We start from the raw sequence: 144,179 nt of genomic DNA on the forward strand, positions 1-144,179 counted from the left end.
ATACAGTATATATACTATTATTATTCTTTTTTTGTTGTTATTGTAGCTATTATTGTTGTTGCTGTGCATCTCTCTGTCTCCTTCTCTCTCTCAACCCTGGCAGATGCCACCTCGAGGCAGGTTCTGTTTGAGGTTCCTGTCTGTTAAAAGGACATTTTTTTTCCTCGCCACCAAGTGCTTGTTAATGGGGGAATGTGCAAATTAAAGAGAATGGTCTAGACCTGGTCTATATGAAATATGTCAGGAGATAACATTTGTTGTGATTTGGCATTGTATAAATAAAACTGAATAGTATTGAATTCCGTCTGTGAGGGGCAGACCCGCTTTGACCATACACTGGACTGTATTATACTATCTATGTATCTATGGTGGTGGAAAGTGAGCTCTAGAGGGACAGGTAGATGGATTTTTTTAACTTTGGACACAGCCAAACCAGCTGTTTCCTCTGCTTGTAGTCCTAACAGACAAGCATGGGAGCAGTATCGAGTTTCTCATCAAACCCTTAACAAGCATTATCTATCTATCTATCTATCTATCTATCTATCTATCTATCTATCTATCCCATGTCCACTGAATGTGCTGTACATTGTTATGTTCACATTATATAATATAAAAATGTTCACAGCAGAGCACTTGGCTGACAGCACCTTACCAACTTATGTTAATGAGCATTTCCCATGTTGAATAGTGGCCAGCAGCCTGGCAGTGCGAGGGCGTGAGAATCTGTGCTGTCAATTATCCAATGTGAAAGTAGCCTGGTAGGGACAGCTTGTAGCCTCGCCGCTCATCGACCAAATATAGTCACCCTAATGCATGCTGCCTTTCCATCAGCCACTTTAAAGAGCTTGTTTGATGCACATCAAATCCTTTAAAGATGTCTGAGCTGAGAATTATGAGAAACAGTTGGTTCAAAGCAAATTCCTGTTTGATTTAAGCAGGCAATGAGCAAGGGTTTCCTGCTAACTCAAAAATGGTCGTAATGTGTCCTCGAGAGGCTTTTGATCAATACAAAATGACACGGTAATTGTTTCGCCTGGAGCTGAGGATTCTTGCTTCCATCCTAACCCAAACCCCCCACTGCTGACACACACACACACACACACACCTCACCCCCCACCTACTGGCATTTTCAACCACTCTGCAATGCAGGACAGCGCTAAAAGCAACCAAACAGCATCACAAAACATTCCAGCTCCGAAGGTTAAAAAGTGAAGCTGACGCACTGACAGACCGCATTGTTATTCCAGCATTTATCATGGCAACTTGTTTCCTCCTCAGCAGACGTTTCTGTTGGAGCCCTGCTCTAATTAACCAGCATGCTGCTCTACATTGTGAAAATGGGACTTGTAAAGGGGTGGGGAGGTCTGTGCCAAACACCTGGTGATGTTGTAAGAATTCATCCTGCTGACATTTCTCAAAATAGATGACTTAATGTCCATTTAATTTGTGCTTTTAAACATTTGCTAACCTTTTGACTCATCATCTGGGTTTGACAGAGGGGGGAATTAAATGTGAACTGCTCTAAAGCCTTTCTTTCATACATGTGCATGTGAGGAAGACAAAGCTTTCATTAAGGATTGAGAGTATGGTCATGGTCGCCCTATCAAATTCCACCAGACCAGCTGAAGCTATTCAGCCTGGATGCAAACCTCTGTGGAGGGGCTCTCGGAGGGTTCAGGCATTGCCAATCATTCCGGCGCTTTGTTCATTTGCAATTTTGCTCTTTTTGTCATATTAAATTACATTTGAGAGAAGTCAATTGTTTCTCGGACATTAAAATAATTACATTTCTAGAAAATCCAAGTTGTGTGTTTGGGGCATGTCACAAGACACGTTAGATCTTCCTCAGCTGAGCAAAACATGAGAGAAAGATGAGAGAGCCTCGTGCTAACACGGGATGTCTGATTCTGGTGGTGAAGGTCGTGTTTTCACACTTTCTCACAGAATTAAGATCGAGAAAACAGCTTTTCCGTTTAATACACACCAAATGTCCTTGAAGGGCAGCTACCTACTACTAGCCCCTGTTTCACATCACTGCATGGCTTTCATCAAACAGGCGAGATATTTTATTAATTTTAGGTTTCTATATTTAAAAAAAAAAAAAAAATTGGGAATGAATATTGTCTTGATTTTACGCATTTTATTGATGACAAAATGAATGACTGAATTTGTCCTGTTGAAAAAAACACCCCTCATGAGGAAAAGCAGCAGAGACCCTGCTTCCATCCCTCATCCCTCAACAAATAATTATCTGTGATTTTTCAAACATATTTTGTGGTTGAAGGCTTAATTAAAAACCAATGTGAGCACGAGGGACACTTGTGGGGAATACAATTATCCACCCTCTCTGTGAGGGTTTGATGGGGCCGACACCTCTCTCAATACCTAAATACACTCAATATGAAGCTGCAGCCAGGAGACGGTTAGTGAAGTTACTGCGCCTGACCGAGACATAGTCAGGTACACAACCTTTGTCAAATTGTTGTTTTTAAACTACAAACACGATATTACATAATAATTAAAGAGCTTTAGAGGTGCAGGTAGATGAACTTTGTTCCCTTTGAAAGCAGCCAGGCTAGCTGTGTCCCCCTGTTTCCTGTCTTCATGCTACACTAACCTTCTCCTGGCTGCAGCTTCATATTAAACACAGATATGAGAGTGGTATTGATCTCCTCATCTGACTTTAGTTCAAAAACAAATAAGGGGATGGGACCTGTAGTTTACAGATTAGCCAGCGACCATGAACGCAACCTCCCTGAGGGACCTTTGTTGCACCTCATATCCCCTCATCTCCCCGTTATCTGTACTAAGGTCATAAAAATGTGCCAAAATACAAAATAAGTGGATAAGACGAAATGTGGAGGGAGCGCTGGTATTATGATCATTTAGCGATTTCTTTTACCTTTGTCTGCCACACACCACAAGGGGAGCAACTTACTTTTACAGACTCATCTGACATGAGAAGAATCTCAACTTGTGTGGACTCATTCCGTGTTTGATGTTTGTTGTCTTTTCTGTGTGCATACTCAGCGGCATTGAAGATGTTTCGTAGGGGTGGCAGGGCTTTTATTGCACTGCTCTGAAGAAGGTGAGACTGACAGCATTCAGCTCTGACCTGTTACAGAGGAGTCAGAGGTGTATAAATGGCCCAGGGTTTATTCAGACAAGAGGCCAACATGTAAATGTAGGTAACAAGGTGCATGTCTGGAAGGGGCTCTTTGTCTGTTGAAATGACTGGATGATTATTGACAGCAGGGGGGTACTAAAATAACCAGAGAAGACTAGGCATTGCATGAAAGGGTTATTTTGGAAAGCCACAAAAAAAAAAAGAAATAAAAAAACAAGAAATGAGAGAAGCAGGAAGGAACAGTAAGATGATCCCCTCCATCTCATATCCTGTGGTGTTCTTGAATCACAACATGAGCTTGTTTGAAAGTGTGAAATTGTAGAACCTCCTACTCCTGTTGTGATGCCAGTTTCCAAAATGTGCCTGTTGTTCCTCTCTTTCGCAGTGATGGATCACCTGTCCTTATTGCATTTGAAGACTCCAACGATTTTGTATACTGAACTGAACGGGAGTGACTAAGCCTAAGAAATGTTGAGAAGTTAAAGCTGTCTTTATTCTAAGAACATCTAAATGCTGTGGCGGTGTCCAACAAATGGGGGGGGCAACAAAAACTGAATTTAGGATAGAGCTGTCCCTTAATGAAGGCAGTAAAAGCACAACCTACCCTTGAGTATCGTTAGGGGAAGCCATTCGAAGAAGCCCAGTTTTGCTCCCTGTAAAGGATTGCTTGGATAAAGACAAAAAAATGCTAATTTCACCAGCTCTTGTACGAATGTGACCCTGCTGGAACTCCAGGGGAGGATTTCTAGTCTAAAGGTACCCCAGAGATGTGATATTTTTCCCCAAGTGATTTATTAAATGGGGCTGGCTGTAGAACGGTGGAGCGCTGTGATTGGGGGGGAGGCCTGCTATCATTTTCCCCTGGGATGTGTGTGCAGAAAGCGATGTGACAAATTAACATCAAAAAGTGCCTCTTGTTTCTGGAAGCGAGGAGGGAAACTTCCTTATAGCTGATTTATGTCATCTCACCACTCCCACAGACGGCAGCCACCCTGACCATTTAGACAGCTCTCATATTAAATGGAGCCATTTCATTAAATGTAAAACCAAATTACCTCATTGTATTTGCCCTAAATATGACCCGCCATAACATGCACTGATCTCTCCGGATGGGCAGGTGTAAGATTTCTCCGTCTGCAGGGATTTTACGACTGGATAGGTAAAGGAAATGTAAAGCAGTGGTAGTGTGGCGATTTTAAATCCACACACTCTTTTCTTCTAAGTTTACAGACAATAAAGACTTCGGTTTGGAAGGTTTGTATTTAATTAACACATGAGCTAAATACACATGCTCCACAAAATGCTTCCCGCATGAGAGAAAGCATCTGAATATGTTTGTCTCATAAATGTGCTATGAACATTTCCACAGGATATGTGTATATTTCAGCTCCTGTGCAGACATCTGCAAGACCTATTTTCACTGCTAAAAGCCCCATAAGGAAGGGAAACATTTCTGTCAGGTGCAACTGAGATAATCTTCGCAAATTCAAGGGTGGCACGGCAGCCAAGCACTCACTGACCAGCACACAAACCCCGGTTCCTGTTGTGTACTCCAAAAAGCGGGTGATCCACAATCAACACTGCCTGAATTCAGCCAATGCAGACACTGAAACTGCTGCTGCTGCTCTGCTAACATGCTGCTTTTACTATTTCTCTAAAAAAAAAAGTGGCTGTGTACATGGGTGGGAAGCCAGTGGGGGATCACTGAATTATATATTATTGGAGGTATTTTCCTTGATGCTTTGCTGCAGTGGTTCAAATCAGGGCTTCACATATAAATCTTAAGTGGTTGCGAGATGAGTAACAGTGTCATGACTACAGCTGCGTCCCACTTTTTTTTCCCTTGTGTTTCCTTATTTTCCCCCCTTCCCTGTGTCTCCTGGGCTCCTGTCTGTCTCTCTGTGTCTGGGGTGTGTTTGTGGCAATCCCTCTTTCACTCTCCCAACTCCTGGATCCCTGCTGATGAGGCACACCTGCTGAACCCGCCCACCTGCTGTCCATCAGCTCATCAGCCTGGCAGTAATTCAACCGCATCTCTGTTCCCACTCATTGCCACATCATTGTTTCAACCACTGCGGTAACCATGCTTCCAGGTCATCCTAGCCTACATTCCAGTGAATTAATCTCTAGTGCTTTTGCATACTAACCTGCATTTCTCTGCGTCTCGGGATCACCACCGATCTGCCAGCTTTCCTGCCCGTCGGACTGCAGCCTCTACGCCGCCCTTGCTAGCCACGCCTTCCCCTCAGTCTCTCTGCCCATGCCAGTTCCACGCCTCCCCACCTCCATTCCTGTTTTCTTTAATAAATCTTCCTTAACTTATCTCATACCTGTGTCTGTGTGCTGCACTTGTGTCCACCTTTCAATACAACAAACAACTGCCTTTTGCAAAAGAATGTGTATTTGAAGAAGAACTTTCATATGTAACTGAAACCTGTAGAAATGCACTGAGAGTGTACATGCTGTCAGGTTGTGAGACGTTCAAAGCCCTGGAGATTATATTTCCACTGCCATAAGACTAATCAACAGACCTGAAGTGGCAAAGACAGAGAAAAATAATGGGGATGGGAGAAAGTTTGAAGAGGCCAGTCTGAAACAGGGGATGAAAGTGCATGAACATCCACTGCACTGTGAGAAAAAAGGCCCACAGACGGACAGTCCAAGAGGTCAGGAGGTCCATCTCTGTACCTTTATTCTGAGGGCAAAGGAGCGCTGACAGTTTCATCACCTCATCCAACACTGATGTAACACCAAAGCTGAGTCGTGTTCACCTGACTGCTGGGGGGATTGCCCCAAAGCCTGAGATAAAACCAAACAATCAGAAATGACTGGCCACAGACACGCTAAAACCACGTCTCGAGTTCTGCTCGTACCACTTTCTCATAGGACAGCCTTTATAATGAGTTTGTAAGTTGTAACTAATGGTTTTAATAATAGGTAATAAAAATTTACTGAGGCTATATATTTATTTATAAGCCACTAATAAGAACTTTTAATTAAGTCACTAATGAAGTTAGGTTATTAACAAAATCTTTTAAGTCTGCATTTGCAAATGTTACCAAGCTGGTAATATTTCATTCTACAAGTGCCAAAAGGATGAGGCCGGGGCTGGTGGAGGCAGATTATCTGTCCTATTTAGGACATCTAGCTAATACCGTACAGGATCATACAGTTTAGTTTTTCCTGCTGCACACTGGATGTGCCACATAATATACAATGTGAATCAGTGGTCATTTGGCTACCATCCCATGAAGCCCGCCAACCTCTTCTTCTCTTCTGCAATCCTGCCGTCCATCTCTTTACACTGCTCGATATATTTTACATATTCCCTCAGCGGTATATACACTCTCTTGCAACACACTGATAGTAGAAACAGATAGTATTGCCACTCAACCGTGCTGACAATTTGTCCCATTGACCACTGGCAGTACTGCAATGAGAAATACCCTCAGCAGCCCAAAAAGCATTTTCCCCATAGACCACCACTATAAAACAGACGGTATCTGATTACGGGATACCTCCAACAGCTGGCAGGGTTGGTTATTACTCTTTGTATGATCAATTTTTGATCCATAAATGTTCCATCCGCTCACCCAGATCTTCATCTTCCCAATATCCATGGTATTACAGAAATGGTAGCAGCAAGCTCATTTCTATGAGAAGTGGTGCATCCCTTGTGAGGTGCACAATGGGATAGCTGGTGGCAAGAGATGGACAGGGAGTAAAGAGTGCAAGTTCAAATGAATGAACGTTAACCCAGAAGGGGTCAGAAATTATGGCACAGTTTCATGATGATGCCCCCTAGTTGTGCACCACTGATTGTGAGTGATAGTTTTTTTTATCCAGAAGATAAGCTGTCAAGGGTCTTCTGATGTATAACAGCCTGGCAACCTGGACGCATTCTTGAAATGGGTTATAACTGATATATAAAGTGTTAGTAAATTACTTATTATCCATTAATAATGCCATTATTTATGTTTTCTAAAGCTTTCATTAAGGATGATAAAAAAAAAGACAGAGGTACTAGTAAATTATGTTACATTCCATGCAAGATGCTGGCCTCACCATCAGGAGCAATGGGGTTCAGTATCTGTGCACTGTGTACATAAGTGGAATTAGACTTTTCCTCTAAAATAACGGGGCAGCGACATTCTAAATGCCAAACACGCTCAACTTAACAGGAGGCAAATGTCACTTAGAAGGTCAGTGTTCCATGAGTGGACATAGGTGTCAAGGTAAACACTACAGGTGATGGGCTTTTAACTCCGCTCATGATGTCTTTGCAATATCCTCTTACCCTTTGAGTCTATCCATATTGAGCTCGCAGTGTGATAGCATCATTTCTGTTATTTCATTGAGAGAACTCTGCCTGCTTATATTGCTTATATCTCCCCATATGCACTTGAAGCGTAAACAGTTGTTTTAATCTCCCGGCTCTGCTAGCGTGTTTGATTTACAGAGAATATTTACACTGAGGGCTCTCCCTCGCTGCCAGTGCTGCTGCTGCTGCTGCAGCTGGAATGAGAAGCGAACAATACAGTAGAGGAGGGACTGGATATCATCAGAATGCATCAGTTTATTAACCGGGCTGACCAGCGGAAAAGCCAACAAAGCTGCAGCAGCCTCGGCCTCACACTGGGTTTATTGGGGAAATATAGCATGGTGCTGTTCTGACCTGAGGAAAAATAAAAAAAAAAAAAAAAGGAAGGAAATTTGTTTGCAGTGCACACATACACACACACACACAGACAAGCCCAGACACATCTTTATGGGCCTGGAGGACTGCACAGTCCCTTAAAAGATTCTGGTCTCAACAGCCCTTTTTTTCTGCACTGATGAATAACTAAGAATTAGATAAGAAATTCATTGTCTGCATTGGCCTGTGTCAGGTGTAATTGATCCAGTGAGGCTGAAAGAGCTCGCTCAGCCGGCCCGTTACCGTTCCTGGCTCAATCATATTAAGGCTGCCTTTGACCCATTGAAAACAACCACTTTTCGTCTGGTTTTGTTCTTGTTTATATCTGTGTACGTATTGATGGGGGAGGGGTCCATGAACAGATGGACTTTAATCTCAAATTTCACACAGCTGAGAAACAACTTCAAAGTGGAACGGCCTGAAGGATGGAAGTAGGGGGAAAAAAAGCTGAAAGAATAAAGAACAGCAGCATTTACATGAGGAGAGAGATGTATCCAAGGCGGCAGCTGAGGGGAACATACAATATTTAAAAGGTGGGAGACTGAGACAGCCTTTGCAACACAAACTTATTTGATCTGCAACTATTATTTCAAGGGCGTATCAAGGTAAATAATATCCCTGCAGTGGCAGGGTTTGAAGTTATGAAAACATGCCAACTGCCAAAACTCATCATGAGCCTCCCTGTTGGAATTAAGAAACCAGATTTAGTTCCGACTTTAAGGAGTGTCAAGCCTCAACAGTTGGGACAGTGCAGCTGCCTTTACGATTTGTTTCCCAACATGACACACTGCACTGAACATGCACTGACTTTGAAGTGCTGTATCAAAGGGACAAGAGCTTCACATTGTAGTCAGCACCGAATAATCACAAAGCATTTGGAAAAAGAAGATTTACCATGCTTTCTTATCAACAAGAGGCAAACTTTATTACCAGTGAGGGCATCTACAGCCTCGACATGTATTTACTTATTGACGCAATGAGTTTAACACCATATGAAAATCATACAGAAACATGATGCACATTATATATAGCATATGGCTGACAAGTACAAATACTGACTTTGCTTACACACATATTAATACTTTTGTTTTTCAGTCTTGATATCTGCTTCTACCTACAGAGCGTTTGTACGGCTAAAGAAAGATTTCCTGTCATTGTTAATGTTAGATTGTTAGTATTCATGTGCACCTGCTTTCACCTTGTGTTCCCCTTTTGTTTTTTTCTTTTTTTCCCTCAGTCTTTTGTCTTGACTAATTATTTTTCCATTATTAGTTTACTCTATTTTTCTTGTTTTCAAAGCCGCTCTGATGTGTTTTTCATATGTGCTCTTTTGCCCTATAAGTGCCGAGTATGCTAATCACAAAAATAAGAGAAGAACGGTAATTTGAATTCCCAGATAAAGGAAGTCTGATGGAGCCACTGTTGTTGAAAAGAGTTGCAGTGGTCAGCATAATGGTGGTACATTCTCTGAATTATTGCTATTGTTCAGCCCTATTCACTCAAAGCCCTAAAATGATCGATCAGTCTCAATCTGAGTTTCCACTTAGCAGGCGACACACACTGACCCGTGGTCACATTAGCGCTCACTTCTAAAGGAGACAGAGGGACACTTCAAAATTGATCAGGGCGTTTTAATCTCAGTAAGATTAAGAGCCCTCCAGTTAATTATAGAACAAGAGGCAGGAGGCGGCCGCGTTAGATCCAGAACATGATTAAGAGGAGTACAAGTGGGCAAGCACATTTTAAATATATCTATCTCTCTCTTTCTCTCTATCTATCTACAAATATATATATATAGATAGCTAGAGAGAGAGAGAGATAGATAAATATATAGAGATATAGACATAGATATAGATATATATCAATATAGATATAATGTTGGCGCCCACAATTGGCAGTTAAAAAAGACACGCTGGCAGACAGTTATGCACACCACTGCTAACCCATATGCCCAGGGACACTGAGGAAAAATGGGCTGAAAGCAATACACACTGCACCAGTTTTCACTGTCTGATTTTCCAGTACATTAAATTTAAGCTATTAAATATTTTGAATGGTACTATAATCACATATTATTACAAAGTTATGCACATAGTGGTGTTTAAGTTCCTGAAAAGTTGATTTCAAATCTTAATTATTTCTATTATGTTCATGACCAAATAAGATTTAAAAAGTAAAACTAAATCAAAGTTAAGGTTCAGAATAAAATCCCTTGCTATTTTGGGAAATACACTTCTTGGCTTTATTGCCAAAAATTACATGGAAATATTGATGCCATTCTAATGGTAAATATGGAGCTGGACAGCGGCTGGTAAGTTTAGCTTTGCAGAACAGTGGGAAAACAGTTATTTCCCCTTGTTTCCAGTCTTTATGCTAAGCTAAACAAACTAGCTGCTGGCTCCAGGTACATATTTGCTGTACAAACATAAGAGTATTACTAGTCTTCCCATTGAACTCTCAAGATGGTACAAGTAAGTACATTTCTAAAAATGTCCGTTCAGAGTTTCTGCCTTCTCCACGAGTCTGCTTCACCCTGTGTGGGCGTGGTCTGATCACATTTGATTGACAGTGTTGGAGACATGGGTAAACTGTCATCACATTTACATTCAAATGTTGCTGACTGATCCACAAAAACACATGACAACATGGTTTTTCCAACTGACCTCTTCCCTCTTAAAATCAGCGAGAAGGGACAAACAGACGAATACAGAAATCTCTCATTTGAAAGAACCAATACGGTTCAAGCGTTGGTGAAACATAGTGTGTTCATGTAGGGCCTCATCATTCATCGTGAGAAGCTGATTGAGAAAATTGGTTTTCATGGCCTTTAAGCTACTTCTAATTTTGCTCTCTGAAGCCTTTTTCACCTCCAGTGCTCCCCGTACCCACCGATCTGTATTCTACTGTTGAAATGGACTTGTCTCCCAGTGACAGATCACTACATCCTCCTTTGTATGCATTCTTAATCAAATAAGCTGCTCTTACTTTATTAACTTGGACAAGCTTACTTCAGATAAGCCTGTCGTTTTAAGCCACCTCAGAGGGGGAATCAGCCCCCCGAGGTGATGAGAGTTGACTCCGGGAGCTCGAGATGCAAGCTTTAGGTCGCTGTGTTATTGTGTGAGGCTTGGCCCGCGGCTCCAGAGAGAATCACTTCCTCTAATGGAAAACTATTGTCTGCCACTGAGGACATACAACTGTGTGGAATACGGAACAGCCTATCTGGACTTATGCACAAGACAGAATGAAGCTCTCTATCCGATAGAAAGCTATTTTGGAATTGTAATATCCACTCAAGTCGATTCTGATTAAGCAATACATCTGGAATAGACTGTACTCTTGTGTGTGGCTGGGTGGCGTTTCCCAGCATGCATGGTAATGCATACAGAAAACCAAAAAAAGAAGAGAAAAGAGGAAAAAATAGCTACCTTTTCTAGTGTACTGCCTCATATTTAAACTCTGGCAATGGGACTAAACATCAAAAGCTGTCATAACAATGCAACAGTAAGGCACTTAGTGAATTATTTATTCATCGGAGTGGATTGGATATAGGTTAATGAGCACAACATTATGAGATTAGAAGTGTCTTTGTTTGAATGTGATGTCATCCCTTAGCATACTGCATTATTTATTTGCTCATCCTCTCTGGTAGGCGACAGTTAATGCCTTATATAAGGGGCAGACAACAGCCTGAATGAAGAAAGACACAGGGCAGGTTCACAGTCAGTTCAGAGCACTCCTGTGTGTATGTAAAACGTATACAGAGCCAATGAAGCTCTGAGGGATATATATTCCGACAGATCATCCCAGAGGATGAGGAACTCATGCCTCATGGATTTCCTCTCTCCCTCCCTTTCGATGACGATGTGTGATACATGTATTATCTTTCTTCCCCCTTTTGTTTCTGCATCTCAACCGGTCACTCCATGTCCGCCGCAGGACACCCCTCAGTCCACGCTGCGAAAATGTGAAAGTCCACCGTTTGGCCAAGGGCAGACTCTTTGTGAAGTTGGACGGCCTTTTCCGGAATTGGTTTGACATTGTGTCAGCTTCAGTGTTTGGAGGGAAGCTCGTTTGTGGTTTGTCAAGTCTATTAGGAGAGGAAAGAAGAGAGAGAAACAATGAGCTTCAAAAAAAGAAGAAAAAAAGAAAAAAGAAAAGCAAGGAAGGACATTTTTAGGATGTCCTTTTATCACAAACTGCTATCTGCACTTCAAAGCTTTTTTTTTTTGGCATTCAAGCATTACTTTTCTCTGCTTAATACAAGCACAGGGCGACATTCTCAAACTGCAGCGACAGGGACGTCGTGGTCGTTCAGATGACACAGAGTGTTCTTATACGTTAATTGTGTAGGTACAAAGTGAGGTGGAGAGTCCGGCAGGACAGGAATCCCCTTGAGGGGATTGTGTAAGGGTATAACAGGAGAGCTGAGGGTCGAGCCTTCAAACTAGAGGCAATTCTCAAGGATTTCACCTGCTCCAGAAAAATATTTTCAACATTAAGCATCCATCAAGAGAACATCAAGTTGCCTCAAAGTCACATTAATATTTGATACGTCATGATAAGGCTGTGTCCTCTGCAGAATATTTCATTTTGTACTTCCTAACGGTTTTCAAATTGACACCGAAACAGGTCAGACTCCAGATTTTCTCTGAGGGTCAACCCTTCATCTGGGAGGATTTCTGTCATTGGACTGTCCCTAACCCTAACCCCAACCCCTTTTTCAAAAATCCAGAGGGGTAGCCCGATTCAGCCCTCAGCTCAGATATATTTGAAACCATGATTTTAGGACATTATCACGTTTACATAGAAAGCAGAGACATTGAATGCATCTTTTAGTACTACAAGACTTCTTGGAAGCCTCTGAAGAATCCCCAAAGTTCACCAGGTCCAACCTCGAAGCATTGTTCACCCTCATTTGGTCCCAAACATTAAACATATTTTAAAGTGTTAACATGCAAAACCTCATCATAAACATCTGACACATACGGCAGAAAACAACATACCTTTAGCACCAGTGAAACAGTTAGATGGATGGGCTGGTATAACCGGGACGTCGACCTAGAAAGGAATAAAAAACAACACTATGACCATGCAGGTTCATAACAAACATATTCTACTACTAATACTGTGACAACAAATACCAAGACACATAATATTTTATGGTTCAATTATTGTAACAGAGGATATCTTTTATCAAAGTCTTAGGATAAAGTTATTTCACTACACAGTTCGTTGAAAGATTACTGCTATTTATCATACTTTTTTACAGTGTTTTTGTTACAGATATCTAATTATTCCCAGCTTTGTGGCTAGATTACGCACTTAACAGAGACATGAAAACATATTACATTTAAGTTTAGAGAGGTTTTATGTTCAACTACGTTAGGGGAGATGTTAAACTGGGTCAGGTTGTTTACCTTGTGGGACGGAGGTCTTTTTAAACAGCTACTGCCGTCCTCTCTCTGCGGAGGTCAGCTGGGGGTCATTTAGAGTCTCTTTAATGGACGGGGCAAAGGCAGGCTCTTTAAACGACTGGGAGAGGGTCACATGACCGGAGGAGAACAGAAAGAGCAAAACAAGAAGAGAGAGCAATCCCCCACCCACCCCCCGTACTGAACCGAACATGGTCTAGAGGTCAAGGCGGCTTTGATGCAGCGCTACGAGCCGTTTCTGTCAGGGCAAACACTCAGAGTTAATGTGTGTTTACTGATGATGCTTGACGTGATCAGTGTTCGCTTCACATCGAATTATATGAACAAACAGAAGAGAGAGAGTTTCAAGAGCGGCGATGCCGTTATCGCTAAATCCTTCAAATCTCAGTCGGAGAGATTTCCTCCAAAATGCATCACATGGCATTCAAATACAAATAAGAAACCATTCTCATCAGATTACTGAGGTCATTTACAAGGTCACAAACAGCCGTTTGCTGCTCGCACTGTTTCTAAGTATTTTTGGTAACGTCATTGTTACCACTTTGGATTTTATGCTTGAACATGTGCTGTTTTATTTTGTTAGTCACTTGGTTACGGCGACATACATTGTGTTTTTAATTTATTACAGGCTTCCACCTCGTGGATTGTCCAGACTTCTCTCGCTTTTTCATATTGGTTTGTTAGTTTAAATTATAAGGCTTTTTTAAGACTCCATAATTATTCTCTCCAACACAAGTGTTTTCTTTCAAAATGTTTATTCAGCATCAACAAAGAATAAAATATTAAAGGGCTTACATAAGCTCAAAATCAATATAGTTGAACAAATCTCTAGATGGAAATGATTACCCATTCACCAGCATGTGGTTTAGTATCTTAAAATGGATTATTATGCCTACAAAGTCAGAAAAGTATCTCGTATTAAATCAAAGAATGACATCAAAATTACTTATTTAGAGCATCTAAAAAAAAAAAGAAAAAATAAAATCACAAAAATTAAAAAGCTCCTGGACTGTTTTGCAGCTCGGTTTGGTCGTTGTACAGAAAGTATGCGCGTCTATTTATAGAAGTGGATGTTTTGGGGCGAGAATTATGATCACAACTACTTAGGCTTTTTCAGAATAAAACAGCTGACAATATCCACAGTTGCACACCATGCTTTTATAAGCCCTTTAACACTAAAGAACTATTATTTTACAAAAAGGAGGAAACAGCAAAACAATGTGTATACAGTATGACTTTTCTTTTACTCTTTTTCAGTTTGTAAATGTTTCATTTACAAGAGACACAATTTCACCAATTACCCCTCGGAAAAAATATCTACAGTACTGCACTTTCCTAGAACTAAGCTACTACATTTTAAAGTGATCAACCACGCAGTTCAAGGTTTGAAGAATAGAGGGTGATAAATTAAGTTGCACTTGCAGCTGTGTAGAAACATTGTATCGACAGCTTATAGTGAGTCACTAATCATTACCAAGTAAAATAGCTAGATAGATACAATGTCATTCTTCACGATCACATAGCTGAGAGAGAAACTTAATGTACTATGGAGTCTTTCTTAATCTCAACGTCCAGTCGATTTCTCCATGAGGAAAGGATAAATTGCCTCAATTGCTTTACACATTTTACCCAGTGGGAGTATGTTTTTATAGTTAGGGGGATGCCACTTTTGAAAACCAGCTCTTACTCATTCAGTGTCTCACTATCACTGTTTCATTCGTATTATTTTGCGGTTTAGTTTTCAATTCTAAAAAGGTGGGAGCGTCCATAAAAAATCCATTACTTGGGTTGAAACAGCCGTGAGGATTCAGGTGTGGGTTGTATAAACAGTTCAATATCTGGAGTATGGCTGATCTCTGTACACTCCCTTGGTTGTTCGTGCTGACGGTGCCTTGCCGCGATTGTTTGCCCACTCTTCCAGACCTGAAGAAGAAAAAGAGAAGAAACAGATGGGGAGTGATTACAGAGGCGTGATACTACTCATTCATCCACACCAACCTGCGGAAGTCTTTCAGGCTCTGTGCAAATATTGTAAATATGTTCCCAATGAAAATAACACAGCGCTCTGAACGAATGCTGTTCATCTCATAACAACAGCACTGTCTCAAGCCGTGCATACAAACAGCGACTCACACCAAGAAGCTTGACTTTCACCTGGAAGGATGCATCTCAGATAATTGAATGAGAGGATCAAATAGCTACTTGAAAAGGACCCGTTTAGTGGCTCCCAGCAAAAGGTCACAATTACCATTAGCCCAAATCAGCCCCTGTTCACCCCCTGGTACTGTCAATGTGAAAGTGCCAGTATCGATGGCACCCTTTGTCTGATCTTCAGCCAGTGCTGAGACTTCCCTAGAGCTGAGGCTCACAAAGGGTTGTTCTTTTCTGTGTACAGGCTCTCTGTTGGCAGCACATAGCCAATACCCCTTAATTAAACCTGTCACCCTTTCACTGACACTCACTTTGAAGAAATAGACCAAGGTAACCTTGTGTTTCGAGACTAAGGATGCACATCAGTGCTGTTTATCTGTTATCCTTTGAACTGTCGCCCTTTTTCTGTGTGACCCACGCAGCAGCGCTCTTTATTTCATGTGGAGGCACGCAGCACACTAATGAGTTGAAGGTGCTCAGCTCCTCCACTTGTGTGGTCAGAAAAGTTGGGAAAGTTCTTATTCGCTTTGACTCCCAAAAAACATGTTCAGTGTCTACATCATGAAATGAACGCAGGCACGACGGGCCTTCAATATGTTATATGCTCCAGACGCACAGGAAATAACATATAACATAGAATTTTCCGCTCTGTGTTGCCAAATGAGCGCTTGTACTTAAAGCCAAATAATTCCACAGCAAAATCAGTCACTCTCATTGTATTTTTAGACATGAAAAAAAAAAAAAAAAAAGCAACAAATCTCTCTAACACATATTATGCATTGCCGCATTTAAAAAGTAACTAATTATGTTACCCGCTTGCAGTCAGTCACAAACTAAAAATGTTAAAAAAAAACATTTCCATATAATACATAATAAATTGAAGTACTGCTGGATTCTATTTGGAGCTTGTAGCTGAGCTCAGCAGACACAAATGCACAAACTAATCCATCACAATGCAAATCAACACTGTGTGTCTGTCTGTCAGAACAGATTCTGTTTTAAGTGATTAAACTGTAAATAACTGCTCAGACTTTATCTCGTATTATTTTACAGTTCACACACATACATGGTGAGATGGATCCACCCTCTGCTGTACGGCAGCATGGTCTACTGCACTGTTCTGTACATTTACTCTATTATCATTCATCCACTCTGCAGCGAATGCGTATGACCTTTGCCCCGTTTTTACTGTACCTTGTGAAAAGTCAGGGCCACAGTACTGTTGAACAGTACCTCAGTGATGTTAACTTTGTCTGAATTTAGTGGCAGCTGGATTTACTCACAGCTCTTTGCAGACACAACAAACAACCTGCGAACCACAGACCAGTCATTGAAAGTGGCCTTGTACATAAAGCTGATTGCAGAAGCACACAAACACACTCACAAACACTTATTTCATCTATTTCACATTCTATTTGTTATGTCGTGAATTCTTCATGTTCAGAGACCATTCTTTTGAAACCTTGTTGTGAAATAAGGTTCACTCATCCACTCAGTTAGGCTCCTGCGGTCGTGTAGATTCATAGTCTGTATAAAACATGGGCATGGTCTTTGTGACATCAACTGTAGGTTTCTGAAGTGACAGTGGCTCCGGCCGTCACCATCTTGGTAGTGCCGGACTCCACCTAACTCCCAGCTGACCCGAAAATGGACAAAGAGGTGGAGTGTGGGTGGAGCTGAGGCAGGCCTAATGAAGGCTAGTTGCTGAAACCTAGCAGCTAGCTGTCAAGCAGTCGTGGCCATAATATTGCATAACTTTAAGCCTTAATATAATTCAGCTGTTGGGCATTTTAATACGGGGGTCTGTGGGACTGACTTGCTATTGGAGCCAGCTGCTGTTTTTACCACTTTGGCATTGGCTAATTCTAATTCTAACCCTTGCTGCTTGGCTAGCTTTAGGAACCAAAACTACTTGGCTAAGTTTAGGAAAGATCATGATGAATCAAATAAATACGTTACTGACACACACGTTTTGTCATTGTGTCCAGTGACATGCAGGGCTGATCTCTGATCTGTGAATGAACTTTTGCCATAGGTAATATATGAGTACCTCCGTCACTAACTAGCTTCTTAGTGTGCTGTGTTCTTTTTCATGTGCTGTTTCAACAGTTTTAGTGGACTAAATGAAAAGCAAAGTAGATCTTAAAGTGATTCTGCAGCTCCAGCTTGTTAAAGCCTGCCTGTTTTTGACGCTTTCTTTCCTCCTCTGAACTACGAGAATCTGTCAGTGCTTGAGAGCAGCACTTATGATTTACAGTCAATAACTAAACTCAAAAATCACTGAAGTCAAGGTCTCTGTTAGTAATGCTTTCTTTTTTTACATAAAACATTGAAATATCATTGAAAAATTTGTTTTGGTGTGTAAACCATACAATACTTTATATAATAACATTTTTTAAGGTTATTTCCTGCAGTTTTGTGGACACTATAACTCAAAAAAAGACAGCTTGTTTGTTAATTGTTCTCGGCTCTTGGTGGCATTGTCCTCTCCCACTGAGCGAAATGAACTGAAGGAGTAAAAGCTCTGAATCGTGAATAAATCACTTTAAACATGTTTGTTATAAATGTGCCCAAGACATCACACAATTACCCAGATGCTATGGCAACTGAGATGAAGCCAGCAGCGCAGAGTCAGGAAAAAGAAATTGATATTCTGACAACTGACACAAGATATGTTGGAGGAAGAGCGGTCGGCAACTCACCATACGAATCATACGATTCCCCACTGTGTCCGTATTCATAGTAGTCATCTGAGCTGTAAGCAGACAGAGCAGTGAGATGAATATCAGAATGCATAAATAAATATGACATTTCTGAAAATGAAGTTGCCGTTATCAGCAAATAAATGGACTTATTTTCAGTATTATTGTAGAACATGCAATTACATCTGATTTATGCAGTGGCAATAAAGAGAAACACAATGGACGTTTTCTTTCTTTTTTTTTTTTTTCCCCAGGTATACTCTGCAGAACATTAATGTAAAAAACAGACAAGAGGAGCTTTTAATTGCTCAGAAGTTCGACCACATTTCTGGTTCTGCGAGGGGATTTCCTCTGTCTTATTTCACAAAGTTCCAGTTCCATACGACTGCATATGGAGATCTATGAGAGGTGGCAACTGTAATGAAAAATAAAAAGATGGGGAGGCGAGTTGCATAGCGGCTCATTTCTTGCTTATTTCTTTCTTTCTTTATTTGCAGTCACCGGTGAGATGCTGACAGAACAATCCTGCGTCAGTATCTTTCAGTAACAGCGCTATCATTCAAGAGAGGCAATTCATCATAAGGCTGCCACTGAGCCGACACCAGCCATCACAGCTGGGTCCTCTCCGCCTGCCTGTCAGTCAGTCTGTCAGTGACAGCGGCACCTCTCTGCTCTCCGGATTAGAGAGCTGAAGGCACCATCCAAAACCCCAACACACCACATCAACGCCGCCTGACTGCTGAGGGCAAAGAGGTGACAGTAATGACACACCACAGTGGTAGTAACGAAGTACATTTTACTCCAGTTACTGCAACGGAGTAGCTTTTTGCGGTGTGATCTGAAAAAGCCAAACTGAGGTCTGAGAGGTTGACACACCTTTATCAGATTACACCACAGTTTGCAGCACTCCAAGATATCATGTTTCTACACATTCTTTCTGCTGGTAAGTCTGCTCTTCACTGAGCAGTACCTACTCCGTAAAGTTCTGAATAATAGTCACATTATTTTTTGTTAATTTTGCTCTTTGTATATTCCAATTCATTCACTACTTGTTAGCATAGTTGCTGTCCAGTCACAAAAACCTCATTTCTCATATCTCTTGCGTGTAGAGGTAAGATTTGGTTTTATTTCCCCAGTTTTTGAAGGGACCATGACATTGCTTCCATTTTTCCAATTTCCTGTTATTTTATTTCTACCAACCATATTCTGCACAGACCTGTCCCTAGTCTGCCTCTGAATTGCTCTGACCTTGACATGTTTTCTAACCATAACCATCTAATCAACTGTCTAACCCTAACCGAGCAACGCACAGTAGCCAGTCAGAGGGACTTTCAAACAGAAACGGTGTTCCTGCACAACATAAATGGTCTTTTTCCTCATTAGAAAACCAGTGAAAACCAGTGTTCTGTGGATTATCCAGAGAAATGCAGACATAATGGCTTGCACCCAACTTTGCTTTCAGGATTTTAAAAACTTACTTGTTCTATGCTGTGATCACCACAAACAAAATTGTACTCACCTCTGTTTTAGTGACAGAAATCTTAAAAACAAAAAACATCAAAACCTGGGCAGCACGACTTGCATTGCTGAATACTTGTAAAGGAAAGTTTAAAAAAAAAAAAAAAAAAAAATGCTGTCATGTATTTTGAGTGAATTGATCTGTATTTTGGCAGCCACCCCAAAACTGATAACACTCCTCAACAGCTGGAACATGACGCTGATTGGCTGTTATATTGTTTTCTGCAACAATTTCTTGGTATAGTTGAACAAGACCAATTGAGGACGGTGGGAGGATTCATTTTAAGAGCACTATGGCGGCTCAATGAGACATGAGACAGCTCCCTACAGAGGCTTGTGCCTTAAGTCAGGCTTAGCATAAATTTTACACACTTCATAATTCAACTACAAACAATGCCAAGCCAGCAGAAGCAAACAAGGCTTTCCCCCTGCACTAATGTAGTCTCCTTCCAAGAAGCAAGGCCAGCTGCTGCTGCTGAGCATGAGGTTTCCAGTCAGCCCTCGCGGCAAAGGTGCCACCATGCATCTGCCACAGATGTCAAGTCACTGCAATATCCTTGACACCACTCATTGGCCGACAGAGCTGAGGGGGGGGAGGAGGGGGAGACAGAGAGACACATAACAACTGAGTGCATGTTTTGGCTCGTCATGCTGTGTACCCTGAGACAAGACCTGACAGGATACTAAATAATTAGATTTCATCATTATGCTAAAATGCAGGGTGTATTCCAGAGAGGTCGCCTTCAAAATAAACATCGATTTTTATGAATGCCACAAAATCAATTTGCCACAATTCACAGGTGCTTGCAGACATATGGGGAAGTATGTGACATGTTGGTAATCTTGGGCTTTCCTGTGCAGCTCTGTCATATTCAGCAATAAAAAACATCACACAAACCAGGATGTTGTGCAGCAGTGTTAACACTTGCTTACATGCTGTAGGCTGTCAGCATTTTCCCCTTTATATATTCTCACCGTGTTTATCTCACAAAAAAACGTAAAAAAATAAGTTGTTTTTTTCCACTTAACTCTTGATGTTTCTCTGTTGCTAAAGGCAGAGAGGACCAGTAACAGTAGTCTGCTGTGCAGAAAGCTTCTCTTTGCACAAAGGAGAAGAAAGCAACAAAAGCTGTTAGGCGCCTCTAATTTCTGAGGTGACATTTTATCAATATTGCAACACAACTTCTCTCCGTAGTTACTTTCTCTTCTCAATTACAGAGACCAGTAGGTATTGAGATGCATCCTGAAGGTCAAAGATTCCGGTAAAATTCTGCTTTGTGTCGTCAAAAGTTCCACAGCATCTGCTGCCCGACACTGATCATCAATCAGCACTCTGTAATGTATATCTGCAATTGAAGCATTCTAACTGAAAATGACCTTTGTTATAATGCTATGCAGCACAGATTTTTAGTGGAAAGTACAATACTAATGCACTTAACACAGGTCCAATATATGTCATTACGATTTAACCCATGTTGCTACAAGTCATCCTGTAACAAACTAGTTAGATAACAAATATGGTAACATAAAGTGACCAATTTAGCTGAATTTAGCAAAATGTTAGCATTAAACATAAAATGAATTTAATATTTGTTTTAATTCATAATCACTCAGCTAAAAATTTAAATAAATAAATAAAACCTTTGGGAAACATTAACCAAGGACCTCCCCACTGCCTCATGCTTTCTACATTCATCATCATTGATCCCAGATCACAGCTCCGCCTTGTCAGAAGTGCACAGCTGGCAGCTTGAACGCAAGCATAAGATGAGGTGCCTGGGGTGGTTAGATCTCACTTGAGATATTGCCCTGTCATAGGTGTGAAAGCGCTTTGACTTTCTAAATAGGTCAGTTTTTGATTTGACATTCATTAGCAGAAGGTGTCCGCTGGTTTGTGTCTCCCCAAACTTCACTGACCAAGAAAAAAACCCCTCCACATCTGTCTAAAGCACAGAGGCAAACACAAAACCTATTTCATAAGTGTATCTCTTTCATCAGGCATCTGATTCCAGGCCTACTTTTCCACAGGTAAAGACCCTGCCTCTCTAGAGCATCTGTCATCTCTGTAAATGCTTCGTCTTAAGCACTGATGTTGCTGTTCCTGGGCACCCCGAAACAGATGGTGGTGTTAAATCTGAATGATGTAGTACACGTCCCTGGTGGACTTTGTTTTCTTCCATCGCCATTACTCTTCCAGTCCTCTGTGATAAATTTGAAGAAGTCTAGTAGGACATTATGAGGGGCTGCAGAGGTAATACAGTGCCAGTCCGACGTGGAGAGAGGTTGCTTTTCTTCTGTGGCCCATTTCTTGCATATTCCACACTTGAAACTAATCATGACTGTGAATCCTCAAAATCCTTCCTTGATGTTTCTTGCGTAAAAATGTTTTTCATTCATTTTTGCCATTTCTGACGAAAATGCCCCACATGAATTCTGATTACAGTGGCTCAATGGTGATTTTCACAGTGAACAATAGAATGAAAATGGCTGAAAAAAAGCAGCACTACTTTCTTTTACCATTTAGTATGAAATGAAGCTCACATAATTTCAAACGGAAACCCTCCTTGTGGATACACTGGTGATTGCTCAGTGTGGTGGCTGATTGCAAAGCTATCTCCAATGCTGACCCCCTGCTGAAGAGCCACAAAGAAGGACGAAATGGCCTACGGCAAAGATTTGACTTTACAAATGAGTCTTCTTTCAGGTTTTGAACAGACCATTTATGTTACTTTCCTACTTTTCCTACCTTTTTTTTAGAAAGTACATGAAATCCTCCTTCAGGGAAAATACAGCCTCTTCAAGTCAAGTCAGTCTACAATACTCTTTAAAACCCATCATTTGGAAGCATGTTTGACTTGTTACGTAGTGAATCTCTGAAAGACTTTGTCTTGCTGAAGGGACATTACAATATGCGTCTTTTTGTCTCGAGGCAGAGAAAGCAGTGTAAATCCAGCCCTTCTTCCCCTCAGATGGTTTAATTCTCGACACAGCAGCTGTCATTCATCTTGACAAGCCGTCTACCTTGAAAACAGGATCTAGGTACCCAGCATCTGAGAATCACTGGAGGCATTTCAGAAGCAGACAGCTAACACAGCCAATCTGTACTAAGATTCAAAAAAACACAATACTTACATTCCCATTGTACTAAATGGGTGTTGTCTGCCTTAGGGCCCTGACAGAACAAGCAGACCTCAAAGAAGCAGCACTGACAAAGGAAGGCTGATCAGATGCATTGAATCACCCGCACAACACAAGACCGACTACTGCCATGCACACATGTTTTGTGCTTGCCTGAAACGACAGTACAAGACATTACTCTGTATCTGTAATCTAAAAAATTAATGCCAACAGTTCCAGACACAAGCTGGGAATTCATGACCCTTGAAAACAACTGCTCTGGCTACCATTTTTGACCATGCTGATGGCATAAATATAAGGATGACAATGCCAGCCTGTTTGTCAGTCCACCTCTTTAGTCCAGACTGAAATATCTCAACAAGTAATAGATGCATTGCCAGGAAATTTGGTACAGGCATTTATGGTTTTCTGAGGCTGAATCCTACTGACTATTAATATTATACCTGCTTAACATCAGCATTGTGAGCATGTTAGCAATGCTGACACTGGCATTTAGCTGAAAGCTAGCTGTGCCTCATAGAGCTGTGAACATGGTTGTGGACTCTTAGTCTTGTTAAAATAATATACGGTTATTTCAATGCAAGTAGTACATCCAGTACAGCTATAGTCCCCTTGATGACCACAATACAGCTCACCATTTGCAACACCACATAGATATGAAACAGCATGGTTAGATCATAAACTTCCTGTTCCTATGTCCGCATTTACAGCCCCATACTTTGCTGGGGGATCCAATGACTTATTTCTATGACCACCATATTTTACAGCAATAAGCCGGACACTGGTATCATTTTTGTGGCATTGCTTAATGTTACAAGACTAAACAGGCTTCTACAAGCATACTTGTTTATTGTAGTTTGGCATCAACTAGTGTTAGTCACCTTAAATCCTCCCCACGTGTTGTACATTGAGTGTTCTTGTGTGAATGTGCATGCAGAAAGATTCAACATCGACAAAACTGTCAAAGAAGTTGCCATGGTTTGATATCTTTGTGTTCAGTGTTTGATACAGAGGTACCATCCCACTGAAATATTTATACATCAACCGCTGCAGATGTGTATATTATGGTCTGTTTGTAGAATTTGGTACTGTGCAAATGACTAACTGGCCCCGAAGTGGTTCATTGAACGTTTAGACTGGATGATTGGTGTGTGCTGGTTTTAGTAGTTTGGGGCTCTTTCAAGCAAATACTTTATACCCATTTTGTGTGATCACCTCATATTGACCTCATATTATTATCTGTGTGAGAGTTTGTGCTACTATCTCATGCTGACAGAGGCTGCTTCCAGGGGAGTGAATACCAGAGAGGAACAGAGCATTTCTGTTCCTCTCCTCAAGGCCATCTCACCTGTTTGCTCCTACATGACAAACAATGAATTGTCTTCACCATGAGAGTGGCAAGAATGCAAGCCTCCGCCCATTTGGCGTTATAAAAGTCTCATATGAACTCTGTATTATTGAACATTTACACTGCAGCCTCTCTGTAGTGACTTGTTTCCTTGCAGCAAGAATAAACAGTCTACTCAGAAATTTCAGAGGGTGTTCCTGAGTCTTCTTTAAAACTTTTCCTAAAACAAATGATTCTAACCTGCTACACCAGTAAAAAGTAAATCCAGCCAGTCTCCTTCTCTGTTCTCCTCTGTGCCATATCTTGTACTAAGATTTACAGTTGTTCCTCAGGGACACGGCTGCCCTTTAAAACACTGTATCCTTGTGCCCTCGGGCCTCCAGGATCCAGCCTAGGATGTAGCGTACCAAAGCAAGATGCAAGGGAAGGTGCGAGGTTTCTGCGGCCGGCAGTCTCTGAGGTGTCAAGTATGAAATAATGCTTTGATCACACCCGAGCCGCGAGAGATGACCTCGCCATGCCCTCTCCAAGTGTCCAGCCTGGGCTGTGCCACAGCTGTCATCTGACTCATTTCCCTACAGAGACGTCACCTTTTCTCTGCTAATAAAATTAAAGATGCTCTCCACACAAGCAGCCCTCTCCAGCCTCCTTGACCCCAGCAGTGGATTGGTGCCTAAGCACTGCAGCTTCCGATAACTCTCCTAAGACGAAGCCTTCTGCTGCCTCTCCAGAAAAGATGATGGCTCAGTGTTCTGTGTTGTATAAACACAGTAAGAGGAGGCTGTGATCTAGGAGCTGGCGGACCGACTGCCATGGCTGTCATGCTGAGGTAGCTTTCCACGAGGTTCCCCCAGGCGTCAGCTCTCTTCTGAAACATGTAAATGTCGCAAAATGTCTAAAGGGCATCTAAAAACAGCATTTCGCTTAAATCTCATGTCTTACAGTTGTGAGCACCTTATTTGCCTTTCAAATATAATTATGTCTAATTCACTCCATTCTGTTCTGTGTGACAGAACGTGTACAGTATCGTTACACTGGTTGTCGTGTCTCATTTGTGGTTTGTATAACCAGTGTGCAGTGTACCAGTGTACCAGTTCAACCCAGCAGAGAACATCAAGATTTTATGATTGCTGGCACTGCCCAACAATGAGAGCAACTGAGTATATGTACTCAAGTTCTGCAATACAGTAAAATGTTAGAGTATGTCTACATTTCTTGTAATTATTTAGCATTTTTCAAATTATCTGTTTGTCCATTCAGAAATTAGGTAATTTTGTGTAGCATGTGTTGTTTATTGTAATTGACAAAATTCCTTTTTTAAATTTAAATCAGTTTGATGAGAAACTAAAAGCATTCCATGCGTTTGTCGGGTTTTAAAGACACACAATGTATTTTGGTGGGACACATTGGCTGTTTACACATGGTTTTGTTTTCAAAAAAAAAAAGAGAGAGAAAAAACTCAACAAAGCGCCTTTAATCATTAATGTCACTGGCTGAAACTTACACGTGCTGAACTGTACGGTGTACATGTACAGTAGGGCTGTAACTAACAATTATCTTCATCATTGATTCATTTTTCAAATGTTTTTAAGTCCATAAATTTAGTGAATAAAATTTAAGAAAACAGTGAAACACTCCAAGACCGCAGTGTGATTTTCAGGCTAATGGTCCAAAACCCAAAAGTACTTGTTAGAATGACTAAAAAAAAAACAAAAAAACGTCACTTTTGAGATGACTTAAACAATCAATTATCAATATCAATCATATTTTTCTGATGACTGAAAGTTAAAATAGTAACAAACATATATTACAGAGGATAGTAAGAAAATACAGTCTATTAATCTTTTGACTGACAAGCCACAGCCTGCTAACCACCTATAGCTAAATGCATTTCATGCTAAATGCGTTTATGAAATGCATTTCACATTTCAAGATAATTAAGGTATCAGTAATCACTGATGCAGCATTTTTGAGAGCAGACGCTTTTTAAAAACCATTTCTTTCCCTACATGTTCACAAATGGCAGGACTGTTTCAAGCATAAGCCACTGGGGTAATACCATGACAGAGAGACTGTAAATTGTTCTGCTTGTTATCCTCCGGCAACTGAAATCCTGCCACGCAGTCAGAGCTCAGATTGGTGACTGGGAGCTCCTTAGGCTTCGAGAAACATTGTTAGGAGACTTCTCGTCCACGTGCGCACACACAAACTGGCACACCGGCACACACACATGCACACACTCTCCTCAAGGCCCTGCTGCAGCTGGGACCTGCTATGACTTTCCTCAGGCTCAGGGTGAAAATAATGCACCTTTGTCCATCACAAAGCTAAATAGGATTGGGACTGTGAGGGGGAAGCTATAGAAGGACAGTATTATGTTGCTGTATTAACTGCAGCTGCTGAAATGCAATAATTAAAGGTAATAAATGGATTACTGTGGAACCATAAAGCAATATGTACTATGAAACGGTGGCTTTATAATAGTATTAGAATGACTTATATTAATAATTACGTCAGCCAGAGTAAACAAAGGACGGAAAAAAAGAACATGCCACACAATATACCTTATTTTTGTGGACAAATGGTCAAAATTCAATCAATCCAATAATGGGCATATCACAGAAATAGTTCATAGAGGTTATATTGGATATATGCGCATTGTCAGCCTGCAGTAACAGTCACTTTTGAGCCTAATCCAGGACACAGGACACACAAATAAGAGAAGAAGTAAGTGAATCAGCTATCTCTGGAGGCACAGGCTTCGATGTCTGAGCCCTATTAGTTGCTTTGTCTCCCGCCAGATAACAGACATGAAAATCTCTTTGAGTCGACCCAGCCTCCAGCCTTTACATGATGGACTCCATTTTTCTTCCGTGCCGCCACGAACCCCCCCTGCTCCTACCTTCACCAAAACACCCCCACCATTATTCACAAGGCTGCTTTTAAAACAAATAGCCGCAGATTCCTGAGGCAGACCTGCATTCCCCCCAGCAAACATCTCTACACCTAACCAGCAACACTTCAAGATACATCCCCTCTGTGTGTTAGAGAGGGAGAGGAGGGCGCGTGTGTGTGTGTGTGTGTGTGTGTGTGTGTGCGTGTGCATGTGTGATCTGGCCCAAAAAAGAAAGATAGCACAAAAGATGGATGAAGCCTGGGTGACATACATCCTGACACCTTCACAAAGGAAAACATCGACCACCCTGCTCAGAAAAGCCAACGGACAGAATAATGTTCTTTTTTCTTCTGTGTCTGTTTTCCTTCTTCTAGCAGCTGCCAATACAATCCAATTTTTGACACACTAAATGTGGCAACAGTCATTCTTTCTTTGAAGTGGCACAGGCAGGCATACATAAATGTAGCACATTGTGTGCTGATAAAATACAGTGGGACATCAACAAACCAAAGCGAAAGCCTTTGACCTTGTGTGGCTTGGAGAGTGTGATAGCTCCCTGGATATAAGAAAATCAATATTCTGCATTTAGCTGTGCAGGACCCTCTGTTAAATGGAGCAACGTACCACTACGATCGGTTATTTTGCATTGAGATGAGAAACGCGCTGAGCACGAATGCACCTTTGGCGAGATATTTTAAATGGTAATTAAAACGAGAGATAATACATTTAAGGTAAAAGCTGCAATTAATTCCTTGGAGGAAAATGTGATGTCACTCAGTCCGCTGAGACTGGTTTGTTGTTAAACCTCAGATTAGCACCTGCAACTAGAGATCCTGCTATACATCTAATCTTTTCAAGCTGACTGAGTGTTGTTTACATGGTGGTGGTAGAAATCAATGTTAAATTTCACTTTTCTGAGGTAATTTTAGAGGGCAACTCGAAGGTCAGGGAAAAATATTTTACACTTCACAAAATACTTAATTAACAGGAAGTGTTCTTGCGAGTTTCAAACGGGGCGGTAAATGAGTTTAAGTGACTCCTAACAGTTCATGCACCATAATCCAGCTGTTCAGGACCCAAAATATCTTAAAATCTCATTTTCACCTCATATTCTCTTACATTTAGTCAAGCCCAAATGGCCAGACTGCAGCACAACCCTCTGCCCTCAGACACTGCTCATAAACTTTAGACTTGGAGAGACATAAATACAACTCATCTCATATTCAGGCACTTTTTAATTCAGTGCACCCACTCAAGCTGTTACTGCTGGAGTGCTGTCATTGTCATGTTTTTCCCTGGTGTGAACTCTGAGGAGTATTGTGACATGGTAACCCATTTTGAATTTCTGACTTATTTATTCCCTTCATGAAGGTTCTAATTCATTTTTTGTTGAAATGGAGACTTCAACTGCATGTTCATTTTGGAGGATGTAGTTTGTGTACCGGTACTTCTACCACACAGGGAGGCATGTTAACCTTCAGCTACTGAGTGGTTGGGGAATGGCAGAAATTGGGGAAACATTGTGGTTTTTGTAGTTTACAAAAGCCAAGATTAAAGCAGCAATACTTTTTGTTTAAGATTTTGGCCTTTTTTGCTTCACCTCCTGTCACATAAAGAAAGCTGTGAGCAAAACAATGAAGCTGCCAGCAGTAAAGCCAAGACATAGAGCTGAAAGATGCTAAAAGCATAGCTGAGGGAAACTGCAGAGTCAGGTAATAATTTTCTGAGGGTTTACTCTAAGTGACTCCCATGATACACATCCATACATTAGTAATATAAAAATATTGGTTAGTACAGCTTTAAAAGTAAGTCACAGACTTAGAATGTTTAGCATGAAAGTCAAATGTGCAACATGCCTGGTTCCAACACTTTATACTTCTCTACATAAGAGAAGCTGCTTCCTGTACTGGCACTCAACCATAGGAGTGCGTGTGAATAGCATCCTGCAAAAATGACCAACATGAACATGCAATTAATTTCAAGGAATCTTGAGCTGGTAAATGCCCATTAGTTAGATTCCTTTGTAAAAAATAGCAGAACTCACTTTTGTCCTTGATTACTGTAGTTGTTGTCATACGATTCATATCCTTGGTCATCATAAGCCGTTCCATAGCCGTCGTCATATTCCTGAACAGAGACAAAATGCAGCCAGTTAGAGGAGGTGCAGATAAGGAAGACTTCCAGCAAACATTTTGACATTGTAGAGATGTTGATATGACAACCTGTGCAAATTATAAAACCTGTTGAAATGTAGAGCAAAGAGGCTGAGAAAACATGTGGGATAATAACTGCTGTGTGCTGATGTTTGCTTAAACTGTGACCTACAAATCTGTCTGAAATTGGATTACAACAATTTCTGCATCTTTTACCAAACCAGTGTATTGTGAAATGCTTTTACTATTCATCAAAAGCTTACATGGTGGTTTATAATGACATATTACAATGCAAAGAGCCCTTCAACTTAGCCCAGATATAGGTCAAATTGTTTGATCTACTCCTATTGGTTTAGCAGCCCATATGTAGCACCATTAGAGCTGCAACTGCAGCCCTGCCCTTGTCTCTGTGTCAACTGACTGACGGTGGGATGTAAAGACTCTTGCTGTGGCAACGTTTCATCACTACCTCAAAGGATGAGCCTTGAACATCTGTTTGTGCTCCAGCAATCTGCCCTGTCCCCCCCTCTGCACTCCACCCAGGCCCCCGCCAAGAGGAACATCAAAGAGAACCAGTGCCGCACCCGTCCTAATTTGGGATAAATGGGACTTATGTTCCACAAAAGGCGTCGACCCCTAGCGACACATCTCTCATCCCCCACACACTTCATGGCTAATTCCATCTGCCCCTGATTTGCATGCTTGAAATGAATGTCTGTAAGATTTAGCACCAGAAGAAAATGCTCATCACATCCATATTATTATTAAGGCCCTAATTCCTGATTAGAAACATGCATTTGCCAAATGACAGCATTTGAACTGACTCTTTTATCTTTAATCCTCCAGAAACGAAGTGCATGTAAAAGAACTACATATGACTCTCAACAAAGAGACCCAGCTGTAGTAATACTTGTTTCTGGGTAAAATACCTGGCAGGTGCATTTCAGGAATCATTTTCATATGCTCAAACCTCTCCTTGGTCATCCCATTGGGTGGCTTTCAAGACTTGTTTGTGATTCCTTTGTTGTTTTTGTGTGAGTGGGAGGTGTGTTGGTTTTTGTAGAGGTCTTTGTCAGTTCCCTTCTATTTATCTAGAGGTAGCTTGATGGGAATTTAAGTCCCTCTTGGCATTTGTAATTCTGCAGTTACAAGAGCTTTTGCAAAGTCAACAATTCCCCATGCTAATGCAAGGACTTTGTTGAGTCAAAAACTGTACTTTTGACAATATCAAATCCCTTAAATGCCTTTAAAAGCAATCGGCGCAGCAGTGCAGCTTAGGCAAAAGGGATGTAATTGAAAGCAGTTTTCAACAGGCCCATGAAATTGTAGACTTTGATTTGCAATTTCCTATTATAACCTTTTTCTGCCTAAAAAAGAAAATAGTTGATCCTGTTTTTTTTCAAGTAGTTTTTGCCAAAGATATTCATCACAATACTGACAACAGTAAAAACAATGTTAACCTAGGTGAAACAGACTGGATATGATTTCTAGAGGGAACAGGCTCAAGACAGCAATCAAAAAAACAACTGGAGGAGGAAAGTTGACAACAATGTTGAACCTTGTGAATATTTAGTCTGCTTGTAGACTAAATAAATATGGCATGTTATTGGACAATTGACTGCAACCCAAATATACAATAAACACTACTGCTAGGAGGGTTATAATGCTCCATTTTGTGGTGTTAGACAGGTCCAAATTTGGTAGTGGTTCCTGAATTGGACCTAAATATCAATAAGCCCCTTCAGCAGTCGGTGCTATATTAGAGAATCACTCATTTATTAGTTTAATATTCTACATTTTCTGTTCGCTGACTATAAAATTAACTAATCAAAATCAAATCTCAATTTTTCCATGAATGATATGTTCCTTAGTGTTGCATGACTACACCGTGGGTGTGTTTATATGCTGTGGACTGTAGAGCAGTAAGTTGAAGTAACTCTGAAGAGTGGCAAAGCCAAAAGAAACGCAGCTAGTGTCATATATAAGTGTAATGGTTGCTGTGTGCACACGAGTAATACTGGCTACTAAAAGGGACGACATTTCATGTATTTGCAGTGTGTTAGAAATGCATATTTAGGATCTGCTTGATGGAAAATTTTCAGTTTATTTATTATTTATTCTGACGACTGATCTAACAGAAAAAACAGGCCTCAATCATGAATATGTATGAAATCATACAATTTCGAGAATTTTTGAGGTCAGTTCATTGTGCTGAAGTTGAAGGTAAGGAAAAATAGCAACAAGTTTGATAGTAAACTGATGAATGTTTTTCTCAACAGCAAGTGACATTTTTCCTCACATAATAGGGCATCAGTGAACAATCAAGTGTATTCTGTGAACTGTTGTCATTTCAAGGTGGTGAAACAAACAAATGAACAAAAAAAAAAAAAAGAGAGAGAGAGAGAGAGAGAGAGAGAGAGAGAAAAAATGCAACAACTTAAGTCTTCAAAGCTGAAACAGCATTAACTGAAAGGCACCTTCTGGGGTAAATTGCTAGTATCATCCCATTTGAAATTTGTGTCCTTTTAAGTCAGAAACATGCCTGGTCTTGTCACAAAACCAAGAACCATTCTATTAAAATCAGGAATCTATTAAAAGCTGTCTCTGTTATGCAGTACCTGGAATAAACAAGCGTGGATACTGAATGATAAGAATCTTAGCAGCAGGACAAAAAGTACAATCATTTAGTTGTGATTTTGAAGGCCTTTTATTTATTATTATTATTATTATTATTATTATTATTATTATTATTATTTCATTATCAAATAAAATACTTTCTTAATGTCAACTGTCTCCACTGCTTTCTTCATACTCACTACAGGTTTTTTACATATTAATAATGCTTGCCATTTGGACACATGATATGAACTAAGGTAATTACAGACAAACAGCGTTCTGTTACCTTCATTTTACACCTCTAGCAGGTAATTCCAGAGAATTTAACAACACAATACTTGTACTGTGAACTTTCTACTAGTATATAGCATACATGCACCTGGAATCAATTATGAAACATGACTTCTAATATAGGAAATGTGTCATGGCAACTCAAAAATTAAGCTTTTAAAATAATGTATAAATCACATATATGTATGCAATACAAATGTAAACACTAATGATCATTTCTCAAAATATATCAAGATAATCAGTTAGCAGAAATTAACTTTGATTTGATGTGAGAAACACTGAGACATCTATCTTTTGGCCTGAGTATTTAATGGCTAAAGACTCTGAACAGCAGTATCATGAAATGCTGCCAGTAACATACCGAAAAGGTGGAGATAATTAAAAATAATGAGCTCAGTGGGTTGGACCAGTCATATTCACCACTGATATCATGAAGTTTAATACAAAGTTATTTCAGATCAGAGGTACAAGTTTCAGTTCACCACTGAGACCCAGCAGAGACCTTAAAAACAATGAAATATCTCTTCTACACCTTCAAAATGTTCACTTTTATTTGTTTCAAAATTTCCTTACTGAATGTCATTTTTCCTGCATAAGAAATACCAATTAAAGGTGATATTTTTTGAAGACATACATTGTTATTTTGCTATGGTATGAAGGCAGCAGGGGATATATTCTATAATACAATAGACATGAATTTAGAATGTAGCTTTCCTTACCATCAATAACCTGTAGGATTAGTACTCCTCTGTATATATTCCAGCAACATTTTTCATCCAGTGACGCAAAGGAATTTTTTTTGCATCTACTTCACCCTCTAAGAGCTGTCACCATTGGGTTTATTCCTGCACATATGTGCCATCGTGAAGATGTTCTTCCCCACACTTTACAATTGGCTCTCTCAGGTCCTTATGTACAGTACACAACACCTTACCTAACATCTGTTCTCAAATTTTCTTCAGTTTCTGAAGCTGTCCGCTTGTGTCCACTCTGTCGAACCAGCAACATCCTGCCAGCAGATCTTCACTTCTGCTGCGACGCTTGCCTCGTTTCAGAGCACACTGGGCTAGCGCTAACTCGCCTGCCTGCATAGGAGCCTCCAGCAGTGAGGAGACGCCTTTATGGTGCTAAAGGTGGAGGTGCACAGTGACGGAAGGTGGACTGACTGCGGTGGTGTCCTTCCAGAGGACAAGACAGACAAGATAATCTTCAGCAGTGACTTCTCCGACATATACCAAAAAAGGCACCCAGACAGCACGCACGAGTCAGACAGCTCGGCTCCCTCTATCTCAGGCTCTCCTCCTGATTCTCCCGTCTCGCCACTGGTAAATGGACAGCATATATATACTGTAGTGCTTTTCTAGTATTAGCAACCACTCAAAGCATTTTACAACACAAGTCAGAGTTCACCCATTCATGCACCCATTCATACAGTGGTGACAGAGGCTGCCATGTCACATATCACCTGCTCATCAGGAACAATGACCATTCCTGCCCAGTATCTTGTCAAAGGATACTTTGACATGTGGACTGCAGAGGCCAGGGGTCGAACCACCAACCTTCTGATTGGTGGATGACTGCTCTACCTCATGAGCCTGACCTGGTGTTTGATTATGAGGATGGGCATTTTAGCATTTGTTGCTTTCCCCGTCCCTATTGTGGCCAGGTGCAGCAGCGGGACATCCGGTTGCTGGCAAACAACTTGCACCTCCTGGCAGCCTCTTAGGTAGGGACGTTTATGACCAGGATCCATATGTCACACATCCCCGACTGAGGCCCGGCTTTATAGAGCCCATCCCTTCAGTCAAGGTGAAAAGAGAGAGAGTGCCGGTTTCCAGGTACGAGCGTATCACCAGAGACATGATCATGGGCTCCTACACACAAGGAAAATCCTGAGATGTGTCAGCTGTCTATATCACAAGAGGTGAATACTGACCATCTCTCTCTCACTGGGGAAAGACCTGACATCCTGGAAAACTTCCTGCATTCTGCCAGCGGGGGTTCCCCTTGGGAAAGCAATATCATATATATTGGTGTACACGGATGAGTCTCTCTCTGGCTAGGGTGGGATGTGTAAGTTTCCGGTAGTGGGACGCAGACAAGAATATCCTCCATCCCTCCGCGTAAACTGTTTAGAGCTGTCCATGGTACTGAAAGTGTTGAAACACTTCGCTCCACTGCTGAAAGACATTTTGTATTAAGGACAGACAACATGACAGTGGCAGACTAAATCAAAAGTTAGGGTGGTGTATGCTCAGCCTGGCTGCTGGAGCCTCCTGTTGTGGTCACACAGACACCTGGAGCACATCATGGGGTACAGAACTGTGCTGCGGACTTGATGTCTGGCGGAGGCCCCTCTCACACTTATTCAGATGTGGGACAGGTTCAGAAAGCCAAAGGTGGATCTGTTGAAAATGTGTAAATGTGAGTGGGTGTCTTCTTTATGCATTTTACCCCAGTTCCCCTTGCTCCTCACCTCTCAGATCCCCTGGTTCCTCACCGCATTCAGAATGAGCATCTAGCAGTCATTCTGGTGGCATCAGAACACATGACTGTATCTTGGTCTCTGACATTGGTACAGCTGCTCGAGAGGAAACTCTGGCAGTTTCCATGGTGCAGCACTGCATTGTCAAAGCTGGACGGTGAGATCCTGCACCCCCTGGTGGTAAACCAATGGCAGTGGTCCTGGCCGCTGAACGGGAGCTTTTGGAAAAGTGAGGACTGTCCCCTGCAGTGGTGCACACCATCCCCTTCTACAACAGAGTGGTGTGTAGGTAGATGGTTCCTCACAAGAGAAAGGCTCACATCTGATGTTGTGTCCTCTGACTCTTGTGTTAACCTAACCTCAGATGTTGGCAGATAACGGTTTGGCTCCATGTACAATTAAAGCACATGATGCAGCCATTTCATCCTGCCATGGAGGCTATAGAGAGTGCTAATTTTTTGCGCGTCCTTGTGAAGAGATTTTTTAAAGGGAGTGAGACAACAGATACTGTCATGCACTCTCTTGCATCACAGTGGAATTTACCCCTTGTGCTGCATGCTCTGGGGAGTCCCACTTTCAAGCTGGTATCCCTAATCTCTCTCAAGATAATAATGTGTTAATAAAACATCACTCCTCCTCTCTACTTAGAGAGTGAGTGACTTATGACTGTTGGTCTCAGATTTGGTACTTTTATGCACCTGCCAGACAGTTTCCAAACATGAACGAACTCCCAGTGGAAAGACCGGAGATCCCCAAGGAAAGGGAGAAGGGGATGCAGAGCTGGGGCGAAGTGCCGTGAGAAGAAAAGACGATACAAACCATCCATACCATCTCTTATTACGAGGAATGTGAGATCTCTCTTTAATAAGATGGAAGAGCTAACGGCGCTAACCAGACTGCAGAGAGAATACCGGGAGTGTAGTCTCTTTTGCTTCACAGAAACTTGGTTAACTGAAGTTACGCCGATGCAGCAGCAGCATACGAGCAACTACACATTGTGGTCTCACAGCTGCAGACATTGCACCCCCAGGCCCTCCTCTTCATCTCTGGAGACTGCAGTCATGCTTCCCTGTCCTCCACTCTTCCCACCTTCAGCCAGTATGTTAAATGCCACACCAGAGACAATACAGCACTGGACTTACTGTAGGCAAACACTAAGGATGCTCACAGTTCATCACCCCGTCTCCCCCAGGCTGTTCTGATCACAGTCCAGTTCATCGGCTCCCCGCATACATACCGTTGGTTAATAAACATCCACCCACCATAAGGTATGTGAGAAGATGGTCAGAGGAGTGCACCATGGCACTGAGGGACTGCTTTGGAACCACTGACTGGGAAGTGTTGTGCAAGTCCACATAGGGAGGTACAGTGTTTCCCAAACAACAAACCCTGGGTGTCCCCGGAACTGAAAGCCCTACTGAATGAGAAGAAGAGGGTCTTTAGATCAGGGGACAAAGATGAGCTAAGGAGGGTGCAGAGGGAGCTGGAAAGAGTGATAAGGAGAAGCAAAGTCAGCTATAGGAGGAAGCTGGAGGAGCACCTTCAGGGGAACAATGCCAGAGAGGTTTGGAGGGGCCTGAAAAGTCCTCTACTCCACTGGCATTAGCCAAAGAAAATTCTGGCTTTTGGGAGCAGGGCCGACGTCCTGACGGTATCTTATACTGTACATGAGGACCTCAGAGAGGCAACTATACAATGTACAGTGGTGGGGAAGCAAATCTTCATCCTAGCATAAGCACAGGGATAAACCCAATAGTGACAGCTCATAAAAGGCAACGCCTACACTCATAGAATCTGGAGTTACAATACCACACTAAAGCTCTTCAGAAAAAAGGAGTACTATGTTATTTAAGAGTATCATGTCAAACTCTGTGACTTTAATATATTTTGATAACACCCTTGCAGGGACTGATGTTCTGGCATATTTAATTATTTACTGTCATTCATATGGCCATGTTATACCACATCTAATACCACCCACTCAACAGTGAAATGATGCTGTTTTTCTCATATGGAATATGTATAACATTCAAGATATAGAGTGCTTGATTTGGTAAATGGACAGCATTTATAAATGGATTTTATCCACAGAGCTTTAACAAGCAGGACCATCAGGAGCAATTGAGGTTCATGAGATTATGTCACAGCAAAGAAAAACATTGGAATTCAACCTCTGGGGATCATGAACATCCACCGCTAATTTCACAAAAATCCTTGTATTAGGTTTCCAGGTAGCAAACAAATGTAATAAAGGGGCACCAAAGAGGAACCATTCTCTTGGGTAGCTTTACAACAAAAGACTAAAAAATATACATGTGACACAGACCAATCAGCATCACCACTGTTGTAGGCCCACCAGCAAGACAAGAATAGAACATGTATTTATCTTTCAAGACTTAACTAATATCCGGTAAAAACACTGGAAGCCATTTTCAACTAAACCATCCTGCCTAAACTCCCCAGTACAATACAAACAAAACCTGTTTTCTAAGTGCAGATAGTCCTTTACGCAGACCATACACGGTGTTAGCAGAACAGGTACTAGATACCCCGATTAGTTTTCAGTACAAGCTATGTGCCATCATTGTTAACTGAGTCCTCCACCTGTCTTGATGGCGACACTATCTAGGTGCTGTCCACTCACACTGGGCAACACTGCATGGCATTAAGGACCGCATTAAACTTTAACCATGGCATGTTATTGCTATTTATCTGAGCAGCTACTCTATAATTGAGTTACAAGCGGGCTGAGAGGAGAAACATGCCTGGTTTATAAATCACATTGGCACATTCAAAATGACTCTTTTCTTTGGTGTCTGACACATGGAAAACAACTTTAAAATCGTGACGATATTGTGATTGAAACTATCATAACAGAACATCTAATGTGTTTGTATTGATATACCATTTATTCAAAATATCTTGGAGAGCACAAAAGCGCAACAATAATGCAACAGTACTGTGTTTCCAACACTAAACAGGATTAGTGTGACAGTGAGGGGTTGGAGGGGGGGAATACAGACAGACAGGGGAGGGAGAGAGCAGCCCCTAAGTGAGTCTTTCATTTGTATGCCAGTGGATGGCTGAGAGGCATGTTGTTAAAAGATAAGGACTGGCCTCTGAGGCCACTGAAGACTAACAGAGGGCCTGGCACTGCATGTTACAACAGCAGTATCACAGCCGCTCCACTGTGCTCTACAATACCACTGTAACAGATAGGATGCCACTGACACCCAGAGCAGGCTTTTCAAGCACTGGATTTGTTCACCGAACACTGAACTAAATCCAAATGAGTTCAACAACAAACTGTCCTCACATTATGAACTTTGGAAGAACTACACATGCTGTATGGCCTGCACGAAAACCTAAAAGGTGCCACAAATGCAAACAACAAAGCGAGAAAATTAAACAAATCAAAAGACGAAGAAAAACCTTGTTCTTCCCAGACGACTTTAGTACGATACCATCTGTTCAAAGAGAAATGTCGCGCCTCCGCACAGCTGTGCCACACACTGCTCTTAACTTAACAAAAAAGGAAAATAACACCCCGTGATATTGCTCAAAGAAAACAAATAATCCAGTATTTGTAACCCTCGGTCATCTGTCTTGGTCCACAAATTTGTCAAAGTTATGTGTCATTTGTTTGGCTCCTCCAGCCAGCATATTTCAGAAAGCTGAAGATGCTGGAATTTGCTGAAACTTTTCCGCTGCAGGGGTAGAAATACTACTCAAGATATCAGATTGAGGATGCCAAAATGTTGCCCCATGCATCAAGTTGAAATATCACTGCCATGTGCTACACTTGACAAATGTCTTAGCTTTCCATCCTCTTACTTTACCACCTATTGGCTTTGGTCCAAGTTTCAAATAAAGCTTATTCACATCTGTCAAGTAGTATCAGGGGATTCATGTCATTAATGAATTAGCTCTGCAGAAACACATCTGCACTGGAAAATGAAATTCAATATCACTACCTGCTGTACTCGACTGCACTTGCTTATCCTGTACAGAGTCATGGGGGGCTGGAACCTATCCAAGCTCTCCTTGGGCAAGAGATGGGGTACACCCTCGCTAGGTCACCAGTCTATCACAGCATTAGCACATGGACAAAACCACTCACACCTGCAGGCAGTCCAGAATGATCAGTATGCCCAGCCTGTACGTTTTTTGGCCTATGGGAAGAAACAGGACCAGGAGGAGGGAAACACACAGAGACATGAGAAAATGCAAACCCTACACAGAAAGACCACAGCTGATTTTTCTGTTGTGAATTACATTTTATAATCTGATCATTTCTGATGTTCATTATCACAACACCACAATCACAACAACTAGCAGTCTATATAGCTAGTGGCTCACTAAAAACTAATTCACAAAGACAATGTTACTACACTAATGCTTAGTAGGTACAATGTTTAATATGGTTAACATTTTAGCATGTTAGTATGCTAACATTTGCTCATTAACACTAAACACAAAGTGCAGCCGTGGCTGGTGGAAATTTCTTTCGTTCTACTGGTATTTGCTCAGCCAACATATTGGTCATGACCTACTGGGGGCGCTACATGAAAAGCCAGGGGATCTCCTCAGTCAGTAGGATTCATTCTCTGAACATATTGGATATCTGCATCAAATGCAATGGCAATTCATCTTGCTGCTGGTGGTGCTACATGAAAAGTCAGCATCATTAAAATCATTAGGAGGAGGATTTAACATAAACAATACCAGCCCACGTGCATTGCACATTTCTTGGTCTTCTCACCCAAAGGAATTAAGCTTCTGTGTGAGCAGAAACAAACACAGTCACACTTACATACAGTTCCAGATTTAGCATGGAAGTCAAGTTCTGCTACTTTGATTAGCCTCCTGGGATTTCATATTGACATTGTTGAAAACACACACACACAGAAAAAAGATCACATGCAGCCTCATTTCTGAAATGAGAATTAAACATCATGTTTAATTCTTCTCCAATGGGATTAGCAGCAGGTAAGACAGAGATCTCAATGCACCTAATGAATTACATGAAATGAGATTTAGCTGCAATCATAGTAACCTTTCAAGACTGACAGGGATGCCAAGACTGGATCATGGGATAATAACATTTCTTTGGCAACAATGGAATTCAGAGTAATTTAATACTGATCTAAATAGAGGCTTTAACAGGAACAGATTATAGAAACCAAAGCATCCAGACAAAGATACAGTGCAACCATGTGTCATCATGATAAAATGACCACCAAAATGAGGTAATCAAGGTCTGGTGCTGTTTGTCTGAACAAGATAGAGGAAGAAAACGCCTCCAGCTGAACAAATGTTTTGGCCCGTGGCGATGCCATGCAGCAAACAGAGAATGATGTTCCCATCAAGAGAATGCTCCCATCGCTCTCGTTTTTCACTCACGTGAATGCTTACCATTCACATGACTGAATGATAAGCATTGACGAATGAAGGCAACAAATGTGAACATCTCTTTGTCATTGCATTGATGAATACAAGAGCCTATTTGTCAGCACCCGACACTTGTCCCAGGATGGAGATGTATTCAGATAATACAGTCGAGCTCATTCAGCCTCTAATTTGCAGCGATGTGGTTAGATTTATCATCTGGCAGATGTTGGGGGTCTTTTTTCTCCACCCCGATACAGGTGCAGGTGTTGGGGGATGCAGTTTACAACTGTGACAATGATGGGAAACAGCTGGTCCAGGAGTCATTCTCTACGACCTCCACACATTTAAATTGCAACCTCTGAATAAACCTGTCAGATGTGGTTAGGTATGGGTTGCTGGGGCAATTTTCCAATGCGGGCCACCTCCTCTCTCCTTCTATCTGCTAAATATGCAATGTTGATGCCGGAGTCCTTGGGGAACTTGCCTTGACAGTGCGGCAGGAGACTCTCTTGGCATATGCACAAAGGCTCTGACTCTAAGCCTAATATATTCATCTCTGGTAGCTGTTGATATTACAGCCAGGCTCCCACAAGACTGTGCAGGTAAGCTACAAGACCAAATCACAATAATGGCAACAATAACTAATTCACACTCTTTAAGCTGACATCTCATGTAGCAAGACAGAAAACTAAAGATGGTGGACTGTTCAGTACCTCGAGTTAAACCCATACAAGCTATTAGCAAGTCTTTTTTGCAGTACACCCATGTACAAAGAAACAACTCGTTAGATTACTTTTATAGTGACGAAAACTTTTCTTCAGCAGATTCTCAGACACGTTCTTGAGTTATTAGGAGCACCTTTTTGTATGATTGTGTAGGTGTAGTGTAAATCACACTATAATATACATATCATGTCTGGGTTTTCAAATTTGAGTGGTTACTCCAAAATGATGTATGAATTTTGACACAGATTGTGGCAATCAGGCACTAAGGGTTGTAAAGTACTTTATCTGCTTCCATGAACTGTGTGTCACAGCCGCTGCTGCAACAGCAGACTGTGAGCGGGACACATCTCTCAATTTTCTAAACTAGTTTAGATGAATCCATTCTCACTTCCGTATGACGAATATCTTGGCAGCTGCCTGCCCCTGGAAACTGCGTTCATGTGGCCCAGCCCTCCTCCAGGAGCCGCGATGGGAAACATGGCGCACTGAGTTTGATGAATTTGACCTTACTGTTTATCAGAGTGCTGAGTAATGGGAAACATTAATTCTGAAGGAGTATGACTTAACAGTTGCAGTCGAACACAGAGGCTGTATTCTCTGGTTGTGTCTGTGTTTTTCTTGTGGTTGTTTGTAAAACAGCCAGCCAGGGAGCAAATTAGGAGTTGTAGTTTCCCCAACAAACAACATAAATATGTCTTTTTAAAGATCTACATAACTACACATTATAAAATAAACAAAAAAGTAATGTCCCATACTGTGTTACATTGACTCGTTTGAGTTTGACCTACATTTCCATTTTCAACCAATGAAGGGGCGTTTGTGTGTATTTTTGAATATAGAATATTCGTTGATCGCTGTACTCTCACTCAATACAGAAAAAAACCTCAACAATTGTTGTCTCTATTAGTCACTTGGACACAAAATCACAGGAAAATGGGATCCATAGTCAGATTATATTTAACCCGAATTTCTCCCTTTTGTACTATTGAGTGGCATTATGGAAAATGTAGATTTCAGGATTTCAGAGCTTGATCCATACTATGGACTGAAAGCAAGGATATTTCAGTTTATGCTGCTTCGATTTTGACCATCGTTGTAAATCATCTCACTACCGCTATATGGAAGTGCAATATTAAATCACTGGTCTCCAACTCGAGTGACATTAGTCAGACAACAACTGACAATTACGTTCATTATTGATCAATTGATAATCTTCATCTGTAATTACTTTGTCTATGCTATGTAGTAAAAGTTAAAAATGCCTTGCACAAGTTTCCGCAGCCCAAAACAAGTCGAGATGCTTGTTTAGTCCAAAAACCCAAAGACATCCAATTCACAGTGATATAAAATAGAGAAAAGCTGCAAATTCTCACATACGACAAACTGGAATCAGTAAAAGATCAATGACATTTTTATTCTAGAAATATTTTTTTTATTGACTAAATGATCAGTAGTTTCAGCCCTGATGGCAAACAGTACAGTATACTGGTGCATATGGTTTTGGTGCCACTTGGTTTTAGTTCTTTTGGATACAGAGTTTTAATATACTCACATATTCGCCATATGTGTCCTGAACTATGGGGGGAGCCGGCCGGTATCCGGCAGTTGGGGGGGCACCTCGGGCTCTCTGAACCCCCCTCCCTCTGGAAGATGGGGCACGGCTGGGTGGGGCTCCTCTGGGTGCTGCTCCCCGGGGTACCGCTGCATGCAGTGGAGGAACTCCTCCTCGACTCCTGACACAAGACACAAACATCCGCCCAGGATTTAGATAAAACAGCAGAAACTCAAATATCTTTTTTTTTTTTTTTTAAATCTAATGAGCGTTTTTGAGGCTGATGTGATAAATTCTGTAAATTGTTAAAGGGAAAAACACATATGTGTACATAGTGTAGACCTGTTCTCATTCCATCAGCGTCAAATACCAATGCTCCAGGCTTTCAATTAACTCCAACGTAAACCCATCTACACCCATCCTTCCACACTGCCTTCCCCCATTTGCAGACTTTCTTTCCCTTTATACTACGCCACCTTGCTCTAAGCATCTAGTTTAAAGGGGAGTTAGGTGAAAACCTGGTGCGCCTCATACAGACACCGAGGGGTGTGCCAGTGCTGGTATTTGATGCTCTGGGAAAGAGACCAGGGTCTGTGGATGGATCAGGTAAAATACAGTGTATCATCTTTCTTCATGACATGTTCAGATGATCTTTAAGCATTAAAAAATACTTTGACAACGATGGTATTATATATCATCAATATGAGATGTCCACCGCATTCCTGATCTTTATGATGAGGCGCTGTCGTTTATTATGTTTGGAGTCAAGCTGCCTTGTTTACTTCCAGTTCCAGTTAATGATTTCCTGCATCGACCAGAATGACTTGGTACAACCGTGGCGATGAATTTGATACATTCAGCGGCAGGTTATATGTGTAGGTGGAGACAGAGGAACAGCGAGGGTGGAGGGCAAGTTCCTCTAGTTGAGAAAAAGTGAGTCATGTCCATTACTCAAAACACAGCATGTCTTGTGGCTGAATTGCTTTCCTGTCTATTAAGGAAAATTCAGATGAAAAAAGAAAAAAAAAAAAGAAAGGACATTTCTGCCTGTTCTGTTCTGCGGCAGATGTTTCCTTGTGTATTTGTCCATTTTTAAATGTTCAATCTTGAAGTAAAGCCCTTCATTTGGCAGAAAAAAAAAAAAAAAAAAAAAACCTTTAATGTTTTAGATATCATGGTGGAAGTTTTGGGGTTTGATTTTACCTTTGATATTTAGGTAAACAATCCAACTGTCTTAAAGCTCGGTTTCAAAATAGCTCCTGCGAGATACTGATCTGTACAGTCATCTAGATGAATTAGCACAGGACCAAGAATCTAACCTGCACTGTAATCAAGATGGAAGAGAAGTCAAGCTGCTCTGTTGGAAGTCAAAGGCAGTCTGACCTTGTGCTTTGGTAACGTGTCGTTTGAGCTTTTTAGACCGACAGAGCTTTCTTTTAAAAGCAGTTAACTGATTTGAAGCAGCAACAGAAAAACCACCAAGGTTGCTCTCTGGGTCATTTTCTTTCAATGCATCCATTGCAGTTGTGCAGCATTCTGGTGAAACATCTCAGATCTGAGGCAGGAAGAGAGAGAGAGAAAAAAAAAGCAATCTCTCTAATTTTCTGACTAACGGGGACAGCAGAGGATGTTTACTTGATAGAAATTAGACCGCCCTCAAGCGGAGAAAAAAACAGTTCAGAGCGGCGAGTCGATTCCCCTTCAAGAGCAACGCTTCTCTTCCAGCAACGGCTCCAGTCAAAGTCAAAGCAAAGGGAATACTTGATGGCTATAAGGTCTGCATCCAGAGCTCTGCTATCGACCAAATGTAACACATGCGTGTGAATATATAGAATGCTGCATGCAACTTCCTGCTCTGGAGCCTGTGGGATCTTCTGTTATCACACTCAAATTAGGCATGGCAAATTCTAATTACAGCGTAATTTAAAACACAGCCAATTATATTCTTACTCAGAGCAATACAAACACCCCATCTCAATGACCTTGTTTATCTCAAAATCTGACCGAGGAAGTGTGTTTTCTTTTATAAACACAAAGAACAAACAAGACAACTTTGCATTTTTTTCCCCCTTTTAAAGCACAACATTGATGCAATGTTAAAGTCTTCTAATGGCCATGAGTATTTTTATTTGTAGTCTTGTGAGGTCCCAGGGGAGCTGGAATTAACGTGGGCTCACAGGGATAGTAGAGAGGCAAGCATCTACTGGAGATCATTTGCATATAAAGGCTTAATTTATGCAAATTTGGCTTTGCTTTGCTAATGTTTATGGACACCAGACATTGCATCACTGTGTACTACTACACAGCATTTACTACCAATTCTGTTTTTCTATTAAAGGTGCTTGCTCACTTAATGGCCAGTCTGACCTAGTTCAGCTCACATGAGTATTAGTTTCGGCTAAAATACTGCAGCGTAACACGGGGCAGACACTTGAATTGTCCAACTGTACACAGCATCAGTCCAAAGCACAGAGTGTGGCTGAGAGGAACAGAGGAACTAACTAACTACTGTCAATGCAGCTTTTTCAAAAGATAAAACTTGCACAGCAGGGATTCACAGGAAATGATGAAGCACATAATTCAGTGTTACTGTTTCTTAATTGGACCTCATCAGTGTCACTGTTCACTGTTCCTCCTGCTGCTGCTTCACACTAAAAGCATTCCACTGACGAACCGGGCAGCTTTTATTGTAAAGGAATTACAGGAAATGCAACACACTTGTCACGGGGGTTAGTGCGAACAGCGCTCAAAAATGCCTACACAAAACAAAACACGGCCTTTTTCCACATTTTTTTGTCCATCAGTTTTAAGCATTGCTGTCAGTAATGGAACAATCGGGAGCAGCCACAGGGAGCTGTTAGATGAAGCGCTGCAGGATCAGGCAGCACACCTCCAACTTCTCAGCGAGGAGGCGAACTTTACTATGCTTTACTGATGTGTGGAAAAGCTCTTGCGCCGTGTGCAGTATTGTCAGCACCAGGGATCTCAGATGACCCGGGAACCTGATGCACACTTTGATTTGTCACTCTTTCATAGTAAGGATTTCATTTTCATGGCTGAAAAACTGGGGTATAAAATGAGCTCTTTACTTCACTTTTAGCCTTTAGCAAACTGTGACTAACTGCATCAGCTGCATAAGCTAACACGTAAGTTATGACACCAGATTGTCTATTTCTAAACCTAAAAGAAAGATTGGCCGAGAGGACAGTGTCAAGAAAGGTGGACATTTTCAGTTCACTAGAATCTTAAGTGAATGCTATTGGTCTCCTCTAAAAGGAAAGCTATCTTCTTTTTTTTCCTGGAATACAACATTAAACAACATTGCTAAACACATGGAGGAGTATGACAGGTACAGAAGGTAAAAAGGACAGATGAGGTGCTCAGATTCAAAGTGAATATGGTTCAAATTTAGTAAACTCGAGCTTGAGCTTGAAAAGCTTGACACAACTGGTCTATACAATTGTTCATATGTGGATTTATTATTTGGTAACAAGGACATAACACCATAAAACCATAGACTACAGCATAAAGCAAATAAAGCGAACAGCTCCCGTGTAGAATAATAGGGAAGGAGTAAAATATGTGAATGGACGGAAGCCAAGAGGTGTGGCTGGGAAGGAGGGATCAATGACGGGAGAGAGGAGAAAGAGTGAAATAGTCCGTCTGATTGAACTCTCTCTAAGCTTTATTGACAGCTCTGTCCACAGAAAGGTGGACTCACCAGCATTAGATGTCTCGCCTCTCTTGTCCAGCTAGCTTTTCCGTTGGTGAACAGAACCAGCTTGGCAAGTCGAACGACTAACCAGCTCTGTGTAAAGTTGCACAGCGTGCCTTTAAATGATAACAGCAGCGCTTTGGTTTGTAGTTTTATGCCAGTCACCAATGGTTTCTGCCTCCTTTTTGTAATTCCTGCTGAGGTATGCACACAGTCAGCATAGTTAGACATATCAGGGCTCATTTTTCTGCCTTCAGAAGAAGCTTTTTGCTGTCATTCATTCTTGTAGAATATGAGAAACGGCTTCCACAGAGACAGATAACCCATCACTTTGAACAGGAAGCCTTTGTTTGGGCTTGCTGCAAGTTTTATTTCAGTATGTCCTCCTAGAATAATTTTATATCAATATGTATCTGTAAACTAAGATACTTCCTCCTAGCCAGAGAACAGCAAGTCTTAAATGACAAAATAGCTCATTTGTCACTGTCACAGCCAGCTCTATGGTTTAGGTTTTAAGTTTCTGCTTAACAAAACTTTAGGTTAGGTTAAAGGCAGTACAGACGGACATACAGTGGTTAAAAGAAACCAGCATTATCTGCTGGTAGGTGACTAGATGCAAAAGCTGCAGTCTCTGGTGTCAAAGTCTGACACTTTGTACAAGGAAACATGCGTCCTCCTGTCTAAGAAGTTTCACTGTTCTGTAATGTCAAAGCACTTTCACCTTTACTTCTGAGGAGAGACAGGCATTATTTGCATGACACCTGAAGTCAGGAAAATGTAAACACGAAGGGCCACATTTATGCAGTTTTTAGACATACTTTTCATATTAGATGCATTGTGCCCCCAAAAACATGGGGTGTACTTACAAAACGGGTGCACCAGGTTGGTGCTGCTGTTTGCCTGTTTGTCATTTCAAACCAGGCATAGAAATGGCACAGATAAGGTTTGGAGGAGCCACAAGGAAGGTTGTGACGGGAAAAGAAATGCGACATGAACTACACTCAAAATAAATAAACTAACAAAATAGAGTCACGAGTAATTTTGATACGTGGAAAGAAAAGTAGAGCAATAATTAGGAAACGACATGCATAATTATTGTGTATTGAAGGACCAGAGAGCAGGGAGTCGTGGCTCGTGCTCATTAAACTTGAACGTGAACATGAAAATGATTGTGTCATAAAATAAACACAGGATGCCACTGCACTGCTCCGGTTTTCTCATAAGATGCATTTGAATGCTGTTAAATCAGTATTCTAGTGAAAAACCTACTGTGTCAACACCACCTCCCTCTCCACCTGCTGCTCTCTGAGCTGATGGACCTGATGCTCTGACCAACCCACCACTGGCAAGAGTGGCTTATATATGTTTCGCGCATATAATTAATTCATTATTATTCATCTATTTTTCATTTCCTATGAAATTAGTTTGACTCCTGTGGTATTAATAAGTCATAAAGATTGCAATGTCACACCACATAACATTTGTGTAGATATATATACGCAAATGTTACGGAGCCAAGACCAGATATTATTTGTCTCCCACACTCAGACATCCAACCAGTCGATAAACATTTCCTTCACTTGCAGCACACAGCAGCAAACATATGACACATTTAGTAGATCTACTAAATCTGGTCCAAATTATTTACACAATTGGACATATGTGAATGAGTCTCGCTGGCACATACAGGTGTGACATTCATGGCTTGTTTTTGAAAAACAACACAAAAATATTTGGGGTATTGTTGTGGCAGAGAGAGGCAGGCAGAGTCGTAAATGTGCTAGAACTCTAAATGACACCATTCAGTCTGAAGATGCCAGAATACTGTACGCACCCACTTACCAAAAAAACTGCCTTTTAGCTCTTTAACTGTAAATAATAACCATTCTACATCTGAACTAAAGTGCACACATACACAGCAACTTGCACGCAAAGACACACATTCACGCACACAGATTCATACACGCAGACACACACACGTGCTTGGACGCAGGTTACCTGGGAGGACCTGGAACAGGTGTCCCTCTTCCACGGACGGCTGACTTTCCCCTCACCGATGGCACTTTGGCATCCTCAGAGCCGCCGTTCAGGTATGTGAGCTCCTGCAGCTGGGCCTGTCTGATCTCATCATTGTAATCCTGCACACAGAAAGGCAGCATGTTCGCACACACACACACACACACACACACACACACACACACACACACACACACAGACGCACACAGACAGCAATAGACTTGCTTTCAATTACACTGTATTAAATTTCGTCCTTTATCTCCAGGGCTACAGCCCCGGGAATATCTAATTAATGTACTTTACAGTACTGCCGTGACCACTGTTCCTGAGGCAGCAAAACATTTCAGATCTCCCGCTGATAAATCCTCGGGACCCCGTTTGCCTTTATTTTCTCACACAGTTGTTTTTTTTGCCATGAAATTAAAACACATAATTAACACGGAAATAGGCCTTTAATCATGAAACGACTGATATGATTGTCATGTGTCCCCTCTATCAATAAATTGATATTTTGTGGCAACAGTGGGAAGAGCTAACACAGAGGGGGAGGGGGAGGGGTCTGCTCATAATTAATGGTGAGATGTAAATCATCATAGCTCCAAGCATCACAGAGATCATCCATAATAAATGGAGGAGGAGTAAATAAGCTACATGCTGCTGCCAAGGAGGGTTTGGCCCGTGCAGAGATTCCCTCCTGTGCTCTTTTATTCCTGTTTTACCCGCGACTTCCCACCCGGGATCACACACACACTACATCAGATGCTTTCCACACACACTCTGGCGGCCCAGACAGAATTACAGTGCAAGTAACAGACAAAGAGTGCGAGTGAAAGCACGTTGTCTCTGCTGTTACTCACTCGCTTCACTGTGGACAGTCTGAAAATGAGTTGGCTGGGTCCAAAGAGCAGCTGAGGAGAGATTTGGGAGGAGAAAAAAGAAAGCCAGAGAGACAGTGTGTATGTGTGTGTGTGAGTGTGTGTGTGTGTGTGTGGAAAGGAGGGAACATACAGGTATGAGAAACTTCTTGATCTCCTCCAGAGCGTGACCCATCCTGGCGTAGGCCTCAGCCGGCGGGGCGAACACCTCGATGAGGACGTGCAGGTCTTCGTTCAGGTGGTGATATTTGGCCTCGCCGCTCTGCCGTAGCTCCTCTTCCTGATGGTACAAAAAAAAGCATCATATATGAGTTTTATATATCCTCTGTCTAGGGAATGAGGGCGGGGTAGCTGTCACAGTCAGGAATATTTGTCTTGTTTTTTTTTGTGTGTGTGTTTCTGCAAGGATTTACTGCGGGGAGTTTTTCCATAACTGTTACATAATGAGGTTTGATCCTTCGGTGCTGCAGAGTTACAAAAAGACAGACAGAAAATATTTATGTGGGTTCTTGTAAACTTATATGTCTGCGAGCAGGCAATCCTAACAGGCCTTTCAACTGCGGCTGTCACATTTTACCGATTGCTTTTGTGCTCCCACAGCTGCTTGTCCTCATTACAAATGTAGAAATAGTCTCATACACTTCATCATAATATCGGCTCTTCTTTTTTTTTTTTTATCCGCTCTCATGCATTTTATCTCATCTGTGTGATCACTCCAGCTGTATTAAAATAAATTCAGCGACTCTGGAAGGCAAGAATATACTTGGTAGGCTTCAGTATTGATTTTTTTTTAAGAACATAGTGCCTAACGTCTAAAAAACAGGTAATCATTTGAAAAAAAAATCAATGCGAACAAAGACTAGTTTGCACTTATGTTTCAATCAATATGCATTAAGAGTGCTTGTCAAGGAAATGTGTTAAGATGAGTTTGGTAATATAGGGACTATGACAATTGTCTTCAGATACAGTCTCTGTAAATTGGTGGTCCATTATCTGTCATTTAGTGTTGGTGTAATGTGATAATGCATTTTTTTTTTTTTACCATCAGCAAAATCATTTGAATGATAGCCATCTTCATCAACAGAAAGCCGAAAGAAAAAGACAGAGAAGCACTGGACAGACTTTATGTGACGGGTTAGTGATTCCTGGGAAGTGAAGTGCTGAAAAGCCACAGCAATGAACACACTGCAGCAGAGCGACAGATCAAAAGTAAGGGTCGAAAGCAGGGGGTGTCAAACGGCTGAGCGTTCTTCAAGGTCAGAGGTCCATAACAACAACAGAATAACATTTAATCAATGAATTAACGTCACATCTCTTGTGATTGGGTCAGCATGAAACTGATGCAGACGAGGCTCAGGCGGTTAGTCCGTATTTATTTCTGACTCAGGCTTATTCTCGCAACCACATTTACGCTTGTTAATGTGTACTAGAGAAAAGGAGATACATTCTGAATCTGCCATTTAGGAGCTGATAGCAAATTCTGTGGTGTGACGTTAATGTGTGAACTCGGCAGCAACAACACACGACACTCTGCAGCAGGTAATGTTGCTGATAGGGAAATGAGCCGCATTAAAAACCACATTCATCTGGGACTGCATGACTGTGAATGATCTCCAGCTACACTGCTCATTCAACGTCACTGACAATTTATTGATCAACAGAAAACGTATTTCAGAATAGAAAATGTTCCACTTTTAGGCCTAATTAGTTTATTATTGTTCCATATTTTCACTTTCTTACAAAGCGATTGTTAGTTTTATGGGCCTATTTCAGTGTGAACAGACTGCTGAAAAACATGGAAAATCCATAATGATGACTAGAAAAGGCTCTCAGACCTCCACGAAGGAGGCAGTCAGTGCTCAATACAAACAGTTTAACGACCAATGAATGGGTACTTATCTCAACAACAAACTCATCCTCAGGATCCCAGAAAGAAAACAAAATTAATCAATTTGAGACTTTGATACAATTTGATATAACAACAACAAAAAAATGAATAAATAAACTTAAGCGGTGCCTCTTACATCTAATAGTCTAGCTTAGTGATTCCTCCGAAACTTTGGAGTTATCTCAGACTTTGAGAAGCTGATCTGATTCAGGATTATTACCTCGAAAAGAGCAACAAATAGTTTAAGATGACGTCCAAACATATCCTACAAAAAACACAACATGTTTGCATCCAACTCATTTCGCTTTGCCGAGTACATTTTGAAGGAAACATGCTAGCGTGGCTAAAAATCCTTTTCGCTCCTCCAAAGGAGCCTCATCTGAACACAGTTGTACAGCAGAGTCTGACAAAACATGATGTTGACTGCAAGATGTCGATCAGCTTGTCAGGTTAAGACATGTCTTGGCTAACAACTGCTGCACCAGACACGACATCTTTATTTTCATGCATTCCACTGAACAACATAAACTCAGGACTGTTCATTCAAACAAAAAGGCTGTCACAGCTGCTGCCTTGACTCCAGATTTTCCTCGTGTTTCTTTGTGTTCCCCTTTGCCTCTGCCTCCTGTGCGTCCTTGCGTCTGTCTCTCTCTGGATACATCCCAAGTCCCCTGTTTGATATTTACCAACTGATGTGCCCCTTTATTGCGTATCAGTTATTGACAGGAGATTTCTATTTCATTCGTTTTCTGATTCACCATCTAGTTACGTGTCTGTGTTAATTGAATTAAACAACTTTCTTCATTTATGAGAAAACATTTTCTCTTCATGATCTGTAATTTCCCCCATTAACTTTTATTGTGGATGCAGTTAAAGTCAGAGTGGGTAGGAGGGTCTGTCTGTCAGCAGGAAACACGTTTGACATCATTTATCGTCATTTCCATTCAGTCACATGTGAGGCTGAAAATTCCAGAGCTTCAGGTTTGATATGAGTTACATCGTTTTAATTTCCCATGAACCTTTTCACCTCATAACAGATTTCCAGTGTTCAGCACAATCAGACCCTGGGTTATTAAATAATTAATTCACAATCAGATTATCAATAACTAGAGATGCAAATAATGAAGAAGTAACAGAAACGTACTCTTCCAGTAGAAATGGCTCCTGTGCCTGTGAGCAGGACTCAGCACACAGTCTGAACACAGAATGCAGGATGTTGTTCATGTGCAGGTGAGAGGCTACAGAGAAAACCCTGCTGCCCCTGCACTGATATCTGAGTGCTTTTACTGCTATTAGCACCGTGCACATGTGAAGACACAAACCTCATCTAAAGTCTCTACAGCTGTTAAAGCTGACTGACAGCTGATCCAGCTGTGAAACGGACGTCGCTTCATGTGAGAGGAAAGCATTTCTTTTTCTCTGGGATGTACCCTGTGTGTGTGTGTGTGTGTGTGTGTGTGTGTGTGTGTGTGTGTGTGTGTGTGTGTGTGTGGGTGTGTGTGTGTGTGTTGTGTGGGTGTGGCGCTCCCTTCCTGACTCCCCTGGCTCCTGGCTCCATGCTGATTACGCACACCTGCCTTCCATCAAGCTCATCACTCTGCAGCACATCTACCCTGGTTCTTCATTGACTCCATCCAGATCGTTGTTTCAGCTGCAGCGATCGTTAATGGTTCAGGCCTTTCGCATGTTCTAGTGTGCTTAGTAATTATTTCCTTGTGTTGTATTCCTGGCTAATCGCTATCTCTTTCTCCTGTGCTATAGCATCATTACTCGCCTGCCTGCCTGCCTGCTTACCCGCTCTCCAACCCACTAACCACCTGCTACATCCAACCTGTCTGCTCTTCGTTCTCCTCATTCATCCACCCTGCTCCAGCCGGTACAGCCATACCTTACCGCCGTCTTGCCCTCTGCTTCAGCCAGCTTCCTCCCCACTCATTCCACCTCCATTCCCTATGACCCTTCCAATAGATCTTCTTAATTCACCTGTGTCTGTGTTTGGTTGTGCACCGCAAAACCATAACAGAGGCTTCCATGTCAACTTTGCCATATTTGCTTGAGTTCCAACATCCATCACCTGTTGCCCCTCCAGAGAGCATCAACATGTAGAAAGTCACAGATTTTATATTTGAATTGTAGGTATATGTGCAGGCCTAAAAGAAAATTTGACTGTCGTTTAGTAACTGTATATTCAAAGCCCTGAAAGTATTCTTTTAATTACTATTTAGTAGGGATGTGACAATATATCGAATCCCGCGATATCGCAATAGATTCACGTCCTTGTTGAAAATGAATTGTTGATTTAATGAATGAATGAATTAAGGATTCTCCATTGATCTATAGAGCTGTTATGTGATGACATGTCGGGTTTCAAGAACTGACAATGGCAAAAAGGAAACAGACAAACGCTAAACAACTTGCAAATACAGCCGGATGACCGTCAACTACACTATGGGAAACATATCAAACATGAGAAGCCATTTGGCACATCGCCACCCGGAAAAGCTCAAATCCCAACAACAACAAAGCTTCAGCCAGACCAAAGGAGCCTGAAGGAAGCATTTGGAGCCCCGCTTCTCCATAACAGTGCCAGAGCTGAAGAAATAAGAAGATGCATCGGTGAATGTACAGGCAAAGACTTAAAGCTGAGTTCTGTGGTTGACAACAATGGAGCCAAAGTTCCATCAAGGCCACACTTAAGTCGCACAGTGATAGCATGTCTGTACCAAGAGACCAAAGCTGAAGTGACACAGAGCCTCAAAGAAGCAGAGAGCATCTCACTAACCACAGATGGATGAACTTCACCAGCTGCTCAGAGCTCTATTACAGTCACAGCTCATGTTAAAAGCAGCCAATGGGAAACGAAAAGTTCTGTCCTACAGACACGAACTCTTTTCCAAACACACACTGGACTCAACACAGCTGAGGTTTTGAAATTTGCTGTTTTGGAGTGAGAGCTCGACATGAAGACTAACAACAATCATCCCGGTGTTGCTGTCGTTACAGACAAAGCAGGACATATGGATGTAGAGGAGAGAGAGGCCGGACTGTCCCCACACATCAAGTGTTTTCCACTCGCCTCACAGGCGGGTTTGAACGTCGGCCGCGCCAGCTGTCTGCTTGATAGTGAGACATGTAGCAGCATTTCTTCACCGCAGTTCAACTACCACAGCTGAGCTGACCACCAAACACAGACTGTTAAACCTGCCAGTACATAAACTGATGCTGGATGTGGTCACCCAACGGAACATCTCTTTTAATTACTGTCTAACAGCACTGCTACTGACTGCTGCATTGTTTTCGTTTTGAAATTGTACATTGTTCAATCACTCACTGTCAAAGCCAATTCTTTGCACACGCTTACGCCATGGCTGGCTGCTTTTAGTTTGTTTTATGAAAGAAGGAAAGCAGAAGCACTTGAAGCTAAAAACACTTTCCATCAATACAAAATTCTTTATATACTAATTTATTAATAAAGGGCATTCTTTCTGTCTTTCTTTTCTTTAATGCCACAGTAAAGATTGTATCGTCACCTTCATCATTACATGCCAACTATTTAGTAGTAGTTTATTGCTATTTATTCACTAAAACAAATGATAACGAGATAGATTAGTAATAGTTTGCATCTCATGCAGACAACCAGTTGGGCAATTCCAAAATGCCAGCATATGAACTAGCAAGCACACAGCAGTGGTAATAAAAACACAAAACAACACCTGAAAAAAACAAAACAGAAAATAAAAACTGATGAAAAAAAAATTTAAAATCTGGGAAAAGAAAATGCAGGTCATAAACTCACTACCCCACCTTTGCAAGTGTCTTCAGGACGTTGTTACTAGGAAGGGTGACCATATGTTGTTCTACTCATCTACAGAGTCTATGTTCATGTAAATGCCATCTTAGCTTCACCCCTGAAAGTGGAGCAGATGTAACTCACTCTTCTCCACCTCTGCACACGCAAGCACAGTTCATTTAGACTTCAATAGAAGAATACACCATGTAAACAATGAGGGACCGCACAGGCCATTCAGGCCCGACAGAAGCAGGCCAGTACAATGTTGTTGATGGCGAGAAATAGGGCAGCAAAAACCCCGAATGTCTCCCACCACATTACACAAAGGAAACAACAGGTTTGGCGTCCCAGTTTCTTCTTTTCAACAAAAAACAAAAAAAAAAGTCTTCTCCGGGGCCTTTCCAATGGCGCTCACTTCCTCTTCCCCTTCTCCCTCTCCAGCGCCATGCAAGCCAGTGTCTCTGATGTCACCTAATTATAAATAACCTTCTTTTAAGAGTGCCTGTGGTATGTTAATGATATGTTAATTTCCCCGATAAATCTGTGCTTTACGAGCAGAGGGCTCCTTTGCACATAGCACCAGCACTGACGGAGCTGCTGGTGTCAGGCAGGGAGTGTAAGCAGGGTGTTAGAAAGAGACGACTGCTTCCAGATCTGTCTCTCCAGCTCCCTTTCATGTTTTCCATGCTATATTTGCATGAAAAAATATGTATGAAAAACAATCATTATTGCATGCTTTAACTAAAAGACAGACAATCCAGTCTAATGTTAGCATGTGTCATCTGAAGACGTCCTTTTCTTTAAAAAGTATCTGTTCTTTTACCCCACCTTTCCATTGATACAGTCGATTTCACATGCAGAAAGTGTCAATGTTATATCTAGGTGAGATGTCATTTTGTATGAAGCTAATCTCTATGTGTGACCACATCATTTGCATATGATATTGCAGATATAATAACAGCTTTCATACTGTACATAGGGCCCTCTCTCCCAGCGCTGATAAGAAGCCTGCGTGATCCAGCAAAGAGTCCAGCTAAGCAGCCTACAGTGGGAGATTACAGCTGTCTGTTTTTCATATCTATTGGCAGCATCTTCCTCCTGTTTACATTTATTTCTCTGTAAATCTGCTTATGAAAAGCCATTCATCCTCGAAACAGAAGGCCACAAAGCTCTGAACGCAGAGCTCCTGCAGACAGAGCTTCGAAGTAAAGAATAATGTCAAGCTCCAAGCATTTATATTCAAGTGAAATTAAGGACAGACACTGGAAAATGGGGGCAAATTCTTGTATTCTGTCTCACTGACAGGAGACGCATCATGTTGGACTGTGTGCAATACAGCCGTCTACTGCAAAGCTCTATCAACCTTGTTTATCTATACTATTCGAAGTCGCTCATAAACATACACAACAACACATTTCTTCTTCAATAAAGCAACGCAAACATATTCTTAGAGTATAAATATTTTTAAGAAACATATCTACCAGCTTGATGCAATCTTCAAGTCCTCACCAGTATCCAGAGTGCCCTGCACTGGCCTCTATTCACTAATATCTGAAGAGTAATGTACAGAACTGATTTAAATATTTCATTTGTTAAAGCACTGCATGGACTGGCACCAGTTTATATCTTCCATCTCCTCGGCAGCTACTCCACTTCTAAACCCCTCAGATCTATTGACCAATCACTGCTTCATTTAACACCCATTTGAAGTCCAAAGGTTTGTTGATGCCTGCATTGTTCACAAGTTGATCGTCTCCGTACCCTGATATTTAAAAAAATTTGCTAAAGATAAGCCTGATAACATATATATGAGAAAATATACAGTTATTTACGAACACAAGATGTTCTTCTTATTGTCATCAAATTCCATGAAAAGAACAAAATATATTTTCTATAGAGTCATAGAGCTCCACTGTTGTCTGAAGACTGTTAAAGACATATCATGAGCCACATTTTTTATTCTGTGAGATGTTCCCATGAACATGTTCACTGTAGTTTATTTCAGTACAATAAACACCATCCCTCTGTTGTAAATAGCCACTAGCTCACCATTTGTGTATTAATCCATATCTGAAAACAGACCCTAACAAATGCAGCTTCCCCATGTGAGAAACATTTGCTGAAAATTACAGTGCTCATCTGTTTAGGAAATTACTGAGCATTTATTTAAAAAGACCACAGAAGAAGAATTGAGAGCTCCTCTCAGACCATGGCCCACACTCACTGAAACTAACTGAAAAAGAAAAAAAAAAAAACGTGAAAAAACACCTGAAAGAATTATTTATTTCAACAACTAACAATGGCAAAGTATCCAAAAGCACCCTTTAGGAGGCTTTACAAGTTTATATTTGTGCCAAAAATATATCCTATAATGCATCAGCTCATCAAACAGAAATGAAAACTCGATCTAAACCCCAGTCCAGATTCTAGACATAGACTGTCAATATTCTGTGAATCCTTTGCCTAATAAAAGGATATCCCTGCAAGCTAAGTTTGATCTCCTCGTCACAAGAGAAAGTGCAAAATTGCTCTTGCAAGCCAGACATAAATCTTATGAGGAGAAAGAAAGAGCAGGAAGATTGTTGGCCCTTCAGATTCAGCAATCAGCAGAATCTAATTACTGAAATGTATACAACATCTGGTAAAAAATGTGATCCCAAAGAGAATAACAATGAATTAAAATAATTTTATCATTTAAATTTTTCATTTTCATTTTTCCTGTGGTAATTAATGATTTCCTTACTAAGTTGAATATTCCTGTGATAAATGTACAAAATAAAACAGGATAAATCAGGCTATGAAGAGTATGCAAAGTTCCAAAGTACTCGAACCTGACAGTTTCACTTCAGTGTGCTACAAGTCACTCTCACCTCGATGCTCAAAGCCCTTAATGAAGTGTATAAGTCCAAGACCCTTCCCCTGACCTTTCATCAAGCCTCTATCTTTCTTGCTGTAGGGGGACAAGGACCCACTTGACCTCGGTTCGTACAGACCAATTCATATTTTGAATGTAACTACAATTTTTTTTAGCTAAAATACTTCCTTCTCATCTCGAAAAAAGCTCTTGTTATTTCCTATTCTTCAGCTATTGCCCTGCACTCTGGCTATGGTGGAGTCTATAGAGGGGAGCCACAGAACAAATTATCATTATATGTCGATGATGTATTGCTATACACAGCAACTCCATCTAAATCAATAGCAAAATTATGTTTCTTCTGAGGGAATATAGCAGGGTCTTAGACTACAAGCTAAATCTGCCAAAGAGCAAACTATGTCCTATAAATGCCAAAAGCACAGGGTCTCTCATATTCACACCTCCCATGTAGCGTTTTAACCAGTCTTAGAAACCTATTGACTGTTACCGAACAACAATTTAGCCTCTGGGAGCAACAGCCAATGGTCAATATTAATGGGACTACAAATGGACTACAAAACAAAATCAGAATGCTTCTGAAAAACTCTTTTCCCTTGCCTATAGATTCTGCATTCATATGTAGATATATGTTTGTCTGGATGTAACTGATTAGGCAAAGGCCTAAAGTCAGTGTGGGTATTTATCAACTTTTGTTGCTGCCTGTGGACTGGTACCTTTGGCTTTGCTCCAATGCTACCTGGTGCTAACAACAGTATAGCTCTTGCTATTGCTAGCTGGTCTTCTTCAAACTGTGGACACTCCCTGCCTCCGTACTCATGGTTGCAAAATGACATCAGTTGATTGATGGAGAATCTGAAAGACAAGGATGAATTAATCATGGGGTTTTCATCTATTAATGCCCCACCTCTAAACATTGAGGTCCTCCTGCTGCAGCAACACAGGTGCCCCTGTCACCACCATCGTATCCATGAACCAAATCGCCTCCTGCTTCCAGAGCTGCCAGCAGTAGGCTTGGCTCCTACAACCAGTCGGCACAAATGACTTAAAAAAACGAAAGCCAGCAATCCTTGACACATATTTTGTTCGCCTCGTGGATGCTCTGCTGGACACTGGAAAGCAGAGACCCCCATTATTGTGCCAACTCCACATCTGGCTAAGGGTTACTGCAGGAACAGAGACATCTCCTTTGTTGACAATTTTGGTGTTTTTTTTTTTTTGTTTTTTTTTTTTTTTTTTTCAACAGGCCTCAGCTTTTTAAACCAGATGGCCTCCATCCCTTTCAGGCAGGTTCACAGCTTTTAGCCAACACTGAATTGACTTTGCGGTCCTGTTATTTTTTTACCTCTTGACCTGCACTGAGTCCACCCGACTGTATCCCCCTGGCCTAATACAATATTCCTGTTAGGATTACACCTAGATCTAATAACTACTCCCTATAAATTCTGTGTTTTCAACTACTAGGTAAAGTAATCTGATTACAGTCTGCTGTAGTAATTCCAGTCCGACTAAGACCTTATCCCAGTTGTCTTTGCTCTTTTAACCTCACTCTGTGTCTTATAAATCTTTCATCCTCAATGATCTAATTACATTCCAGAACCTAGACTTCCCCCTCCTGACTCAGTCTTGGCTTAAATCTGGGGAGTGCCCCCTCTAGTGGAGCTCTGCCCACCCAGTTACAATTTTCTAAATGCATCTGGGCTAACTGGTGGTGATGGGGGTATTACAGATGTTTTGAAGAGTCATCTCACTTGTATTTCTTTTATCCTTTCATCAGTTTTGAAATTTTCACTTTTAAAATTGTGTGTGATAACCCAATTTACTGTGTAATCATTTATCGACCCCCAACTCAAATACAGGTTTGCTCTATGAATTCTCCAAGTTATTTAAATTTGATAGGGTCTTTATATTTAGTGGCTTTGACATTCACACTGACAGCCCTTCTAACTCATCTGCCACAGATTTTTGAAACATTGCTGCATCAATGACCTTGTGCAACATGTCTCTGGCCCCACATACAAACACAGGCACAAACTTGACCCAGGTTTTACCCTGGGCATGTGTCTGAATTTCCTGAATAAGACTGACTTAATCTCTGACAACACATGTATTACCTTTGATGTACCTTCATGACCTACTACAATAACTATGAAATGTACAATCTGCTCTGCATCTTTAATGAGCAGCCTGCAGCCAAATTTTCCTGCTACTTTTCTAGTCTGCCAGACTCACTTCACCAATATTAATAAGTTAGCTGGTTTAATGATTTGTGTACATACATCCTCACTATTTTCCACTCCATACACTTGCAGGGCTGCCCCCTTGGATCAACAATGACGTCAGAGAACATACATGGAAAAAGTCTAAACTTGAAATTCATCACCTCCATATGAAGGAGTTATTGATCAAACTGAATCAGACTATTAAAGATGTGCATGCTGCCTACTTTGCTGGCTGAATTAATAGTAATAAACACAACCCAAGGTTCTTGTTTAGCGTTATTAACCAGCTTGTGAATCCCCCCTCACCTCACCTTCACTCTCGCCTCATCTTCTGTTGACTGTGAAAATTTCTTATATTTTTTATAGGTAAAATCGATGGTCAGAGGTCTGATTTTCCACCGTCTGTTTTACCATTCGCACCATTCAGCCATCCTATCTTACTGTATGAATTCACTCCTATCTCCATGCAGATCTTTATAAGCACTGTAACTCATACGCGTTTCTCCTAAAATCCACCTTTTCTGTATTCAGTCCCAGCTTGCTATTTTCAACTGCTCTCTCACATCCTACTCCATCTCTGACTGCTCACTGTAGCACTGACTCCTGTAACACAAATTTGTGAGGGTAACATTATGTGGACCAGTGGAATAACTTGATGGAAATGTCCCACAACAACATGCTATATGTGTGTATTTAAAGACATGTCATCTGCAACACTGTACTTGTATAATGTAGAGTTCAGTGGTTCAATCCCTGGCATTTTTCTTGATAGGTTGCAGAAGTGTGTTGGCATTTCTGGTACAGCTTTAAAATAGTTTCATTCCTGTTTGATAAACAGATATTTCAATGGCTGTATCACCAATCATGTGTCCACCTCAGCTGTGAGGTGTCCCTCAGGGGTCGGTCCTTGGCCCAATTCTTTTTTTCATCGTGTAGGCTTCCACGGGGTCATCTGTTTAACCGCTTTCAAGACATGTCAAATCATTGTTATGTCACTGATACACAGATCTATTTCTATGCTAAACCATTTAACCTGAATCAACTGTCCCTCCTCCATGATCTGCCACCAAAGAATAGATGTCTCTTGATTTCCTCCACCTAAATCCTGACAAAACAGAAAATCTTTTAACTGGTCCTGATACCTTTTCCTCTGCAGTTGATCTGCTTATTGGTCTGTTTTCACTCTAATATCAAATCCATTGCAAAGTATCATCTTTGATCAGTATATGACTTTGACCAACACGTTACTAAGTTTATTCAGTCTGGTTTGGTCATCTTTTCATTTTCTGCTGCCAGCATTATTGTAACTCCCTCTGTTTTTTGTTGTTTGTTTGTCTGGTCTGTCTCTCTTTGTGCTGTGGTTTATATTGTATTTTTACCTTATTTGTTAATTCATTTCTATCTTTTCATGTATAGAGCACTTTGTAACTATGTGTTTTAAAAAAGTTCCATATACATGCAGCTTTATTTACTTACTTTCTATTATTTCCAAGCCTGAAAGTGATCCAGCCTGGCTGCAAATAACGGACATGTCATGGTATCCTACCTCTGTTGATGAACTGATTTTTTTATTCACTACCTTTGTCTTAAAATTATACAAAGGATAACCAAATTGCTAAACAGTCCCTTGAAATAAGGTCCAAATAAGGCAACAGTTTGGATGGTGAAGTAGCTCTTTTCTTGCTCCTCTGTCCCCTAACCATTTCTTCCTTCCCTCCATAATTCATTTCATTTGAGTTGTGGAGGAGCTATGGTATTGAATCTTTGAAAGCTCTTTACATTGATTTAATATCCTCCTCCTCTGAACAGCTGCACATTAAATTTAGTCTACTACAAAACTCAATTCTTCAAAACCCAGCACATCTTTTCCTCGACTGCCCAACAACACATTCATGGAAACTTTGTACTCTTTTGATCCTTCAGCTAAAGCAGAAATATCCTTTATATACGATTATTCGTGTAATTTGCAGAACACACTACTACATCGTAGTACATGGACCTGCCTTCAATATCTAACTACTAGAAATCTATTTTCCAAACTCTATCAGATGTGTTTGGGCAGGTGATAGAACCCATTCCTTTGATATTCTCCTATCCTGGGAGAGGAGCTACTTACACGATTGCAACCTTCATAATGTTGTTAGCATGCAGGCTAATTCTCTCCTAAATTTGACACACCCACAGCCTTCCAGTTATATGTTATGGATAAGGGATGTCACACAGCACTTAAAACTAGAGAATCTCGGGTTTATACATTATGGTTCTGGCAACAAATTTGAGAGAATCTGGTGTTCCTTCCTAAATGATGCTGAATCTGAGCTTAAAATCTCCTCATACATAACTTGTAGTCCTACAGTCATTGTCACTGTTGTTTTTGTACACATCTCACCAATGCATCTTTTCATATGGAATTCTTTAGCAAATTGTACCCTCCCTTTTTGTGCGTGCCTGTGTGTTTTTGTTTGCTTTTAATCATCTGTTTGCCTTGAATTTATCTGCAAAACAGAAAAACAATAAACACAATTAAGAAAAAATAAGAAAATAATGTCAGCCTTATTCTTGAGGATAATCTAAACTGTTTATGAAGTACTACATAGACGGGCTTCATCTGCTGACTCCACAGCCCCTCTTCAATGTCCACACCCTCCAGATCTACTGACCAATACAAACCATTCCAAAATATGACTGAGCATAATGTAATCATGATGATCCCAACTTCACAGTCCATTGACTTTTTTTTTGAGCCTGTCTTCATATCCATGCTTTCTTTTGATTTTTGAATATTGTTATGACAATAAATTATTTGTTCACTAATTATTTAATAAAAATCCCATTTAGTAAGCATCTTCATCCAAAGCACAGTTTCAACCCTTAAACCTGCCAGAGCCCTTCAGTACTGCAGCGTCTAACATTTCATACATTCCAGTGTTCAGATAACCATTGTTAAATTCTACTCTGTACATTTATCTTCTGGCTATTAATAAGAATAGATTTTCTACAGTCCATCCATTCATCAATCTTTGGTGGTATATTCTTTAAGCACAGGGTTTTGTTCACTGACATTGGCCCTGATTGCAAAGATTGTTTAGTATGGTGGGTGGCATTGGATGCCTTTTTCTTTTTTCTTTGAATGTTCAGAAATTTTGGCTCCTGCTGGTCACACTACACAGTTATTCCATTTATTCCAATCAAATGACCACATCATTTCCTTTGCATCACAAGATTTTTTCCAGCAAGAACACACAAGATCCGTAGCACACAAGAAGTCATAAAATCCTACAGAGCTTACTGTACAATGCTGTGGCAAATCTGCCCAACGCCACCAATACCTTCAGGGAAAACAAGAACCAAATCCCAAGAAATAAAATGAGGTATGCAAAAGGTGAGGGGAGGGCGCAAAGGGATTAAGACGTCGACAATGACGACAGAATAAAACAATGAGGCAAAAAAAACAAAAAAAGCCAGCAGCTTTAGATTGAACAAATACTGTACAATCAGCTCTGATTCATACAGTATGACAATGTCAACAGATTGACTTCGTAAGCCTGTAAGCTGGTGAGTACAATGAAATATTTTATTTGTTGCAAAACACTGTCAGCCTGAACTTTATCTCCCATAATTCATATGCTTGTTGATGTGATTTAAATTATATCAGCCCCAAATCTTCAAATGATAATGGACAATTCCTTTGCCAGCACACACGGCTGGGTTCATTTTTGGTGTCGGACACTTCTCACACACACAGACCGATCCTTGTAGACAATGAAGGTATCGCTCTGCAGCAGCTCACAATTAACCCCGACGCAGGACTTACCAAAAGTGAAACAAAGACAATGTGATTGTTTTTGACTATCGGGCAAATTAAAGAGGGAGTACAAGTCCCAGGGAGGAAAATGGATGAGTTAATCACAGTGCTAACGAGAGAGGGGCTCGAAACGCGGATGCCTTTACATCATCCTGCTCTGACAGTGGCACAACAAGCGCTGAGCCATAACCAGGCGGGGAGACTCTGACTCCGACAGCTTGGTGCCTTTCAACCTCTCTGTGCACTCACATTCTTGTCAACACAAGATCAAGGTCCCACAGCAGCGACTATCTGAGCAATTATTCCAGCTCTTCGCAGTGTCTCTGCTATATGTAAGAGCTTAAAAGGGAATGTACTGAGCATTGTACAGTCCTATCCTCCAACACATCTATTATACTGTATGTTCTGAGTAGCAAGACTACAATTACATTTCCATCCACTGTCTTCCGCAGGGTAAAACTGTATATTATTTTCCTGTCAGTCAGGTGCCACTCTGATCTACGGTACAGCATGTATTTTATCTGGATATTCTAATATAAATAGAAACACGTCCCACAATGCCTCACTTGGTGCTTCAAGACGGCTTTGTTTTTACTTAACTTGAAGAAGCCTTGAAAGCAGACCCCCCTCTCTGCTCGGCAGTGGTGCAGCTCCCTGACCCACACACAGAATCTCAAGTGCTAAAAAGTATGATGACACATGCTGTGCAGCTGAAAACAGAAAGTCAGCAACCGGCTAGATAAAGTAGTAGTTCTGTAGCAAGGGTGTATCCCTATTCCCCCTTTAAAAAAGAGAGGAAGCGACGCCGCACGCCACGTCCCCGACAGAAAGCTGTCAGTCATAAATCCCGCGGTGGATTTGTGCAGACAGGTAAGGGCTGCCGAGGTCAGCACATCTTCATGACAGATCTTTTCTCCAGGTACTCGAGAGGAGTCGACCATCAAAGACTATTGATCACAGTAATCAAAAAGAATGTGCTGTATGATAGCGAGGATCATCGCCGCCAACAAATCACTCCTGACAAACAGAGGGAGCGGGGAGACACAGACAAGCCAAGTGAAGTCGATTTATTCTCTGTTAACCAGTCCAGTCTGCAATCAATCCTGCTGCTAAAGAGCTGCTGTTAGAGCCATTTATATCATCACTTACGCACCCACATGATCATGGATGACAGAAGTTGTTAAATTGGATCGTGTTTGAAATTTCAGGTTTGAGTCTTTTCATAAGAGCCATTGCTTTTTACCACAGAGTTTCCATTTAAGTTGAAATCACTGAGAAGAAGCTTCTCTTGTCCCGTGAGAGAGTTTCTAAGTAAACAAAAGTATACATCTAGATGGAGCGCTGACGTGTCGGCATTTGATTTGACTGTGTGTGTTTTGTTTATGAGAGCGCAGGCTTTGAAAAATGTCTGACATGTTGTGTGATCCCCAAGATCATTCACATTTCCATAAACGTTTGAAATCTGTTTTCAAGATGAAGCTGCTTTTCGAAACTGTGCGCAGTCCATGTGACCCGCGAGCTGTCAGTCAAATGGAGTCTGAGTTACTGGGGTGATCTGATTTAAAATAAGACATAAACATATCCACATATAGAGCTGGAGTTACAGTGAAAGAAAAACAAAACACGTACATAATGTGTTTTCTTCAAGGCAAAAAAAAAAGACTTTTAAAGATGTCACGGCTCGAGGAACGATGGGGATTTTTTACTATTTGCTAAAATTTATAAAGCAAACAGATTTTTTGTTAAGTGGTGACAAATCTAATTAATTTTGAAGCAGTAACAATCTGGAAAGTTACAGCTTTTCTTTAAAAAAAAAAAATACCTATTTTGGAACTGAGGAGATCTGGAACAGCACAGACTTTCTGACAAACTAGCTGAATCTGAATTGGATTGTCATTGTACCACCTACATTAAAATGTCTCTCTCTTAACCATAAAGCTCTGTCCAACCAAACTTCACTTCAATCCCCGTGAAAGACATTCTGCAGCAGACCGAGATAAAACGACATGGAGCTAAAAGAGCGAAAGGAGCGAGGAGAGCAGGGAGAAAAATGAAGTAACAGAGTGGAGTGTTACCTTTTCTTTGTCTCTCATGGATCCCTTTCCGAGAATTGACATCTTTGTGAGAGTGTCCTCCTGTAGTCTCTTTAACGAGTTCCCGCGTGGCCCGAGGAGTTTGCCGACAAAGTTAAACTGCAACAAAGAGCAAGAGCGCAGATCAATCATAGTTTGGGTGTTTGAGATAAAGACTAAAGACATTTCCTACGTCAATCACACGTGGCTAAACCAGCAACTGAAGCTAATGAAAACTTATCAGCAGTTTCTTCCTGTCATGTCTTGATAGAATCAGTGTGGCAGCATCTAACACGTCTCGCCCAGATTCACTGTATCATCATTTCATGGGTTATGGTTTTATATTGCTTGAAGATGCTCTGCGATTGAGTCTCTGTCTGAAAATCTTAGCATAACATAAGCAGTAAGTATGTACGTGTACTGTCCTTCAACCCAAAAAATGTGAAAGCTATTTCCTGCTTTATTTATATCAATCTTTCAAATAACATATTTTAAATTGGTTATCATGTCTCATAATGATGGAGGTACAACAAAAAATACAGTTTTTTCATCTTTCCATCGCAGAGCAGTGTCCTTTAGGTTCCACTGCAGCGTAGACAGCAGTGAGACCAACTTTTAACAGTCAGTCAATCAAAGCAGACAATGAAGTGAATAAGATTAGAAAATTAGAATTAAAACGTAATGAAAATAGGTAATATAAACATCTTGACATCTCGACTTTGGATGTAAAAATCAATGCAGCAAAAGCAAAGATATCCTGATTCTTAGTCCCTATAGGTCAAGCTCCTATACACTTCCCACAATGCAGCAGTTACAGTGCCGACATGATGTCACTTGAGTAATCTGAAAATATTTGCTTATTTTTTCATCTTTCAGATGAAAAGTTCGAGTCATCCTTTAAATCAAAAATATACGTATGCAACAATCAAAATCATCTTATCATTCAGTTCAACCGAGCCTCAAACTTCCACCCAGAAGGCCTGAACCTTAACTGTTAGATTTCCAATTGATTAATCCAAATCAGTAATAACTCAGCACAAGGAAGGAAATCTTGTGCACTGAAATGCTAAAAAAAAAAAAAAAAAAAAGAAAATTCAACCATCGTTACATTTATCATAACGATGGTACGTGTGAGAATCTATCATGAAATATACAGTTTTTTAGGTCATATCGCACATTCCCTTCTGCCTATACCCCTTTGTAAAATCCCAACTTTGCTGATATCAGTTCAAAACATTTCCTGAATCCTGTCAAACTGCATGTTCCTGGATGTTTGAACATGAATTTCCAATGTGTAACATTATCATAATGTGCTGGTTTGAGCTAACATTGAATTTGACCACCTCTGGCATGTCGCCATCTATCAAAGGCTTCCTGGCATAGATTACTTCACAAGGTCACCGCTTTTTAGCCATAAAAAAACCCCCAAATATTATGCATTACTATGAGCTAGGCTGTGTGCAGACACCCATCCAAGTCATGCAACCCTTACACAGGCTAAACGCAATTCCACCAGCAGCTGGAGATGGTCAGAGAGACAAAAGGAGAGCGATGCTTTTCTCTCCCTCTTCATGTTTTCCTTTAACAGTGAGTTATACAGCTGTCTCCCTCAACTATCTAGGTCATCAATTAGGAAGCAGGAGGGGGAAAAAAAACAGCAATTTGATTATACACCTCACCTATATCTCTGCTGCCTTTTGTTCAGAAAGCGAGTGCTTATTAGGAGGCTTCTGCCAATTCCTGGGTGAGGGATTTGAGAGGCAAGCTTTAGTGATTCGCTCTAATGCAGTAACTGACTGCTGGGTTTTTATCCTGGCCGGGCTGAACTCCAGCACATCGCACTTACCGCATGTTCCTTCGACTTTTCTAATTATCACAAGACCTGTGACTGGATGTGATCATATGGGATCCCATTCAGCCCTTGTTTCAACTTAAATACAATGCCCCACTGTGCTAATTCCAGCCCCGTCTTTAAAAAAGGGGAATAAGTGGCCTCCTGCAAAGTTCTGACCTTGGACTGATGAATATGTATGAATATGTCCACCTTCACACTTTGCGCTTTTTGATGCTGACTCGGGTACATTTGCACGCTTTGTACATCACCTGAAACATTTCAATACCTCCAGCGAAATTTACACGCTAATTAAGTGCAAATATATTGAGGCGGACATGAGTTGTTGGGTCAGGAAAATTAGATTTAAAGTTATCTAAGCAAACAAGAAAGGTCCTGCCTCTGATGCATCCAAGTTTACAAAAGGATCATCAAAGGAGACAGCGCTACCAGGGTGAACAAAGGGTGTCAGGAAATGCTTTAAATGTGCTGAGTTTAACCAATGTCCTGCGCATCCATCATTTCCACCTGGATAGAGCCTTGATCACTGAGCTGTGCCGTCTCTTGAACAATGATTTGCAGAGCCAGATCACACAGCCGACTTCCCTCTGTGTTACTACACCTTTGTGCACCCGTTCCACCTTTCTGACAGGTTGTGTATCGGACAACATGTCCGAGATGTTTGTATGGATACCTCCGCCCTCGGTCTGCCGACAGCGTTCTGCACGCCGATGGCGAGAATCGCCTATACAAAGAGAAAAGCTGTCTTTCTGATTAAGAACAAAGCACTACTGTGTTGCTTTGAATATGAGTGTAGGAGCCATATCAACTGTGCATACATGGGCATCAGGCAGAGAGCATAAAGGAGCAAATTTACAGGAATGGAAAAATTACACAGCCTGTGAAACAGTAATTGATGCAAACATGAATTTATTCTGCAGCCTGTTTGAATTTCTGTGAAAGCAGGGATACGGTTACACGCTGGCTTGTTTTTGAGCTGAGGAAAGAGCAAGCGCTGTGTTTCCTTTAGATGATAGCACAGTGGCATTTGTTGTAGTGGAGTATGTAAAATAGAAAAACCAGATCACATCACGTAATTTGATCTTTCTGTCATTCTAAACAAAAATGAACTAAAGGCTCATGAAAATGAAAAGATGGAATGTTTATTAGCAGAGTATGCTTTTTTATTATCTACCATAACACTATAAAATGATAAGACCCTGAATGTCGGCACTGCTGTGTTACCTGATCTTGCAACTGTCTCCTAGAAATTACATTTATATACTGCTAACCTGTTTTGCCAATTAAGTTTTGATAAGAAATGGTATTAATGTCTGGACTGTGTTTTTTTCCAGTCAAGTGAGGTGACTGGGGTGGATGGTGGGTGCTTAAAGGACTGTGTGCAAAGGACTTGGACACGAGAGAGGGTTCGCTCCCTGAGTCCTGATCGTGGTTAGGTTTAGGATACGACAACACTTAAAGTTACAGAAAAGTTTGTGGGTTTGGTGAAGTCACAAATTACTTATACACAAGTTACCTACTGCAGCTTTAACCAAGAGTGTCTGAGCATAACCAGAAAAAAGTCTAATAATGCAGTTGCATTGTGTTAACAAAAGCATATTTCAGGTGCTTTTTATGTTTCTCTCAAAACGAGTTTGCTGTTGATTGTATATAAACAGAATTTCTTGGAGACAGGGTTGATCTTAATGCTCTGTCTAGTTTTAAATTTAGTATAAGGAGGGTTCATAGGACTCATTTTGGCCTGGGCTCTGCAGCAGGTTATTCCAGCTATGGGTATAACTTTTTACAACTTGTTCACATTCTAGGCACAAACTGTCTTGAGCCACTTCAGACAGTATTATAGATAACACACTGACATGATGTAATGGTATTTGTTTGACACTATTTTAAGTTCCTGACTATTTAAAAAGAGATCATGCAGATTTGCTTCATATTTGTCTGACTAATGCCAGTAAATGTCAGAGCGTCTTAATCTGGACTTTTTTACCACATCACCACCCAGCAGAGGCACACACACACACACGTCTCTTCATAATATGGACAATCCTCCAACTATATGAGTCTTACTGAACACATAACTGTAATCCCTGCTGTTTATCAGAAATCAAAATCTGTCTGACTCCTGCTGTGATTGATGCATGGGGCTTTGCTAATGCTTTAGTTATCACGAGGGATTATGTGATTTACGAAAACCTGCCTGGGCTCCTGTACCGGTTCATGTCGTTAGACTGCGTGAGAGGATTGTGCTGTTGCTGTCTGTAATCACCAGAAGAAAAGCTGATGTGTTTAATCACAGGTTGTCGCCTGCTGCTATGTTGTGGTGTTAGTTGCACAAAAAAAATGAAACACAAATGAAATACAAAGAAGCAGCTTTTACTGAAAATATACGAAAACAAGAGTATTTGAATTGTTGCACCATATTCACCTGAATCAAAAACGCATCAAGATCAGAAAGACAGTGGACAAAAGCAGAGAAAGGATGTATGATTAATCACAGTTAAGTTGAAGGGGGTGTAGGGGGAGGGTGGCAGAGGGAGGGGGAGCTCTGAGATCTTTTCATCATTTGCTGAATGTAATACTGCGAGCCTGGTGAAAGGTGTGCTTACAGAGAGCCGGTGCGGAGTGATTGTGCTGAGGACAGCAGGACAGGAACGACAGCCGAAGGATAAATCACTGCTCCCAGTGCAGAGAAAAGCCACAGTCTGAACTGGAAATAAACCAGTGGGACTCCTTATGCCTCGCTAATGGCCTGCGGTGCTTTCTGCCAAAAGATGCTTTCTGAGAGAGGGCCCACAGATCCGGCAAACGTACAGATGATGTATGCGCTGATAGTGCATCCTTGTCCAAAAGGTGGGATATTTTTAGTGCTTGAGTAGGAGTGACATTATGTGTCATACTGCTTAAATCATGATCTAAATTCTTAGACTCTCTCTATTTCTGTAGAAAAGGTTTCAATTAAATCTAACCCTTTTCTAAAAAAGCTAAAGTGTGGGCATCTGTAAGACATTACTTGCTAACTGAGCTTGATCCATTCCACAACTTAACTACACCATACAACACCATAATATCATCACTCTTGCCAATAGTTTAGAAAGTCTAAAAATTCATCAGTGTTGGGTATTAAAAAATCGTCGCTGAGGAAAAGCTCCATTTTATCACAGGGAATCAGCAGCCTGGAACCTGCTGCACGGCGTCCTTGCCCACTTCATTTTGATAAAAAGCTATGTTTGTGGAGGATGGATTTAACCTCTCGCCACGTGCTCCTAAATGGCTATTTGGAAAATGTCTGTGCCATTTCAATGCCAGAAGCCAAAAGGTGATGCTCGCAGCTCAGGAGGAAACCCATTCAAGTCAGACCGATCACTCTTGCCATTGCTACCTGTCAGATGGAACAAATTGAATTTGTCTTCCTTCGGTGGCTTGTTGGAGCTCTAAACAGCGTATTAGTGGCTCTACTTATCAAAGCTGTCAAAGCAAATCTGTTTAGCTGTGAACCTAGGAGACTCAGATCAGCCTCCAGATGACACTACACAGCCCTCACACTCACCGAAAATTTATTTCAGCTCTTCATCAGAGTGCATGTCTATACCTGGTGAGAATAATGACTCAGTTTGTCAAAGTTAAAGCACAGCCACCCGGGAAGCTTTGACTTGATCATTAGCAGATAGAAAGACATTTAGATGTCTACGTTATGTTAATGCTTTGAGGTTCATATATCTGTTGTTTCAAGGGCCTTTCATTTCAGGCCTATTTCAGTTCCTCTTTCAGGTCCTAACTGCACAGTGAAATCTAGTCACTGACATGCAGTTGAAACAATGGATACACAAGCTAGCATCTAAAGCTAACATTAGACACAGTAAAACTTCACAGACTGCTCGTGCCATTGAAGTTTGCATGAGTGTGAGCATGTAGGCTAATATAAAGTATGTATTGAGGGCTCAGTGTTTGCTCTGCTTGGTTATTGTGGTTAACCACATGAAATGCTAATAAGGACTGAAATCTTAACAATATGGTGTCTCCCTGCATTCTTAGTCTGGCAATCCAACAATGTAATTTATCCTTAACAATCTCATTTCAGTTTCATTACAAGCAAACTGTCAAAAATAGTAAATTTGTTATAATTTAGTTGGAAAATCCACAAAAGGGATGTCACTAGCAGCACGGCTCTATGGTAAGCAATGTGGATAACTCAGTCCGCCATATTGTTCCAGACTGAAATGTATCAATTAAATGCAATAACTTTGGTAATCCCCGGACTTTTCATTCACTACCATCATCAGATCAACATTTTCATTTGTCAGATGCTTTGGCTCATTCCCATCGGCCTCATTTGTACTTCGTGTTAAGTGCTAGTTAGTCAATGTTAGCATGCTAACATGCTAAACTAAAATAGTGAAGATGATAAACAGTATACCTGTAACACATCAACATGCTACCATTGTTGTTATGAGCATGTATTCATGCTCTCATTAGACATTTTAGCTTATTACACTCGGCTTCATGGTGATTTAGTACAGCCTCACAGAGCATGGCTGCAGACTGTCTTCAGACTGCCAACCATCACATCAATTCATATTGGGCATAATCAGGGATGTAGTGAAGGTGAACTAAATACAACAGTAACTGAGCAGTGTGGCATGATTGTTATCAGAATAGTTGAATGCATTAGCAAAAACCTCTACTTTATAAAACTGGTGATTTCCTTTTCATTGTTTCCTCCTTTCTTTCTCACCCAGTCAAATTCCCACAGCTCACGAGTTTTAATCTTTCAGTGACAATTATTTCAAATTAGAGAGTGTTGACTGCGGATGTTATTCTCACAGAGCTAACGCTGCTCTACGGTGGGTCTTAGAAGCTAAAATCAACTGTTAAATAAAATACTGGGTGTGGACTAATATAAAACCTGGTATATAGCTGATTTTTAAACGCTGCATTTTAAACTGACAATGCTATTATTTCACCGTGTAATCAAAATGAGAGTGATTTTGAACAGAAAAGCAGATTTGGGGAAAAGTAAACCCAAATGCACCTCCAAAGCTTTGTTGGTTCAGTGTTTGACTCCTGTGCTGCGTTTCCTCCCTGCTGTGCTCTCCATCCGCATACTGCAGGTTACCGCTGTCTTTCCCCCTGGAGGGCTGAGGTGAAAACTTGAGTGATGTCCCCATCTAAGAGCGGCCCTCTCACTTTTACACCAGCCTCCCCATTGAGCTCCCAGCGGGAAATCCCTGTCATGCATCGAGCGTGTGGCTCCTATAAATGCTGTTGCCGGTTAAGGCCCCTTCGTGGCGGCGAGTCTGAAGTGCTGTCAGAGGTGGCAACAGTGTTATCGCTCAAAACAGCTTCATGTGGAGGTCATCGTGAAGCTGACTGTCTAGGACTCTATACATGTGACTTATGTGCCGCTTTGCAATCGCACTCTCACCCTACAAGCTATTATTTTTCCTGAAAAAAGAAAAAAAAAAAAAAAAAGAACTTGAAAAAGACCTAGAAGGACATGTACATACCGAGTATCACAAGAGATCCATTGCACACTCCAGAAAATGAAATCCATCGTGAGATAATTCCTTTGAATCATATATTCATAAATATTCATTGACAAATTAATATACCGAGACATCAAAGCGTCATTGACCAAGGTCAGTGTAGCAGAGAGGTGTGCGTATGAGGGAGGAGTGTGAGAATTAGATTGTAACATTTCAAAAGCTTAAACAATTCTTCAGACACAAGGTAACATCCCTAATATAGTTCTACCCCAGTTCTGTCAGCTAACACTCTTCCTGTACGCCGCCTTCCAGATATGCTACATCTAATAACATAAAGCATCAACAAAAAGTGTCAAGTGGCTGTTGTAAGGAATCTAAATCAAAACCAGAGTGACTGTAGTTGGCTTCATTATCTATAAATAACACAATCTAAAATTCTCTATCTGCGCACATCACATTCTTGGAGAAGTCTCTGGTGGTGGTACAATAGCACTTACTTTAGGAAACTGCTTGACTGGTATTAAAACTTTCTGGCCCAGTTTCATGTTCTTGTTGATGACGACATCGATGAACTTCTCTTCTTCCTTCCCCTCATCTTTCTGAATTTTTTCAATCTCTGGAAAGACAGGAGAAGAAAAGCAATCAGTCGGTGTTGACAAGCAGCAAATACACAAGGCTGGAAAATGACTGCGGCGGGATGGAAACTAATGAATAGATGCATCACCGCTTAAACGAACAGTTTAACATTTTGGGAAATATGCTTATTTGCTTTCTTTCCAAGAGACATAAGAAGATCAATAACACTCTCGGTTGTGTGTGTTATGTACGGAGATGGAGTCAGGCCATGTCTATCCTAGCTTAGCATAAAGATAAGATATAACTTTATTGATCCCACGCTGTGGAAATTAAGATAAAGACTCAAAGCAGTCAGCATAGGTTCAGAAATATGGAGAGTGATATTCCGTAACCATTCCTTGACTTTTCTGTCCATCCAGCACTCTCTCGGTATCTTTGGCTACTGGCCAGATAGACTTGATGGGCACAGGGTTCAGTTATGGTCTCTTTACAGGCACAATGGTACCAAACATGGCCAAGCTGCATCTCATTTAGCTGTTGTAACTCCACAAACTGATGTTTTCACACATTTGTCCTTGCACAGGTTTTGGAATATCTGATGGAAGATGGAAGCTTCATTTTTTGGCTCATAAATGACTTAAATAGTTAACAAATGATCATATTTGTTACTAGTAGTAATGGTAAATTCCTGCAGATATGATCAAGCTTTTTAGGCCTCACAAACAAACCCCATCAATTCTGTTTCTATAGAAAAAGAATGCTACATCCTTTCAGCATCATTCATCTCACCTGCTGGCTGAGTCTGGATCACCATAATACTTTGTAATGTGAGCAGAGGTACCAATTTACTCGTACATAAAAAAAATATGGGAAGGACACTGGAGCTTGCACCTCCAGGCAACCAAAAATACTGTCTGTCACGCTTCCTCTTATGGGAGAGGTAGACTTTGATGTATTTGGAGATGTAACCTTGAACGTTTAATCAGATGGATAACATCTGTGTTTCAGTGCCAGGAAAATGGTTTTGCAGAGAGGGCAGCTGAGAGGTGCGGGGAGGCTTTGACAAAGACTTGAGGCTAAAAGCCCGGCAGGGGAAAGGGTGAGGCAGAGGGCGAACTCCATCACAGATTTATTTCTCCTGTTCAAAATGATTTTTTCAATGGAAATAAATAACATTCAAAGGGAGCGGCTATGATGTTTTAGCTTCACAGTTTACATTTTAATAGAGACTTTGAAGAAGGGCTCAGATTCAGATGTGATGGTAATTAGATTCAGGAAAAATAAGCTCTGTTTCAATCTGAAGACACGATAAACTCAAACATGTTCACATGTTCAAACACGGCACGAGGAGATATACCACATACCCATTTTTCAATTACGCCGGGTCAGAAATTAGCCGAGCATATCAGCACTGCAAACCAGAAACTAAAAAACCAATTGTAATTTCTCAACAAAGCTCTGCAGTATTACATCGGCAGAATGTAATTAAAACCCTTGATATGAGTTTTAACGAGGATAAAAGAAGTATCAGTGAGATGGAGATATCTTTAAGCTTCAGTTTATCCCAAGGGGGGCAGAGAGTGCACACGTTCTGAGAAAAGACAACATTAATATTAATGCATCGCCTAGCAACATGCCAAGACAGAGTTTCCTCCTTCCACCAGGCGTTGTCCTCAAAACATTCAGGCTCTGATGTGCAGGGAGATTGTGACTGAGATTGTGTTTCAATTTCAAATCGTCTAATTTCTTCTTCTTTTTCGCTGCTTAGCACAATTTTTCCGTCATGCCCACAAAGAAACTTTTGTATTCCGAGTCCAAATAAAGCCCAACAGGGCACAGCGATCAATCAGCAGGTGTAATAAGCAGCAACCCTGCAGCTTCCAATGAGCTCACCCTCTGAACAGAGTCAGCCCGTGAGAATTAACCGCGCTTCTTTCATTCTGTCTTTCACTTTACGAGGGTGGAAATAGAGCCATGTGAACTGAGACCCGCGTCCACCTCCGAGTCATTACCAAGTGTTCAAAAGAAAGACTTTCAAAACGTGCACCACTGACACGAGCGCAGTGCGCCTGTTGTTTTCTTTTTTCCCTTCCAGTTCTATGTGACCCCCTCTCCTCTGGCTGCAAATGGATGGTGAACAGCGTGATATTCTAATTTGGCCATTTGAGAGGCACAACGCAGACCTTCAGCGAATTGGCGCCTGAGAATCCTGGAACTTGAAAAAACATCAGTGGAAGCCTCGTTCTTGATTGTTATGGCTGCCGTCGTTTCTGTGAATATGCGTTTTTGCTCCAGTGTTGACTTGTGCAATGTGAGGAATGAAAGAAATGTAATGGTTTGATGGAGCTTTTAAAGCCAGTGAGACCCAAATGGAATGAATAAGTTCAATATTCAATCCTGAAGTTGTCCTTAAGGTATCTTATGTTTGACTTGATGGGCTATGGAGGAGCCCCCTGGCCTTTAGTACATATGGTTTGATATGTATGTACATCTATTCCCCCTGATGAGGGCTGCTGCTGCTGCTGAAACATTTGACATTTCCTGTGGCTCGAGAGCAGCTCAATTCTTTTCATTCTTTTGCTTCCACTCTAGTCTTGGTGGAGTTGCAGAGTTGCAAAATACTTGAATAGAACTAGCATTAAAAGGATAGTTTTCAGACAACAAGGTATTATATCACTCGTCTTGGCCATCATTTGGGAATATGATGACATCACTACAAACACATACAACATCAACAGACAGTCTGATAATTATGCCCACTTTACGCAATGATTGACCAGGTGAGAAAGTGTGTTGTGTTTGAGTTTCTCCCTCAAGTTCTCTTTGTTATTCTTCACTCTCCTACTTTTCATTTGTGCAACAGAGGCCAAAACTACGTCTGCCTTTGATGAGCGACGGTTGAAGAGTGTGCGCCATTATCCTCATTTGTTCTCGCCCCTGTCGAGAACAACAGTTTTCCACCTGGCCTTGAAGTGTGGCCATTCATGAAGGCACTTTTGCTGACAACACGTTATTTTAAGCATATGCCAACCTTAAAGGCCAGTACAATGAAGAAACGACCTATGGAAGACACTGGAATTATCCTTTGCTCTTTGCTAGGTCAAACCACTTTGAAGCCTCAGAGAAAAAAAAAAAAGGATGGAATACTACACTGTGAGTGTTGCATTTGCAGCTGCACTAAGCTGCATGATTCAAATCAAACTGGAGGAATAAAAATTATTCAGCTGCTCTTCAGTGATATTAGAACAAACATGTTTCAGCAGCAATAGCCCTCATCAGGGGGTAGTGGAGAAACATGCATATTCAACTATATGTGGGGCAAGTGGCTCCTCCAGACCACACAGAGCAGAGTCAAACAGAACTGAAGGAAGTCTTCAAAATTCAGTATTTCATTCATTTATTCTATTTGAATCACTGAGGAGCTAAGACATATTAGTTTAAAAACTTTTCCATTTGTTGTTTAGCTTCACAAGCCAACAGTGTTTTTGAATGGCAGTTCCGAATCAGAGCCATGACCATGGTGAGTACAACTCTACTAAACTAACTGCTGTTGTCATAAACAAATGATCCTTTAAGAGGAGTGCACAGTCGCCTCTCTCCAACCTATTCTCCCTGGGCCCTACCTGTTTTTATTTTTTTATGTCTCTCCTGCATCAAATGTGTCAACTTTACAACCTTTGCACACATAAAAAATATCTTTACAGTGAAGAAAATGCGTGCACTTGCGTGACACCTGACAAAAAGGACACCATCCCAGCTGTCCGCTCTTCTATTAGAAATGGATTCACTTAAAAGCAGCTCTGTGATTTAGGCCTCCCCATTTAAAATTCATAAGCTGGGTAGATTTTGGGGGATTATGCATGACTTCAGCCGCGTGCTGGAGAGTCGAGTTGACAACAGAGGCAATTGGGTCATTAAGTCTACCAGATTCACGTCGAGGGGTGAGATGCTCGTAAATACAGTATCTGCACACCAGGTGTATCCCTTGTTACCAGACAAGACAGACAGGAGATTCACAGCTACAGTAATGGAATCATGTGTCACCTTTCTTTCCAATCTGTGAAAAACAATAAATGTTTCTTTCTTTTTTTTTTGCAATGTACTGGTTTGTCTGGATGCTCATGTTCATTCATTCAGCTGCAGGATAACCCAAATGAACCGGGCGGAAGGCAGAGAACACCATCTATTAACGGCCAACACTACTGGGAATGACTGCTTTACACTGCAAAATAAGGCTATGTTTACTTTGAATTATCCTACTTTCATTTCCCATAACTGATTACCAATAATATCAAGGTGCTAAGAGCCAGTGTTGCTTTAATTTAAATGAGAAAAATAGCATTGGGTCAGCAGTTCTTTAATAAGGCAGTCTGGGTGCCCTTAGTGGTGCCACTTTGGTAAACAATGTGTGTGAAGCAAAAGTTCACAGCTAACAAATATAATGAGAAGTACATTCTCCCTGGTGTATGCAATGATTCAAACGCTAATTATCCAAGACCCCATAGTGGCTTTGGATGTTCAAGGGCAGCGTGACACTACTTTGTGCCTCAAACTTTGAATTAACTCGACACAGACTTTGAATTATAGATCTTCTGACACCTTTTAATGCTTTGAGTGAAAGCTGTGGGTGAGACTGAGGCAGCATGGAAATGAATGAGAGCCCGGCCAGTGTTTTCTTTCACAGAGCGAGCGGAGCCGTACGCATAACCCCATATCTCAGTCCAATTTAGTGGAACTGACTCATGCTCCAGAATTAATTGTACATAAAACCGTTTCATGCCACATTTTTTTTTATTTCAGTGGCTCAACCTACAGGTATTTATCTAACTGCGATATTCATCTAACTATGGTACCCCCGGGCAGAGCGCGTGTCTCACAGAAGCCGTTTAGCTGCAGGAAAAAGAGACAGTCAGGAGTTACAGCCACCTTCCTGAGCTAATCACAGACACTCCTTTGGTCCTACATGATGCGATAAATATTTGATATTTCAAAAAAGCATAATGGTATGGTATCTTTCACTGTGTTTGAAGTGAACTGTTATGCGCTGAGTTACATTTGTTAAGTCTATGCGATGCCGCTTGCCTTTCTTATCATAAAATACCACCACAACTCACAACTTTTCTGTTTTCATTTTGTACTTTATGAACGTTATTAGTGTTTGCACCGCTCTTTATTTCAACACAGCACCGCCAACATGCACCTGCATAGAGAAGCTTAGCTCTCACTGTGTTTCCTTGCGTAAATAATTGAATTGGAAATTGGAAGACAGTGAGTTTCTCTTCTGCTCCAGCAAGCGTCTGAGGCAATAAAAATAAATCTTGTCTAAATAGCACAATGGTAGTTTATCGGCAGCTTTCCGCCACTTCCTTCATGCAACTGATGCTGTACGCTGCTGTCTGCGGCAGACAGACTCATTATTTTGTTGTTTTGCAATTACAGGTCAAATGAATGAAATGCTCAAACGGGAATGTCGCATCATTATTCTCATTTTCCAGTTTCTACACAGCAGAACATGCTTATATAAACCCAATCAAAGGACACTGAGGTCACTCAGAAAGTTGAAATATTCAAGCTGAAACGGAAGAAAATTCAAGATGGGCGCTTTTCAACAAAACCAAATGTAGCCTACTGTACGCGTTCAAAGGCTCAGCGGTTCAAAGTGGATGGAGTTCAACGTTCAAGCCTGCTTTTCAACACTGATTGTTGCTTATTTGATCCTAAATATTTCATGCGAGACAACTGAGGTTTGTTGAACTGTGGTGAAAGCGGCTGTTGTGATTTACATGCAAAAACAGAAAGTAAAATTAGCAAAAGTAGAAAAGAGCCACTTGAACTTCACATTAACCAAGATAAACAAGTGGTCATCCAGACCAAGCAGCTTCAGGCTGTAACCACTGCCAAAGCCCCCGAGAATACTGAACTCAGCAGTGTTTTATTGTTTATTTTTGAAAATTTTCAGTGTAATTTCAATTTGGAAGAGCAAGATTATTTCCTCTTGTTAAGGTTATACAGATTGACAAATTGATGATCTCTTCCTTTACTGTTGTACCTTTGTCATAACGTAAGGCAACACAGTTATCGTCCACTAAATCTAAATAGTGAAATCCAGACTGTCTCGGCATTATGAGGCCAAAACACTGCCATTTCCCAGTCTCAATAAATTAGGCCTTTGCTTTGGACATTTTTTATGTTGTTGCTTCATCCCATAAAAACTGCAGTAGACTGAGTGACTGCCGAGGCTTTCGAGCAGTATGGTCAGTGCCAGAAACAGTTTGCCCCACATGCATTTCATGTGTGCTACCAGTGTGACCACACACATTTAGTGTGAATCATGGTGTCAAGGCTGTGACCCTTGAAAGAGAAACGCTAACACTCAAAAAAAAAAAAAAAAAGCCTCGATTCGCCCCTGTCCTGAAATCTCAATTTCACTCTGGCTCCTCCATTGCCTTGACAAGGTCAGGCTGGCAGCAGGAATTCGTCTCGCCCTCTAATCTGGAGATTACATTCTCGGCGGCCAGGCAAGGCCCTCCCTCCTTTCCCTTCCCTTTCTGCCTCTCTCCCTGCAACCCTGCCAGCCTGGCTCTCTACTGCGAGGTAACGAGCCAAGACCCGCTTACAGTGTAGAGATAATGTCCACGGATTAAGACAGAGAGCCCCTCGAGTGGTGCCTCTTTCATTTCAGTATCCGGCCTGTGAAGCATCATAAATATATCCAGCCAGTCAGGGACTCCATTCTGTGGATCTCTGTGGAAGTCAAACTCACATGATCTTAATCCGCCAAACTCAGTGGTAATGGCTGGAGCATTAGACAAATACAAAAGAACATTCTCGCTGCAAAAATCATGGGATCTTTAGGAATGCTCTTGTCACCCTCGGGGTGAGTCACGAATTTAAAATGGTTCTGTAAGAACATTAAAGTTCCCTAAAGAACCCCTCGGGTGGCAGGGTTGTTCAAAGTGCACACGTTTGTTTTTTAAGGCCTTTGAGGGCTCAACTTGCCTCAAAGATGCCAGAATTGCTGCAGGCTTCTACCTCATGTGACAGGATTCCATCTACTTTAGGCCGGTGTTGTTTGCTTATCATTAGGATAGTTGCAGGGTGCATTTATTTTGGCACCTGTTCATTTAAAGACTTGTGCGCAAGCAGATTATCAAAGTGTTCTCAACCTGCCAAAGGATTTTGCTTTACAAATCTGCCCTCATCCATGAAATCATGAGCAGCTGCGTTAAATAGTTAAGTGTAATAGATGGAGGTTTTATAGGATGAAACATCAACAGTGAGTGTCGTGCAAGTTTCCAGAGTTGTACGTGTTGTGTGTGGTATTACTTGAGGTCACATGTTGTTTAAAATAAAACTGAAATAGCAATTACTGAATGAGAAAGAAAATAAAGTGGAAATTAGCAAGCCAACAATACATTAAATACATAAAAATTATTTGGTGTCCTTGAAGGCTTCCTCCAGGATTCGCCTGCAGATGCAATGAGGTTCAGAAAGATCCAAGAGACATGAAGGGATGTGTGTGCAGTTGTGGGGGCTTCACTTTTTAGCTATAACCCAGATGAAGAGCCACCTCCTGCTCCTCAGATGATAAAGATGTCAGCGGTACAATGCAAATATTGGACACAGACTCAACAAATGAGTAAAGTTAGAATCAAGTCTCGACTTTCTGGCTGATGGGGATGCTTTTGCTGAGCTGTTAAAAACAATAAAATGTCCATTAATGCATATTTCCCAGAGAAAACAAATACAACTGATCATAAAAAACAACTTTGAGCTTGTAATTGAGCTGCCTCGGTGACCTTGTCGTCACATCAAGCCACTACAGAAGTGCTAAGTATATTTATGAATATTATAATAAAACACATTGCACAACTTGCTGACTACGCTAAGTTCCAAAACAAATTTATAGAAAATTCAAAAACGTAGCCTCAAAATGCTGAATATGGAACCAGTTTGATCCTCAAACATCCTATATAGGTTAATAATATTCTGCCATACATAATTCAAAATATTTCTCATCATAAAATATTCAGTTTTCACACAATACATTAGAAAACATCAAACTGCTCTGAAGTTTCCTGAAAGCAGCAGGATGGAACCAAACCTCCCACTGAAACAAACCCTTGTTTTACTACTGAGGGTTTGTAGATCCATCAGAGTAGTGGAAGATAAACTACACATAATTAATTAAATTCAATTACAGATGGAGTGGAACTGGAAACATACAGCAGCTGCTCCTAATCCAAACCAGACTAATTCTGCATCTCTATCAGATCACCAAAAACCCATGTGCTTGTTCATTTTATAGCTGCACATAATGCGATATCTTCCAGGGCCGCCGTATTATAAATGCTATACTGCAGCATTGAACTGGAACTGGCCAAATTAAGCTCATGTTTGCAAATTATCAACAAAAAAAACTCTACCTACAGCTACAAAGAAAAATCCCACATGGAATAAAGATAAGCGATCTAGCTCTGGTGTCTGTATTAGCTCAAGCTAAGTGACACAGTGAACACTAGGAAACTCTCGCTGCCCTATGAAGTGAACACATTAGCTGCAATCTCCTGCTCGTCTGCAGCGTTAGCTTTGGCTAAAAACTATAATCTGTCACACAGCCACAAGTGGATAGTAGGGACCTCTTCATTTAAGCACAAATTAAAGGTTCCCTGTGGAGATTTGGAATTACTAGAAGCATATGGAGCAATATGTTTAGGAATGGCTCCAGGGACACACATGCACTGCGCTGAATGTAAAGTTTACCAGAAAACTCCACAGAACACCTTCAATGAGCATTTTAAACAGCGTAAGTTTTTTTTTTTTTTTTAAACTACAAGCAAATCCTGTATTTCTTTGAAGCATTGCTCGTACAAAAATCAACAAGTCCGTCAGAGGAAATGAAGAACAACAGGGGACAAGACAGCAGGATGTGAAGTAAGGTCGACAGCAAATTCAATTCCAACTTATTGAGTCATCAGGATTCTTTCTAAGCACTAACTAACAGCCCACTGGTTTCCAAACTGGAGAGACTCTTTACCAGGGATGGGCCATATGATCCTAAAATAAAATCACACTATTTCACGGTATTTCTGCAATAATGATATTCTTGATGACAAACTGCAGAGTTCAACTTGTCCCTTCACAGGATTTTTGGAACGTTTCGTACTCAACCGAGCGCTTCTGCTAGAGACGGTGAAATAGGTTTGTTGTATTGCCTTTTGTTGTTTGTTTTCTTACTCTTCTATATTACTGTGGTTTGTTGTACATCTGATCTTTAATAGCCAAACCACTCCCACACGACTGAACTCGCTCCCTTTTTGGAGGCGACTCCTCTACAGTGGATATAATTATTTTTTCTCAGATTAAAACTTTTAGAGACTATAACATGCATGATATGATATAGCACATCCCTACGCTTTTTTTAGCCAATTTCCATCCAAAATTAGAACAAACTTTAACCAAATTTGGAGGAAATCAGAAGAAAATGGATATTGTGCATGCATATTTCCACCCATGACCAATCTGAGATACTAATCCAAATTCCATAGTCTGATGATGCTATGAAATCTAAATACTGCAGCAAGCAGCGCGGACTGAGAGACAGGAAGCAGTTCTCAGCAATGTTAACCCTTCAAATGACATTCAACACTGGGAAAGACATGAGCACAATAGGAAAATACAGCAGGAGTCAAGAAATGTAACAGCCGCTAACGGTTTAAAGTATAAATCAGCATCAAAGCAACAATTACCAACAAAAACCACCATGTTCTCAACAGACACATTACAGTACAACAAAAAATAACATCTGCAAACTTAACAAACTCCTCAGTCCAGCATGCCCAGTCCATGATGGAAAATGTCAACCATTGCTAACAACGCAACGCAAGGTATACACACCTGTCCTGGAGATGCTGACTGTGTCTCTGCTTCTCTAGCTGGTAGCACTATGTTGACCGAGAATTCTGGAGCTCCGGTGATTTGACAAGCAGAGACAGGACAAAGACATCTTGGATTTGTGCTACAGTGACATTGCTGACACATTTTGTATGTGTTCATACCCACCACTCTGACTTTTTTTTTTGTCTTTTTAAACTTTATTCACAACAATTCAACCAGGAACTTAAACATCACAAGTCACAATCACACAGCGCCCCACAGTGGTCGGAGGTCGCCATCACACCACCCCAAGGCTCCCTGACATGCACTAACTGGGACATGTTCGACGGATATATGAATTCTGCCTAAACTCCACTGCACCAGTGAAGAAAGAAGTGGATCCATCAAATCACTGCAGAAGGTTATCGATACACCAACCTTTCCACCCCAGCTGAAACTGAAAACGTGCATAAAACAGGTGGATGGAAAAGTACTTGCCCTGTTTCAACAGAAAATACATGAAGTTAGAAATATATGCTGATGTTGGGGAGGGGGTTGGAGTTAGGGGAGATTTGCTAAAGAAGGGAAGATGAATTTATGTTTTAATTAACAATTTGCAATGCAAACAATTAACTAACCATAACAAGCCTAATGCAGGGTGACCACTGCACCTGAAAACTGTGGGGTAGACAAAGGAGGAATGTATTTACAAAAGTAAAACATTAAGTGAAAAGTATCTGTGGTCAAGGATGAGCCTCAATTACACCAGAAGTGGACCACATGACTGGCTGTGATCTGAGACTTAATAAAAGGCCTCTATGCTCCCAATATATCGGTTTAACACGGGTAGACACCCATTCACCGTTCTGGGGCCAAATTACAGTTCAGAAAAATCACCATCTTTGCTTAGCACTCTGCACTGTGCAGCCCGTAATGCTTTCTCTTTATTAGGTTATCCGCAGACCAAGGTGTACAACAAAAAACACGAAGCCCACTGGATGTATGTCCGAATGAACAGAGACAAAAGAAAAGGATGGAGCTGCAAAGATAAGTCGTGTATTAATTAACAATAAATGGTCTGGTCACACCCGAGCCTCAACTTTTTTTTTGTTGTGCACCTCAACATGACAAGACCACAGCGAGGCCACTTTATCCCACAATTAGTATAAGCTGATGTTTATCGGTTTCGACATCCCTTTGCCTAATGAAGCTTCCCATAAAACTGTCATTAGGCCGTGAAAGGGTGGGGGTCCAAGGAGGGGGGGATTTGAGGATGAAAATGAAAACTGTGCGGCTTAATGTACATCATTATCTGGGACTCATCTCAGGCTGCATTATCAAAATACACTGACTCATCATAACTGATAATGACCAGGCCACCTTCATTTTTTATTTCAATTACTCAGCGCGTGTCAATTAAAACTGCACACAAATGCTTGGAAGCGTGTTAAGTGCCTCTTAAAAGCAATCAGCACTGGTTTGGATCTACACACACTGCCTCTCAGATTCTGGTAAATAGAGAAATTCATTTCCAGGCGAGGTCAGCGAGCATTAAGGAAGCATTAAAGGGTGCACGAGCGGTTATGATATTATCACATGCGTATTATTTTCCAACACTGTCCAACAAGCAAATACGCTGCCTCTCAGCGCCGCTTGTCCTCTGATCACAACAAGCTCAGTCAACCTCTGTTCCTAACTGAGCCAAATCAATTAGATTGCAGCCTGTCGTCTCTTCATGGTAGTGAGCGTCAAACAATTCAAGAAGGAAAAAGATCAATATTACAAATGAAATAAGGCACTTGATGTTCTCCACCGGAGGTACATTCACAGACACAGAGGCAGTGGTTGGCATCAACTGCGAGGGGCTGGCAAACACTCTGGATCAGCTCGACAAATACATCCTCTGTTGTTTTATTACCACAGATTATCTAACAGTTTGGTATTTGGGATTAACGGGCACAGCGGCTGAGTACATGATCACACAGTAGGTGACCACGCCTGAATCCGTCCATCTATCCAATTCATTTAAATCTATTACAAGTCGTTCACTGTATTTCTTTACAAAACGTAAAAGCCGATCTACCCCTCAAAGAGGCACACATGATTGAGGACAGATGAACTAGCCGAGTCAAACATCAGCGTTACTACCATTTGATATCTTGCACACTAACCATCAATTATATTAATTACTACCATCAAATTTAAGTCAATATTTGAGTGTATTGTCTACAGAGAACAGGTTCACACACACAAAACGATTATTGATGAAATTTAGATTTTACAGTCGAACATTAGTCCAGAAGAAAAGGTCAATTCTTTAAGGCGAATGATAAACTATTGCTACATCACTTCCTGTTTTTGAGGCGTTACTGTCATGCTTGCTCAGCCAGAACAGCAGCTGTCTGCAAGCTTTAGTTGGTGCACACACACTGTATGATGTGCTGCACTCTTCATGGCCTGGCATTATACCAAAACTGCAGACTCACTTGTTTTTCAATCGACAGTGTCAACAGCTGATGGTGGGCTCATTCAGAAAGTTGTTTGATTTGTTTCCAAGTGGATAACCAATTGTGATTGACATTTCACGCAGCCTATAGTTAGCAGGCAGTCATAAGATAGATAAAGTTCAGAAAGGCAGGGCTGTGCTTATAGAGAGGTGTATCAGAAAGTACTGCTCCTCTCATCAGAATGGAGGCAGGCTGTTCTACGAAACTCTCTGTAACTGCATTAAAAACAACCTTAGCATCAAAGATGGCGGCTCAACAGAGATGAGAAAGCTCTTTGTGTGTGTGTGTGTGTGTGTGTGTGTGTGTGTGTGTGTGTGTGTGTGTGTGAGTCAATGGTGCATTGCTTTGCTGCTTGGTAGCACTACAAAAAAAAATCCTGTCCCCAGCTGCACACAGTTCATTCATCCAACACCAATTCCCACAATTCCTAGGGAACAGCCACCATATTGGTTCAGGGGAGTCTATCAAAACAGGAGGTCGGTCCACGATTAAAATGTTCACAATTTGCTGAATTTACTACCAGTTTTCAAGGAGTTTGGTTTGTTTCGAATGTCAGACATGTGTTTATGATACAGGATGTTTGGTTAAATTACAAATGTGGGTTTTCATGCCAAAACACTTCATCTTACGTGGATAACAAAGCAATACATCTATGATATTACATTTAATATTAACCTACCCTATATAATTAGTTTTTAAGCATATTCTTACTGCATGGAAAATGGCTGCTATGATATCACTTTGGGAAAAAAAAATGAACACTTAATTCAGTAAAAAATAAAATAAAAATAAACATAATTACAACAAACACTTTTTATAATCAAATATTGACATTTTGCCAATTTCCATTTGAAGTTACAAATTAGATCCAAAAAATACACAGTATCTGCAGTGTAACAGGAACATATTCTGATTAAATAATCTTTAAGTTCAAGTGAAAATAAATGACTTATGGTTGTATGTTTATACAGGACAGATATTTGCAATGTTGTTCTAGTTTTTAGTTATAACACCACTTCCCGTGTTCGTTTGTGTAAATCACTAATAAGAGAGCAAAAACACATCATGGATTTATGTTGTATGATCAATTTGAATTTAACATAAATGATATTGTATGCATGATGACACGTTTACTGAGGTTTGTTCTTCTCATTTGAAGTGTAACATGGTGCCCGGCATGCAACATTAATGCCCTTCGTCAGACTGTGTAACTGTGCATGACAGCACTGTGTTGATGCTGTCTTTCCCAAATCTACATCATAAAGCTGCTGGGGTTTTTTTTGTTTGTTTGTTTGTTTGTTTGTTTTTGCACTACTGTTATTGATTCTAATACATGCTCACATTATCATTTCATCTGGTGCAGTATTTAAGTTGTATATTTTTTCTCAGCTGTGTAATAACACTATTTATTATGGCAACAGTATTTTTCTTAACTGCACATATTGTGCATTTATATAGACTCTTCAAATTCAATGTCCTTTCTATGCAACAGTATTTTCTCAAGTGCAATACAACATATGACAATGGTAGTTTTCTCATACAAATATTGGTAATAGTATTTTCATGGTATTTAGTATTTTTACAATTTGTACACAATGAACATAAACATAGTTGATTTTCTGCTCTATAGTCTTGTATAGTCTTGTATTTCTTTTTTATTTTTATTTTTTTTTGCTGGCTGTAACGACTTCATTTCCCCTGTGTGGGATCAATAAAGTCTTATCTATCTTATCTTATCTTATCTTATCTTATCTTTGCCAGTCACATGCTGGTTCAAGTGATGAATTGCACTTGTGATGCTTTTTAACAGATGGTAACACACATTTCATGCTCATGCTACAATTTGGTGGGCTGTCTTACAAAACTTCCAACCTCTGCAGGTGCCTGTGCTGGCACTAGAAGAAAAAGCAGAGGGTCACAGAAGTGAAACTCAGCAGCAATTAGTCTAATTTTTGTCAAGATCTTTCTCTTAAAAAGTCCACCTCATGGTAGCACTAGAGGAAAAGTCAGGGGATCACCAAAGCTGTTTCATCCTCTGAGGCCCACAAATGTCAACACAAAACTTCACGGTAATCCATATTTCAGTCCAGAACAAAGTGATGAAGCAACCAAGTGAACAACTGACATCGCCATCCCCGGAGCTACCTGATTAAACCTGATTAGAATTATATGAGAGGTAATTATCCAACAGCTCCTTGAAATTCTTTTTTTTTTTTTTTTTTTTTTTTCAAACACATTTTCCTCCATAAATCTTCCACTGAAAGCTCGAGTATAAATACACTGGAAAGCAGCCAAGCCAGACAATACATCTTCCTGTATCATTATAGTCAAGAAATAGTGAAAAATCGTCCTTGGATGAAAAAATAAGTCTGCATTTTGAAATATATACATTTGATCTGAATATCACACCAAGTCCTCTTTCAAATGTTACGTGAATGAGCATGAAGCCGCTTAACTTAACTCCTTTGCTTCTTATTAAAAATACAGTAAAATTGTGCAGATGTTTAGAAAAAAAGGACATGCTCATTGTGACACTAATAAATGCAGATGACTTTATTCGACGGAGAAATCGCTGACAAACAGTGATCCTTAAAATAATGGCTACTTAGTCCCAGTGACACTAGCTATGACCATCACTGGTAGCTTTAATTCGCCTGCTCACATCCTCAGCACACCTTGCAACATTAGCACAAGAGTCTCATTATAGATAAGAGCATAATGCTATGTAATGGCTTGTAAAGAATTCATAACTGCTCCAAACAAAATATTATTTTAGCCCCGCTTGTGTTGACTTTGACCTATTTTAGTGCAGAGAATAGCTGCTAGGGAGTGAGTAACATGTAAGCAAAGTAAAACAAGACGTAAGATCTAAAGGAAAATGTCTTCATTAAGCAGGGGTCAGGCATTCTGAAGCATAACCAGATGCCAAAAAAAGATTCCAGTCTTACTGCTCAGGGAGCGGACCATGACGACTTTTACAGTTATGAGGGAGGTCCTAATGAGTCTCAGAAGGCTCTGAAAAGGGAAGAGCGACTCCATACTGCCTTAACAGAGTTGCTTAAGCCAGCTGCATGGATGATATGCCTCCTATGAGGGGAAAAATCCCTACTCTCCATTCTTAGCTCTTATTTTATTTACTTCCCTTCCTCCACTTTGCACTTACATGATCCCTCTACGGTCGCATGAATATTTCAAGGCCACTAAGGTTCCAAAACCTTTGCGCTCCTTATTTCTGGTTGCTTGTGATCTGGGTACTGAAGCTTATTCTACTGTTGCATTCAAAGTTAAATCACTCAGGATGAAGGCATCAGCCTGAAATGTAAAATGTCAGAACTGCTGTGTGGAAGATGTCGTGATCTGAGCTCCGAGACACACAGTGGGAAATCTCAGGCTTACAGTTTATAGATGCTTACTGAAAGAAAATGTTTTGACCATGAACTCAACTCCGCAGGGGAGGGAAAACCAACAGCTCTATTTTGTGTTTGGTGAATACACTCCATTTCTTTTTCCTGTTGCCCTGTGACAGGTTGTCCCTACTGAGACTGCAACAAGCCTCCACAGGCGGAGGAAAAAGAGATCATTAAGATGGTTATTGCACAAGTATCTGTCTATCATCTTCTCTTTTTTCGCTCTAAATTGATACGCAAGTAATTATTTATATGTAGTTGGCATAATTATTGTCTGAGTCTGACACATAGAGGACATCAAAACTGAATGTTTTTTTCTTTTTACTGTTCGAAATGACCCACCGTGTCATTGTCATATAACAGATTTATAGGCAATGTGTATGCAAAGATTCCCTAATGAGTTCGGGAACTAATTAAATAGTTATGTGATATTTTCAACATTTCTTTTGCCGAACCTCCATTACATGTCTGTCAAAAGTTTAATTAGAAAAGGAGATTAAAATGATTTCACAATGATCAAATATTAATACAGCGAGTGTGATCATTTCTCTTGGCCCTCATATTTCTTAATAATAACTTGACTTGTAAGGGGTATTTTTTCTTGCGAAGTCTTTTATCTACGGGACATTTGACCTCAAAGACAAAGCCGTGAATTATTTTTACTTATATGTGCTCTTCATAGCTTTGGACACAGTTTGGACAGCAGTGAAAAGTACTTCAGCGCCTACTCAGTGTCCCATGACGGCATATCGAGTAACAGTAAGCGATATCCTTGAATGGACAAGAAACTGATCCAGGCTGCTCTCTTATTTCTGGGCACGCACACTGAAAGCATTGTTCACTTTTACTTTTCTGTGCACCTTTCACTTTGAAACTAAGGCTATTAAGAACGGGCACACAGGTGCTAAATCTAGCAGAAGGAGCCGGGGTGGTAGGCTATCACCGGGACAGGCAACCGAAGTACATTACATCCAACGTGGGGGAACTCGGGCTTAATCTGCAGTAGCAAATTACGATGCTAAACATTCGCCCATGAATCATTAATTCCAGAGTGGAATTACATTCATGCTAATTGCTGTAGTTCAGTCGCTAAATTTATTTGACTTTACCTTGTTTTACTTGCAAATATAGAGAACTAGGTTCAGGTTCTCATTTCCAATATCATGACACGGCTCAAGCATTACCATTTTTAACAGCATGTTAGCCTGGTTGTTGTGCAGCTACGTAGCTACGATAGCGGATGTCAAAAGAAACATTGATGAATGGCTGGAATATTTAATGGCTGATGTAGAACACAGACTTCATTTCAGGTGTGAAAAGTAAACCAGCACACCCTATTTAAAGGTTTTCTTCCAACAGAAACTTAACAGCTACTTACAGTAAAGCAATAGTTTGACATTTTGGGAAATATGCTTATTGATTTTCCAGCTGAGAGTTATAGTTAGCTAGCTTGACTCTATCCAGCCAGGAAAAACAAAAAAGCCTCTGCGAGCAACTATAAGACTCAATAAAAATCGTGTTATATGCTGGTTGCATGTGATGGCAAGACTCCAGGAAGCCGATGCACTAGTCCAAAAAATATTTTGATTAACTTACTCCCCATGAAACTGCAAATTGTTGATTTTACATTTCAGTTTTTGGATATAAACAAACAAATCGGTAGCAGACAGACATGACAGTGGTATTGATCTTCTTATCTAACCTCTCAGCAAACACAAGTCAAAAGTCAAACTGTTTCAGTAAAGGTTAAGGCTGGAGTCAATCCCACACACTGTCCTGGTGCCGTGAAATGCATATTAATCCACCGCTGAAAACAGTCCGCGACAAGTGCACTGATGCCTAACAGCTTTTAAAGTTTGCTAAAAAGTACAGCGCCCATTAGTTTTGAGAACTTAATCAGCCATTTCTAAAAATGAAACTGCATGTTCGCAAGACAATTTTAAAAACTTACATGGACTCAGTGCTACAGACAATGTTCTGAGACAGACTAATGCTTTGTTGGTCTTAAGCAGAACTTACTAGTGCTCTCCTCACACTGTCTTCTCATTCTATGTAGGCTTACGACAAGCCGGTGCGTGGTATACAATGCATCACTCAACATTTAACAAATGTGGTTTTAGTTGTTGTTGGTGGTTGGGTCAGCTAAAGATGATCAGGTATGATAACTTATAAAATCCAGGGAAGCTTTCAGTGTGCGGTATTGCTCCAAAGTCTCCACAGTCTGGAGAGGCAGAGAATGACAGAAAGAGAGATGTTGATCGAGGGGGGACGGGGGGGAGTCAGAGTGCGAGGTGGAGGGGTGGTTAGCGGTAGGCAGCTGGGGCCGGCTGTGCTGAACGGGCAGCAGCCAGGCTGATGGATTACACCGGCTCTCTCCTGGGTAAACGGATACCACCACCCCTCCCCTTTTAACAATGTCTCAGCCTGTGTCGTCATTGAAATGTCTCCAAAGATGGAGCTGAACATGCAGCTGAGCCACTTAATCTGAGAGGCTACATTTCTACCACAAGCAGTGGATTTGAGAGACCCGTGCAAAAGATCTTTTCTAAACAAATCTGATATCATTTTCACAGAAATGACTTGTCTAACAATACCAATATTATCTGCAAGCCAAGAGCAATGCTGAAAAACAAGACAATCCAGCCGCGCATCGATTCAGTCAAGACTAATTGCCGGGAAAGAAGCCCATATTGTTTTCATACATATATCCTATCTCTGTCATTTGCAGTGCAGCTACGAGTGGAGCGACTCCTCAGCCGTGGCTTTGCATGTGGTTTTACAGGTTGTGACACCAGGGATCATCATTGCCTCTCCTCGTATGAATGAAGCATTTTAGGGCCTGCTGATAGCTACACAAGCCGCTTCAGTCAGGTCTGTGCTAAAAGGTCACACTGTTTAAGAGCGTACTCTGACTAAATAAATAATGAGAAATGGCAAGAGCACTGCTTTGCTCTTGCACATCCACCCCCCACTAAACACACGCACTTTAACATTTCCTCTCATAGAGTCTATGTCGAGGGGCTGTCCTCATGTTTCGCAGCTACAAAGTGAGTCCTCAGTAAAGCCCTTGACATTTTCTAAACTACTTCATCAAGCTTTGAAGCAAGGAAATCCCACAGCCTGGATGCTTTCTTCTGCTGGATTGTAGAGTAACAAATTACAGTAGCAGTAATTCAATCCCAGGAACTGTAACCCTTTTAACAGTTAAACACTCACATTATAGCAAGATTTGTTTACCAAATAAGTGAAACAAGATATTTAAATAAAAAAAGTGCAAAAAATAGTCTCTGGCTAAAAGTGTGTCTTGCGGCAAAAGAGCTATAAAAACAGTTACAGCTGTAAATAATTGTAACCCCATGTGCATAAGAGCTGGGTGATTGTCAAAGAGCATTTTCATGAAAAATACTCTCAATGGCTGTCAAGTGTCCATTAACGCTCTATACTGGTGCATCTCAACCATAGTCAACACTTCAATCATCATTGCTAATTGTAAATCATTTCTCCAGCTAGACTGTAACCATTGCAATGATACTGATGTTGATGAAAATGACAGTTAAACCAACTACATTCACCAAAATAAGTTGGCAACTTGACGTGTTTGTCGGTGTCTTCAAAAACTGTAACAAATCACTGTTATTCATATGATATGGTTAAAGCTCAGTTAGGCTCAGGCTCAAAAATGCCTGGGTTCTCATCACGGTTAAAAGAACATTGGCTGTTGGCAGAAAACAGGAAATTAACAACAGTTTCAACGGTCATCCATCCACCTCAGCCTCTTCCGCATGCACACTGGATACGAACGCTTCCTTCGCCTCTGACAGACAAGTTATAAATCACACACAATCACACTGAAGGTCTTTCTCGGAAAAACATAAACACTGATTATTCCAGAGCATTTTTCACAAATTCATTCTTTCGCTTTCACTGCTAGAGTCCTTTTTCTAGGGAGAACTGTCTCCCATAAAATATCAGAAAATAGTTAAATCTGAAGTTCCTGGAGAGTGGAAATCATTTCTTCAAATCAACAGTACACTCACTAAAAACAGCTGCCTGCCTGCTGCAGCTGAAATCAAGGCTATGAGAGCTGTGAGAGTGAACCAAGCTGAACAATGAGGCAAAACTCGCTCTAAAGCTCAGTAAAGTCCAGGGGAGCTGCTAATTCAGCTGCTAATTCTCTGTTGTAGGGTTAGGCCAATGGAAGCATTTTCAAGCTTGATACTAAGCCAAATACGGAACCCAAACAGTAATACCAAATTTTATCACTAGGTGTCACACAGGACTCGGCCGCTCCAGAGTGGAACATTATAACAACCTGAGTGTATGTAGCACCACCACGATGAGAAACTGAGTGACACATTTTTTGTTTCTCATACCATTCAATTCAAGTTTAATATCAAAATAGTAAATAAAACACAACTTCGACCTCGTGCAACTTACAAACTTTTTAAATGTTATCTGCAAATAGCCCTCAGTAAATGTTATTCTATTGTGCAAGGCATTAGAGATTATAGTTGCCACACATGCCCAGTCAGAAACACAGCCTCTGATTGGTCAAGAAGTCAGAAACACAGCCTCTGATTGGTAAAGAAGTCAGAAACACAGCCTCTGATTGGTTGACACATTAACAAGATAAAACTTTATTGATCCCACGCTGGGGAAATTACAGACAGCAATAATAACAAGAATAAATAAAGACACACAGAAAAAGAACAAATAGACAATAGGAATATAAAATAAAATCAACTATATATTCTATATGTACATTATATACCAAAAGTGTATAAAATAAAGTTGCCTTTAGAAGGAAGGCTCAGTTTCTAAGTCGGAAATTTTTGATTTGTACATGGTGAGATATGGATAATAAACTAGTGTTTTGTCCTATTGCACAGCAGAAAATATGTAACACTGGCGAAATTGTATATAAGCATGGTAAAAACAAATACATAATATTTCACAGGATGTTTGCACGGATGTAGTGGATATTAGCAAATGTTAAACATAAATAATGTGGTGGTGCAAAACAGTACGTTTGTGATGATCAATGCTTATCAAGGCATAATGGGATTGCCAGTGAACAGCTAAAAACCATGTTATGCTAACAACAATAACTGTTTTCAGGTTTCCAACATGATAAAAATGGATAATTACATTAGACATTCAGTGTTGGATATATCATTATGGATTTATTTAACAAGTCTCCAAAAAGACAGCGCAGTTCAAGGCTGCATTACAAAGCTTCTGAAGGAGATACAATCACAAAGGAACTCTCATGGGAATGACAGAACGGTGACGTTATCCCTCTGGGCAAAAAAAAAAGTAAGTCTCTAGCAAGCAGCAATCACCACCAGCCCTAGTTTGGTTGAAATTAACCCGTAATTCACCAGATCGGGAGAGGGGAGAGAGAGAGGGCAGACATCAGAGAAGCAGTGGGGCAAACGCCGTGTAGAGGCGAATATTTTCACATCTAACTCGGGAATTAGTTTCAGCGGACATTATGAGCAGAGAGAATTAGGTATGGATCGGACTTCAACGGAAACCCTGCTCCCAGTCAGCACCGATGAAGGTTGTGATGTAGCGTTCGGTTGTGAGAGCCGTCCAGCAGTAGGTGCTCAGACCTCGTTTGTCTGCTCTGGCTAGCTTGACTTTTAGCTCATTCTTCTTCTCCTCCTCAGAGTGCTTTTCAGTGCGTTTAGTTACAGTAGTCCTAGGTGGCATTACATACTCGGGGTGAGGTACCGAACACTTCTATGAATCCCTCACCTTCTGCCACACTGATTGGCTTCGTATCAACACACCAACTTGGTGATGGCCTCTATGCATCACCCTGTGTGTGTGTGTATGCAAATTAACTTATAGGCCGACATGTGTAACCGGTTAAATATCGTCTTGGTAGTTGACCAATTAACAGTTAACAGTTGACATCGCTAATTCAAAGTTATTGAGGTTTTTGAATGAAGCTTCTAATGTCTGTCGTCATAGTTTATCATCACGACAGGCGGCTTCTTCCATACTGTCACAGTGTTTTCACATCGTCATTTGATTTATTGGTATTATGCAAATGTAAATTACAATCATTTCAAAAGTTAATCGAAGTTGTAGATTTATTTTAAGTCATATTTATTCTAACTTAGTTTTTTTAATTGTCATTTTAATATTGTATAATCCCCCAGTATTAAATATAATGAAGGTCACTCTTTTCTTGCCCATTACTCTATACACCTCCATCCATTTTTACCTGCATTATTCACCTTCTCTATATTTTTGACCATATTTTGACATGAATTTCCAAGCAAAAAGGGTATGTTACTGTACTGGAGTGACCCAGCGGATGGCATTATTGATTGATTAATCTCCAGTCCTTTTTGAAAATAACCCTTGCTACTTTGATAGCACAGTCTCCAGCAGGTCACCATATCTGATTAACCTTTTGTACATGGCCAAGCTTTTAAAAGCAGGGGGAGACATGAACAGAGCCTCCCTATATTCTGCTCCTATTCTAAGTGATTAAATCAATTGTGAGTGCTTAGCTTCGCTTCAGGCCCTTGCTGTGGGAGCGATAGTGTCGGCCTGCTGAATCCATGTTCGCTGAGTCACCCGCCGTGCACTGCCAAGCACTTACCAGATCCCCGGTAAGCACATCAAACCTGAGATTTTATGAAAGAGGATACTGCAAAGAACCACAATTGGGAGCTGGCTTGGTGACACGATCAAGGGGAAGAAAATGAAAAATGGCTCATTGTGCTTGGTCAAAGCCCGAAGCAAAGGGAGCGCTTGTCCATCCCACTTCTAACTCTATGGTCTGGTAGCCTCAGGTCACAAGTTGCTCGTGGGCTTGAAGATGCAAGGAAGGCTGCAATTAATCATCCTACAAGGAGCTTAACAAAGAGATTTGTTCACCATCTTTATTAAAGATATTGAATTACTGAGCGTTTTTCATTTGTGCAGTGGATTTTTCTTCCCTTCTTTTTCCTGTCCCATAGGAGGCGATATATGTGATCAAGTAGCAGGCAAACTGATGGAAAATAATGACTCAGTGTTACTGGACTGGCCTGTGGGCAGAGATTAAGGAAATGAAAAAGAGTTCATGGAGTTATTCATACCGCTCTCCCAGTCTCATTATCGACCACACACCAGAGGGGATGACACTTTGGCTCTCAGCACCTGCGTCCTCACAGCCGCACTAACTTTGCCATGACTCCAAACAATATCACGATGGAGGAAATTAAAGCTGTACCTGAGCGAGGGAGGGGAGCAGTGGCGGGAGGGGAAAGCTATAAAGGCAGTGCTCGGTCGAACTCTACTGACTGACAGCTTGAATGCTGCATGGAAAAGCAGTGGATGTGAGTGTATGGAGGCTGCGTATCTCTCAAAGTTGCTTTTTTGTTTGTGTTCACCACTGCACAAAGCCAAAGCAAGTAAGAACTGTTGATGAACATGCATTATGAGAGAGATAATTAACACTTTTTCATGAGAAGAGAAGAAACAGCGAAGCATTGGAGTGTGCTGCCTCTGTTGGTGTAAACACTGCACACTAGAGTGAATGTATGGCGGGTAACTGTGTACATTCTTTTCTTTTTACACTCTCACTTAGTCATTTTGGCAAACAGACACATTTCAATGTATCTGTAACTGGAGTGGGTGGTTAGCTTTGTATAGGCCACCATGATTTAAGACTGAGCTGCTGCTCCAACTCCTCCACACTTCTGAAAGCTTTCTTCCTTCCTAGCATCTGCAGCAAAATGAACAGATATACTCCAGGCATAGCCGGTGTTATGGGGTAGCACTCATTCTGCAGATTGGAGTTTTTGTTCTACAAACAGTATTCAGAGGTAGAGCTACTCTGGAGGCAGATACTTTGGTTAGCTCTCAGTGTCCTGGGCTGTAAAAGCGCAATGCTTCTTTGGAGGTGTGTGTGAGCAGCACACTTTGATGGCAGTGAAAGAATTTTGATGACAATACAAATAAAAACACAGCAACATTTTGGTAATTTATGCAATGCTGAAAGTATATGAGGTGTAGGAACTTCCTTTTCAATGTGCATTAATGTGTTTACCTGCTACCCTGTCCTTCATAGGGCCCTATGAAATTCTTTGTTTTCCATTGAAATCTGGCTGAATTCTGTATTTTATGAAAACATTTTGTCACCAGAAAAAAAGTGTCTAATCATGTGGTGGATTCATAAAATTTCAACAATTCAGTGGGAAAATATTCAAAATTTGCTGAATATCAGTGAATTTGATGTAACACAACACTGCACCATATTTAAATGGATCCCCTGCAGGACAGTCTCCATATGCAGCTCAAACACGCCTGGTAAGTTGCTCTGCCTTGATCTGAATCCAGGGTAACACCTCGAATGTCCCTGGTTTAATCCAGGGAGTTCATTTCCCCAGATTATTAAAGAGTATTTCTCTTAGGACCAGAACAGTTATACAATTCATTCGATGCACTTCTGCAATAGAGCACTTCAACGGACACACTGTCGGTGTTTGTGAATGTGGAGGGTAACTAGCTAAGGTGAACAGCTCAGTACAGCCATGTGATGTATGTGGTGACCAAAGCCTCCCCCTTCCTGAAATTTGCTGTTTTAAAAAAGCTACAAAAAAGGTAAGTCCTGTATGAATGATATACTGGTCTGTGCAGCAGCATCTGGGCCAATCCTGCCGACAGAAATGCGGCAGAATGTGCAGGCTGACACAGACCTCCATCTCCCATGGTTGCAGCCGCGGCCAGGCTGTCAGGAAGATGAAAATATGCCTGGCTTCATTTAGTGCTGTGGGGATCCTGCGGAGTAAAGGGGCAGGTAGAGCTAATGGACTACTCTAGGACACAGTGGGGCTGTCGACTCAGCAACGCCGCTGGCTGTCTCTTCAGGATGCACCATTTTTATGACAATCTCTCCGAGGCCACAGCAGGCATACAGGAGGGCCCAGGAGCTATCACCTCCGTGCCCAGATTGTGCAGGATTTACTGTAAACAAAATCCATTTTCAGGGAATTTCAGATTATTTTGGAGCCAGCAGTGTTGACAGAAATCACGAGGGCTGCTCTTTTGTACACTGCAAAAAATAACAAGGCATTTAGTCAAGGATTAAAAACTTCTCACTGCTGGAATTTTTCTGACTTAAGTCTTGGTATGAATGTTGAAGGTAAATGGCGGCAATTATACAGCACTTTCTACTATTTCTACATCTATAACCATTCACACAAACACCGATGGCGTCGGGTACCATGTAAGGTGCTGGTCTCAAATTTGGGGTTCAGTGTCTTGCCCAAGGACACTTTGACATATTAGGAACCAGAGGAGCTGGGGATCAGCCAACCCTGTGGTCAGTCAACAACCCACTCGAATGGTTGAGCCCAAGAAGGAGCCTTTTTTTTTTTTTTTTTTTTTTTTTTAGATATGGATTTGTCTCAAAAAAGGTGGGTGTTTCCTGCTGGTTTTAGGACTCAGCCTTAACCCAAATGAGTGATAAAGATGGAGCTTTTGCATTGCAAGCGTGCGCATCGGCAGTGTGAGCAAGTGTATGTAGGTCTCACTTGCATATATGCATGTATTTGCATGCTCGTCTGTGTAATCACATATCTCTGCCACTAACCGAGAACTAGATCCATCATGAGCTGTCAGTCTAGCAGAGCAATAAGAAAGATACAGCAGCTGCACTGATTGACAGAGAGGAAATTGAAGTGTCACATGAAACATGTTAACCATATTTTGCTGCATGTTGTCACCCACTGGCACGTCGCTTCACTCAAGCAACCACAGCAGGGAAAACAACAACAAGAGGAAAGATTCTCGGGGAGGAAAAGCTGAAATAACAGGGATGTTTCCCAATTACTGAGCATCTTAACCGCGAGGTAAGACATGCTGTTTAAGGGCGACACTTTGGCTGTGGGTACATTGTCTGACAGTATTCTTTGACGGCGTTGTCAATGTGAGACCCGTGGCCTGAGACTTATGAGCAAATAAGGCTGTGAAACTTAGAAAGAAAAGGGACTGTGAATGGTATGCATGCTCCTCGGGATGACAGCTCACAGTGAACACACTGAAGACGTGTCTTTATGTCATCTGACAGACAAAATCCGTTCTCGCACCATGGCAGAGGCATGTGAATGCCTCAGTCCATCACCACCCACTGCACATCATTAGCATGGCGGTTGGAATATATAGGAGGCGCTGACCGCTGCTGCCGTCAAGTTCCCCCAGTGAGGGTCTGAGTTGTTGCTTAAAGTCGCTCAGAATGAAATTGAACTTTGCAGGGTTAACGGGTTATTTCAATCTGCGCAAAAACATCTGGACTCGTGTTGTGCTGTGACAATGGCTGATAATAGAATGTGTGTTTACATGAGACTTGGCATTGAAAACTCGCTGTGAAAGTCTGGGTGCAAAACACACCTCTGAAGCACATACATGCCAACTGTGGGCAGGTGATAATGGGATGGAATCTCAGCAGCTAAAGGTCATACACGTGTTATGTTCTGTTATCTGTGCTACTGGTGGAGAATATCTTCCATAAATTGTGAAAAATAAAATGCATCAATAAAATCTTTTAAAAGACACAGTTAAGATGAATTACCTCCCCTTACATTTAAACCCTGCGAGTCGTCTCAAAAGCAATAACTCATCTCGACAGCAGCAGGCCTAAACAAGTGTAAAAGCTAGTTTAAGGTTACCTCTGAGTCGACAAAGAACTTATTTTTGAGCGTCTGCACCGGATTGCTTTGTCAAGTGGTGAAAGTGGAAACGGCGTTGATCAAAAGCCAGAAAACTGTTTCTAAATACAACTGTGTTGTTATGCAGCGCCAAAGCCGTCATTACACATTGTTATGCAAAAACATAGCATATCCTGTTTATGATGATTTTAGCATTGCCACGGGGCTTTATTCGTTGTGCTAAAAAGCTTTGTTGTGACTGCTGTGTTTTCGACCCTGCTTTCCAGAGCTTTCACTGAATAAACTACATGAGAAAAACAACCATGACACCGTGCTGGAGCATTAAACTGAAGCCTATACTGAATAAAAAATCATTTTCAAACCATGTATTTGACTATTGGTGCTCTCCCTCTCCACCTTTTAGCACTGCAGCTGCCTTTAAATTCAGAACATACTATGCCAAGTCCCACCACTTCCATTTCTGGCTCGCAATATCTGAGAGCAATTTGGACAAAATTCAGCTTTCACACATTCAGACCTGTGGCTGCAAAACATTTAACATGTGGTGAGTTATGCACTTTACTAAAAAGACACAGAGGCCAAGTTCTGAATGAGTTTCACAGACTGGCAACTTGAAGATGCAGTAACAGAAAAAGAAAATGCTCTTCAGGCGCTCTTGTGTCAAAAAACGACAAATGGTATACGAAAAGCCTTAATTAATTCAGACATAATTGTTTCAACTGCCAAATAAGTAAACACACCATGAGAACCACAAATCTCGATTATCCTGCGGCACAACATTTTGCTCGACATCTTGCATGCAATGAAACTCCTTTGAGGGAGGAAGGAATAAAACGTGTTGAAGTGTCCATCAGAGGCGTTGGATTCTCACATTTAACGTCTTAATATATCGCTGTCTGGATGTGCAAAAAGACTGGGGCCGCGACAAAGATTATTTTCATTATCGATTATTCTGACAGTTAATTTCCTGATGAATCTTTTTGGTCCATAAAATGTCAGAAAATTGCATAAAAGTCTATCATCATTTTAAAGGAAGATAAGTTTATTGGCATTTTAGAGGCTGCAATCAGTGACTTGATGTCATTGTTGCTCTTTAATTGATAATTTAATTAACACTTTTCATAGATAGTATTTCTTAATTGTACATGTATTGATGGGAAAGCATCAAACGCGATGATTTTTATCATTTTATTTTCATTTTGATGAAACTAATATCTCCATAGAATTGTCATAATTGTTTTGTCTTTGCATTTATTTGTCATTTCATGTTGTGATTGAGCCCTATTTACTTCTTTGTGTCTTGTCTATATAAAGTACGAGGCGTTGATATTATTTCCACCCTAATGAAGACCCTGTGAGGTCGACACATGCTGGTGCTTTGAACTGTTAACACTCGACTAAATAAAGGCTTTTGATACACACTTTCCTCTTGCTCTGCTTCAGAGTGCCTGCAGAATATTTTCTTGTTTGTTGTGAATTCTGCATTCATGAAGAGGTCAACATTACATATAAATTAGTTTATGCTTCTAAATGCATGTGCATAGGGCAGTCTTCTATAAAGCACAGTTCTACAAAGCCCTGATCTAAACAAGCAGACCTATATGTGCTATGTTAAGTCAAGAAAGAGTCAGAGTGCAGCCAATTCGAAGTCAATGCAGTCAGCATGATGTGTTTTTAGGTCATTAAGTTGCATGTCGTCGTGGTTCTACCGTTACCGCACCTCCGTAGCTGCAGTAAGTCTCCACTCCGCTCCTCATCCTGCTGCTCTTAACTCCAGCACTTAGTCCCAGCAGACATCTTACAGTGCTTTGCTCAGAGGAGAGAGAACCAGACATGCACATCTCATTAATTATGTCTCAGTTGAAATATCAGTCCAGCGCTCCCAGCCATTTGACTAAGGAAGAGGTAATGAAACCCCGTGCATTGAAGCTAAACGAGACAGCATGGGGATGGAGGACGGTGCAGGGGTTGCCAGGTTGGGAGAGAGCTAAATCTGAAGCTAAAGTCAGAAGTGAGGTTAAATCAATTTGAGGCTAAAGTTTGGGGCTGTAGGGCCAAGCGGGTTTGAAGTGGCTTTGGTATCCAAAATTCTGAAACACACATCTATGAGAAAGTCATCACCACAACTCAAGTAGAGCACAGCAGTCTGGACATTATGTGCTGGAAATCAGCTGCAACAAACCAGTGATCTGTTTCCACCACGCAGTAAACCATATCATATCAACATGTGCAGTAATTAAAGCACCGGAGAGCAACCGTAAACCTTCCTAAAGTTAAAGCATTGAGAAGGTCACGGTCAATTAGATGGCTAGAGTCACAGCGATAACATTCACGTTATCACAAGAGCATAAAATTCGACCCTCTGGGACCGAGGGGACAGTCGATCTGAGACCTACTGCCATAGTAACATCTGCAGGAAGTAAATGACTGATGCTGGCAGCGACAACAATGTTTTTGCCTTTGTGCAAATTGAAGAAACATAACCATAAATTTGAAAGCGGGGGATCAATACAGCCCAGACATGGCCAAGTCCTGAGAAACGTATCCAAGGGAAACCATTCGATAACTCCGATCAGAGATGGACCGGTAGCGTGCTATTAATCTTCCATTACCAGCCACAGGACAGTGGCCATTGTGAACGAGCTTGAGACGTTTAGTGACAGATTCGGCCATTAAAGCTTGCACTGATGTGTATACCCGACAATCGGACAGATTTCTCTTTGTATCATTGGTGCAATCATGACCATTCATCAGATGTGGTCCATTAGAGTGGTCACATTAAAGAGGGCGGCACCGCAGCCCTTTCCTTTCACCAACATGACTCTATATTCTGTATCACAAGCCACCGGGCAAACATGTTCAGTATTTCATCTGGTATTGCTTACATGACAGATCATTGATCGCGTGAGTTAGATTTCCAACATTCCCTGCGTGGAAAGATCGAGGGCTTCTTTTTACAGCCTTGCGAGTTGTATCTGAAATAATGTCATTGTAACCTAAAACAATGCTTAGTTAGGAACAGAATAAGTGTTTCTCTTTTCATTTAATGACAAGGACAGGCCTGTGACTATGCTTAATAGTAATGTTCCCATTATGCACAGCAGCATCTCTGGAGACTTCCCTTAAATATGGAACTACTCAATCATGACGAGAGGAACCCATGTTGGAATGAAATGGGTCATACGATACTTTAAATAAATATGATAATGAGGCAGACACCACGGATTGCCAGGGGGGTTATTTGTGTTATGTGGAGAGAACAGTAGGTAGACTGGAACTGAATAATACTGCTCCAGTGGAGAGGTAGCGAAAGTGGAAAGTGGTCTACAGCAGCACATGGGAATAGAGTTGGGATGTGCTGTGCTGTAGTCTGCGTACGTGTGAATAAGCTCTCCTCTTGTTAGCATGCAAGTGCTTCAGTTTGTTGGCATGATGTGAGCTGTGTGAATTCAGAAAATGTTATTATCATCATAAATGCCCTGGTGATTTTTAGTAAAATGTGAACTTTTTGTTTCAAAAAAAGTCTGGTTAGCAATTCACCATGACTGATATGACACAGCAGTCATGATTTAGTGCTGAAAAAACGGTGACATATCAGCTTCTGGAGTCCTTTATATCTGCTATAAGAAGCATTTTAAAGCGAGCCTGTGTAATTTCTGCCCAAGTAGCCGCAAGTATATGATGAGAATAGTGTTAAAGGCTTAACTGTAGTTCAACAGTAGCATGAGTCATAAAGTCAGCAACCTTGACTCCATAATGTCTGTTTTTGTTTGCGAACATGGCCACTATAAACTTCTGGTCATACCAGAACAAGAAAGGTTATAGCAGCAAAGAACGTGTGTGTATTGAACTGTGCCAGGCTGCATTTTATTGCTTATGAATTCTACTTTTTATGCGTTAGATCCTTCAAAAGTTACATAGTTTTGGCTTCAAAAAGGAGAAAATATGCCTACATCCCTGCGCAGGGATGGGCGACACTTAAATATACTGTAAATAAAAAGCTAATAGAGTTGAGATATAATCGGCTGTAACATTTGTCACAGAAGAAGACCCTAATTTCTGTCCACTGTGAACTGAAAAACCTGTGGGAAAGCTGTTTTGGAAATATCCAGAGGGCTTTCGCTGCTGGCTCTCAAAATGGAGAGGATATAAGAAAAACATCATAGTGAGCCCAGGATTACCACTTTAACTCTGAGGGAAGAGGCTTTAAATGAGTGCTGTGCGATGAACAGAAGGTGGCTCCTGTACGTTGGGCTCGTCCCTCTCAGCAGGGGTCACAATTATCTCTCACTGGGCAACCTGAGGAGCTCAGTGGGGGTAATGTACTTCTGACAGTGAGATCTATGACACATATAGTGCAATTTGTCCTACAGCACCGTAGATTCTCCAGCCTCAAAGGCATTGTGTAAAGGAGTAAAGGGAGCAATAAGTCAAGTGTGTGCAGTGATGTCGGTTTACACAGGGGCTAGATGCGTGTATTAGTGTGCCCTGATATTTGGCTTTTGTTACACGTCACATATTGATCGGTGATGTGATACATGGAGGCTCCTCCCTGACCAGAGCGCTGCTGAACCGGTCCGAAAAAGTCTGCAGTTGAATTTCTTTTTTCTTCCCGTTATATATTTTGAATTCAAATTGTTCAGTGAATTAATTATTCTGTTAGCAGCCTAATATATCTTAGCATTTTGTGTCTTACGATGTCCTGACTGAAAGCTGAATATGTGTCATTTTTTTGGCATAAAATTCAAATTTACAGATGAGAAATTACAGAAAAAGATATAAGAGTGGTAAAACATCTGAGCTGTCAGCAGCATCAGTGTAAAACTGTTGGGATCAGCCTTCAACACCTTCGGTTGAAGGGTTATAGTTTATGAATCATTACGACTTACGCTGTTTCATAATTACAAAATGACTATAGTCTGTATCGTGACAAATGATTCTATAATTTCTTGCGGTGCTTACATCATCCTACTGTTAAAACTGCTAAATTAACAACGAATAATTCTGTATATGTATACTGCTCTCACTTTTCGAAGCGAGAGCAGTATACGAATAAACAGAAAAAGTTGAGAGCTCACATTAATCCTCTGTTTCTGTCTGAATGTGTCTGAGCAGATGCTCCAGTGAATAAAGCGGCGCTGAAACAGTGACCTAACATAAAGCGTGCAGCAAGGTCCCCTGTGTTTGTGTTTTGTTTTGTAGATCAATGCACTTTCCCTCATTGATTTTGAATACGATGCTCCTCGTGCAGGCAGCTGTTTCATTTATGTTACAAGGTTACAGGCTCCTTGCTCAAGAATGCCACCTGCTCTGGCATTTCCTCCATCAGCTGCTTTCCTTAAGTAACACTGTTAGACTTCAACCTGCTTCTGTGCCGTCTGACGGATTTGACGCAGGACCTCAAAGCCTCGCTAGACCCCCGAAAAACAGCTCTCACTCCCGGTTCTGAAACGCAATCCACTCCTCTGGGTGTCTGCCCGGATCCTGTGTTCTTATCAGCTCCTCCAGGATGAGAAGCTGTCAATACAACAACCACAGAGAAAGAAAACCATTCCTTCCCCCTACTTCTCCTATCAACGCGGCACATCTTCACACAGAACCAGCTCTGGTCAGACAGCAATTAAAACCCCGGCCCCCCGGTGAAGGGGTGGGTGCGTGCGAACCACAGATCTATAAACTTGATTTTATCCATTCACCTCTTGCAGCCTCTCATCGACACACCAGCTCAGGAGGCGTTGACTGTGTGGACTGCGTGCTCGCTGTAATTACAATCATCTCTGCCAGAGATACATTGCACATGACAGAAAACAATTGAGCAATGATACTCGTGATTCTGTCACTAATGAATAAACTGCAGCTGCAGTATTTGGAATTTTAGTTTAAATCCATCTGTAATATGAAAGTAATATAAGCCCACTCCTTATATTATATACACTCCTCTCTGCCATAGAGCTTCATTGTTCTCTGAAACTGATTACAGACACATGAGTGTGCTGACATGCAGCTGAAAATACTTCCCAAATAATGCTCCTCCCATCACCAATCCTGTTTTGGTGATGGGAAAACAGGGAAGTCAAAAATTATCAAAAGACAGATTCATATATTGTGAGCTTTCTGTCTTTGAATAGGATTTACTGACAGAAAGGAAAGTACAGAATAATGTCAGCCTTATCATTCAGGTCCTCTGCTGCATCTGTTTAATGGCTCCATGGCTTGTATTTGTCCAAAAAAAATAGGTGATTCACTTCCTTTCACTTCACTAGATAAGACCTGGGAAAAGGAAAACTGGAAACATGCAGAATCATTTTAGAAAAATCAAGTATTGTTAATTGTTATTGTCTTTTAACACCTTACACTGTGCTGCAAGGCCCTTGTTTTGTGAAGGATAAACAAAAAATAAACTCCAAAGAAGCTCCAAACATTTTCCGCGGACTAATGATGGCCTCGGAGAGACAGAGATTTAACAAGGAGACAGGCAGAGCTCCACTTCCACGTCAAACTTTAACAAGCCTCTTATTGGGCAAATCCTAGGTCAAATTTTAACAAGAAGCGCTGCCAAATGGCACAGCAAAGGAGCACATATGTGCCATCAGCTGGAGTGTCAAACAGAGAGCAGCAACAGTATGATTTTATTACAGAGGAGAGAGTGGATAACTGCTTGTTATGGGGGTCGTATATCCTGGCTTGACCCCTTGTTTATGGGTTGCCCATAAGAGTTAATGAATGTTTTACAGCCAATTGCAAAAGCAGTGACATGTTAACAGGCCGACAAAAAACAATATACATGCTGCATCTGTTGGCTGTGCTGCATTAATGGATATGATGCAATGAGATCAGTCAGTAACCGACACTTTAAGCACAAACAAATGTCATAACGTGTTTTGTACAGCATTTCATTTCTAAGGACTTTGTTAGCATGCTATATGATGAAAAGAAAAAAAAAGTGCAGAAGAAACAGAGGGAGATGTCCCGAAAAACTCTGAACACAATTAGGCTTTAATATCAGGCTCTTAAAATAGAGACGGGGGACACAGCGAAGCAAGCAGCCCAGCAGGACACGAGGAAAGGTCTCCTGGCACCGGTGGTAAATGAGCATCCATCTCTCCTCCTCTCTCAGTACATTACAAGATAACTTTTCCTGCTCCAAAAACCCAGAAAGCGCACTTTACTTTCATTTACTGATATTCCACTGCCCTCGCTCTTTAAAGATTCATGCCCACTGCCATCGAAGCCCGCGCTTCATTTTCTGTTCCCAAAAGGTGAGCAGGATGTTTAAAACTTAAAGTCTAACTGGAATTAAACGGCATCGTTATTGTTTTGCTCCGGCATACGTCTGTGCTCTGTGAATCAAGTCCTGCGTGCGCCTTTGAGATCTGAAACCAAGCAGGAGAAATTTTGATTTTACATTTCCTGCTTTCACAATGGCTCCCTCTAGTTTTGCATTTCATTGACGTTATCCGTCTACGCAGATGATACAGCCAATCAAACCCCGCATAAATCACAGGCAGAGCAGACGTTACACTGACTTACTGCCAGACAGCAGCCTGCTACACAACACAAGAGTCACTTTGAACAACAGCACACTTTAGCTCTCCCGCTAAAGCCTCCTTCTTATCTAACTTACACGTCGGCTACTTTTTCTCTACGATGTAACGCCGGCACTCTGGCGGCCTGCCCGCTGCTGTCAATCAAACACAGATAGGAACACGCCCCTCCAGCCAGCTGAGATAAAAAGCAGCATTTGTGATATTTCCCTAAAGATCTTTTTCCATTTAAAGACTATTAATAATACATAAAAAAAAAAAAATGTTGACACTATTGTTGAGCACATAAGGGATGACTGAATGCGATTTCAGTTGGACTCTAATGCATCAAAACAGATTAGTGCTGTTAATGGTTACTGAAGGAGCGATGAGGTTGGGAAATGTTTCTCTCTGTTACATCAAAATGTCATTTATCATTTGCTTATTGTATGGTGACAAAACACTGCAATCTGATTCTGGTTTATTCCCAGTGTTTTCTAATGGGATTTGCAATATGCATGCTGTACATGACATGCAGCATGTGGATGTTCTGCCCGCTCAGTTTCTTTGTACGCTGTGCTACAACAGGTCTCCTTTGGAAAAGAGTGCTGTACATCTCAGCACAACTCCCCAATTAAAATACTGAATGGAAATAAAAAATAATACAAAACAGACTTTTCTTGACAATAGAACAGGACTAAAATAAAGGATTAGTCCTTGGGTTATAAACCAGAGGTTTACAGAAGCAGCGTAGATGATGGAAGAGCATTCAGGACACAAAACAGAGCAGGCGCTATTGTTTCCTTTCATCCTCGCTTCTTCTTGGGCTGTAACATCTGCTGCTCAGTGCAGTCAACTACACCAAATCTGCAAGTGTCTGCCTGGATCCGAGGCATTTCTCGCCCATATGGAGACTCTGAGATGAGTACCTGAAGGCAATGAATACATTTAACCTGCAACAAAATCTACCACTGTTTGCTGCACAATAGCTACATTCAGACGGAAGGAAAAGTCAGGTTTTCAACGCGGTCGGCTTCTCCGCGAGCCCTTGAACTGTGCCCACCGACTAAAGAGCGTTTGAAAAAAAAATTAGGCTCTTATTGTGAGCTTTTGATAGCTAATGCCATGGATTAGAGTCAGAGAAGTAATAAAGAAGACTGTATACATATCGGGCATATCCATTCCTCCAACATTAGTGGGGGTGAGAGATGGAGCCTGCTGAACTGTACAAATTCGCATAACAACAACAAAAAAGAGAGGTTGTGATCTTCAACCTTGGCTATTTTTCCCATGTCACAGTGATGTTTGAGGGGAGCTCTGAATCATAATATTGTGCCTAACATAGTATTTACTCAGAGAGTAGGTGACTTACACCATCTGTTTATAAAGCAACAGACTCAGGCAGACACTCTGCCAGCAAAAAGGCACAAGGTCCCCGGGCTTATCTTGGTAGAGGTGTGCTGCTGCTCCTCTGCACCAGCGAGGTGGAACGATAAACATAATTAAATTGAGTTGGATTACACAAAATGGATCGGATCAGTTGGGAAGGCGGAGAAGCTAATCCAGTGCAATCCACTCTATTGAGGTGCCAACCACACAAAACGACATAAATAAAGAGGAGGGAAAGGGAAGCGGTGGCTGTCATGGGGAGATCAAGCCAGGGGCACAGAAAGGACCTCTTCAAGTAAAAAACAAGCTCCAAAGTCAAATATTAACTCTAATAGTGCAGTTTAGTGTGGAAAATAAGGCACTGGGCTGCTCATTCTATTGAATCTGAAAGGAAAATAAGACACTTTCATCATGAAAGGGTGTTCCTGTTCATGTGCGGAGCGCGCAGTGTGTTTGGAAAGCTTCCATAGTGTCAAAAATGAATAAGCAATGAATTTACACCACTGCTATCCTTTGAGGAAGTGGGAAATCACACTTGTCTTTCTTCCCCGCAGCAATGGCAGTGATTTAGTCATGGATGAGATGTAATACTCCCTCTAGTTTTTCACCTGTAAGTACAGTATAGGCTCACCAAAAAATGTGTTTTACTTACAGAGGAGGAGATTGAGGTATACGGTATGAAAACAGGGGTCTGAAACAGCAGCCTGGGAATTTCTATATTTTCCTTTAAGACTGAATTTTTTTTATTTATCACTAACACATCTACGGCAGCACTCCCATAACCACCTTTTTTTTCCCCCCCTTCAATTTCAACTCCCATTCCATCTCGGTCCTCCATTTTTTGTCCCCCCTCCCTCAGATTGCATTTTGCCTTTTGTAACTGACTTTGGTACAATCCCCTTACAAATAACCTTTCCCTGGGGAAAGAGACTCTTACTTTCTCCCTTTGTCTCTCAGCCTGAGGCACAGTAAACAGATTGATACAGTCTGAGGGTTTCTTCTGGTTTTCCAAATAATCCAGTGTAATCCTGGCCTGTCTGCATCCTGTCTCGGCCTGCACTGCGGTGCGCATTATCTTCCTATAAATTGATTATTGATGGATCTGTAAGTGATGCAGAGGAGGTGACAATATCAATACCCAGCATGCATGTAGGGATTTACACTCTCTGGTCTTTGTACTGAATTAAATGTGTCAAAAGTTTCTGATTTCAATGTTCTTCAATGGCTGCATGTTATAGATGAGAACTTTCCTTATTAAAAATATTACTCAAGAGTAAGCTATCAAAAACAAGCACTGCATTGGCACCAGTATCAAACAATAGAAAATTTTACACAGCCACACCAAGCAACACACACCTCTGAACGAGGTGTGGAATATCAGCTTTCAGCACACTCTGGCCTAAACAAGTGCAGTTTGCATTATTTAAGCTTCTTTGGCTGGCCACTTTAATTGAGAGGCTCTGCTCAAGGCAGGTCCTGAGCAATGTATGCATGCAGGTGGAAGAGGAAAATGCACATCTGTGTGGCATCTGAAATATGAATGCATCATTTACAGCAGAACAGCATGTTCAACATCGAATTTTGACAGTCTCGACATTAACTCAACAAACTGAGCCCAAGGCGAGCTTTGCACCAGGTGGCGACTGTATCCAGCGCAATATGTTGATGGGATTGCACGGACAATGATGGAGTCGCTGTGGAGATGCCAGCGAGGACCAATCAACCGACAGCCAGAGAGGAGTAAATGCGATCAGTAAGTTCTGTTTTGTGGCTCTTTAACAGATGTTTAAGCAGAAAACAGGTTCAGAGAAAGTCAGAACAGGACAGTGACATGAAGCTGAATACTAATGCTACTGTTCAAAACATACTCCAAGTGCTCAGGATTCATGGTAAACATTAGCCAATATGATATCTGAATTATGGCGGTAATACAAGAACACTTTTTTTCAGTATCTCTGTATATAAAAAATCTCACCATGATTTTTTCCTACAGGCTCTTTCCTTTTCCTTTAACAAAATATGCTAAACTTTTCAGTAAATCAGTGTTTAATATCGCCTTGTTTTCTTTCCTCTTTCCTCATTTTCTGACTTTCTTCATTTCTGAATAGGTCAGGAAATATCTGATCAAAGGTCAGCGCTGAGGGAGAATCTGACCAGGCTTTCAATACCGACACATTTGACGATCCTCAGAAATTATTGAGGTTTTGCCAAGTTAAGCATAGACTCCAAATGTGTATTATATTAACATTTTTTAGCCACTTGAGGGCACAACTCCGCAACAAGCTAAAAATCACACACATCTGACTTAAGATGATGAAGTTTCAGCCATTTTTTTTTGCTCCTGCTTACTTTCCTGTTGTCAGATGTGCGAGAAAAGCCTGCAGATGGCCTTATTCCAGCACTGTTATATTTGACTACTTCTCATTGAGAACTACTGAGTCTGTTTGTTTACATGCAGAGGAACACAGATGACTCATATCAATATTCCAGGTTTGACATTTCAACTGCATAAACCCTATCAAGAGCTGCATCTGAGAGAGGAGAAAGCTAAATCACGGCATCGTCGGCTCATTTTAGCTGCCAGAACGAGTGGGAACACGCATCCTACATTAGCGGTGACATCAATGCAAACATGTGACTCGTGTCATGTACTGTAAACTCGGTGCTGCCGGGTTTTAGAGCTGGGGTCTGCGTGTGTTAGTCCTGGCCTACATTGATTCCACTGGGAGCTGGAGCAAAGCACAGACAGAGCTCTGCAAACACCTCTTAGCCACAGCACCGCTCAGCAGCCTTCCACGGCTCGTCTGAATGCAAAGCGGGTAGCTGGAGCTCCCCTGTCTGCTCTCTTACAGTTCACTTGCGAGTTCACTACATCCACGGGTCAAATCACCAGTCGGCTCTCGGCTTCAGACAGGTTCAGGGCTGCGGCTGCGCCTCCACCTCACTGTGTGGCTCAGCGTGTCGGCCAGCCGCGGATCCACAGATCATTATCGCTATCAAACACTGTTTCCCCAACAAAACGATATCTCTGCCTTTGATCCTATGCCAGAGCTTATTTTTGCTCACTTCTGGGCATTCTAACCCAGGAACTGCTCTCACTGGGGGCAAAACTCAAGCACAGCTAAAAATACCCCTCTGTTCTGTTGATGAGATGAATTAACGGCGGGGCATCATAGGATGAGCATTCTTTCCCACACCTGCTCACCCTGTGCAGATAATATATGTTTGGGGTTTCTGTTGTTATTGTTCTTCTTTGTGGGTTAGCTCTCTGAGGCTGTTAATGTAATGCAAACATTGTGCCGACTCCTGCTGTGGAATATCCAATTAAAAAGCACTAGATATGGAGCTTATGTGCAGCACAGAGGTGAGGACGTCCAAACTGGGCCAGAGGTCCTGAAACATTCAGAGTGGGCTGCCCGCTGCTCCGCATCCACAGAGCGAACAAACAGAATATATCTGGTACAGGGGGTGACTTTACATTTTAAACATGTTATTGTTTACACAAGCTTTCTGTGAGATGCACACAAACATAATATTGTGAAATCGAGTTAATGACCAAAGTCTGAACGGCTGTGATGATCACATTAATCAGAATGATAATTATTTATTTGCTTGTTTCCTTTTATGTAACTTTGAATTATGTTCTGGATATATTTGATGTATTATAGTCTTTGTGACTGATGTATGTTTGATAGTTTTCATTGCTGAAAGTGTTATTTTGAGATGTTTATCATCATTTAAGTCATTTATTAAACATACTTTTCTCTGTTTTATATTATTTCATGTGGAGTATTTTCTCTGCATTTTGGGTTGTCTGTCAGATAAAATAAGCCCTCTGAAGATGTCACTCTGGGCTCTGGGAAACTGTGAGAAGGCATTTTTTGCTGTAAAATAAATGTAGTAAAACGGCTAGAGCAAAAAATAATAATAATAATAATCAAAACTTGGTACAAACAGTACTAGATTTTTTTTTAAGGAGCAGAAAATTTGTGGAAATTAATTCAAACCCACCCCACATGCTTTGTGCTGAAAGGCATTATAGAATTACTGTTATTCAGTTTATCTGCTGCCTGACTTCAGTGACAAGCCAACATTCCTGTAAGGCAGCTGCATTTCACAAAGTCAGCAAACAGCTTAACCTTTATCTCCAACATTTCCACACATTACCTCTCAGATGCTTTGGTGCCATGACGTGCTAACACAGCTTGATGGTTTTCTCCATTTTGCATTCACAAAGACAACAACAATAGCCTAGTTCCCTGAGGGCAGCGGGGCAGGCAATGGGTCAAATTTAGTATTTCATTTTTTCCCATGTTAAAACAGTAATTAGAATTTCAAATAATAAAGAATAAAGTGGCAGCCCGAAAGTTAGGATTTGTTTTTCTGTCTAACTACTGTTTCCAAGGTCAACAATGCACTTTCAGACTCCAAAAAAAAAAATCTGATGAAACAAATATTTGAAGTAAGTGTCGCTTGCAGCCTTTGCACCTCCATGTACTGCAAGGCGGCACTGATTTAATGTACAGAACAGATGCACTTCCTGCCACCCGAGGTGTCTGCATACCTAGAATCCTGTCATGAGCATGCTGCTGAGGATTTTTCATTCCACGTAGGCTGCTGGTCCTGCTTGTCTCTTATTTTGGCTTAAGATATTTCTCCAGCTCCAAGTGTCTGCTGCTGACTGTATGAGGCTTGTCACAGGGGCAGAGATATGGTCCTTTTGGGAGAAGAGCTGTGCGAATGGCCTAAACTTATCAAAGCAGCCCGCCCTGTCCCCAAGCTTCCAACACAATGCTCCCCTAATTTCTCCTGAATGGAAGTCTCTCCAGACCTGGAGTAATCTCATATTCGCCGCTTGCACGCAGTAACTCTAGTTACTCCAGCTCTGTTCCCTGCTTCCCCTGCCAATTGCATAATCAAGTCCAGAACTCATCAGCAAGATGGCAGAAGAAGTGCTCTATTAAGCTGCATCGTGTTCCATCTGTTGTGTAAGAGAGAGATAACAGTATTTACAGTTTTGGAGTTGTGGCAGACTGTTTCGGCCAAATTTTGTGCACCGCAGAGTTCTGCTTACTTCATAAAATGTCACGGATTAATTCTGCCACTTGCGATGGTGTCCAACTGCAATCTTTGCCCCCACCAGAAATATCACAAACTAACTTTACTGGAACGGTTATATCAAGAACTTGTGTTAGGTAAAGCTGTTTGGATGTTTGAGAAAAACAGGGGGAACATTTAGTCCGTAATTCTTTTAATATTTCCGCCTGACTTTACGAGTGTTCCATCATTTTTACTCAATTTTGGGAAATGGCCAATATTTGCTATGACTCTATGGACGACCTGCAGTGTGGACTTAAAGAGAGACTCTGTCAAGGAAGTGGTTGGTAAGTGTCTTTCTGCAAACATTAAGTATTCAGTGCTCCGGTCTTGGTGGGCAGGATATGTGTTCTTAGAAAAAAAAAAAAGAAAGAAAAAGACTCGCCCAGATCTGAGTAATGAAAGCAGCTGATAACAAAAAGTGCTGAGTAAAACACAGGCTTATCTTCCTCACGGCCTGGAATGAATTTACCTTACTGTACATGAATCAGCTTACTGAAAGATGCATTAACAGAAGTCTGTCCTTTCACTCTACACTCAAATCTGCATCAATATTTCAAGCCATTACGTCCATTACTCCATCACACAGTGAATGAAGGGAAGGCAGTGATTCTGCAAGCACTGATTCATTTTACACATGGCCATATTAAAAGGCGATAACAGACCATGTGAAGGTTCAAACTGGAACCACTGGGTCACATATTCCAGTCTCCACACTCCAGTGAAGTCTGTGGCACATTGTCTGACACCAGCACATTACAATTAATATCCTAACAGGCTGTCTGAGGACGTAGCAGGAGCGCCAAACTCTTTTATGTCTGAAACTCCCAACAAGTCCAAAATGCAATTACTTTCACTACAAAACCCATCTTAATATGAACAAATGTGATTTTATCAGAGAGGACGCTTTCTGCATTCGAGATCACTTGAGAGAAGTAACTCAGAGATGAAACGATTCAATTAATTTGATTCAGCCAACCGTCAATTGATCGATGAGCTGATCGACAGGAAATTAATCAGCAGCTATTTTCATAATTGATTCATCTTTAAGTTATTTTTCAAGGAAAAAATATACCAAACATTTCCCAGCGAAGCTTAACAACTGTGAGCTGTGCTCTTTCTTACTTTATTGGAATATCTTTGGGCTGTCAGATAAAACAACTGGGCTTTAGGAAAACTATTTTCCGACTAAAGTTCACAGTCAATCAATTAATTGAGAAAATAAAAAGCAGATGAATCAATAATTGAAACAAACAGCAGTTGCAGCCTTAAATGTAAATTCATGCCGCAGGTTTAGCAGGTGACAGCACATCCACAAAAGTCCTTCTGTCTCTCTCTTTGGTAAACTCCAGCAAGTAAACAACATTAAAATTAAATCATGCCTCACTTTGCTCGGGCCCCTTTGGAATCCTTTTAAGGACCCCTTGAGGTCCCAAGTTTGGGAAGCAGGAACTAGACAGACGTGGCTGCCTGAACAAAAAACAGCTCGGTGCAGGAGCTGCATCTGGGGGTTCAGTAGAATTAGTTACAGTGCAGCAGGACTATTTACAGACTAGTGCTCCTTCTCTGTCACCTTTCAAGCCAACAGCAGTCTGCCAGACTCACGACAAAGCCCACGAGTGGCGCTTGAAGGATGCACTTGGATGCTATTACAGGGCACTTCCCATACGAGGAGCTCCACGGGGCTCCGTCTGAAGAAGTGTTTGCAAAATTCCACCAGCTTCAAAGCAGAGGGCTGTGCAACGGATTAATTAAAGCGTCTGCGAGCGCTGCTGCTGCTGCTGCTGCTGCTGCTGCTGCTGCTCCATCCGCTCAAAATTCCATTTCAGTCACGTCCACTTCTTCAAAGGAGGAAACACATGTACATTTGAATAAGAGTGTGATTATTCCACTACTTGCACCACAGCTTACACATGTCTGCATGGGATTGAGATGACTGCAGCCTGCAAAGTGGGATGTCAAGTGATTTTAGTGTTTCACAGCTGCTTCCATCCATAAACTGTTGGATGTAATTTCATCTCATGCCAACATAAAAAAAGATGCATTTTCTGTACAAATATTCACTTTGACATCAGTTGCCTTCATTAGCATTTTTGCAGCTTTGTGCCAGATCAAAACCAGCAAGAAATTCCTCATTTCGAGGCGGCAGCAGTAAGAGTGTCATCGTGTATGCTCTCATGCTAAATGTTTGTCCCCTTCCAGAGGAAACTTTGTTAACCTCTGGGCTGAGTGATGAAGCAGTCTACAGTCAAACCTGCCCTGCTCACTGCTATCTCCCACAGAGGGCTGGCAATGGCTCCTCTGCTGCATGAAAACTTGGCGAAACAGCCAAGCTAAAAGGACCTCGCTATTTTAGTGTGACCAAACAGGAAATTGTAAGTAGACCCACAAACCTCTTATTTATAACTTGAAGTAGGCGGGCTGGTGGAGTCATGTAGCCTGCAGCCCAGCAGCGAGCGTTAAACCTGAACACAGTGGCTTCGACTCCAACTGTTTTCGCACAGCTAAAGTGTTTACTTCAGGATTTAAGCACGGACATTACCTTGATCCAGTAGCCTCAGGGAGTGCTGAAAAGACGGATCCAGCGTGTCCTTCTCTGCCATAAGCTCCGGCAAGTACTTTTCGCTCTCCATCTCGTCCTGCGCTTTGGGCTCCGAGTGAGCGACTCGAATGTAATTCAAGTTAATAGAGGGAAAAAAAACAACAACAACAACAACAAAACTTGCTTAACGTCCAAACGGCTCCAAGTTAGCTCCAGATATTTTCTGTGAAGCAAAAACGCAGGCGATAGTGACAGTCGCGCTCGCGCTACAGGAGCATGTCTAAGTCCTCGCGGCACACACACACACGCGCACACGACAAGCGGTTAAATGTGACCGGGAGGGTTTATCCCATCGAAGTGTGCTTCAGCCAGCAGAGCCCCGCCACGCATCACAGCCGGAGTGAGGTTCCCTGTGCTCTCTGGGCGGACAGGCTCTTTGCGGCTCACTATGTTGTATCCAGTGCTAAACTGAGGCAGCGGCAGCTATTGGCCGCGCGCGCCACACGCAGCCGGTGGAAGGGGCGGGGCCACGCGCCGGAGCTGTCCGCGGTGCTGAGTCCCGCCATTACCGGATCATTATCATAAAGTTACCGTCACACAAACAGCGAGCCTGAGCAAAGTGCCTGCATCTGATAGCAGCATCTGAATGTAATGCTATATCCTCCACACAGGAAGCCCGTCTCCACAGCAGCACATCTGTATGAACGCGCACGCGACAGGAAGACTTCATCATATTCTGAGCTGTTTGCGTGATTTCATCAGTCACATCATTCTTCAAAAGACCTGAGGACAAACTGATTCAATCACCGATTAACAGCACACATGTGAGAGCCAGGGAAAAAAAAAAAAAAAAAGGTACAGTGTGGGAGACTTTTTATATTTTGCACAAAGCAGAATTCAATACATACATACAACAATACATACATACAATAAAAACTAAACTAATACACATACAGTAAGCCTGTCTGTAATAACGCTGCATACGCATATTTCGTTTTTATACACTGTATCCTACCTCAACACAGAGCTCTTCTAAAATACATAACGGCAACATTAGATAATACTGCACAGTCCATTTGGTATTGTACTTTATGGTGCAAAGTGCCAAACAAATTTGAGAATCAAGTTACCAAAAAGCATCTGACATGGTGAACTTGGGGCTTTTGAGGCTCCTGGATACCTGGGGACACAGGGCACTGGCCACTCTGCCAGGCCTGTGATCCTGCTTTCTTGGTTAACAGTTGGAAGTTTTAATTCTTCAGATTTAAAGGCCATTCATGTTGAATCTCCACTGATGTGTCATGTCAGTTTCCATTTTTTTTGGAAATAAAGTTGTTTGTTGTTTGGCAGCTATGCAAAAAACAAAGGTACAAAATCTAAAACCAAGGCAAAGTAAACGATCATACATCACTGCTCCTACTGACACACTCAAGTGACCACAGATGATCCCCAAATGTCAGTGCAGATGCATGTGCTTCAAGCCAAGTCGCGTAACTTGTAAGCAGCCACATAAAGAAAGTGCAGAATATAAAATACAAGAATCTAAGAACACAATGACATCACGAGATAATGAAAAAAGAAGGTGTCTGAACACATGCACATACTTCACGAGCGTGCATATTTTTGTAAGTGTTTGTAGGTGAAATAAGGCTTAAAAAAAAGTTCTATAATTTGATATGTCCATGTGCCTTTATTTATCTTTAAAAGACATAATGCAGACAGCACTAGGCTAGGAAAGCTTTGGGAATACTATATTTGTACTACCATGAGAGATGAAAAGTACCATCAACTTTGATATCTTTAAAGTCGATGAGTAAGACAGACACATCATGAGTCACTAGACAGAGAGGTCTTGATGCACAACTGTGAAGCATGCGGTGTGTTTTGGGATGAGTTTCGACTGAACTTCAAAATGCAAATGATTGCTGTGTATGTATTACATGTTCAGATGTTAATATGTGCGGTTGAAATACCATTTTATACCTTATTATTTCTATTATCAGTCAGTACAGTTACAGAAACGTCTCAGGAGGGGACATAATTGTCCTCCTTACTCATTTAAGCAATTGATTAGGGCTGCATGACTCCTTAGGTTGCTTTTACTTGTTAGGACAAGCTGTCAATAGTTCTCAGGAAATCCAATCGCCTTCTCATAGGTCAAGCATGCTTTTCTCCCGGGCGTGTTTATGAATTCATTAAATAAGAAAAACCCTGTTGTTCAGAAAACACAGCCAGACAAAGGCTTGGTCATTCTTAAAGCCGAACATGGAGAGTCTCCAGTTTTCTAACAGAGAACAGGCAGTGACACCAGTGTCATTAAAAGACAGATGCAGAGTTTATCCAGACAGCAGATACCAAAAGATACAGCCACAAATCCACTTTATCAGACATCCTGAGCCTTACAGTTCCTGGAAACATACAATGAATGCAAAAGAGCCTTTGTGAACAATCCAGGATGTTAACGGCTGGGGAAAGAAAGAAAAAAAAAAAAAAAAAAAAACAGGATTTGTATACAAGCTTCACATTTGTTAGAAAATGTGGAAAAAAGATAAGAATTCTGTCAATATTTGTGGAGGATGCTGAGGTAGCCTCAGGTGGGCGGCTATCTGTAGGCTGATCAGCACTGGTTATATAATTGAGATTTTTTTTCTCTCCATTCTATTTCAATAACTTGGAGAAAATGTGACCCAGAGGCTAAAACCAAGATGGGTTTATGTATATTTATCAACGTTATATCCTCCATGAACTTTGGAAGCTGCTATTGGTTATTTTGCTTTTGTGGCTTGATTTGTGCTCTGGAATAATCGCTGCCGGCATTAATGGTGATTTTTTATTTTTTTTTTAGATGTATAAATAGTGTGCCTGGAAAAATAAATGGGTGAAAATATGCACATATTGCTCGGTGAGGTCTGCAGGGTTGAAAGGTCTGCAGTGATCGAGACGCGAGGGGAGCGCGGACTCAGCGTGTTGTTTGTGAAGCTGCAAAATGCTTTGAGTGATGCACCTGGTAACAGTGTAAGAGTCAAGAAACTGCAGCCATGCAGAGGAGACGTGTGTCATGTTAGACTTCTGCTTATTCATACCTCCCCGTCCTGAGCATGCTGGGAGATTTTCTTTTCCATAGATTCTTTCCAGACTCCTGTTTATGAGTGATTCACCGCAAAGACAAACGCATTATGAATCAGCTTACTTTTTAATCTCTCCCAGAGACCATTAAAAACCGGCTCAAATGCACTAATCTCCTATTCAGAGAAGCGACTTATTTATAGATATGCTTGCCATCTGTTGCTCCTCGTCTTCATAAACAAAGCCCCACATTGTCATTGATGTTTGAATCAAAATTGCAGGCCTATACGTCTTCCTCAAGACGCCTGCGTTCAAAAGGAATTTGCTAAGTGATTGCAATACATCAATTGCAATGAAAATAATCATGGTTTATGGGGCAACGTTGTTATATATGTCAGAGCAGACCACAAGGGCAGCGGAACCGGTGTAAAAGAAAAGAAAAACGCTGTGAGAAATGTTCTGTCAGGTGGGTGTAAGGAATGAAGAACAGTGAGCTATTACATTGACGAAGTGTTACTTTGATCATTAGAGAATGGCTGCCCCCTTTCTCGCCTCTCGGTCTGTCCCAGCCCACTAAATATGGTGTTGAGTACACCTAAAACTAGACAGGCTGTGCAGCACCCCGGGGTGTCATATATGGTATATACACCCATACCGTTATGTCTGCACACGTCTGCATTCAGAGTCAGTGTCTCTCCCTCCTCTAACAAGCGGCAGGGATCTAATCAGCGCCGCGGTCTTCTTCCTGCTGACTTGATGTAAATCCTAACTGATTTAAATGGAAACACTTGTCTCGTCAGCTTTCAGTCCTCATAAAATCCCATTTCAGTGAGAGGATGTCATTGGGGTCTCGTCACCTGAGGAGTAATTAGGCCTTGATGTGTCCTCAAGCTGATCGCTGTGTCAGTCTGTGTCACAGAGAGAACGGGAACTGGGCTTCCAGAGGCTTCACCTTACCTCCGCTTTGTTTTGGCCCCGTGAAATGGACGGGATTACAGTGGCAAATCAGGAGCGCTTTTAACACCTTAAATAAGTGGATTCCTTCCATCACCACATTTTGGTGGCGGCAGAAGGATTGCGAGGAGAGTGGCAACACTGCCTCCTTGTGACCATGTCAAATTATCTAAGAGGACATGAGGCATGTGGATGAGAAAATAAAGCTTTTCTGAAGAGCTTTTCCATAAGTGGAATCCTATTGGAAAAGAAACAGGGGTGGTGGAAATAAAACACAGTTGGAGCTAGAAATTTAGACACCAGCTAATTGTCATAAAGCTTTGCAGTGAATGGTGCAGTTTGTTTAATTCATTAGCAGCCCCAATGTATACTGTGCAGCTCTGCGGGTAAAAGCATCATTACAGAGATCCCAAGGTCCTATGTTTGAATCTGAAATTAGAGGCATTTGGAGAAAATAATTTTAATGGGCCACAACAAAATGAGAACAAAATTATAAGAGGTGCACAAATACAGAGGAAATTGTTTTAATGTTGTTTTGTTGTGCTTTTCTCTTTATTTATCCTGTTTACTCCTGTGAACAAAGTTCTACAAAGTACATGCACACACAGCTATCCGAAAAAAATAATGCTGAAAGGCCTTAATGATATGCTACATTGTATTTTCTCTACACTTTGCAAATACTTTAAATACTCCAATAACAGTGGGATAAAACACAACTCCACTCTCTTTTCGTCTTCCTCAGTGATCTTAACAAAGCCCTTCCCTCAAGATATTGTTTTCCTCCTCATACAGACCCACAATGCTGCTTCAGTGACAAAAGGCACCTTATTGTGGCTACTAAATGGAGCGCTCACATCCATTACACAGCCATTCAACAGAATTATATTGCCAGCACCAATCTATCAGGTACATTGATCACGCATCGTCGGCTGTGAAGTGCAGACTCTGGTCTCCTCTCCTGGAAGTGTTGTGCAAAAGAAACCTAATGAGAAACTGTCAGCAGCGCACAGGTAAACAAATCAATGGCACCCAGCAGTGCTCCCAAGGTCGAGCCACACACACATGGTTACACGCATGCACGCGCACGCACGCACACGCACACACACACACACACAGGGCTGGCGCTGCAGCCAAAGCTTCTGCGGTGGAAAGGGCACTGTCAAGATTTGACTTTAAGCAGAAAAAATGGGGCTAAATTGGGATTAGTTTACATCTGAAGGAACCGCTTCACATTTTGGGAAATATGCTTAATCGCTCTCTTGCGTTAGAGTTAGATGAGAAGATCGATACCACTCTACGTTGGACCTGAAGCTATAGCCACCAGCCAAAAACATCCAGCCTGGCGCTACACAAAATCCACCTACCAGCTCACTGATGCACACGGCTATATGAGGGACTATTCTTGCACTTAACACTTTAAAGTTAATTAAAAAGATATATATAGATATATAATGTTCATTTTTCAGCTTTAGATGAACTGGTGGGTGGATTTTAGACAGTGACAGGCTGGCTCCTGGTTTGATACCTGCACACAGTCATGAGAGTGGTGTTGATCGTCTCATTTAAAAGAAAGTTAGTGTGCATTTTCCCCAAAATGCCAAACTTGTCCTTTAAATGCCACAATACCATATCTGCATGTGTATTAGAGGTGGATTCTTAAATGCTATCACCAAAAACAAAACAAAAACAAACAAAAAAAAAAACACTATTCTGTAGACAATATTCATGCAAGACCAGCTGTCCGTGTGTGTGTACTATATGAGTGTATCTGGTTGGGAACATGTGTCCAGACGCTGTGCACATCAGTGAAATAGTGTTTGAAAAGGGGCAATTACACAGAAAAACAAAACAAAACATGAGAGTGAAGAGCAATTGCAGTTTAAAAGGAGTCTACACATGAGTTCCTGGAACAGTGAAAATGATGACAAGTAGTATAAAAGCTTGATTGATAACTGAGTAAAAGCAGGGGAATTCAGAAATATTAATCCATTGACATGTTCCATTAGGCTTTGCGCTGCGGCAGTCTGTCAGCCTGCCCACACAAATGTGTTTTTACTCTTTGACACAATGTGAACATGACAGAGCAGGTAGCGGTGCTTGATGTCACCAGGATTTTATCAGACAGATCTTTTCAGGTCTCGCTGTGGCTGCAAATGCTCCACGAAGTCTGTGACTCAGTTTGCATATATTTGTTTGTGTGTAATGAGTAAGAGTTTAACAGAGCAGCCTGAAGTAGGCCGTGACACGTGTTGACTAAGTGTGCGCTGAGAGTTATCGTAGTGCACTTACATACCAGAGAGAGGCACAAGGTCAACAGCAGTAATTATTCTGTGGGAAGCGTGTTGGTCTTCCGTGGGTGATTTCATTTCCTGTCATTAGCCACAGCGATTAAGCACAAGAACAATGATACTATGACAGCATCAGCGTCCGCCACACGGCTCCAGGCTCTTCTCAATATTCTCTAAATGTCGCTTTGCATGGGTTAACCCTCCTGTTGTGTTCAGGTAGCCTGAATCTTTAAGCCATTCTCTGCTTTCATGAACTAGCAAATGATATGCAATGGCCATAATGGTTGGATGAAATCTCACCATCAGCCCCCACCTCTCCAACCCCCCAATGCTTTTTTAAATATAAGAGATAACATTGGTGATATTTTCATATAGCTATGACAGCGGATGCTAAAATTTAGGACCATCAACCATAAAAGAGACAACTGCTTTTCTCTCAGCATCACCTCCCATGACTCCTCTATCTTTTGCCCCTTAGCGGGTGAAAAGCCATAAACACAACACTGACTTAAGACCACTTTTTAAAGTTAATATGGCTAGCATGTTAGCAAACAGTTAGGCCTACATATTCACAAATCCAGTAGACACAGAGCAGCATTAGCAATCATCAAAAGTCTTATTTCTGGTCACCTGATGAATGCTAGTACAATATTCACTCTGTTTTTAGCTCTCTGTTGGTCTGCTGCAGCTCTGGAGGGAAAAATCTGGCTCTTTAGCTGCTAAATTCTCCAGCTAGTCACTATATAAGTTTGCTCAAAGCTTGTCGCTAACTTTGTGTTGGAAAAACCTTCCTGCCACTGCTGGAAAGGAAGTTGACGGAAGAGATTTTACCAAACAGTAAAGCTTTGGGCTGTGAAACCAAAACACTGAGCTGAAAGATGCTAAAACGTTTTTTTCATTTGTTAATGCAAACATATTGATTGCGGAGGTTCCAATTCCTGTAAAATTCACAAGAAAGCAAGAAAGCCATGATCTTTTCGGTCACATGGTCAATGCTGATCAGTCAGTTCATTATCAATTGATGTGTCACCCATAAAAACTGCTACTTCAAAAAACAGATAAAGTCTGAAGTTTTTTTTGTTTTTGTTTTTTTTGCTATCATTTTTAAATGGTGAGTTTTCCACAGTTGACTGCATGATGATCCTGTCTGATGTGAGTGATCTTTGAACTCCACATAGTGAATATACTGTCATTTAAAACATTTCAGCTTTTGTCCATGAAACTTGTCTGTAACATTCAACTATGACTGTGTTGATCAGGGAGAGGTAAAATAGCTTCAAACAGCAAGAAGAGTTTGAAGGCTGATTATTGATCTTAGAAATAGAGGAAGGACAAACATACGCCCTTAACACGATGCTTTCTCACCCAATTTTCAAACCAAATGCTTGGCACGAATGCAAATCATTGACATTTGCAGCATGGTGTTAAGTTAGGAACATTTTACTGGATGAAGAGAGGATTTCTCCTCAAAGATCGTTTACACTTTCATTTTGATGTACTTCATAACAGACTGATGAGAGAGAAGTATTTCACTATGTAATTTCAGTTCTAAAGATAGCGAGCCTCCAAAAACATAACTGGCACACAAGAAGTGGTGAGTTTTATATGGCCAGTTTGCCTGAAACACACAGAAGAACTAGAATACACCAGGCATGACTAGAGAATAAAAGAGAGAAAATCAGCAGAAAAGCTATGAAAATGACATCACAATACTGAGTGACCCACTGTGTCATAGACTGACAGATGATCTCTGGGTCACTAGATCACTTTGCACCTCACACACTGACTTTAATTGAGATTTATTTGTGTGAACTGCACCCATATGCCCAGAAATCCCACACGTGTGCTCTCACAATCATCTCTTTTAAATGATCAAGTCGGCTGTTAATGCAGCATTACAGGCCTCTAACATCCTAAATTAAGAAATGAACTGCCCGAGAGCATCTCAGGAGCACATTTACATACTGAAATCCACTTTGACTCGGACAAAATGGAAAGAAGAGCCACATGTTAGGTCAGAGGACCATGTGTGAAATACATTTTTCACCACTGAACAAACATTATCACACAGTGACAACACATAAAAAAACATCACCGACATTCAGAATGAAACACTGTCTCAAAGGTATTGCCTGTATAAATTCCTTTTTATTTTATATCTAGTTATCTTCCTGTTGTATGAGCCATTAGGCGCTGTGACGGCAGATAAAAGATGTTGAAATAGTGAGAGGAAGGGGCTGGGAAGAGGATTTACCTACCCAGTCTAGACAAGTGATCTGTGGGGATGAAAAAGACTGCTGTTTGCCAAATCCTCCATCTCCCTTCATAACGTACCTGCGCCGCCTCATCAACCTTAGAAAAGCAGGAAAAGGGCGCACTTTTCATTCTGGGGGCGAGATGTACAAACAACACAACTTTCTGCCCATTTATCTCTGAACAAAGTTTGACTTTTGACAAGGAAATTGAAAAACAGAGCCTGTTTACCAGAGAATTTGGTACCCCTCCTCCACTGGAAGGTAAATCCCCTGGAAAATGTAAGATATATGGAAAAATCCAATTGTAAAGGCAGTAAAAAATACTCACTAGGGGGCAAATATGGATTGTGATATCCACACTAGGGTTTCCTTAAGTGACAGGGCATCCAAGTGGTTCAAGAGTTCATCCTGTAACAGAGAGGTGACAGGAAGGTCACAGGTTCGATCTCCGTGAATGTCAATATCTATCAAACTCTAAGTTGTTCACTCACTGTGTCGGGATAACAGAGTCAGTTACTGTAAAATGTAATGTAATGATATATTCATTTCAGGGGAAGGAAAATCATTACCCATGATTCATTATTCAGCAGCACTAAAGTAAGAGGACTTCATAAGTGCCTCGAGTTACAGAGCATCCACCAAAGTATACATTGTTTAAATGTGTTGCTTTCAAACATTGTTATCACCGAGTTTCAGCTTTCCCAAATCCATGTGTGTGTACAGTACATCTAATCTGCCTTTCATTTTTGAGGTCTACTTGTAAAATATACAACCAAGGTGAACCGGTAAGAGATGAAATATAGTAAAAGAGGTTCCGGCCTGTAACAGACTTTGAAGAGAGCAGTGAGAGTGAAGAAAGACAACAAAACAGGGAGCTGAAAAACAGTAAAATGCTCCATAGAGCTGAGGATTACTGCAGAGCTGTGTTAAGTTTCTCTGTGGGTCATCATTTAGATCCACTGGGCCTTATTCACCCTTTGTCTTGAAGCACACAGATACTTTAATATCATAAGACCACACTATGAAAATACTCTATTAAAGGCAAACTTCACTTATCAGCAAGATCAACAGGCCGCTCATTGCATCTTCCTCTTTCTTGAACACAGTTTCTTTTTTATTCTAATTATAGTGATCTGTTTTCATAAGAGTGTGGAGGAAAAGAGGGTCAGTGCTGCAGTCACCTTCCAAGCGAGTCGCTGCAGCAGGAAAATGGTAGTATGTCTGGCAACGCTCGTGGTTTCAGGGGGAGCAACATGAAAGGAGGTTACCTCCTGGAGTTTAGTAACACAGGCTTTACTTTCCCTCGCGTACTTTCTTTTTGGAACACCCACTGTTATAACTCAGTTTCACTTTTTTGCTGCAGTGTAGATCAGAGCATTACCTGGAGAATTACACCCCAGAGTTCCTACATCTGTAGGAGCAAGTGGGTGTCTGCACCGGCTCCTCTAGTGATGGAACAGTCCATTAATCTGTTGTGAGAGGGGAGGTGGCACGTTAGAAATGATAAAGGGAACACGTTGAGGGCAGTTTTTCGAAGCCAATAAGTTAATGAGTTAGAATAGTCATATAGATTCATATATTTAACATCTACATCATCATGATAAACAACACGATAAGCTTCATGATACATATATAGCTTTTTAGAGGCTCCAGGCAGTTGCCTACCTTGCCTGATGGCAAAGTCTACCCATGGATCCCTTTTAAATATAAAGATATGAATTAGCACAGTGTTAAGCTTTCCCACTTTTCTCTTCCCCTTTCAAATTCTTAAAAGCACAACATATGCCCAAACTCACTTTGAAAAGGTGATCTGGGGAACTTGTTAGCAAACAGTTTGTTTACACATCCAGCAGACACAGAGCAACATCATATTCATTTAAAATTACTTTTGCGTCTACCTGATGAATTTAAGACCAAAAGTCTCCACAAACCCCTTTTCTGCTGATAAATGCTCCATCATTTTTACTTGCTAGTTGCTAACTTTTTGTTTGTTATGTGGCGTTGTGCAGATAGCATAGGGTAGGATTATTTTTTATTTATTTATTTTTTTCTGGATGCAGCTGCCTGCTGCTGGAAAGGTTGACGGGAGAGATGAGACTTAACCAGAACACTAAAGTTGATGGATAGAAAACCAGAACAATGATAGAAGCTAAAATGATGTGTAGAGGTGAGAACTGTGTCTCAGTCAGGAGACAATACCCAGCAAGTTCGTCACCGTCTTTGAACTTTGTTGTATTTAGACTCCCTTGGTTTGGATTTTTATACCTCTTTGGATTTTGCGTTCTTTACTGGACTTGTTCATTTTCTCCTTTGTTGGACTCATGCTTCATTGTTGGAGTTATTTGCCTAATTGGACCCTTCACCTCGCCTGCCTCCTGGCTTGTAAGTCTTTATTTAGTCGCTGTAGTTAATAGATTTCTTATATTGCACCAGTAGTCTGCATTTGGATTCAACCCTGTTAGTTCATGACCCAATTTCAACAGCCACTGTGAGCAACACCTTGCACAAAACGTCATCGACCCATATAATACAACTACAACCTTTCCCTTTCTCCTTAAATATTCCCTAAAGCTTATTTAAATTCTCAAAACATTGTTCCAATAGCTATATAACCTCTCCTCCCTGTCTAATTGCTTCCCCCAAACAGTTAATGCATTTCGTTGTCTCTGTTGCACTCTGACAATTACAATAAAGTTGAATCTTATCTAATCTAATCTATATGTAAGTGTGTGTGTGTGTATGACAGTGATATATTCAAGAAATCATAGTTTTTTGAAATTATATAGTGTCAAATTTTATATGTCTTGCGCATCATTTTGTAGATTTCTTGATATTTAATATCTTTGTCAATGTTGGGATCTCTAAAATCTCTGAAAAGCATAATGATTGAAAGGTCAGATATTTAACGTTGACTGTCTTCTTGCTCAAGCCACAGGTATTTCTTTGGCATTGTTTAAGGAGAATAATCAGCTGCAGTTAGAAGTCATGTCACACGCCATGTTAATTCTTTAAAACACACACTTTCATTTAACTTTCATTTGCATTGCCAATACTAGTGTCTCCAAATCTGCAGTCTTTTTTTATCCAGGAGTTATTCTCAGCCACACTGTAATGATCGATTTTACAACTGCAGTAAGACCGTTATTGTCTTCGCTGTCTCCACATCCTGAATGAATGAGTTAATTCAGAAAGTGAATGTGAGGTGAATAAAGAGTAATGCTGGAAATTAACCACTCACGGCTGACTGTAAGAGCTTCTCTGCATATGAATGACCAGAACGAACATTATTTGGTGTAAACAAGCCTCTTTACATCTAGAAATGAATGTGCGAGCTGAGGCTTCTCTTTGTGTGCATGCAGCATACACTGAGCTAATGCCGTTTCATCCATCTGGCCTCAGGAATTATAATGTCAAACACAAGTGGGGGTTTCTGAACATGAGATCAAACAGTTTTACAGGCCCAGACAGTGAAAAGAAAGGAGAACAATTTATAGAATAACCATTGAAAATGAAATACCCCCAAGCACTGTTAATAGAAGGGAATATCACAGTGCACAGAAGGCTTCTCTTTTTCATAGCTTAGTCTTTTCTCAAGGAATGAACACGTTTCATGTCCAGAAGCCATCACAGATGTTAAAGAAGAACTTTCATCTATAAAACCTGCCCAAAGTAAGGCAACACTACATGAAGCAAAAGGAAGGACACATTTGATATCTGGAATAAGGTGACATTTTTTATGGGAAATCAATTTTCAAAATGGCCATTAAAATATTCGACCAGACTTCAGACTGAGCTTGATATTTCAGTATTGATAATCCATAAATTAATGATACAAATGTACCCAAACCAGTTGAGGAATTGGAGAAAAAGTAGCATAAAGTAGCACAGACAAAGACTTCTGCTATCATTAGCTCTTGTTAACAACAGAAAAAAAAAAGTGTTTGAGGATAAAAGGGGGTAATTGGCTGCAGCTCTCTCCAGACCAGCAAGCAGCCAATGTGTGATTGTGCAGCAGTCTGCTGGTGTTGAGAAACATCCTTGTTGCAACAGAGACAAGAGGGAGAGCAGCTTATTACACAGGAAGCAGCAGTGAGCGGCAGTTAGAAAGGAGGAGATTCTGAGGTAAAGGATTCTCTTTTTAAAGTGGGAACACTGGAAACAAGCGCTAAAGCTCCAGGCTAATGGCAGGTTGCTTGACAGTTTGGTTCCAGCGCTCTGTCACTGAATAATCACAGCAAAAAGGGAGACTATCGGATCCTGAAAATGACACTGGTTTACAGTTGGAGCGTATCCTCATATGTAAAGTCAAGGAGATTTTATACAAAGAAACATTTGAATGAGCCCTAGTATTAGCATGAGATTATTTACCAATGACAGCAGATTATAAGGAGTCAAAGAAAAGGAACTGACAAATATAATAGAGATGGAAGTCAGTTTTGAAGGCAACATGGATAAGAAGATGAAAAACAAATGCATAAAGTGCAAATCCATCTTAAAGTGTCTGTTCATAAGTGGTGTAAAGGATGATGTTCATCCAGGTTATAGTCTGTCACACAGCAGACAGTCCCACTTCAATACCACACACTGATCCTCCCGTAACAGTGTTTTATAAAGTGAAAAACCAGAAAAACACTTGATTGTTGAGTCCTATTCTGCAATGCAATGCACAAAAGAAATAATTGAGCTATTCATGGCTAAAAAAAATTGCTTTTCAATAAGTCAATAATTTCATTGACACATGAAAGCACATATATCACTTCACGTGGTACAAAAGGTCACACAGTGTACTCTGACCGTTACAATAGTGCATATTGTATGCAGTTTTTGTGGAGGAGGAAAAACACAGACGACAAATACATTAATGATGCCTCTGTTACACTGAGCTGTGCCAGTGAGTCAGCATTCACCATACGCCTGCCCAGGTACATGTGAATGGATGACAGCCATCACTAATGAGTTAGCTGTTGTTAAACCGGTGTTTGATGAGCCAGAGCATCTGCTAGATGGATCTGCAGGACGACTCCACAGTCTGGCTATAAGGAAACAAACTTCAATTTCTTAAATATAGACTGTACGGCATGTCTTAGTGATTTGGCATGCGAAGATGACGTTTGTCCACCGGGAATTTAACTATATGACAACAAACGAGGACACTAAACTCTTTGGCTGAGGTAAGTGCAAGTTGCCTCCACCAGCTCCATATTTATTTTCTAATACACCTTGAGGTCCATGATAGCAATAGCAATAATAATCTTTTTTTTTTTTTTTTTTCCAGAGGTTGGCTCGAGGAAACATCAGTGGCCCATTGCACCAACTGTACATAAGTTAAAGTGCAAAGTTCAAACTAAAACAATACACTGAAACTACTTACTACTGGGGTGTTGGCATGATAAACATGAAAGAAATATGATCAGTAAGAAGTTAAACACAGCTAGCTGTAGAGATAAACGACCTCTTTGTTTGGTTTGTTAAATATTTGCTGCAGTCTGTACTGGGACTGCAGTGAAGCGAAAGCAGAGGATGAAACAAATGAAATAAGGAAAGGAAGGAAGGAAGACTGCACCACATTTCTGAGTTAGGTTTCAGTCAAAAATTACTGTGAAGTGTGTGACCACCAGCTGTGTGTTGGTACACCACCAAAATGTTTGGAGCTTGTGGTGCCAAATAGGACTTAAACGTTCTGTATTTGCTGTGTTTCCATTATTCTGTCTCTAGCTTTCTGTCGCTCATACGGCATACCCAACTTAACAAACAGCGTCTTTGTAAATTAAATCAAAGAACATATCCCTCTTGGCACTTTGAGTGTTTCTGAGCTCCTCCGGCAGCTGTCAGGAGGCCGTCTGGCTATTAAGGCTGGACGAGCGGTTTCTGCTCTCCATTAGAACTGTCAGCTCCACTGAATGACTCTCTTTAATCACTTCAAATATCATTTCACACAAGGAATTTCAATCCCCTCCAGAGCAACTGAGAAGACAAAGGCACATCAAGTGAGGCCTTGTGAGAGCGTTCGCAGGCTGGCAGCTGGGAACGTCACACGCAAGGAATTGTGACTTTTCAGAGAGGAGGCGCGAGACTGTTTTGGTGTGACACAGCTAAATGGGAAAAGATGAAAGAATCAGAATTTATTACCGTAAAATCACACTGAATTTGACTGCTCCTATCAGCGCAGCGCAAGTATGCCTTCTTTGATTCATGATGTGCTCATGCATCCGTAACACATCCTTTGAGCCATGATTTTGATATGACCAAGTGATCCCTCATAATGGATCAGATCAAAGACTCAATTTTCTGCTTGTCTGAAATTTCAATGTCAAAACTATTTGCTGGGAAGTTTTGTTTCAGCGCTCTTGTGGGCTGACCTGGAATAACTATGTGCCGACACTGATGTTTGCCGCAGAGGAACAGCGTCTGTAAACCTTGGTATCTTCTTCCTTGGATTGTATCGTACTCCATCCTATATTTACACACTTCCACGGAATGAATTCCAACCCAGGCACTACCGCAAACCCTAGTGTTACATCTTCGGTTTGCGATCGCTCTATTATTGACCTTTAACCCTCACTGAGAGCAACAGTCGTGATGTTGAGGAACCCGCTGATTCAGTAGCTTTTCTGCAACAGCTATCAGCTCCAACATACACTCTTATTTATACAGCAGCAGGGTGGAAAACTTGCACTGGTCTTTTTTTTGAATTGGAGAGGTCAAAGGAGAGGTTTATGTGTTGGGGAGCCAGGAAGCTATTCTTGGCTGAGTGTTTTTTTTTCTCATTAGATGCTTTGAATATGCTTTGCCTTTTTGGCATTGAATGTAAAACTGACTTTTAAGAGCCAGTATGCTAGATTTTATTACATATGTTAGTACTTTTTCAGTCAGGGATTTTTCTCTGTAATTTTCTTGAATGTGAGTCAATGAGCAATGTGAGCTTGGGGGGTTTCAACTCTGCATTAAAGAAAGCCTATGTAGCTTTTTGCTAAACGGTGGCCACTTTGGCCTCAATGGCAATTAAAGGATAATGGTAAATGCTAAAAGTAGCACAACAGTAGCACAAGTAGAAAGGAGTCAAATACCAATGTTTTGTCACACCTCTGGGCATCTCTTACAGACACACAAGGTACACTTTAGCGTGTGTATAGGATGCACCTGACTTTCAGCTAACCACAGTTTAAACCAATCCGCAGCAATATTAAATGTTCACAGCAACTGATCGACCCGGCGTGGTAGAAAGAGCAACAACGTCCTTGGAAGGGTAGAGGTCAGGGTAGAGTGGTGGGTCATACATAGGACCTTCACCCAGGAGACTGGTGTTCATGACCCCTGTGAAACCAGAGGTCAGTGGTCTTTTCTTATACCATATCAAGTAATTTTGATGCCTAAAGCTAAGCAACTATGCATCTGTGTGAGAGGCACGGCCATATTGTGAACATTTCCCCCTTGGCAATAGCTGCATTAAGTCAATAAAATATGTTAGAAATGTAATTTAATGACAATAACAGCAGTATGAGAATTGAAACTATCAGTTGTGGGCCTGGCCAATGCCATTGCTGCCGAAGTCTGCTGTGTTGGCTGCAGTGGTCTGTGTGATTGCAGTCTCTTACACCAGTTGTTGACTTAAAAGTTAATCACATTGCTGTAATGTACGCTACCCTCATCAGGAAGCTGATTCAGTAATGTCATACTGTACCCAAAGTTTGCAAACAATCTACTGGTCATAACAGACCAAAGTTGTAAGGCTGTAGCAGCAGAAGCCTTGAGTATACTGAACTGAGCATGGATGCATTTTATTCCGCATGGATTCAAGTATTTATAAAAGCTTTATGCTTTATTTGAGAGCTACTGCACTTCTCTATATGATAAGTATCATTATGTCTGACCGACAATTAACTGTCAGTGGCACTCTGGGTTTTCCCTGTCATGAGCCGGAGGTCACAATATCCATTACCTCTGTCCTCTTCAACCTTTGAGGAATGATGGCCCATGTTTCTGTGTGAAAGGACATGGCTCCAGCATCAGGCAGCACATCCCTCTCTGTCTCTGCAGGGCCTGCTGGGACCTCTTAGGTGACAGCGTCACTCGAGCTGAGGTTGAGGGCTTCCTCCAGCCGACTGCTTGGCTGCCTGCCTGCCCCTCTTCTTCCAAGCTCAATGGACATTGATCCCCCAGCAGCGACACAGTGTCCCAGGGAGGGGTAAGCAGATACACCTCGTTGCCTCCAACAATCATTCTGCCCCTGTAGGGAGAGATCGTGGTAAATTAATAGTGTGCTTGCAGCGACTAGATATTGTTAATGTATTTGCTATTGATGGAGTGAGATAACATGAGTAGCTTCAGCCTTACTTAACACAAAACATAAATCCTCCAAGGCCACTGAGGAGGAGCAGTATGGACAGTGAGTTATTTCGAGCTTTTAGCAAAGTACAGCACTGGCAAATTAATTTTATTCATGTGAATAATGCCACAAGGGGCATCAGAACAAGTTCAACTTATTGATCTTGATATGAGTTCCACCATAAAACCAAAGCGTTGAATAAATAGAGAAACATTTTAGAAGGCATGATTTCATTAGGGACTGTTGGTTTCTTGACAATTGAACAGTCAACTGACAAACAGCATTTAGTGAAGAGGAGTGAGGAGGGGAGAGGGCAGGAAGTGCAGAGAGTGGAGAACTAGACCTTTTAATCCTCTACTCAAACTTCTGTTTTACTGAAAGTTAAACATTGCTCAAAGATGGAAACTTCACTGAATGACTGAGTGCTTTATTGCCCACATGATGTTTGGAAAAAAGGTGACCACCCTACACCGCCCAGAAACATTTTCATATTGCTGGTAAAAATACCACCTAGTCATTCAGTTCATGAAAGGTGCACTTTACCTAAAGCGTGGGGAATAATCCACTTGATCCTTCATAAGAGCTGTCACAGTGCTGCATACACACTATCTAAGCCCACTTTGAACTTTTGAATTTGACAGGCTTTGGTGTGCTGTAACATGACTTTTTAGACTGATCTACTTTAAACTTTCATAAGAAAGAACAAGAGACCGCCTGGAAGGTCCATCACTTAGCAGTTTTGCTCCACAGCTGGCTGCACGCACTGATAAAACTTAAACATACAGTACATGCATGTGGGTCACGGTGCCTTTTTGACTTTATTTTACAACAAGACCGTCAGGGAAGGATGTCTACACTACAGTTAATGCTGGGAAGTCCCAGTCTTATGTTTCTTCAGTATGTACTAAGATGAAGTCCACATATTTAAATGTACAGAACTTTGGAGTTTTGGGAGTTTTCCTCACACAAACAAGAGGAGGGAGTAGAAGAAAACATTGGGTGGAAAAGCTTGGGTTCATTCATTCATTTAAACTATAATGGAGAACAGATGAAAGCGGATAGAATTAGTGTCAGCCTGGTTGGATCGTCTGTCAGCCTTCACTTTCCCTAAGATCCCCAAATTTGCATAGTGAAGGTGAAGCTTTAGGGGAACCAATCTAAAAGCTGATGGTGTCGTTATTCTATAGTCATTACATTGCGCAATCAACATTTGCTTCATAATGATACATTAAAGCACAAAAACTTGTCTATTGCCGGTTTAACTATGAATCACAGGCTAACAGATCTACTTGGATCAAACAATTGGGCAAACCCCAGCAGCCCTCAATACACTTCAGCATACAGGCAGAAGTTGGGCATGAACAGGAAGCGTTAATGGCATAAAGTGTGAAGGTGCAGGAGCTGTTAATGCCAACTATTCAGTCAAGTCAGATATATGAGTTTGCTGTAGTACTGAATGATCTAGCAGCAAGTGTATCAGGGTTTGTAGGTAGCACTGTCACCTGACTCTGCAGCACTCCCCTCAGCTCTGCAGAGCATTTCAGCCTTTTTTGTTTCATTTTTTTTCAACTGGCTGTTTTGGCCATCAAATGCTGTGTTGGTTCAGTGTTACCACTCTCGTCTGCTTCGCTTCCAGACACAGCAGGCAGCTGTTCTCAGTGAAAAAGCTTTGATAAACCCACTGTACACTGCCACCCCATCACCAAGCAGCAGACAGACAAAATTAACAGCTCGCAAGTCCAGATAGTGGAGCATTTAGCAGCCTTTCCCATTTCCCATAAGAGCTGGTGAAGAGCTGATGAAGGTTCAAATGCTTCTATCTTGATCGCTGGCATTTAGCTTTGCAATATACAAAACTTGAGTAGGCATGAGAAGGTGAAAGCTCTGTCAGCATCTCTCAGACTCAGAGTGTAAGGCTGTGCTATTTCCGGGGAGCAGTACACACTGAACTTGAAAAAGACACAGCAGAGACAGATTCACTTTTTGCCAGCACTACCAGCAACCCACTGTGCTTCACCGAACACCTACATGAGGCCTCTGCGCGCTATTACGTCTGCTGGGTCACAAGGTCTGTAAGCGATTTTCTCTGGTTATATTGGGAGTGACTATAATGTATACTGTAGCTGCCTGTTCTCTGAATATTGCCTACCCCATCCCTACCCATCCAGCTCCCACGTAACCCACTTTCTCTGAAGGAGAGTGAAGGGGACTGGAAGCTAAGGGACCAAATATCATGGCTGGTATGTATGTTAACCAATAAGATTTAATGGTTGGAACAACCCGTTGTATAAAAAGCTCCCCTGGTCCTTTGGGCGTGATTATTGAACTCCATAGAGTCTAAAAAAAACATTGTGTTCATGTCGTGTTCATGCCATGGCCTGAAAAATACCATAAAAGTCAGTGCTACAGGAGGATTGACCATTCTGGTACACTACAAAATGGAAATGTCACTGTTGTTGCCCAGGTAACATTGACTTTAAGATGTTTCCATATGAGCAGAGGTGCTTAACAGATTAGATAAAATATGCTATTGTTGATTTCCAGTTAACACAGTGCCTCAATGGTCAAAACTGTCCCTTCACAGCAAGAAGGTTTTGGCTCTCCACATGTGTGCGTGGGTGCTCCAGTTTCCTCTGAATGTGATACATGCACCTCAGCTGAATTGGACACTGTGAATTGTCCATAGGTTTGAATGTGCTGTATGTGTCTCTATGTGTGCTAAGTGTGTGACAGGCTCGTGTCTTGTTCATGGCGTAACCCACCTTTTGATGGTGCATGCTGGAATAGAGGATGGTTGAATGGTTTATTCATTCTTCAAACACTACTGAATAATACTTTATACAAACATGGCAAGCACTGGGGGAAATCGGGGAACAGTTGTAGCTAACAAGAAAGGAACTCTTATGCTTTACTTTTCCATTGCCTTTGTTGGAGGACAAGCTAAGAGAATACAAGAGAATTGCATTCACATTGAGTACAAAACATACAGTTGTTGCCAAGACATAAGAGCCTCTCAAGCCTCCCAACTGTCTCTGACAATGTGACAATATGGCTGACGGTGCAGAACCATTCGTTTAGAAATCAGGATCTGTGAATGCTGATTAAAACCATCATACAGTCAGTCTCTACTGTTTATTTACTGTTGGAAGGTTTGTGCCTTTGAAGCTGATTGCTAACAGTGATTAGTTTGGTCCTAAGGTGATGAGACAGGTGGGTCTGGGTAAAAGTGCTTCAGCTCTTCAAACAAGTCACATTCATGGAGTCATTCATTCATTCAAGTCTTACTGTGAGAGATGGCCACCCAACCTTTTCATACAGGATGCAATGATGAGTGGAATAACTGTCAGCAGTAATGAGTCTTAGGGTGGAGTGATGAACTGAAACTAGGGGTTTAAGAGTGGAGGCAGAGACATGTCTATAGATAACATCACCATAATCCAAGACAGACAAGAAGATGGACTCAATCCTCTGCTTCCCACTGAGTACAGGAGAATTCGCTCTATTCCTGAACAAATATCCACTTTTTATGGAAGCTTGCTGACAAGTGTGTCAATGTGAACTTTGTACACAAGTTTTTGATCCAGCCAGATGACAAGATATTCAAACTCTGAGACCCTTTAGATACTGTGCCTGTAAAGAGTGGTAATATGCAAACAATTGTCCACAATATCTCTGGAGTTAGAGAATAGCATATATTTAGTCTTGTTTCATTCAGGTCTACTTGTAGGATTATTGTAGGATTTCAGTGGCTGAGTGTTCAGTAATTGCAAAGCAATACAGAATTGTATCATCTGCATAAAGATGGCCATTACAATTAGTTATAGAGGTTGTAATATTGTTAATAGAGACTGTGAATAAGACAGGAAGGACAGCCTTGTGGAAGTCCCTTTAACAGTGGTAAAAATACAGAATGAGCGTTTCCCTGAATCACACACTGCAGTCTATGAGACAGATACTCTTGCAATCATTTACAAGACTTGGAGTCAAAACCAATATCACATCGACTGTGCAGGAGCGTTGCATAATCAACATTATCAAACACTCTCGTTAAATCTTCAAAGAGGGCAGCACAATATTTCCCTTTATCATTTGGAACCAAAGTAATAGCAGTGACAGCACTGTTTGGCTCTGAAACCAGACTGGTGTGAACTTAACACAGAATTTCTTAGGGGGAATGATTTGAGCTGATTATTAATGAATGACTCCAGGACGTCAGGAAGACATGACAGTTCGGCTGATAGTTATTAAGATCTGAAATTGTAGACTACAAATGGTGCTCAAGTCTTGACCTCTAAAGGCCTGGACAGGCCAGAAAATGTGGTACAGGTCGATGAAACCACCTACCTTTGTGAAATATGTGGTTGTAGCCCTCTCACACATAGTGGTCACTACAGTGGCCAAAACCAAGATGGCCGGCGGAAGGCCAGAAATCCTGAGCAGCTCAGGAATATCTTGCCAGTCTTTCTATAGCAGAAGACCCATGCAGGTAAATGCAATTAGGTAACGACTAAGCAGTAATATAATTGTTAAAATTTCCAAGTATTGATTTTTATGTTGGGAGGAAATGACCATTAGTCATCTGCACACTAAATTGGACGTCACGAAACAGTGACCATATTCCAGCTACAGTTCACACTATTACTTCAACTTTGTTCTTGTAAATACTTCTTCTGCAGCATTTTTGGCTGGAAATCAAGTGATTCTGCAGTATTTTGTGCCAATTAGTTTCATTATGTGAACAACATTCAGCATCTTTATGTTTTGTAAAGCTCAACTGCAGCAAAACCAAGTACATCTGCATGCAGTGTCTTGTGGCTTTGTGCCCTGGTTGCTTTGCCAGATTTCACAGAAGATAGACTTTGTGAACTGATGTACAAGTCAGTGAAAACTGAAGAGACTGCACTGCTGAATTACATCTCAAAGGGAGTATTTGGAGAGCCATGGACAATATTTTTCTGCAATTTTTGTAGAAAATGTTCATTGGAAAAATATACAGTTCAAGAGAGAGGGGCTGAGGAGTCAAGAGAGGAGCTGAATAAGAGAGGAGGGAGACAGGAGCGACGGTCAGCATTCTTACATTGCTTTGAACAGTTTTAACAGCTTTAGCAATATATATTACTTTATAGCTATCACGTAATTTGACATTTTATTCATTGTTTTTTTAAAATATATATACTCAAACAAATGCTGTCCACCCCTGTTGAACTGTGAAAAACTCTCACTCAAAAACAAGTTTATTCTATTTTTGTTTTCATGCCTAAAGAGGGTAAAATCCAGACTGAGCTGGTCATAATTCATGCATGAAAGGGCTAGAGCCTTGGTGAAGTAATGGCTACACTTGCAGAACTGCTGTCGATGCAAGAGTAAATGCTAACTTGCCAGCTGCCGGCCGAGCACATGTCAGTCACAGCCGCTCCAATAGATTGTCCCTATTTTCTCTTTGCTTTTCTCGTTCACTCTCCTTGGCATTTTGTTCACCGTTTTATTTATACTAACAACTCCTGCCGCATAACAGTCTACAAACTCTTTGCAGAACAGTTATTACTCCAACAAGAGGAGGGTGAATAAAACCAATAAGATAGCTTCCTCCATTCTGGACTCTCCATCTCGCCATGCCTTGAAGGAAATTGGCACAAAATTTCAAACGCTGTTGAAAATGTTTAAAATGCTGGTGTGACCAGGCCTTGGCGTTTTCTACGGCGATTTCTGTTTATCATGCTTTTTATTTAGATCTGTGTTGTATTATGCATGTCTATTTTCTGACATGATACAAAAATTGAATTTTTCAGTTCTCGGTCAAATCGAGCTGAGCGTAACTGGTATAGCATTTGGATTTTGCGTAGAATGAATCTGACAATGAATATCTTATTTATGATTAAGGTACACAGAACTGAGGGCTTAGCTCTTCTAGACTCATGTTCCACTTGACTTAACTAGATTTAATTTATCCTTATGCCACCCATTATGTGATTATGTGCTACACACAGAGAAAAGAAGATGCTGGAGAAAATACTACAGCAAACACCCTTTACAACCCCTCCATCCTTCTTCTAAAGCTAATGACCCAATTCAATTTTCATTTATTAGTATATGGAATCACTGTTTGAGTGTGACATCAAGGTAAAATAATACCCAGAACCAAAAAAATCCATATTTCTGCGATTAGGTAGAGCATGGTTAACTTGAGGTAAAGTGAGCAAGCAGCAACCACCACAGTTTAAGCTTGAGAGATCTGTCAGTCGAGCACACATGACCCCAAACATACATTTTGTAAAGGCTGATAGCCTCAGTAATTTCCAGGCTCCACAGTAAAACCACCCAGACACACATTTCACAGAAACTTCGAAATTACTGAGAGCCCGTATTGATTCGTGTATATATCATTTCAGAAAAACAGACTTTTAAAACCATATAGGAACATTTGTTGCAGAAGTCCCCGCACACACTCTCAGTGGTGAGTAAATCACATGTTGTGATAATATCAAGGCCCGAGGTGAAATCTATTGAGCTAAATATGTTGTATGAATGTCATCCCAACAGAATGCAAGAGAGAACAATTGTTTTGTTTTTTTTTTGCTATTATATTTCTATCATTTCTGTTTATACTGACTGTTGTGTTGATGAGTTCTCTGTATGTCCATAAATCTTTCATTTCCTGAGCATTGTTATTTTTTTGTGTATTGTGCTCTAAACCGCTTGTTTTGGCTGATGTCAATTTGACAGTAGATTTTTCAGTGCAACACACTCTTTTTAGAGCCATTTATTTTCAAAAATACACTAACTTGTGTGCTGACATGCTATCTAAAAAGCACTGCACTTTACTGTATCATTTTAAAAACAAATCTGAATCAAAATGTACCTCACAGGCAGGGTTCAGTGTATATATACATATATATATACTGTATATATGTGTGAGTTGCACCTTTTAGCAGAGGCAACATCTGGTTAAAGCACTCCATATGTTTTAACATATTAAGGATATCTGGCTGAGAGCACATGACAACATACCTCTTTAGCAGTGCTGTTGCTTATGAATCTGTTCACATCTCGCAAAAAGCTCTACAAGGAGAAAATGTTCCAGTCCACTGCACAGAGAAAATCAGTCTCTCTCATAATAGCTCTGGGCAATTTCAGACCACACAGAATGACAAGGGAATCAATTTTCCTGGTTAGGTTATAGATGGATTTTCTTCACCCGCTCTTTTCATAAGAAATAACTGAAATATGTTATATAAATTATTAAGAAATCTTCAGCAGTGACACATACTGTGGACCACACCACCTTCCTGAAACCTAATGGAAATTGTTTTTATCATGTATTCGAAGAGAATTTCAGAAATTTGCATTTGCCGATCTTGCTTTACGTTTGGGACCCAGAAGTGGATCCTTAAAGTAATCTAGCAACACATTCATGTGCACTGAATATTAAATAGTGAATGAAAGTCCTGTTATCCAATAGCTCACAACTTGGTTCCGTTCAATGATGTGAAGATGGAGAATAGATGGATCCAGCCTGACCTCATGTGGAGGATACGGTACAAAGCAGGTCATGAGAGCGGCAGCATCGTGCATGTAGGGCTTCTCTGGTAATGTCAGAAGATTCGCCCTCAGTCTCTGCTCTTTGAAAATACGTCCTTGAGGAAGGCTCTTAACCCCTGCACGCTCCATGGATGATACTAAAGCTCATAATATTGCCCCCTAATGTGAAGCAATGTGCATTAGATGTTCACAAAGACACATGCAGAGGTAAAGAACAGAGTCAAACCGTCTAAGGTGATCACTCTGTGCAGTGTAAGTCATCAATTAGGCTAATAACTGCACTACTTATCAAACATGTCAACTACTTGTCATCATCTTACACAAGGGTGGGGTAAAAATCCATACCATAAAAACACGACGGAGGCACATCAGCTGGTGAATGCTCAAAGCTAAAAAGGTATTAGCCAGATTTCACTCAGGTGATCCGACACAGTGATGTTAATTTTTAGTGACTGCCAGCTGGATATTGACAAAGCAGATTTCCATCAAGGACTGATAAAGCAGAGCTGATGCCAGCAATCTGTCGTCTTGAGTTGTTTCAATGATGAGATTTGAATTAGGGCTAAAGTAACAGCATCTTTTAGTATAATTCAATAATTTATTTGACCTATAAAACATCATGACAAAAGCCAGTTGCTCAAAAACTAAAGTGATTTCTTCAAAGTGCTACTTAGAAAGCCAGAAGTGCCAAAAGGGGTTCAGTCAGTCATTATTTTAGCTTTAGGAACTCTTACTATTTTGATACTCTAATAATTTATTTATGCACTTAATTATCAAAATTGTCACTTATTTTCTTTTCCTTGATCATTGATTGATCAACAAATAATTTAGGAACTTCAAAATATGTCTGTGAGCTTGCAGTGCAGGACAGACAAACCATCATATGAACAAAACATAAAATTACACAAAATGCATTAAATGTCGAGGTCAAGTGAAAACTAAATGCACCTAAAAGTGCCAGAGGTTCCCAGTCTAAGAGTTGAATAGCGTAAACATATTAAAATAAGCAAAGTGCACAAATAATTACAAAGAAAACCATTAGCAAAAAAGTGATTTTTAATTTTTTGTGAAATTAATATATTCATGGACAGTGGGGGAATTTACTCGAATCCTGTACTTAAATATACAGTTTTAAAGTATCATACTAACCTATACTCCATGTTCTGATACCTTGTACTCAACTATATTTTTCACTTACATTCATCTGACAGCCACATCTACCAGTCACCTTGCAGATTAAGATTTAAAAAACTAATTACATGATCATCCTATGAAATACTGAAGAAAGCTTTATTGTCATTTTCTCTCAGAGATACAGAAATAACGATATAAAAGTACAACAGTAAGTAGCATAAGTATAATTTAGAAATAGCTAACAAGTGAATAATGCATATATGATGCAATGTCAGTCCATGAAGAAGTTCAAATTAGCTCAGCTGGATACACGAGCATGCTGATTACATGTTAATTTCTAATTAATAATATTCCAGTATTATAATGTACAACACTCCTGTGAACTCTACAAGGTGAGTGTGTCTACTTTTGCTGTTACACTTGTACTTAAAACAGACCTGAAAGACTAAACTTGTGCTTAAGTATATTTTTCATTGCTGTACTTATACTTTTACTCAGCAGTGTAAAGGATCTCGACTCTTCTTCCATGACTGATCTCAGCTGGTTCCTGTCCTCCGCCTGTCTGAACTTCTTGATCGGCCTGTTTGTATTTGCTCGTCTCTGTTCAGCATTTAACTTTGTACATATGAGCAGTGCGTTGAGTGTAAGATGCTGTTTGCGGAGTGAGTCGATGGCTAAATGTCAAGTGTAAAATGTAAATGCAATTATTCCGTCTGTCAGGCTCGCGGTGGGCGGGGCTCTGTTGCCATGACAATGACGTCAATGTTGGTGTCGAGTAACCAAAGGTCAAAATAAAGACAAGTGAATGAAAACGGAAGGAAACTTAACAGGCTGCCGAGAATAGGACAGAACATGGCCAAATCGGCTCAAACTTCAAGCTGGTGCTCTGCAGTGGGTGTCGACCTGATGTTGTCTGGGAATCATCGTTTTATTCGCCGGTAAGGAAACGTCAGACAGCAGAAGGTTAGGGTCACAGACAAGCTAACAGGAGCTAGCTGTGTCAGCGAGCTAGCTAGCCTAGGTCGTTGGCTAACAGGAGCTAGTGCTAACAGTTACCACATTACATTGTTTGCTCTGGCAGGCTGCCTGACAAGACAAAGTTACTTTAAGCAGCTCGCGAGCGATACCAGTTTACTTACGACAATTGACGCCTGCTCCTAAAGGCTATCTCGCTGTTTAAGGTAGCTTTTTCAGTGTTGCAGTCAGCCAGGGTAGGACACAGTAGCTGGCCTTGCAACAGTGAAATGTTTCTCAGCTGTGTAACTTCCACTGACACTACAGTACCGTTATACTGCAGCTCTGTGTAATACCTATGTATGGAAACGTAATGCTATGGCTAATGTCATTGCTGCAAGTTAACGTGACATACAGAGCTAGCTTGTTAATCTATGCAGAACAGTGCAACGAGTGCAGGTAAACAAGGTTTTTAATTGACTCATAAATCATAGACACAGTGGCTCATAAATCATTGGTCTCAGTAGATGCTTGGCAGCGAGCATGCAGTTGAATGTCTTTGTACGTTGTCATTGAAAGTCATCCTCAGCATCATCAGTATCAGTGCCCAGTTAGACTTGTGCAGCATAATGGTAATGAGGTCAAGCTAACTTCTCTTCTTCTGCAGGTTTTAGGTAAAATACAAGACTACAGACAATAATGGCGTTGACACTGGAGTCTGGATTCACTACAGACATCATCGACAGTCAGTGTGTGATACTGGCCCGATGGCCATTTGCCATACTGTTTCCTGCTCTGAGCGAGGTGCACCTGCTGGAAGAAGCCCGGACAGTTTTTAGCATGCTTGGTAGAGATGTCAAAATTTAGAGAAGATGAGAGAAGGTCTTGGGTCCTGGTCCTGCTGTCTAGATTTTCCATCACTTGGTCTCTGGTAGCGCACGTTATCATCTGCAACCGAGGCTACAAATGCACAAGGTAGTTTGGGGCTGTAAACATCCCCGACTGGAAGCTGTCTATCTGCAAAGCTTTCAGTCTGATGTTTACTGCTGCCGGCGACCTCCAGCGCCGCAGATGGAAGAGCTAGGTACATGTCCGTTTATCTGACCTGCTTCTTCAAACTTAATTGTCAGGGATGGTGGTATTAATACTTGCTAATTAATGGTAATAAACTTTATTTGTATGGCACCTTTCATACAGGAATTGCAGCTCAAAGTGCTTCGCAAGAAAGGAATCACATAAAAGACAATGTAAAAACCACA

The 144,179-nt window shown here is 41.1% G+C and overlaps 1 protein-coding gene across 2 annotated transcripts; it reads right to left on the bottom strand.

Moving 5' to 3' along the window:
• Positions 1-11,837: 11,837 nt before the first annotated feature.
• Positions 11,838-116,874, bottom strand: khdrbs3 (KH domain containing, RNA binding, signal transduction associated 3). 2 transcript variants are annotated; one of them, XR_013078446.1, is made up of 11 exons: positions 116,405-116,874; positions 73,312-73,430; positions 65,483-65,599; positions 48,964-49,110; positions 47,938-48,077; positions 42,225-42,405; positions 29,056-29,138; positions 18,112-18,164; positions 15,042-15,181; positions 12,830-12,884; positions 11,838-11,913 (listed from the first exon to the last, which is right to left on the bottom strand). XR_013078446.1 is itself a non-coding variant. In XM_076755287.1 (9 exons), exons 1-9 carry the CDS (start codon positions 116,493-116,495, stop codon positions 15,090-15,092), a joined length of 1,023 nt encoding a protein of 340 aa, XP_076611402.1. In that variant the 5' UTR covers positions 116,496-116,874; the 3' UTR covers positions 13,997-15,089. The 2 variants fall into 2 exon arrangements, 1 of the variants encoding a protein (XP_076611402.1); XM_076755287.1 differs by lacking the exons at positions 11,838-11,913; positions 12,830-12,884 and having other exon boundaries at positions 13,997-15,181.
• Positions 116,875-144,179: the final 27,305 nt, after the last annotated feature.

This window comes from Chaetodon auriga, chromosome 17, assembly GCF_051107435.1.
Source record: "Chaetodon auriga isolate fChaAug3 chromosome 17, fChaAug3.hap1, whole genome shotgun sequence".
Lineage (NCBI taxonomy): Eukaryota > Metazoa > Chordata > Actinopteri > Chaetodontiformes > Chaetodontidae > Chaetodon > Chaetodon auriga.

Bases quoted from the DNA above. Each gene is read 5' to 3' on its own strand.
- khdrbs3 (XM_076755287.1), bottom strand. From the start codon at position 116,495: ATGGAGAGCGAAAAGTACTTGCCGGAGCTTATGGCAGAGAAGGACACG. The intron at 73,431-116,404 runs GTAATGTCCGTG...CTGTCTTTCCAG, and splicing joins CCTGAGGCTACTGGATCAAG to AGATTGAAAAAATTCAGAAA. The intron at 29,139-42,224 runs GTGAGTATATTA...GTCTCTGTTCAG, and splicing joins AGGACACATATGGCGAATAT to GAATATGACGACGGCTATGG.